Genomic DNA, 144,179 nt, shown 5'->3' on the forward strand with positions numbered 1-144,179 from the left:
GGCAGCTTCTGCCTTGCTCCATTCTTCCCACTTTTCCATTTCACCACCTTCTCTCTCTCTCTCTCTCTCTCTCTCTCTCTCTCTCTCTCTCTGTCTGTCTCTCTTTCTCCTCTTCTCTCATTCTCCCTCTTTCCTTCCATAAACCACTAAATAAATATCCAACCTTACTCTGGATGGCATGCCTATCCAAGTCTCTGTTTCTCACCCGTCACTTTGTGTCTCCCTGCCAGGAACCAGCTGCCTTTAGAGACCTGCAGCTTGGTCTCATGGCATGCCCATCTGTCTGTCTCTCCTTGTAACCTGCTGTAGCCACTCGAGGAAGTGCGCCATCCCTGCCTGGGACTGGCTGCTTTGGGGACCCGCTGCCCACTGCCTGCCACCACATGGCCTGCTGCCACCATTTGGGGTCCTGTAGCATTTCTGCCACTGCAGCTGCCAGGCATCCTGCAGCATTTTTTTTTATTTACTCCATTACAATCAGGCTTTAGGCAAGTCTGTGGGGCATTTTCTTAACTAATGGTTCTAAACCTGGGCTGGTGGTCCTGAGTTCTGTCAGAGAGTGAGCTCCAATGATATTGTGACATACTCATCTGTAAGACCCAGCCATGACAAGTTCAATAGAGGCCCGAGTCTCAGTAGTTTACCCTAAGGCAATATCTGGTTCTAAGAAAGACCACAGACTGAGACTACCCAGACACCACCCATAAGAAAATTCCTAACACTCCAATTGTTGTAGAAAGAATCACCTGCCAGCACACACCCATCACTTTTCACCAGAACACCCCTAGACAAATGTCAGCCAATCAGGTGTTCTGAACCTTAGAAATCCCTCACCCTGACCTTTGTTACTATAAAAAACCGAACCCTCACTGAGCTCAGGGCTCTCCCATCATTCCAAGTTTGCAAACTTATGTAAGAATAAAGTCTCTTTGCTTTTACATACGAACTCAGACTCATTGTTGGTTTCTGAGGGACTTTGTGGATCTGGGCATAGCATTATCCAGACATCATCAGAGAGGCTTTCTCTGGCAGATGATGGGAACAGATGGTGATACCCACAGTCAGACATTATGCAGAGAGAGTTTGTGGGAAGTGTCCATTAAATCCCTCTCCTCAGAGCTCAGGGAATCCTGTAAAGATTGAAAGAACCAGAGGGGATGGGGACACCAGGAGAACAAGGACCTCTGAGTCAGCTTAGCAAGGCTCATAGAGACATAAATAGCAAGCACAGGGTCTACATGGGTCTGCACCAGGTCCTCTGTGTATATATTACAGCTATTAGCTTAGAATTTTGTTGTTGTTTTTGTTGTTGTTAAACATGATGTTTCTCTTATTTATTTTTTTTGTTTTACATACCAACCTCAGTTCCCCCTCCCTCCCCTTTTCCCATCCCAACCTCCCCTCTTTCCATCTCCTATCCACTCCTCAGAAGGGTTAAGGCCTCCCTCAAGGAGTCAAAAAAGTCTGGCAAACCATGTTGAGGCAGGGCCAAGCCTCTTTCCCCCATCAAGGCTCATCAAGGTACCCCACTGTTAACTTGGAATTTTTATGGGACTCCTGACTGTAGGAACAAGTCAATCTCTCACTCCTGTGCCTGATCTTGGAACTCTTTTCCTCCTGTTGGGTTGCTGTATCCAACTCCAATATGATAGTTTTTGCTTCATCTTATTATATTTTCTCTTGTCATATTTGGTTATTTCTTAGAAGCCTATTCTTTTCTAGTGAGAGTCAGGGAAGGATTTGGCCCAGAGGGAAGAAGAGATGGGGAGAAACTGGGAAGAGTAGAGGGAGAAGAAGCTAGCAAGCAGGCTGAGCAAACTTTGTGGAGCAAGCCACTAAGTAGCACCCCTAAATGCCCTCCACATCAGTTCCTGCCTCCAACTTCTGGCCCTGTTTGAGTTCCTGTTCTGGCTTCCTACATTGATGGACTACAGTGTGGAAGTGTAAGCCAAATAAACCCTTTCCTCCACAACTTGCCTTTTAATCATGATGTTTTGCCACAGCAATAGAAATTCTAACTAAGATGTTCAGATTAATGATGAAGGAATGTTTAGGCTCAAGAAAATTGCAATGGTAGAGTGGATGCATTGTGTAAAACATAATCCTTCACAATAGGAAGGCCCAGAAGACATGTCTTTCACTAATCCTATAAGACAGAAAATGGTGAGGGGGCACTAGCACATTTGAAGAATTTTTTGTTACCCTTTCCTTATGCCAGACCTTAGGACTAGAGATGTTACTACTCAGTTGGATGAATTCAGTGCTATAGGTTTTATTGGGTATTGAGGTAGCAGGGGCCAGGTGACAGCACTCAATCACCAAAGGCAAAGGGATTGAAGGTATCATGATGGACAAGCATAGACAAAGCAATGCTCATAATGGCCCAAGCCACAATGATCAACAAAGTGAATTTTATGGTGGCGTGACTTGTATGGCCCTTTGGTACCAGATAATCAATCATGGTGTTTCCAGGCATGGGATAGATAAGAAGCCTATTTCATTTTTGTTGGCTCTGTATATGTGGAAACATTCTCAGACAAATAAAAGAAAAGCTACATTGGCTCATGGCAGAAAGGAATCTTGGCTAGAGACTCAGTTTCCAGACTTGAGCCAGTTTGTAGACCCTTTGAATGATAAAAATATCTAAAAGTTTTACTATAAGCTTTTCTCCAGTCCTTTTCCTGAAGGACCTACAGTCTTTTTTACAAGGGTAACTGTAAACTGGGGGAAAGGTAACAATCAGACTTTCTGAGGTTTATTAGATACTGGCTCTGAACTGACTTATTCCAGGAAACCCCAGAAAACATTCTATCACTCCAGTTAAAGTAGGGGCTTTTGGAGGTCAAGTAATCAATGGAGTTGGTTGAAATCCAACTCGTAGTAGGTCCAGTCTGTCCCTGAACTCATCCTGTGGTTATTTCCCCAGTCCCATAATGTATAATTGAGATAGCTATAGTTAGAAGTTGGCAGAATTCTCATACTGTTTTCCTTGACCTTTGGAGGAAGAGTTATTATGGTTGGAAAGACTAAACAGAAGCCGTAAGAGTTGCCTCTGCCAAGGAAAATAGTGAATCAAAACCAGTATTGCGTCCCTAGAGGAGTTGCAGGAATGAGTCACCATCAAGGACTTGAAAGATACAGGGGTGGTGGCTCCCAACACATCTCACTTTAACTCTCCCTTCTGGCCAGTGCAGCAGGTGGATCGTGGAGAATGAGAGTTGACTATCAAAAATTCAATCAAGTAGTGACTCACATTGCAGCTGTTGTACCAGATGTGGTATCCTTACATGAGAAAATTAACACATCTTCAGGTACATGATACACACCTATTAATCTAGCAAATGTCTTTTTCTCAGTACTTGCCTTAAGAATCACCAGTAGCAATTTGCTTTCAGTTGGCAAGGCCAGCAGTAGACTTTTACAGTTCTACGTCAAGGATATATTCCTTCTCTTGCCCTGTGTCATAACTCAGTTAGAAGGGATCTGGAGCATCCATTCCTTCTACAAGATATCACATTGATGCCCCGTTTTAAAGTCATTGTGCTAATTGGACCAAGTGCAAAAGATAGCTACCATTTTGGGCTTGTTGGTAACACATAAGCATATCAAAGCGTGGGAAATAAATCCAAATAAAATTCAAGGGTCTTCTACCTCAGTGAAATTCTCATGAGTCCAGTGGGGTGGAACACGTGGAGGCATTCCTTCTAAGGTGAACAATAAGTTATTGCACCTGGCCACTCTCACCGCCAAGAAAGAAGAGTGATGTGGGAGAGTCTTCTGTTTTGTGTTGATTTCATTGGTTAATAAAAAGACTGCCTTGGCCCTTTGATAGGACAGAAAATTAGGTAGGCGGAGTAAACAGAACAGAGTCCTGGGAAGAAGGGAAGTGATGTCAGATGCCAGATGCCATGGAGCCGGCCACCAGGTCAGACATGCTGAATCTTTCCCAGTAAGCCACCACCTCGTGGTGCTACACAGATTATTAGAAATGGGTTAATCAAGATGTGAGAATTAGCCAGTAAGAGGCTAGAGGTAGTGGGCCAAGAAGTGTTAAATGAATACAGTTTGTGTGTTGTTATTTCAGGTGTAAAGCTAGCCGTGTGGGGCAAGCCTGCAGCTCCTTCTAGAGAAGAGCGACATTTAGTCATCCTATTTGAATTCTGGAGACAGAACATTTCTCACCTGAGTTTGTTATTCTGTCCCAATACTACAAGACTCCTAAAGTTGCTAGCTTTGAGTGAAGCCTGGAACAGAGTGAAGAAGGCTCTTCAACAAGTCCAGCCTGCTATACAGGCTACTCTACTACTTGAACAATGTGGTACTTGAGGTGTCAGTAGCAGATAAGGATGCCTTCTGGAGCCTTTGGTAGGCCCCTCTAGATGAATTACATAAGAGACCTTTCAGATTTGGGAACAAGGCTCTACCATCATCTGCAGACCACTATTCTCCCTTTATGAGTCATCTCTTGCCCTGCTATGGGGCCTTCATGGAAACTGTATATTTGATGGTGGGCTACCAAGTTACCATGCAACCTGGGCTGCCTATCATGATCTGTGTGTTATCTGACCTGCTAAGTCACGGCACAGCAGCAATCCAGCATCAAATGGAAGAGATGTTTACATGATTGGGCCTGAGCGGGTCCGGAAAGTACAAACAAAGTACATGAAGAAGTTTCTCAAATGCCTGTTGTTTCAACTCCCATTACAACACCATCTGCCACCAAGAATGCACCTCTAGTGTCATGGATGTGCCCTATGATCTGTTGACTGAGAAAGAGAGAATTTGGACCTGGTTTACTGATAGCTCTGCATGTGTAGGCACCACCTAGAAGTGGACAGCTGCAGCTTTACAGCCCCTTCCTGGGACAACCCTGAAAGACACTGGTGAAGGGAAACTTTGGGCAGTACAGTTTTTGGAAAAAAAAGAAGGCCAGATGTGTGTTGTTTCTAAGTGGATAAAAGATGTGAAGATATGTATGTCCCATGTAAATGCTCATCAAAAGGTGACCTAAGTTGAGGAGGAGTTCAGAAATCAAGTAGGTAGGATGACCCATTCTCCCAACTTCTTTCTCCAGATATTCTTGTCATTCCCCAGTGGGACCATGATCAAAATGGGCATGGTGACAGAGATGGAGGATTATGCATGAGCTTGACAACATGACTACCATTCACCAAGGCTGACCTGGCTATAACCACTGCTGCCAACAGTAAAGACCAGCAATGAGCCCTAGATATAGCACCATTCCCTGGGGTTACCAGCCAGTGTGCCAGTGGCAGTCCGATTACATTGGACCACTTTCTCTGTGGAAAGGGCTTTGTCCTTATTGAGTATACTTATTCATGGTATAGATTTGTCTTACCTGTACATAATGTTTTGACTAAAACCACCATCCGTGGATTTAAAGAATGTCTTATTCAACATGACAGTACTCTGCACAGTATTGTTTCTGACGAAGGAACTCACTTCACAGCCATAGAAGTGCAGCAGTGGGACCAAGATCATGGAATCCATGGTCTTACCATGTCCGCACCATCCAGAAGCAGTAGGCTTAACAGAATGAAAAAATAGCCTTTTGCAGACACACCTGCCATGTCAATTAGGGGACAGCAGTTTGGGTGGCTGGGGCAGTGTTCTCCAGAAGGTGGCATATGCTTTGAATCAGTGTCTAATACTTGGTATGATATATTCCATACTGTAGCCTGTAAGTCATTCTAATAAATTCTGTCTATAAAGAGAGAGATTTAGTCTATAAGCTTGGTCACTCTAGAGAACCCTAACTAATATAGAAGGGGATTAGTGAGAGGGGAAAGGAGAAATAGGAGAAGGTAATAGGGAAGTGGATTGGAAAAAGTATCACTAAGTTGCACTTGGCTATGGTGTGTTCACAAAGGTATGACTGCAGACACATGCCATATGAGAAGGAAAATGTTAGTCTAAAACACTTTATTTTGTAGACTCAACGGAAACTAGTAAAGTTTTTAAACACCAGAACACAGAGACTGGCACTCAGGGGGAAGTTTGCCCCTGTCCTTCCCTGAGGCCTGTCAGAGCTACTCAGGAACTTCCTCCTCATGAAGCTCTGGTAGCCGCAGACACAACCACATATAGCAGTTGTCTGAAACACAGATGCTTCCTCTCTTGTGGTTCAAAAGGTTGGAAATCTAAAGTCAGGTTCCTTGGATGCAAAGCAACATGTTACATGGGTGACTGTCCCTTGCTGTAGTGAATTGAATTGATATGGATCTTGGTTTATTGATAAAAATATAAGGTCAAATTTGTTATTTGTATATTTCTGTTCTTGATTAAGGTACTGTGTTTGTGCAACTCATATTAAAAGGCATAATTAAGAAATACAACCTAATAGAGAGTCATTTATAATAGTCAAGTTTGTAGTCAATGTTAATTAGATTTTCTAGATGTACAGAGATATATTTCAGATAGATAGGCATTCTTCAAATCTTTCAAAGACTACAGAATGTTGCATTTAAAATGTTTTAAGAACTTAGACTTTTCATGACGATGAGACACATCTGTTCCTGGCAGTACCAATCTAGCTTCAAGAGGAAGATGGGCACCGAAGAGGCTCCTTATGGAGTTTGCTAGCCATTTGGACAAGAAACTGCTCTTGCCTAGACTGCTCGATGTTATGTTGCATGAACTCAAGATGCAGGATCCACAGAGAAATGGCAGCTGAACTTGCCTAAAGGTGACATGATCCTTCAGAGTTCCTGCTTCATGGAAGACTCTTCTAGACATTCTATAAGACACAGAAGAAAGTGACTGATAAACTGCCAATATAGGTGGAACTGTCTTTGAAATTTCCTGCTTCATGGAAAAGTCTACCAGATACTATGGGCTGTAGGCTGAAGATGGATGCCCCAACAGTACAGAACAACTTTGGGTGACTGTCCAGGTAGTGAGATATCTTTGTCAATTCTAGAGTTTTGGAAGTTACTTACAATGTACTTCCTGTTTACTTAGATAATATTATATTTTATGGGGTCTTTGATGGAGTTGAAGAATAGATAGTTATAATTATGGTTTTCCTTAGTTATGATAAAAGATAAAGTAGATATAAATATTGTAACTGTAATTCTGTTTTGTTATATGTGATTTTATTATGTTAAAGTTAAAACCTTTCTTTTAAACAGCAAAGGGGAAGTGATGTGGGATTTCCCTCTGTATGCTGTGAATACCATGGATTAATAAAGAAACTGTCTTATACCTACACAGGGCAAATATAGATAGGTGGGGAACTAAATTGAATGCTGGGAGAAAGAAGGCGGAGGCAACAGAAGCCATGTAGCCCTGCTGGAGTCAGACGCCAGAACTTTACCCAGTAAGCCACAGCCTTATGACAATACACAGATTAATTTAAAATGTAAGAGTTAGCCAGAAATATGCTTAAGCTCTTGATGAAACAGTATTGCAAAAAATATGGTTTCTGTGTAATTATTTTGGGTCTGAACAGCTGGGAACAAATGAGTGACCTCTTAAAACTGTCCCTGAAGAGGTCAGAAGAACTGTCCATCCTTGTTTTCCCACTCTGTGGAGGTCATTGTCATCCTTGTCCCCTCTCCATCAATACCATCTCTGCCTCTGGAGTCACATGGCCTCGACCCTGAATCAGCTTTTACTTTAGAGAAACACTTGTGATTGGATCTGAAAACCATAGACAATGCAGGATGGTCCCTAGAGGGCAAAGTCCTTCACTTAGTCACATCTACCAAGACCATTCACAGGATAAAGGAAACTTTTATAGGTCCCAGGCAAAGGGGCCTTGAGTTTCTTTGGGCTGACCTGGCCTGTGGCCATCTCTCCAGGATGGATGCCTGTCTGAACCAGCCTCCTTAATAATCTTTGTTTTCTTCCTCCTGGACATATCATGGGTCTCCTTGTACACACCAAGAAGGTTTAGGTACCAGTAACTTCTCTTACTGTCCTGAAAAGAGCTGTACAAATGGTGAAATATTACATGCCATGAGACAACATCTAAAGCAGGTATTCACCGCATACTAAGGACTCTTAATTAAACAATTTACAAACAAATAGAAACAATTCCAAATTTAGAATATAAGATCCTACTCAACAACAAACAGAAAACTGCATATAAAAATTGCAGCATGCTTAACTCTATATAGGCCATTTACACCACTCTCCACTCCTTAGGCTCAGGAATCATTGCAGAAGGAAGAGTGGAAAGAATGTAAGAGCCAGAGGCAGTTGGATGACTACAAGCAAGCAGCATCCTTGGCTCCCACCAGAGCTATTGCACACATGAACTCATAGTAGCTGTGACAGCATGCATAAGACTTGTGCAAACTCAAGCCAGACCAGTTCCCAGCATGGAGAGGAGAGGTGAGCATGAAACCTGGCCCCCTAGTTGAAGAGCTATTGGCAACTGACAGCTGCTGGGATAGGGAGAGTCAGATTTTAAGGGTGTGGCTCCTGGTAGGTTGACCACACCCCAGTAGGAGGTCGCAAGAGTATAGGTGTCACATAACCTGGAATCAATGGGTTTTATTTAAAATGAAAGCACAATGGTGGGTAGATAGGGAAGTAGGGGTATATATAATCAAAATACACTGTATGAAATCCTCAAAGAATTAATAAAAATATTTTTGAGACAGTGTCTTGCTGTTTAGTCCTGGCTGGCCTGGAACTCACTATGTAGACCAGGCTCATCAACTCAGAGACCTGCCTGCTTCTGCCTCCAAGGGCTGGCATTCAAAGTACACACCATCACACCCAGCAAATAAATTTAAATATATATAGTGTACTCTCACTTTTCCAGGAAGCACACAGTGAGCTGTGGGCATTGCAGAGCTGGACACAGAGAACCTGGTCCCCTCCTGTGCTGCCTGCCATGCACAGGAGGGGGAAAAAGAGAATATATACAGTAGGATTGCCAAAAAGAACTATTTCTCAAAAACTTTTATTACCTTTTTAAAAATGTGGTTTGTTTGCTTGTTTGTTTGTTTTGTTGAGACAATGCCTTGCTGAGTAGTTCAAATATATATATATATATATATATGTAACATATATGTATATATATATATGTGTGTGTGTGTGTGTGTGTGTGTAACATCAAATTCTGTGACATGGATAATCATAGGAGTTGAACCAAAAATTGAATCTTTTCTGACAGTCCACTCTCTGCCTGGGAGACAGAGATCCAAGATGGGAAGGAAGTGCTGGTCTGCATGGTGAGGACGCCAACGTCGCTGTTGTCCACAGCACACCATGGGGAGCGGTTTATCCTGTACTGTTGATAATTCGTGTTCTCCTTTTGTGTCACCTTGACAGTGCTACTGACATTGATACCCTGGGAATTAATCCATTAGACCTGAGGGAAATAGTTTCCAGCTCGTGCTTTACAAATATATCCCATATGCCTCTGCTGCAGGTGGAGAAGTCCCCAGTGCCAGCAGTCCTGAAGACAGTGCATCAGTGTGTAGAGAGTCTGAGGCTTCTGCATGGCAGGCAGCACAGGAGGGGACCAGGTTCCCTTGTGTCCAGCTCTGCAATGCCCACAGCTCACTGTGTGCTTCCTGGAAAAGTGAGAGTACGAACACAAGAGATGACTCCTTTTCATCAGAGATCTTCTTCCTCAGAGGAGACCTTAGACTGACACCCCTGTACCAGATCCACCTCAGTGTTGAAGGAAGTCCCTCAGAACTTGCTCATTAACATCCTCTATTCCTCCCTCCCTTCCTTTATTCTATCCTCCCTTCCTTGTTCTCTCCACCCACTCATCATTCTCCCCTTTCTTTTTGTGTATATGAATGTGCATATGTCTGTGTCTTATGCACGCTGTGTTCATGCACAAGTGTGGGTGTGAGGGCCAAGGTTGATGTCTTCCTCGACTACTCTGCCTCATTAAAATATTTTTAAGATTTATTATTTTATCTATGCGTATGAGTGTTTTGCCTGGGTGTAAATGTGTACAGGCCAGAAAAGGGTATCAAATCCCTTGGAACTGGAGTTATGCATGACTGTGAGACACCACATGGGTGCTGGGAATTAATTCTGGGTCCTCTGCAAGAGTAGTAAGTGCTTTTAACCGCTGAGCCACCTCTCCAGTTCCTCCACTCAGTTTTTGAGACAGGGTGTCTCACCGAATCTGGAGATGACCAATTCAGGTAGAATGAGTGGCAGGCGTGTGCTAGGGATCCTCCTGGCTCTGCCTCCCCAACCCTGGGATTATGGGCACACAATGTCATGCTCAGATTTTTATGTATGTGTTGAGAATCTAAACTTAGGTCCTCATGCTTTTGTGACGAAACCTCTTGCAGAGCTACCTCAATGGCTCTCTCTCATCCTTTGTTCGTCCCTACCCGGGTCTCTTGGGCCCCTTGGCTGTCTGACTGCTGGGTTTTCGTGTGTTCTCTGCAGACAGGAAGACTCAGGCCACCTGCAATCTTTGGTTCCTCTTCTGTGAGCCACAGTCTGTTGATTTTCTGCAGCTTTCTCAGTTTCTAGAAAGTTGTGCCTGCGTCTCCCTCCCTTTGCTCACTAGCAGCCATCCATCGGGATGCCGCTGCTCCAACTGCTGTTTCTGCTCTGGGTCTGCGAGTGGGCACCTGGAAACCACTTTCTTCTCCCTATGGTGTCCATGGTTACCTGCAAGACACACAAGCTGGAACTGAAGTCCAGCCTAGTGAAAGTGCAGGAGGGTCTGTGTGTCCTCGTGCCCTGCACATTCTTTGAACAGTCTGGGAACCGAAGCTCAGACATTGTCTTTGGCTACTGGTTCAGAGCAGGGGCAAATACAGACTATGATTCGCTCGTGGCTACAAACAACCCAAATCAACCTGTGAAGAATCAGGGCCAGTTCCATCTCTCCGGGGACCCAAGGAACAATGATTGCTCGCTGGACATCAGAGATGTGCAGAGGACCGACAGCGGTTCTTACTTCTTCAGGACGGAAAAAGACTCCTTTACGTGGAATTACGATATGAATCAGCTCTCTGTGCAGGTGACAGGTAAAGTACCGCTCCACGCTGGCCAGAGAGGAAGCTCATGGGTGTCACAGAGCAGGGCTAGGGTCCCGACCGAAGAGTCACTGGGGATGGAGGAGAGTAACAGAGGAGTTGGGTGAGAACCTGTGTCTCTCAATGGCTGTACTCCCTCATCCTGATCCTGCATGTCTTTCTCGCCTCACCAGCCCTCACTCACATCCCCAACATCGACATTCCACAAACGCTGGAGCTTGGCCTGCCTAACAATGTGACGTGTTCTGTGCCCTGGGCCTGTGAGCGGGGGACGCCCCCCATCTTCTCCTGGATGACAACTGCCCTAGCATCCCTGGGCCCCAGGACCACCCTCTCCTCAGTGCTGACCCTCACACCCAGGTTCCAGGACCATGGCACTAACCTCATCTGCCAAGTGGCCTTCCCTGGAGTCGGTGTGACTGTTCAAAAGACTGTCCAGATCAATGTCTCCTGTGAGTTCAACCCAGGGCTGGGATTCATGGTGACTGTGTCATAGTTAGGCTGGGAACTGAGACAGACACGGGTCCTATACCACTCAGATTCTGTTCTTTCTGGACAGTTGTGGGGAAAAGGGCTGAAACCTGAGACATTGTTTTGTTTTTGTTTTGCCAAGATACTATACAGAACGCCACAACCCATGGCCCTGGAAGAGCTGGTCCAGGTAGGGGGAGTCATCTTGGGATGGAGGAAGAGAGTTTCTTTAGCTCAGAGCAGGGTCCATCCTTCCTTATCCTGGCTGCTCTTGTAGACCACCAAGGTTCAGTTCTCAGCACCCACATGGCAGCCTGTAGCTATCTATAAGTCCAGTTCCAGAGGAGCTGACAGCCTCTTTTGGCCCAGGAGGGCACCAGGCACTCATGTGTGCACATACATACATAAGGCAAATAAAAATATAAAAACTTTGAAAAGTTTTTTTGTGTGCCCATTACTACCATATGCAAATGTGCTCTTCAGTTCTGTCAGTCCTTGATATTTTCAACTGCAATTGTTGGTTTTGACTTTTGATGCAGAATCTTGCTATGTAACCCAAGCTGGCTTTGAACCTATGGTCTTATTGCTTCATCCTTCTGAGTAGTGAGATTATAGATAGCCACCAAGCCTCTGTGATGGAAGCTTTAATTATGAAAGAAGAGAGTGATTTTTTTCTGATGTATTGTTGACAACGGGGTGCAGGGAGATTTGGAGGATCAGATCTAAGTTCTGTGGAGAGAGGGTATCTGGGATTAGCAGGTAAATTCAGGTCCATCTACATTGCTTCAGGGATATCAGGGCCCCTGACAGAGGTGGTTCTCGTGGCCATCGGAGAGGCGACTATCAAATTCCTGCTTCTTGGGATCTGCTTCTTCTTCCTAAGGTGAGTGCTGCTCCTGGGGCAAAGGGAGGTGTGATGAGGGCAGAGACACAGGACCGAATCCTAGATTACTAAGGGAGACAAGATGCAGGTCTTAAGGGTTGGAATCCAGACAGGGAGCTCTTGGGTACTGACCTCACCAAGCTGGAGCTGTCAAATGTGGCAGATGAGGGAGTGTATTAGTCAGAGTTCTCAAGAGAAACAGAACTGATGGAATGTAAGTACACTTACACACACACACACACACACACACACACACACACAGAGAGAGAGAGAGAGAGAGAGAGAGAGAGAGAGAGAGAGAGAGAGAGAGAAAGAAAGAAAGAAAGAAAGAAAGAGACTGGATTTATTAGAGTGGATTACAGGTTATGGTCTCTGGTCTGACTATTTCAACAATGCTTGTCTTCTGACAGAAAGTCCAAGAGTCCAACATTTGTTCAGTCCATGAGGTTGGATATCTCAGCTGGTCTTTAGTATACACTGGCATCCCAAAGAAGTAGGCTCTGATACCCGTGAAGGAGAGGACTTGCCAAGCAGAGTGAGAGCAAGCAGGCAAAGGGCAAGAGCTTTCTTCTTCCACGTCTTTTTTAGAGAGTGCCACCAGAAGGTGTGGCCCAGATTGGAGGTAGATCTCCCCATCTCAAAAAGATCTGGATTTAGAGTGGGTCTTTCCACCTTAAATGTGTCAATCAAGAAAAATCCCCAATAGTAGTGCCCAGCCGCTTGGCTTAATTCCAACAGCCTTCACAAGAAGAAGACTGTCTCCCACAGCTGGGTCCTGCCATCTGGGTGTCTAGCTTCCTCTCAGCCACCCTTACAGCCCATGACTGGGGCTCAGGGGAGGTGACTGCTGTACCTGGTCCCTTTCATGCCCACATTGAAGGCTCTGGTCTCTTCACTCAGCATAAAAGCCCAGAGGAAGAAAGTAGAGAGGCCAGCAACACAGGTGGACTACGCGGAAACTGCCATGGATTAGTCTCTCAGGAGAGTGATGTGGAAGCCGCCCAGCATTGGCGTCCCTTGGGACTCTTTCCTGTGATGGACCCAATATGGCCTGGCTTCGCATGGCCACTGGTGACCCGCTACCCTCCCCCATGGTGCTCCTGGATTATCAGCTCCATCTCTTTCCAGAACTAGCTGGGAATCTGGGAGTCTCTGCTGTCGCCTCTCTATACCCCTCACTCCATGTCCCATACTGACCCCATTATCCACCCAATCTTGATCATCCTTGAACTTTATCTTCCCCTGGCCGCCGACTCTTTCTCACCTCCTGCCTCTGTAGCAGGGCCCCAGAACTTAGTATACCTGACTCCATAATGGGACTACCATTCAGGCCATAAAACTCAGCACATGGTCAGCACCACCCACCAAAATTAAAACAAAAATCTAATCCATCAAAGTCCATAGTTCTGCTAATGTTGTCTTTTGGCCTCTGTAATTCTGCTTCTGGTTAACTGTTCTTGTTAACAAAGTATGTCAACCAAGAACAGTGTTTGGGGGCTTAAAAGCTCACACTGAGAATGTCTTCGTGCTGCACTGGGATCCTGAACACCCAGTGTAGTCTCTGGTCAACTAATATAGATTTTTCTCTTAGTTTAAACCAAGTAGTCTGCTCTGGAAGGTACCCCCACAACATTTCTGGAAGTTCTACCAAGATCCCCAGAGATACTGGGGGTCTCAGAGCCCCCTCGAAATGCGAAAGAGTGTGGTGGCCAAAGAGCTCCTAGAAGGTACATAACCTGAGTTCCAGGTCCGCAAGACTCTCTTGGATCAGTTACTGCCTAACACTTCAGAGAAGCCAGACACCTCCTCTCCAAAATGAAACCAATGAGAAAGTCACCAGCAGAGTTAAGTCTGCCTAAGGGGTCTTCTGTTTGGACACAGGAGAGATCAGACATGGCTGCTGATCCAGTGTCCGGGAACCATGTGAGATGTCAGTGGATTCCTACCATCTGTTTGGGTGTATGAATGTGTGGGGGTCACACCTGGTTGTCCTCTCTCTCTCTCTCTCTCTCTCTCTCTCTCTCTCTCCCCTCTCTCTCTCTCCCTCTCTCGGATGGGGAGGGTCTATGTGTTTCTGTCAGTTGTTTCCCTGTATTGATCAGTGGCTTTCTTTGGTGTGAGAATCCCCTGGCTTGAGACCTGTGACCCTCTTGTTGGAGACCCAAATCCTTTTGTCTCTGTCAGGTTGCCCAGAGAAATACCCCATCCCACTCCTGAAAGAACAACCTTCACCTGTCTGCCCCACTCCAGGACTGAGAGTACTTGCTTGTTTTGTTGCTTGACTCCTGCTCAGTGTTGGTCCCTGTGGAGAGATGGAAGGGGCTGGGCCTCTCATCCAAAACACCTGCTATTTAATATACAAGGAAGGAGGAAATACTTCCCCAGTGAGCATTCCCTCTGCTCTGTGCCTGCTCTAAGCAGCCCTAAAGAAGGGGGAAGTTCCCCTGGGTGAGCCCCAAGGAAAAGAGAAAGCTCTGTTCCTTTCTCTTTCATGATTTATGTCTTCTTTTCAATTTAGTGATCTGTATAGTTGGAAAACACCATTCTCTGAAAAAAAGTAAAGAACCCAACCCTGGGCCAGGCTGGGGGATCAATGTCAGACAGTGCAGCTGGACAAAACAGATTTTTCCCTTATGACCAACACTGACCAAGGAATCTTTAAACAATTTCCACTAGGTTCTTTTTAGAAGAATTAAAGACAGGAGCTAAAAAGATTTCTCTCATCACCTAGTTGGCTCCAGATATTAGAAAAAAATTATAAAAGTTTTAAAATGTTAGCCGGGCTGTGGTGGCGCACGCCTGTAATCCCAGCACTTGGGAGGCAGAGACAGGCGGATCTCTGTGAGTTCGAGGCCAGCCTGGTCTACCAAGGGAGTTCCAGGACAGGCTCCAAAGCTACAGAGAAACCCTGTCTCGAAAAACCAAAAAAAAAAAAAAAAAAAAAAGTTTTAAAATGTTAAAAATATAAATAGGTCCCCATTGCAGGAGGTAGCTCAAAAGGTGTTTGACAACAGGCAACTGATTGAAATGAGACCTTTAGTGCAAACCAAAAGCCACTGTCACCTTCTCTGTAATGAGACTCAGTTAGACTGACAGACACCCAGCAAAATTGTGGTTTCTTCCCCTCCTAGCTGCAAGTTCTGCCTACAGTCAAAGGATACAGTGGGTTATTTCTCAGATTGAAGACAAAGATTCCTGAGGTTATAGGTGGAAATCAACTTCCGGGATCGACCCAACACCAAGTTCCTAAGCTTGTTCAGCTAACCAGTTCAGCTACTCCTTATTAGAAACAATACCCAATGACCCTGGGAACAAAAGGGAAATTGCAGTCCATGTTGCCTGGCTTCGAGAGACGGGCACCCTGGTATCCTTCTAGTTACCCTGGAATACACCTCTCCTACCTGTGATGAAACCTGGGACCTCTGGTTCTCACGAGTCTGATTCTTCTAGAAAATTAAGTGTACGCTGTCTTAGACCTTAGCCTCCCACTGGCAGAGGTGAGTCACCATGTTTGCTTTTACATAGACAGACCTAGAGGGTGTTACAGCAGGCAGTATACTTGAGCCAGGTTGTCCCAAGGATTTAAAGACACTAAATGTATTCCTCCTTCCCTTCTGTCAGGGATTTCTTAGGAAAATAGATCGTAAAAGGGCCACTGAGGGGCTGCCGCAAGAGTTACAGACATTGGGCTAGAGAATACCAACTAAGAAGAAAGCCCAGCTCCACACATAAGAGGCTGCCGATCTTGAGTTCCAGTTGAGGGCAGGCAAAGGGAGCCTGTCTCAGAGTAAGATGCTGCCATCCTTCAGATCCCAGCTCCAAAGACTGAGACAGGCTTGAGAGTTCCTAACGCAGCTAGGTATTTCTGCTTCTGTACACCAGAGTCTGTGGAAATATCAAGGGCTCTCTTTACACACTAGCACAAAGAGGGGCACTCATTGAGCCCCAAACCTAAACTGAGACCTAACAAAAAGCAGTTGAGACTTATGAAACATTCCTGATGTCTGCTACAGCCCTAGCCCTTCCAGATGTCTCAAAAGATTTTCCATCTGTTTGCCCACAAACAAAAGACTGTAATGTCTTTTGTAATAAAGAGGTCTTTTTAAAAATTTATTTATTTATTTATTTTTACTTAAAAATTTCCACCTCTTCCCCTCCTCTTATTTCCCTCCCCCTCCCCCCATCCTCCTCTCCTTCTCTCTCCAGTCCAAAGAGCAGTCAGGGTTCCCTGCCCTATGGGAAGTCCAAGGTCTTAATCCACACTCTGGGGCCACGAAAACCTTGCTGTACAATGAATGGCACGAAGAGCAGAGGGGCCTTCTTGATACTCTGATGACATACCCCAACCCAGCACTGCTTGAGACTCCTTGGTAAAGAAGAAACGGACGGTTCAAACCCAAAGTTTGATGGAGGACAACAGAGGAGATAGCATTCTCCCAGAAACAACTGGCAGGACTCTGGGACTGGCCTTTATCAGGCTGCTTGCCTGAGATTCATAGAGCAGAGCTGCTCAGACCAGCTAGGTTGTATAGCTAGCTCAGGATGCCTCAGCCAGATTCCATTCTTGTGTCTAAGTAGATCCAAGCCAGAAAACCCTTATCCAGGAAGGGTTCTGAATGAGAGATCAACACTCTGGTATGCTCTGAGAATACCGACTTCACAGTGATCTGGCATGCCAGGGGCAGATAAAAATACTTGAGGGTTTTTATAGAAACCAGCCATCTTTTCTGGATGGGTAGATGCATTCCCCACCTGGGCTGAAACTGCTCAGATTGTAAGTAGAAGCTTAAAAGTCCCTCCAAGACTGGTTTCCTGATTTGGCCTACTCCTGACAGTGGCCTGGCTTTCAAAGTCAAAACCTCTCTGTTAATAGCTAAAGCTTTAGAAATACACTGAAAACTTCATTGTGCCTATAGAACTCAGTGTCCTGGGAAGGTGGAAAAAAAATAGGATGTTATAAAAAAATAAAACTATAACAAAACTCTCTCTAGAGTCCAGAGAAGGGTGGATAGACCTCTTTCCTTGGCTTCAGGCCTGCTATACCCCATTAGGAAGGGATTTACCCCATGAGACTATATTTGGAAGACCTCCTCCACTGCATCCCAGGCCCAGAGACCAGCAGTTGGCAGAACCCTTTAACCATTTTTTTTTTCTTATGTCACAACAGAACCTCCAGTCCTCCAAAAAGTGCATTTGCTGGGCTATCCAAGAGACCCATCTGACCTCCAAGTACAAGTTTCTCCTTGCTGGAGTCTGCTGATACTCTCTGGTTCTAGCAGGTAGCCAAAGGGGCACTGGAACCACTTAGAAATGACCTTACCAGGATATTCTCTCCATTCCTGTGGCTGTGAAGGTAGCTGGCATGGCACGATGGATCCACCACACCCAGGTCAAGCAAATAGAAGCCATGGACGATGATGCCAGCTGGACTGTGTCTGGACTATGGACACATTAAAACTAAGGTTTCACTGGGCCCCAGGCCTTTTCACTTCCTGTCCCTCTACCTCCTCCTGAGTCTTATGCTTTGTTCTGTGGGTATGAAGGTATAGAGTTATGGTCTGACCCCTACAGGCCTCAGGCCTGGACCTACGACTCAGAAAGACAGATACAGGATATGTATTGGCTAGTTGACTATAGGCCAGCAACCCACATTCATCTTGAACTTTGCTCGCTGATCCCCACTTTAACTGTTTGGTTGCATTGAAACAAAGCAAAGATAGGGGGGATTATCTTTTGAGATAAAAATACCAGAGTTTACAATTCTATGCATGCCCTAAGGCTGGGCCCCTTAGGTGTCAGGAACAAAGGTGTTTCCAATTCAAAAACTGTAGTTAGAAAAACCTGAAAAATACTTTTAAAAGATTCCAGTCTTTGGAAAACTTGGAGGATCACTCTATACCATAGGAAGGGACCCTGGGAATAGAGTTATTAATTCCCAGCCAGAAATCAGCCAGGATTGCTGGTTATGCTTAGACACCCAGCTCCCATACTAGATAGGATAGGAACTAACCAGCCTGTCAGCCCATTGAGTGACAACTCACTGTGACTGGGGACCACCCAAATTATGGGGACTTAGAAGAGACTAAAACTTGTCTACTATTACTGAATCTTTAACCTAGGCACTTCCCTTTATTCTGACACCTGCTATTCAGCCTTGTGGGTTAACACATCTGGACACCAGCAATATTACCAAGCCCCTGAGACTAACTGGTAGGCACATACCAATGGTTTGACTAAATGTGCCCCTTCTAATGCTTTCCAAATTAAGGGACAGGTTGATCAGGACCTAGATGTTTTAAACACTGGAAAGGCTTCGGCTTACTGTTCCTGAGATAAAGGCAACAAGAAAAAGCTTTGGAAGAAACCTGTTGTTTCTATGCTAATTAATCAGGAGTAATTAGAAAAAAAATCACGCTGTGGCTGGGCGGGGGGGGGGTACTCAAAAAGAGAAGAGACACAGACTAAAACCAAATAATTGACACCAGTCTGTTCTCTTGGTTTGCCCCCGGCCCCCACAGCTAGCTACTGTGCTGTCAGCACTGGCTGGGTCTCTACTTCTGATTGGATTAACTCAGGGGTTCTGCATCTTAAACTAAAATAGTATGAGTTCACACTTTGACTGATTCACTAAGACCACTGAAGAATGTGACAGGGCCCTAGACCTTGGGAGGCCCTCAGACCTTACCACAGCTGACTCCTTGAGGAGTACCACTCAGGCCGTAAAATTCAGCATCGTCAATACCACAGACAAAATAAAGACCCAGTCTATCCAAGTCCATGCCTTTTGGCTTCTGTAATTCTGCTTCTGGCTAACTGTTCTTGTTAACCGAGTGCGCCAACCCAGACCAGTATGTCTGTGCTTCAAAGCTCACACTGGGGAAAGTTCAGTGTTACATTGGGATCGCACATACCCAGGGTAGCTGCTGGCCAGTTAATAAAGATTTTCTATTGGCTTAAACCCATGCCCAAGCAGTCTTCTCTAGTGGATACCCCACAATACCTTCGTGTCTTCCTAGCACCGGCTCCAGGATATACTTGTAGATGCAGGCGTCACCCTCTCCCTCCATAGTCTGAGCACTTTGTGTTCGTGCTATGGACAGAGACTGAAAACCATGACAGCTTGCTCTGGGGGCCTCATGGTGTCTTCACTCTGAGCTCCCCCATCCTGCATGATGATCCTGTCACCCTTCCTACCCCACCTTCCTGTGCCTGTGCTGGGCCCACTCCTCAACAGCCTTCCACCTTCCTCAGGCTTGGTCTGTGTGGTGTGGGAGGTCCTTCTGCCATGTGTTGCTTTTATTGGTTAATGAATAAAGAAACTGCTTTGACTCTATAGCAGGGCAGAACAGAACTAGGCAGTGAAAACTAAACTGAATGCTGGGAGAAAAAAGGCGGAGTTGTGAGATGCCATAGCTACCAGAGGGGAAAGACACGAGCTGCCAGCTGGAACCTTGCCAGTAGGCCATGAGCCTCGTGGTAAAATATGAAATAATAGAAATGGGTTAATTCTAGATGGAACAGCTAGCTAGTAGTGCACTCAAGCTATTGGCCAAACAGTATTGCAAATAATATAGTTTCTGAGTGATTGTTTCAGGCATAAGCGGCCATGAACAAATGAGAAGCCTATGTCTGTGTGTCACGTTGGGTGATGAGGGCTTGTGATGCACACAGGGCTCTGTGTAGGAGTGACGCCAGCCACTAAGTGTGCACAATCTTGGTGAATAATACTGAGCTCCTTCCAGGGACTAGCATTTTTGTAAGGGCTAGAGTGCACCCCCATTTCTGTCAGGAAGAAATTGTCAAACTCATAACTGGAACGAAAAAATAAACACAACTAATTAGGACAAATCAGAGAAATCATGCAGGAGAGGGCCTGGTGACTGGGGAGTCTTCTAATATGAAGGCATCAGGGGTGATGGCAGGAGTAAAGATGTGCATTTCCTGGAGGGAAGTGTCCCAGGGGAAAGACAGTGCAATGACTCAGAGGCAGAAGCAGCTTGCTTAGCTCAGCAGATAGTGTGGGGACTTGTGTTTGGTACATCATGTCACCCACAGAAAAAGATGGTTGTTCAGAGCAGAGAATGGCAGGATGCCGAACAAGAGGCAAGAATGCAAAGCCCTCGAGGAGAACAAAGCTATATGAATTTTCACTTTAACAGGCTTCTATGGCTGCACACAAGGCAGATTGTCTTAGGGTTCCTATTGTTGTGAAGAGACATCATGACCTAGGCAATTCTTATAAAGAAAACAATGAATTGGGGTGGCTTGCTTACTGTTCAGAGGTTTCATGATAGGGCTCGAAGGGGCGTGATAGCAAACATGGTCCTGGCTACATCTTGACCAGAAGGCAGCAAGAAGTTGACGGACATCGAGTGGTATCCTGTGTAGATGAAGCCAAAGTCCACCCCCACAATGACACACTTCCTCCCACAAGGCCACACCCACTCCAACAAAGCCACACCTCCTAATATGAGATTGTGGGATTATGGGGGCCACACAAACTACCACACAGATCCTAGGGCTGCAAAGAGAAAGATATGTCCATAGGCTTTTCACCACTGTGAAAAAAACACCTGAAGGCTGAACGGGTTAGTCTGAATCAGGGTTTGAGTCTGCACTACTGTTTGGCTCTATTGCTATTGGCCGACAGTAACAGAGGACAGTAGGGGGGCAAATGCATGCTGAAGGAGGTCTGCTCTCCTCATGGTTGCTGGGAGGCCAGGGAGAACAAGGTCTGCGGAGGGACCATTCCATACTCAGACTTTACTTAAAGAGAAGGAGCTGCTGCATCCTAGAGGAGGTGATGGTGGCCTGAACCAGACAGGTCCTATGAGGAGGTGTGTTTAATCCATGTGGAAGGTCAGGCGAAGGGATTTTAGGTGCCCTGTGTGTCTGATGGGGCATTCACTTGCTTAACTGAGCAGTCCTGCATTTTGAACCAATTCCATTTATGTATTTTAGCTTATCCTATTCTTGGGGTAGGGGTAGGTCATATTCAAGTACATTTAGTTTTACTAATCTGTGGTCCAAACCTGCCATTTGTTCTCTAGTGGTATTTGTAGGAGTTTTTTTTTTTTTTTTTTTTTTTTTTTTAAAGTGATGGGTTCATTTTCAAAATGAAAATGCCTTGAGCCAGTTTAAGTCTAGCTACAGGTGAACAAAAAGATTTGTCCCCTGCTATAGTATGGTAGTCTACCCACCCCAACCCAAACTAAAAGAGTAGAGTAGAGAGTTACTAACAGCCAAACTTCCCTGTCACCTGAAGATGTGACAAGGTCATGTACCCAATAAGCTTTCAATTAAACAGGATGTCATGAACGGCCTGGCTTCCCCATGCTGTGTTTTACCTACAGGCACAGGGGCTGCACCTTAATCTATTGCTATTTCAGCCAGCAATTGTGACTCAATAGTCAAGCCCCTGCTGCTTGGACTGCAGCCTAGCCGGATTCTGTTCCCACAGGAGCTGGCCCTGCTGCTGCCACTAAAGGTAGCTTTAACTAAATCTCTACCATTCTCTTTATAAATAAAACTCGAGGTAATACTGTTAGCTCAAAGAGGTTGAGTGGCATCTAGTTAACCTTCTGTCATTGCTGGTATCTTCCAAAGGGCCTGTTTTTATGCTCAGAAAAGCAAAAACAAAGATAAACCTGCACCACTCAAAGCCCCTTGGTACCGCTTCTGGTGAGTCAGTCTCTCTCTCTCTCCCTCTCTCTCTGTCTGTCTGTCTCTACCACATGCCATCTGATGTTCTGTGACTACGATCTGTCAGCTAGTTACTAATTCAGCCTTCTGACCCAAGGTTAATTTTATTTAATTAATACAAAAGCAAACTCAGGGTTAATAGTGATCGAATGAATATCCCCCAAAAATGTTGCTTCTCCCGTGCTTGTTATTATGAAGTGAGAGCCCAGGTTTCTCACAGCATTGATTAAACCAAGTCCCACATTTTATGTTTTTATCTATCCTGGGCTGTTCCTGTATAGGGCCCAAGACCACTCACAGAGCGTGTTCTGATGGGGCCATGGGAACTGGGGTGAGACTTAGTTGGAGAGAGGTCAGCCAGGTTGGAAGAAGGGATGTGGGTTGGGAGAGTACGGGCACCCCTGTGATAAGTGTAGTCAGATAAACAACTAAATGATGTAATTTTGGGGAAAACGGGTGGAACTGGGGATTGGTATGCTAAGCAGAGTAAGCTGGACCAGAAAGGCACAAATGCTATGCTTCTCTCATACATGGAATGTAGGTTTCTTTATGTGCACAGACACACACGACATGAAAGCTGATCAGAGACAGAAAAAAAAAAAGTGACAGGGAAGATGGGAGAAGATAATGGGAATGTGTATGAGCAAAAATGTGTAGTGTACGACACTGGAAGATTAGTAAACCTTCCCTTTGCAGACTGAGCACACATTGATAAATACAATTAAAAATGAAAAGGCTACTGCAACAGTGCAGATCCTCTGTCTTCCTTCTGGGCCGGCCAGGGATGTTTAGTGGATGCGGCCCCATGAGCCTCTGATGGCCTCTGACACAGTCACACACAGCAGGTGTCTAAAACACAGATGGTTCTCTCTTTCAGTGCAGCAGACCAGGAACTGAGATTGGAGTGCCTGTGGTAAAGTCAGTGTCACATGGGTAACTGTCCCTGTAGAGAGAGCTAGGAACTGGTATTTACCCCTTATCTCTCCAGGAGGTGGAGGCCATTGACTCCTGTCCCTGCCTTTGTAGTCACATGAACCCCCTTGCACCTGCAACCCAAGGGACACTAGTGATTGGATGTGAGGAACAACTGTGTGATGCAGGATGGCCCCCACTGTGCAAGATCCTTCATGGAAACACAGAACCCCGGGTTTCACCTTGAGTACTGCAGAAATTGGGTGCTGTGTCTCACGTCTGTCATTTTAGCATTTGAGAGTTGGAAATAGAATGATCAGGAGTTCAAGCTCATCCTCACCTACAAAACTGTTCAAGGTCAGCCTGCATTGCCTGCAACCCTACCCTAAAGAAGACTGTAAACAAGTAGAAAGAGACTTCCTTGTTTCCTTTTTAAAGAAGTGGCTTCACAATAAAGGAATAATAATTGCATTTGAAAATAGTTCAGGGAGCTGGGCTGCAGTGGCACACACCTTTAATCCCAACACTTGGGAGACAAAGACTGGCAAATCTCTGAGTTCAAAGCCAACCTGATCTACAGAGTGAGTTCCAGGACAGCCAGGGCTACACAAAGAAACCCTGTCTTGAAAAACCAAAATTAGTAGTAGTAGTAGTAGTAGTAGTAATTGCTATTATTCAGGGAAATGGACAGACAGCTCTCCAAATCCAAACACACAGTTAATACCCACATGACAAAATGCTCAAACATAACTGGGCATTCTAAATATAAGTCAGAGGAGGCTAGGAATGCAGCACAGGTGGAAGAGAACTGGTCTGGGATGCACGGAACCTCGGGTTTGGTCCTGGTAACATAGAAAACCTGCATGGTGGTTGTGATGCTTTGAATGAGAATTGCCCCCATGGGCTTATGTATTTGGATGATTGGTTACCAGGAAGTGACATTATTTGAAAGGATAGGAGGTAAGCTCTTGTTGGAAGAAGTGTGTCACTGGGGGTGGGCTTTGAGGTTTTCTGAAGCCCAAGCCAGGCCCAGTGACTCTCTCTCCCTGCTGCCTATGGATCCAGATGTAGAACTCTAAGCTCCTTCTCCAGCAGCATGACTGCCTGGATGCCACCATGCTTCCTGACATAATGGCAATGGACTAAAACATTGATACTGTAAGCAAGCCTAAATAAACTAAGTGCTTTCCTTTGTAAGAGTTGCTGTGGTCATGGTGTCTCTTCACAGCAATAGAACACTGGCTAAGAGAGTGGCCCATGCTTGTAATCCCAGTATGTGGAAGATGGCTGCAGGAGGATCAGAAGCTCAAAGTCATCCATGACTACATAGTGAGTTCAAGGGCAGACTGAGGACCATAATTACATGCATAAATATGTAAATAAAATCATGACCTTTACGTTGTTCCCAGGAAAGCATATGGAATGGAAAACATCATGTTAGGTGATGTAAGCCAGTATGAAATGTTTTCTGCAGTATGCAAAGTAAAAAAGTTACTGCTAAGGAGTTTGTAATCCCTGAGAAAAGACCATATACTCAATCCAATTATAATTTTAAAATGTATTTGTTACTGCCAGCATGATGACAGGACCACAATCTCTGAGCCAAATTTGAGATGGGCATGAGAAGAGGGGTGAGGGGAGGATTTTTTTTATAGTAAGCTATGTATTTTTATTTATTTTACATACCAATCACAGTTTCCCTCTCTCCCCTTCTCCTGCCCCCCCCAGCTTCCTTCCATCCCCTCTGCACTCCTCAGAAAGGGTAAGGTCTCCCATGGGGGCTCTACAAAGCCTAGCATATCCAGGTAAGGCAGGAACAAGCCCCTCTGCCCTGTCTCAGCAAGGTATCCCACCATAGGGAATGAGCTCCAAAAAGCCACCAGGAATAAATCCTGGTCCCACTACCAGTGGTCCCACAAACAAACCCAGCCATATAACTGTTGTCTGCATTCAGAGGACCTAGTTCGGTACCATGTAGGCTCCCCAGCTGTCAATCCAGAGTCCATGAGCTCCCACTATCTCAGGTCAGCTGTCTCTGTGTGTTACCCCTCATATCCTTGACCCCACCTTGCTCATATGACCCCTCCTCCCTTTCTCCTGCTAGATTCCAGGAGCTTGGCCCAGTGTTTGGCTGTAGATCTCTGCATCTACTTCCATCAGTTACCGGATGAAGGTTCAATGATGACAATTAGGGTAGCCATCAATCTTATTACAGAAGTCTGGTTCAGGAACCCTCTCCACTATTGACAGGAGTTTTATCTGGGGTCATTCTTGTGGATTACTGTGAATTTCTCTAGCACCAAGTTTCTCCCTGACCTCATAATGGTTCCTATCCAATGATATCTACAAGATATCTCTTTCATTGTTCTCCCTCTCCATCCTTCTCCCAACTTGACCATCCCACATTCCCTCCCTTTTTTCCCCTGCTCCAGTTTACCCAGGAGCTCTCATCCATTTCCCCTTCCCGGAGGGATCCATGCATATCCCTTAGTGTCTTCCTTGCTACCTAGATTCTCAGGAGTTGTGGATTGTAGCCTGGCTATCCTTTGCTTTACATCTAATATCCACTTATGAGTGAGTACATACCATGTTTGTCTTTCTGGGTCTGTGTTACATCACTCAGGATGATTTTTTTCTAGTTCTATCCATTTGCCTGCAGATTTCATGAGTCATTTTTTTTTTAACACAGAGTAATACTCCATTGTGTAAATGTACCACATTTTCTTTATCTATTCTTCAGTTGAGGGGCATCTAGGTTGTTTCCAGGTTCTGGCTATTACAAATAATGCTGCTATGAACGAACATAGTTGAGCAAGTGTCCTTGCGGTATGATTGAGCATCCTTTGGGTATATGTCTAAGAGTGGTATTGCTGGGTCTTAAAGTACATTAACTCCCAGTTTTCTGAGAAACTACCATACTTATTTCCAAGGGGGCTGTACAAGTTTGTACTCCCACCAGCAATGAAGGAGTGTTTTCCTTACTCTACATCCTCTCCAGGATAAGCTGTCATCAGTGGTTTTGATCTTAGACATTCTGAGAGTTGTAAGATGGTATCTCAGAGTCATTTTGAGTTGCATTTGAGGCGAGGATTTCTAAAGGTGAAAACCACAAGAAGACCATCGATACCTATGCAAACAATCAAAGATTAATCTGTTCTGCCAAGTTAAGTGGTGAAGGCAACTCAGAACAATCTTTGGGAACCTTCCTAAGCAGGTCACAGAAGCCAAAAAAAAAGTAGTTAGTCATATCATAACAAATAGATGGCCATGGCTGTAGACTTTTGGATGAGGGTCACCGGGTCAAGGTTTCTCAGAACTTATCTTTCAGGGACAGGAATCAGGAACAAAGGCTAGTGGGTACCAAGATCAATGCTTGGCATAAAATGGGGTTCCTTTAGCCCTACTAAAGGAACTTTTATCACTACTTCAGCACAAGAACTGAAGTAGGAGAGCAACAGCTGGGGATAGTGGGGGAAGGAGTTGGTGGAGTGGGACTGAGATGTAAGAGAGAGCAGAGGAGGGGTAAATATCAAGTCACACACTAGGCATGCATGGAAATGTCAACATGACTCTCCAAATGAACACAAGCCAACAGTAACTTAAAACCACAATCAAATACCACTCTACGCCCATTTCAAGAATAACTTTTAAAAATGGGAAGTGGCTCATGGGGACAGAGGAACTGGGACTCAGGAGCACTGCTGCTGAGAATGTGAGGCAGCTGCCGCAGAAAGCTCCATGGTGGAACCCCAAACAGCCACAGACACATGAGCATCTGATCCAGTGGCTGCACCTGACTGTGTGTCCTCACGGGTGAAACTGGGTTCTTCATGGTGCTTCCAAGATCCGTCACCACATCAGTGTTGATCATCGCAGCTCATAGCAGGGAGCGGCTGGGTACCAGTACAGAGCGATGTATGTCCAACGTACACACAAGGGAACGTTACTCATCTTCTGCCACAAGACGTGACTATATTGTTAAAAGAAGCCAGCGGTCAAATGGGAGAGGAATGGTGTGTGTTCACTCATAGGAGGTAATTGGCAGAATCATGGATAAGGAAGTTAGCAAGTCACTTTGCTATATATTTTCTTTATAACACACTTTTAAATTTAAAAAGTATGCAAAGGTCTAAGCCAGATGGAGCACCAGCACCAAAAGGGAAAAGTGGACACAAGCCCCATCTCTAACCCTGAAGTTATCTCCAATTGATAACCGCTCACAAAGGAAAAACATCAGTTTTCCCCAACTGAGACTCACTGTGCATACAAATACACTGGAAGTCTAGTCCTGCGCTCTGCAATAAATGACCACCCAACAGTAACTTGATAATATTTTTGGAGGGTTTTGTTTTGTTTCACTTTTTACCTTACTGGTCTTTTGGTTTTTATTTTGTTTTTATGATTTTCTGAGTGTGCCACTGTTGTGTCTCTGCATCTCTATGTGTTTCCTGTGCTTTTTCTTCTGCTAGTTTCATTTCTTAAAATCTTTTTCTTTAGCTCTTTTTGTTTCCTTGTTTTGTTTGTTTAGTCCTATTCTGCTTTGGTTTTATTTTATCTTATTCTATTTTTTTAGATGCCTATGAGCTTTCTAATGAGAAGGAAAAAGAAATAGTGTGGATTTGGACTAGGGCAGTAGGGAGGATCTGGGTGGAGTTGGAGGAGGAAAGAGCTGTAACGAGAATACACTAGATGAGCCAGGCAGTGGTGGCGCACACTTTTAATCCCAGCATTTAGGAGGCAGAAGCAGGCAGATCTCTGTGAGTTCGAGGCCAGCCTCGTTTACAAGAGCTAGTTTCAGGACAGGCTCCAAAGCTACAGAGAAACCCTGTCTCGAAAAAACAAAAACAAACAAACAAAAAAGAATACACTCTATGAAAGAAATCTATTTTCAATTAAAAAAAGAAAAAATTGTGTATGAATGTTTTGTCTGTATATACGAATGTGTGCCACATGAGCACAGTGCCTTCAGGAGCTCCTGGAAGAGGGAGCTGAATCCCTGGAGCTGACAATATAGATGTGTGTGAGCTACCACATGGGTTCTGAACCAAAGCTCAAATTCTCTGTAAGAGCAATAAGTAAGAGTTCTTAAGTGCTGAGCCATCTCTCAAGACCTCCAGATATTTTTAAGAGATTTATTTTATTTTAAATTTTGTGTGTGTGTGTGTGAGTGCATGCATGCGTGTTTGGGAATGCGTACATGTGAGCAGAGTGCCTATGTGTTTACTATTCTAGAGGTGCTGGGACCTGGGAGAATGGAGCCAATAAATGAGGGATAACAAAGTCTCATGCAATCACCAATTCTATTCAGAGCACCAGACAATTTATACTATTAGGGTTAGGAAGAGTCACATGAGTAAAGCGTACAATCACAAGGACAAGCTACGTGTGGCAGACAAGCCACACTCAGCAGAAACATGTTTTTCCATAGAGGCACATAAACAAATAGCAATTGCCAGCTGTAATGAGTGATTGGCAGCAAACTCACTCCTCTCTGCTGCACCCGGGAGGGCCATGAAAGCACAATCTACAGACGATCCCATACTCTGAAGAGACTAAGTTCACAAGACTCATCTTGTTTTCTCACAAGGACTCAGATATCTTATGTGACTCCATTTTTAGACCATGTTTCAGCACCCACTGAATCCAGAAGAGTGCACTGAGTCTCCTGAAGCTGGAGATGCAGGTGGTTGTGAGACACCCTGATAGGGTGCTAGGAACCAAACTCAGGTTCTCTACAAGAGCAACAAGAGCTCTAAGTCTTCTGAGTCATCTCTCAAGCCCCAAGTCCTTGACCTTGTTATTTATTTATTTATTTATTTTACATTCTGACTGAAGCCCCCCTTCCTCCTCTCCTCCCACTCCCTCCTACATCTCCCCTTTGTCCTTCCCCTCAATCCACCCCTCCTCTGAATTTGCTCAGAAAGGGGCAGGTTCCCACGAACATCAGCAAAGCATGGCATATCAAACTGCCATAAAACCAAGAACCTTCCCCTGTATTCATGCTGGGCAAGGCAATCCAGCATGAGAAATAGGTTCCCAAGAGCTAGCCAAAAGACTGTGGACAGCCCGGATGTCATTGCCAGAAGTCCCACAAACAGATAAAACTACACAACTGTCACATCTACGCAGAGGGCCCAGGTCAATCCCATGCAGGCTCCCTGGTTGTTTATGGGGTCGGGTAGAAGCCTGATGCAAAGGAAACTTCCACAAGTCTACAAGCATGGCCCAGCCAAGACTCTTGCCAGCAGTGGATGTATAGCCTGAATTGACCATCTCGTGAGCAAAATGATGACTAACCCCAGATGTCAGCCTTCATCCAGTGACTGATGGAGGCTGGTTCAGGGACCCACTGCCAAACACTGGGCTGAGCTAGGGAGTCCTGCTGAGGAGAGGAAGAACTATAGGAGACAGGGTGTCAGGGACATCTCAGGTAAATCCACAGAAATGGCTAGCCTGGTTCATGGAAACTCAAAGAGTCTGACGTCCTTGACTTTTTGAGACAAATTCTCATATTACTTGGCTGACCTTGGACTCACAATCCTCCCACCTCAGCCTCCCAAGAGCTAGAATCTTAGGTGTGTACCATCACACTTTGGAGATACTCTCTATAAGCACAAAATTCCACCTTGGAGAAATGAAAGAAGTCATGGAGATGAGATGGCCAGTCTTAAAGGCTATTTCATGTCTACTGGCTGGTCTTCTGTGACAACTTGTTATAAACTAGAGTCATCAGAAGAAGGAGCCTCAGTTGAAGAAATGTCTCAGTGAGACCCAGCTGTGAGACTTTTTTCATTTAGTGATCAATGTGGGAGGGCCCAGCCCATGGTAGGTGATGCCATTCCTGGGCTATTGGTCCTGGGTTCTATAAGAAGGTGGGCCAAGTAAGCCATGGGAAGCAGGCCAGTAAGGAGCTCCCCTCCATAGCCTCTGCATCAGCTCCTGCCTCCAGGAGCCTGTCCTGTTTGAGTTCCTGTTCTCACCTCCTTCAATGGTGACCATCAGTGTGGAAGTGTAAGCCGAATTATCCCTTTCACCTCTACTTGCTTTATGGTCATGGTGTTCAGCGCAGTCATAGAAACCTTAACTAAGACATAGGTGAGTATGTATTTTGGGTCACCTACTGACAAGCTAAAACAGAAAAATTTGGCAACTGTGTAATGCAAATTGTTACCATGACAAGGTAAAGCCCTCAAATACATTGCTGGCAGCTTTTCAAAAAAAAAAAATGAGTAACACATTAAATTTAACATACATTTAATACAGTTTGCTGTTAAAAATTACAGATGAAAACCAGCGTGATATGTTAACAGATACCAATTAGATTGCTGAAAGTAGTGACTGAATAGATGAACAGTTAAATATCTTCATAATTCCAAATGCTGGTGTGCATGGCACTACAGAGTTCAAAAGTTCACTTAGTGGGGGTGCAAATGTGCAGTGACCTGGGGAGCTGTTTGCTAATTCACACAAACTCAGACCTGCTGGAGCATGTGCAAGCAACTTAGAATCTAAGTATTTTACTTACCCAAGTGAAACAGGCTCACTGGCCAACTGACTCCGGCTTGTTCATGTTTATAGCAATCTTAGTTCACAGATCCCTAAACCTACCTGGTGATTGGGCACAAGGGAATCACCGGAACAAGGCTCTCAGTGACACAAAGGGCCACACTAGAGACATCACAGAATCACATGGATGACCCTCCATTGCTATGCTGGAGAGAAGTCAGACCTTAAAGCCTGTGCTGAGTGACATGAGAACCCATCTGACCTTCAAGGTTATTTTCATCTTTTTATTAGTTCTTTGATAATTTTGTGAAGACTATTTTGATCAGATCTCCCCGTCCCATTTTTTCCAGATCCATCCTCTTTCCCTACCTACCCAAGTTTGTACCCTTCATATTTTTTTAAAGATTTATTTAAGTATCAGATCACACAGTAGATGACTGTGAGCCATCACGTGGTTGCTGGGAATTGAATTTGGGACCTCTGGAAGAGCAGTCAATGTTCTTATCTGTAAGCCATCTCTCCAGCCCTGATCCCTTTTATATTTTTAATCCTTCAAGACCAATTTGTGCTGCCCAAATATTCTTGAACATGTGGTTTTGTACAGCTTTGTGATCAGCTCCCCAGGGACTACGTTCTTAGAGAATGCTGACTCTTCCTCCACAGGCAGCTAACTCAAAGTTACCTGTTGTCATGTGAAGGAATCATGCAAGAATAATCTTTGATATGAACCAGGAACTACCTAGACATCCCTTGCACATGGGGGAGGGGGTCTGTTTAAGGATTTGGGCAGTATGCTGCTTATATCAAGTTTCTGGAATTGTCACTGAGCTGTTTTCTGTCTGTCACCAAACCCATTTGTTTTAAGATTATGACAGTCTAGATTTGGCTCAAGTCCTTCCTCATGTTGTTATTTAACATAGGACTCTCTATCTTTGCACTTCTGAGGAATTGCTATTTAATTATTTTGATTTTCGGAGACAGAGTCTCCCTACATAGTCCTGGTTCTCCTGGAACTCACTATGTAGACCAAGCTGGTTTTGAACTCACAGAGATCTGTTTGCCTCTGCCTCCTGAGTGCTGGGATCCAAATATCACAGGGTCAAGGCTGGAGAGATGGCTCAACAGTCAAGAGTGATTGCTAAAAGCAGAATCTGGATCCAGAGAGCCTTGCCACGGCAGGAGGAGTGTGAGGAGGCCTTGGGAGTGAGTGAGAAAGGACCTGGTGGATGGAGTGGCAGACTCGGCATAGGTGCGTGTGTTCAAGGCACAGGATTTGACATCTAAAAGCATCCTAAATGTAACTCGAAATAATATATTTCATATATGTGTGTGTGTGTGTGTGTGTGTGTGTGTGTGTGTATATATATGTAAAAGAGGATCAATTTTGTGGCTCAACAGGCCCATGCACTGGCTACATTTCTGAACATGGTGGGAGGTAGGCTGAAAACTGGATACATCTGAGTTTATCCCCTGGAGTAGATTTGAGATCCTCTCTACAGAATTAGGACAACAAAATCAAAAGATGAGAACCTGTGGATTCCTTCCAGGCGAATATGGTTTCATAGACCATGCCCCCTTGAAAGGTCACTGTGAACACCCTCAAAAAAATTACTTCATCCAACTGCTGACTGAGATGAACCTAGCACACAGGATACACCATAAAAGACCCGAATAACAGCACTCCCCCAATCAGCAGGAAGCAGTATAGACAGAACTATGCCCATATTCCCAAAGATTGTTTATAATTGTTCTTTTACATTTAAAGGGGGATCTGCTATAGAGATTTGCATTGATATGGATCTTGGTTTATTGATACAAATTTAAGATCAATTTTGTTATAGGTATATGTATTTCTGATCTTGATTAAGGTATTGTGATTGTGTAGCTCATTTGAAATGTAATCTATAATTAAGAAATACAGATTAATAATCATCTGCAATAGTCAAACTTGTAGTCATGTTAGTAAGATTTTCTAGATATGCATAGATATATTTCAGATAGATAGGCATTCTTCATATCTTTCAAAGACTACAGAATATGGCATTTAAAATGTTTTAAGAACTTAGGATTTTTCATGACAATGAGACACCAATTACTTTGAGAGGAAGATGGGCATCGAAGAGGCTCCTTAGCCATTTGGGCAAGAAACTGCTCTTGCCTGAACTGCTGAACTGGACATGCAGTACCTGCAGAAAAATGACTGCTGAACTTGCCTAAAAATGAGATGATCCTTCTGGATTCCTGCTTCATGAAAGACTGCAAGACATTCTGCAGGATACAGAAAAAAAGTGACTGAACTGTCTTTAAATTCTCCTGCTTCGTCAAAAAGTCTGCTAGATACTATGGGCCTGAAGGTCAAAGATGGATGCCCCATCGGTACAGAAGAACTTTGAGTGACTGTCCAGGCAGTGAGATGTCTCTGTCAATTCTAGAGTTTTGAAAGTTGTTCACAATGCACTTCCTGTTTACTTAGGAAATATTATATCCTTCTGGAGTCTTTGATGGAGTTGAGGAATAGATAGTTATAGTTTTCCTTAGTTATGATAAAAGATAAAGTAGTTATAAATATTGTAACTGTAATTCTTGCTTGATACATGTTATATGTAATTTTATTATGTTAAACTTAAAACCTTCCTTTTTATTTAAACAGAAAAGGGGAGGTGATGTGAGAGTCCCCTCTGTGTGTTGCTTGTAATGGTTAATGAACAAAGAAACTGCCTTGGCCTGATAGGGCAGAACTTAGGTAGGTGGAGAAGACAGAAGTGAATTCTGGGAGGAAGAAAGCAGAGTCAGAGGGACGCCATGAACCCGTGGTCGGAGACTGATGTGCTGAAACTTTTCTGGTAAGCCACAACCTCATGGTGATACAGATTGATGGAAATGGGATAAATAAAGATGAAGGAGTTAGCCAATAAGAAGCTAGAGCTAATGGGCCAAGCGGTATCTTAATTTAAAAAAAAAAAACATCCATAAATCCAGGGGAATCTGATGCCTTCTTCTGATTTCTGAGGGCACCGGGCACACATGTGATTCAAAACATACATGTAGGCAAAATGCTCGTAAACATAGAATTAAAGACAAGAAGGTGTGGTAGCACAACTCATCTAGACATGTAAAACCTGAAACTGCTCAGTAAGTTTTAGGTTTCAAAGCATTTTAGATTTTAAACTTCTGAATGAAAGATATCCAACCTGAGGAAGACAGATTAATACCTGATTAAGTAACCAGTGGGGGGGGGGGACCATATTGGTGACAAAAACTTTACTGTGGGAAAGGACTATTTCTAATTGTCAACAAATTGGAAAATACGAAATGATATTCATGTATGTATACACACACACACACACACACACACACACATATATATATACACATCAATGTACATTTGCTTTGGTCTTATATATATTCGTGTGTGATCGATGTGTGCACACTGGTGTGTGTGGGGTGCTGACCTGTGCATATGGAGGCCAGAAGTAGACTAGATATCTTTTCACTTTCTACATTCTGTTTTCAAGACAGAGTCTCTGGTTGACCTCAGAGCCCCCCATTCTGACTGCTTCCACGCCACCTCTCCCACCTCGCCCGTTTGTATATCAATGTGAAGTCTGGCGTTCTGAACCCAGCTCGTCTGCTATTGCAGCAGCCACTTCACTCCTTCATCTCCCCTGACCCCAATCGTGTATTTTTCTGACACAGATGAGAAACAGGGACTGAAATATCAAGTAAAAAATATCACTACTGCCCTTTCAGATAGTGAAGGATATTTGGGAAATTCAGACAACTTTAAGTGACTCAATCTTACTGTTAAAGTCAGGAAAATTTTATTATAAAAATTTTTTTCTTTAAAAAAATGTTCATACAATATATTTCGATCATGGTTTTCCCTCCCTCACCTCCTCCAGATGCTCTCCACCTCTCTCCCCATCTAACCCCATACCTTCTTTCTCTTTCTCTTCAGAAAACAAGCAGGCTAATAAAACAAACTATGCTGAATGTTTAAAAAGAAAAGGTATGAGAAACACACATATGAAAAAAATACATAAAAACACAAAGCTGGAAATCATCATATACGAGACAAGGACGACTAAGGTCACAAATGCTCACGCAAAGCCATATGAAGAAATCTCCAAAAATATCAGAGTTTAGTTTCAGTTGGCTGTCAGCCGGTGAGCACAACCCACGAGAAACTACTGGAGAAAATTATTCTTTCCTTTATAATTTGTTTTCGATTGGAAATAACTTCTTGACTAGGGTTGTGCCTGCTCTCCCCTCTCAAGTGTTCCAGGGTCTCAAATCAAAAAAAAAAGTTTGAAGGCAATAATAGACTTATAGCCTTGGTGGTGGCTCATGCCTTTAATCCCAGCACTCAAGAGGCAGAGGCAGGTGGATCTCTGTGAGTTTAAGGACAGTCTGATATAAAGAAAGAAACCCTCTCCTGAAAAACAAAACAAAGAAACAGAAAAACCAACAACAATGACCTTACGTACCTAAGAATTGTTGAAATGGAGGAATCCAAGGAAATCAACATGAATTCTATTTAACATTATACATGTATATGATATCATAATATACATGATATGTTACAGCATGTCAATGAGTTAAAAGACATAACATAATCAAAGCACCCATTATCCAAAAACTGGTCCATGAATTCAAGCAATTGTAGACAATATTTCAATAAAAGATTTCACACATGCAGATTCCAACAGCTATAAATTGAGAAGCTAAATCTCATGTTTATAGAGTATAAAGCAGAAGAAAAAAGTCAGGAGAATTTTGAACTGCATGACTATTAGCACTGAGGCACACCACTGGCCCTGCTCCTTGGGAACCTGCCACAGTGCATCAAGCCCTGCGCCCTGCCTCATGTCTGGCAGACAGTACTCTGTCCCTTTAAGAGACAAGCCCTGCCTACTCCCGCTGTCTTCCTGCTCTCCTTTCTTTCCTTTGTCTGAGGAGGCAGCTTTCAGTCCTTCTGTCTCTCTCTTCTTCTTTCTCTCCCCCCTCCCATTCCCTCTTTCCTCCCCATTCCCTTTGTCTCAGTAAACTCCACACTCAAGGTCTATCTGTATGCCATATTTGTCCCTCACCAGCGAAGGTCCCAACTTGCCCACTTATCATAACATGGACGATATGCAATAAATCCATGGAAACAGAGCCATTGCCTACACAGTTAGAAAATATTTCCCCCTATAGCAGCAAGAGTTAGACATTCCCAGCCTGGGAGTCTCCACTCCAGGTCCCCTGAGAACGCAACACCAGGGGTCTGTTGCTGTCCCCATATTGTCCATCATCATGTGGTCTTCCTTCAAGCACTCCGCCCCATTGTTTGTCGCCTACCCCACCCTCTCCAATATCCAGTGTCAAGGAAAACTCTTGGGTGTGGTCAAAGGGGACCCCTTTTTCACTGTGCGGAAAATGTCACCCACAGGGAAGGATGATGGGGTACGGGATGGACAGCAGCAGAGTCATTTATGGGCCATGTTGGTGTTAGGGTTCCAGAAGTAATCCAAGGAGCCTAACAGTGCCTGGGTCTGATGCTCCTCTTCCTGAGGCAGCCGCTGTGCTGGCCTCACCCCCTGCTTCAGGTAGGCCTTACATCTCTTTGTTCTTCAAAGAGACAGAGACAGACTTCTCCTGATAGCCCTGTTGCTATTGCTGCTGCCGCTCTGGGGGGTGAAGGGGTGGTGGGTGAGGCCAAGAAGAGTTATACCTTGAGGAGAAAGGGAGGTGACGGTGCAGAAAGACCTATGTGTCCTTGTACCCTGCAAGCCTGGGGCCAATCACTCTAGCTTAAAAGACAATTTCAAACCAAACCTGTACTGCTGACTGATTCCAGTCAACTACCGTAGAAAATCCAGAAGAAACTAGCTTATGATCCTTCCTAGGCAAGGATTCACCCTTTTAATACTGTATAGTTTGAAAGAAAACGGCCCCCAAAAGGGAGAGGCACTATTAGGAGTTGTGGCCTTGCTGAAGGAAGTTTGTCACTGTGGCAGCGGGTTTTGAGGTCTCATATATGCTCCAGCCACTTCCAGTGAGACAGTTCACTTCCTATAGCCTGCAAAATGTAGAACTCTCATCTCCAGCACAATAAACGCCTGCACCCTACCGTTATCCCACCATGATGATAACGGATTAGCCTCTAAACTTTAAGCAACCTCAATTAAATGTTTTTCCTTTTTATAAGAGTTGCCAGGGCCATGGTGTCCCTTCACAGCAATAGAAGACAAATGCCCCAAAGAAGTTTTGGGAACAGAGCTGGGGATGCAGATAAGACAAGAGAGAAGGTAGCATCCAAATTAACACAAGAATAAAGCCAAAGTTAGGGAGACTGGAATCTTCCCCATCTGATTCTTATAAAACAAAGACTGAGTCCTGAGTGTGTGTGCTGTGTCTTTCCACAATGTCAGAATTTGTCACTTTATGGGGGTCTTGGTAGGGAGGGATATGCTTTGCTTTTTTCCATCTAGTGTCTGACAAGACCTTGGGCTGGTTTACCTGATATGGTTGGACTAGGCCATGTGCCCTCACAGTTTCAATTCTCCCCCATTGGACTCACAGGGTGGCTCTTTCTCTATTCCCAGGGATAAGTTAACAGCCGTTGCTTGATAGGGGTGATTGTGCAATGATGATTTTTCTGGGTCTACCTAGTAGCAAAATAAAGTCAAAAGCCTCTTAGGGCAATGCACAGTGTGTGTGGAAAAACCTGTATTATACAATCGAGGTACCTTAGTCCTTCCTCTGATAGGGATCACCTATCAGATAATTACATTATGATTCCTTACAGAAGCAGGATTACAGTTATGAAATCGTAATGAAATAATTTTTTGGTTGGGCTCACCACAACATGAGGAGCTGAATTAAAGGGTCCCAGCTTTAGGAAGGGTGAGAACCCCTGTAATAAACGGATCCTATTTCTGTTTTAACCGTGTCCCTGGTCTAATCAGAACCGTATATTTTAATGGGTGGCACCGAGAACCCACTTTGGATCATCTGGCGGAGAAACCGAAGCTCGGAGCATGAGTAAGTAAATAATTTTTATTTATTTCTCTCAAAATATGATGGGAACCGTACACTGAAATAGAAACCCGGTTGCCCTCAGAATACGTCAGAACGCAAAGCATGAATCAAGGCCCTTATTAAATACAATGATCATAAGAAATAACGTTAAAAACCCTAAGAACACTAATTTCCCAACGTGCAAGCAGAAAGAGCAAACATCCTCACCGCACAGAGACGCACTGCATCTCGCAAATCCCGCAAGCCGAGACGCTGCTGCAAGTTAGTACCGCGTCACCCCGGAGCCCAGCACGGCGGCTGCAGCGACTCCCGCAGGCACACTTCCGGCGTCGTCGGGGCCGCCCGAGCCGGAAGTCTCGCGAGATCAGCCGCGAGGCCGCGGAGACTCCTGATAGGCAGGTGGCGGGCATGGCCCGGCCTTGGGCTTCCGGGAGCCGGATGGACCGACTGCTGGAGCGCGATGTGTGTGAGCTTGTCCGGCGGGTCACTGGCCTGCGGGACCAGGCGGACCCCAACTTCCGACTGGCGCTGGACTTCGTGTGGTCCAACTTCAGGTGTGGGGTCTCGGCTGCGGGCGGGCGGACGGGCGGGCGGACGGGGGTGCGGCCTCCTGGGAGCCGCCGGCTGCTGTTGTGCCTCGGTCTCCCCGAAGTGCCCTTGTGAGAAACGCTTTGAAAACGGAGTCATTCTGCTCTCACTGCACATCAAAAGTATTTTTTTAATTGCTGAGAAAATGAATGTTAAGTCTCAGCAACTCCTTTCTTCTTGCTCAGGCCGCTTGCAGATTTCCCCGATTCTGTGTCCTCCTTTCGCATAAAACAAACTCAGGTTCTACTACTGAACAACACGTAGCATGCCCATTAAAAGTCTCCTTATACACGGAACAGTTTGTCAAAGTCTGCGATCTTGATTTATAAGCCCAGACATGAGTATCTTCCTAGTTTGTGAGGATACAGACCTCTCAGGTTCATGGAAAGCATGCCAACTGTCTAAAATCACAAGTGCAATTTTTAGTTGTAACCTATAATGATTCATAAGTCATGGAACTCAAAAAGTAATTGTGTCTTTAGCAATTTTTCTCATACTTCTAGCAGCAGGAGGCGAGGTAGGTGTTCATGTTTGAGTTGGGAAACAATTAAGATGTTGCATGGTATAATAACAGTAGCAAAAGCATATCTATCACCAAGAGAAAAGGTGTCTTTCACGTTGTATTACAACTACTTAAGGTTATTCCCAAGTGTTCTTTATTATTACATTAATGACAGTCTTTGATCCCACTGCTGATGTTAGGTTCTATTGTTTATGTGTATGAGTGATTTGCCTTTATGTACATGTGTGTGTGTGCGCCATTGCCATGTGTGTACCTGGTGCCCGTGGAGACCAGAAGAAGGTAGCTGCCTTGGAACTGGAGTTATAGACAGTTGTGGGTGCTGTGAATGGAAACTGGGTCTCCCGGAAAAATGGCAAGAGCTCTTAACCTCTGAGCCATCTCTCCAGACCCTTACCAAAGCTTTTTAAATATTTGGTAATTGTACTTGAATATGCTTGCTTTTCTTTGTATTTCATTTTGTGTGTTTAAAACGCAAAATTACTCAGAGGATGGGTGTTAAGACTTCCACAGGACTTCTCTCTTATATTGAGAAGACAAAAGCCAGGCATAATGACAGGCATAATGCAGCATTTGGGTGGCTCAGGCAGGAGGATTGCTGTGAGTTGCAGGCTATCCTTAGCTTCCCAGTGAGTGCTGAGCCACCTAACAAGACCTATCAAAAATCCTAGGAAACTTTGTTATACTGAACGTGGGATCTGGAGAACAGGGTTGTGAGGAGTATCGGGCGTATGTAGGAATACAGAGAGCTATGGCTCAAGCATGCATGAGCTATATGGCAAAATTGGCATTAAAAATTGCATTTATCTTCACCAGATTTCATCGTTTCTTGGATGTCAACAGTCACAAGATACAAAAAACAATAGAAGGGTATGTTGAGTCTGTATATCTGCATATATTCATTCATTAATGTGTTTTCATCAAGATCCTTTGCTATCAGTTGATTTTTTTTAAAAAATATTTTAGGATTTATGAAAAATTCACCATTCATTCTGACCTCGGCAAAGCTGCTAGTTGGAAGAGACTAACCACAGAGTTTCTCAGTGCGCCACTCCCCGGTGTGGAGAAAACAAAGGTGAGCCTTCAGGCGTGTGCTCTCTGTGCTGTGTTTGTTCTCTGCAGTGCGGTTGTCATCAGCTCGGCATCTCTTCCAGACATCCTCTGGCTGGAACAAGTTAGCTGTTGCCTCAGATTTGCTGTGAAGTGAGCAATGTGCTCTTGTTCGCTCTTCTCACTTGGTATTTTCTGCCATTTGAAATTCGCGGTTGGCATAGCTTACAACATTGCCTGGTTGCCTTAAACTTTTCAGATAACACCTGCTACATCCCAAATGTCAGGAGCCCCAAGGTCTCCCTTAGGTGCAGTGATTTGCTACAAGAACTCTCAGAATTTCGAAGTCTGGTATTTTCATTGTTGCGGTTTATTACCATTTACAAATATAGACTGCAGTCATGAGAGACTGTGGAGGTGAATAGAGCAGAAATGAGCACGTATGTGATAGGCTGTGCCTTGAGTTTGTGTGAGTGTACTCTGTAAGGCTCACCCAAGACAAAACTACCTAATGATGTACTGTCTCAAAATGTTTAGTGAGTCTTGGTTGGTGAAATTGAGATTACATTATTTGTTTGCTAGAATGAGGATGTGTGTTCTTGCGTGCTCTCCCTTATTTTTGTTGTTGTTGGTCTTTACTATGTCTTTTGAGAATTTCCTACGATGAGTTTTGACCATGTTCACCCCACACCAAATCCTCCCAGATTCATCCCTTCTTCCCTACCCATCCAATTTTGTGTCCTATTTTATTTTAACCCATCAAAGCTAATTATTAAAAATAATTTGTTTAGTTTTATATCATATGCATTGGTGTTTTGCCTGATGTATGTCTGTGTGTGTATCAGATCTTGTTGCCATGTGGGTGCTGCAAACTGAACTCAGGTCCTCTGGAAGAGCAGTCAGTGCTCTTAACTGCTGAGCATCTGAACCCCATCAGATCTAGTTATGCTGTCGGTGTGCCCTTCCACTGGACATGGTCAGCCTGTCGGTGTGCCGTGGGGGTGTGGCCTTTCACTGGACATGGTCAGCTTTTCGGTGTGCCGTGGGGGTGTGGCCTTTCACTGGACATGGTCAGCCTGTCGGTGTGCCGTGGGGGTGTAGCCTTTCACTGGACATGGTCAGCCTGTCGGTGTGCCGTGGGGGTGTGGCCTTTCACTGGGACATGGTCAGCCTGCTGGCAGTGCCCCTAAGGCAGTGATAGTGGACAGTCCTTTAACCCAGCACCGGGAGGCAGAGGCAGGCAGATCTCTGGGTTCAAGATCCACCTGATCTACAAAGCATGTTCCAGGACAGCCAGAGCTATTACACAGAGAAACCCTGTAATGGAAAACCAAAGAGAAAAGAAAAGCAATAGAGAATCAGACTTAATGCCATTTAGATTTCACATCTGTATAAACATTGGAATGTGAAGAGCGTTTAGAGATAAGAATTGATTGGATGGTAACTCATGTTTTTTGAAACAAGGAAAGTGCGAGTGTAAATTACTCTCTCCTGCTCGGTCTACTCTGAGAAACGCTCACCAGCCATTCTCACTTTCTTTTTACAGACGGATACCCATTATTCCTTACTGTCCCTCCTCCTGTGTCTGTCTGATTCTCCTTCCAACCGCAGCTATGTGGAGACGCCAAGAGACAAAGAAGTGGGTATGTTATCAGACACAGAGTGATTTCATTTCCTAGTAATTGTTTGGATTTTTATTGAAAGTTGTAAAAAATCCTTGGCAGGGCTACATAGAGAAGCCCTATCTTGAAAACCAAAAAATTTTAAAATTGGGAAATTAAATTATTTCTGTTGCTTTGGATGGGCTTGCAAAATTTCACTTAAAATGTAAGATCTGTACACTTGGAGAGATAGCTCAGTGGTTAAGAGCACTGACTGCTCTTCCTGAGGTCCTGAGTTCGATTCCCAGCAACCACAAGGTTGTTCACAACCTTCTATAATGAGATCTGGTGCCCTTTTCTGTCATAAAGGCATACATTCAGGTAGAACTTTTTATGGTGAATTAATTGAAGTGATAAAAGATACATTAAATTTGGATTTATTGTTTCTTTCCTTTTTTTTCTTTCTTTTTTCTCTTTTTAAGACAAAGTTTCTTAAAAAGACACACCAAACTGGCTTCAAGCTCACTATGTAGGCAAGGGTGGCCTTGAATTTCCTTAAGTTCAAGGATTACAGGTGTTTGCTGCTGTGCCCAGCTAATGCAGTATTAAAGAGCCAGCCTATGGCTTCGTGCATGCGAGGCAAACATCAGACACTGCACCAGTCAGAACTATCTCAATGTTTGTTAACATGGTTTTTTGAAGGTATTTTGAGTTTCATGTGGATTTCTTTTCCTGTAGTTTTGTGGTGCTTAGGATTTTGTTGTTTTTTTTTTTTCTGCCAGATATTTATGGTAAAGCTAACGAGATTCCTTTGTTAAATTTTAGAAAAGAAAGATGATTTTGACTGGGGGAAATACTTGATGGAAGGTGAAGAGATTGGCCTTGGTCCAGATGTCGACACACCAGTAAGCGGCTGCGGTTTTGACACTGCACATTATATTATAAGTACATGCCCATTAGCCGGCAGTAGTCTTAGTGTGTCTCTCTGCCATAGAACATGCTATTTAAACAGGACTTCTCTTCACTAAGCCGGTAAGTTTGGCTTCTCAGGTAAACCTTAGTGCCAATCCTGAACACCTTAGTTAGATGGAGAAGAGCAACTTGTGCAAATTCTCCTCTTACCTGCACGTGTGAGCCATGGTGAGCAGCTCATTTGTGTGTGTGCATAATACTCAGTCTCTGAGTAAAATTTAATAAAGTCATGCTTTAAAAATTAACTGTGGAAGATTTATTAGGATTTTGGGCCAAATCAATGTATGTCAATACAGTTTACAGATTATATAATACTGTAGCTATTTGGTGTGTTTTCAAACAAGAAAAGGAGAAAACTTCTCAGGTTATAGTACCCTTTTCTAGAACAGAAATGTGTAGATAGGTCAGTGCAATAAATTTACCCAGTGACTGATCACGTCTAGTTCCTATTATACTGTAGGTCAAGGAATAGCTGTACCCAGTGACTGATCACGTTTAGTTCCTACTGTACTGTAGGTCAAGGAATAGCTGTACCCAGTGACTGATCACGTTTAGTTCCTACTGTACTGTAGGTCAAGGAATAGCTGTACCCAGTGACTCATCATGTTTAGTTCCTACTGTACTATACTATTGATCAAGAAAATTGAAAAGCAAAACTTACTCTCATAGACACTGCCTCAAAGATGCATGCTGGATTCTTTAGAATTCGAATTATTTCTTGCTATTTCTAGTCTCAGAAATTTGAGTTCACATATCCACAAAAAAATAAAACTGATGAAGTTCAAACTAGGAAAACTTGAGTTTTCTGTAGTCTTCGTGACTGACTCACAGACACTTTCATTTGCATTCTGTCCTTCCTTGTCACCTGTTAGTCTCGCTAGGTCTCTGTTCTGAGATTCGCCTTCATCTGCACTACGCACGTACATGGAGATGTCATACTTCAGTCTTGATTTTTATCACCTCAAACTATTCTATTCCCATTATGGAAACTTTGAAAAGACAAAATTTTATTTGGCTTTTGCTTCTCTATGGAACTGTTCATTGTTTTTACAACTAAGTCACTGTAATTGCCACAGTCTCGAGATCTCTTTCTCCTTCACTCAGAACTGGTCTGAAGACAGTGGTGATGAAGACGCACAGCAGCCCTTGAGCAGAGAAGACTCAGGGATACAGGTAGACAGGACCCCATTGGAGGAACAAGACCCCAGCAGAAAGGGAGGACTTCATGTCGCCTGGGAAGGTATTCTACATGGCTGAGGGCTGGTTTCATCTCACTAGAGGTCTCAAGTGACAGGTTTAAGACTGCTGGTGTTGATGAGACTGTTGATAACCCCTAACAACAGGTTTAAGATTGATGGCTTTGATGAGGCTGTTGATAAGCCCTGACGTTGTTAACGAACCCTAAACTGTCTTAAGTGCGTGCCTAAGAAGTAGCACTGTAGCTTTTATCCCTTATATCACTTCAAATAAGAAAAACAGCACTATGAAATGTAGAATGTAGGGTTTTTCTAAATTTTTATTATTATTTTATGCGGGGGTGTTCCTTGTTCCTCTGTGTACCATGTGTATGCCTGGTATCCAGAGGTCAGAGGAGGGCATCAGAGCCCCTAGAACTGGAGTTACAGATGGTTGTGATCCACCATTTGGGTGCTGGGGGTCACTCTTGGGTCCTCTGCAAGTGTAGCCAGTGCCCTTAACCACTGAGTCCTCTCTCCAGCTCTAAAAGACAGGTTTTCAGAAGTAGTTCTGACTGCCTAGTCTGAATGTTCTCTTTGTTGTTGTGAAACCTCTCTCAGCAAGAGGAGAAAGAGGAGAGTTTATGTTTTACTTGAATGCTTATCTTTTTGTCAGTGAGCAATATGAATTGGTAGAAATTCTAAGAAACTGGAAGATTATAAAGTCATCCTATTGTACATATCTTGTCAGCTTTTCTCTGATTCCCAGTTTTATTTCCTCTTTCCTGTCAGCTAGTTTTAACACTTGTTCTAATGTGTTTGCTGTCTATATGTGCCATTGTTTCTGCATTGTGAAACATGTTGGCTGGTGTGTTAAATTCCATGATTACCAGTAACTTGTCTCTGAACTTTCCTTAGGTCTCTCTCCTGAGACTCGCCCACATTGGTATGGGACTTTCCTTCCTCTGTTCCTGAAGTGTGGAAGATTCAGTTTCATCATCTCATCTCGTGTTCTGTAGAGAGCAGCATGAAGCCACATCTGATAATCAGCTCCTAATATTGGCTGGGGCCTGATCACGCAATGATTATCAGCTGCTTGCCTATGCGTGAAACTATAGGCAGTGCCCACCTGGCAATTTGGGATTGGCAGTCCATGCCTACTTAAGGGCTGGGAGAGGTTTGCCCAGAGAGAGAGGGAAAGAGAGGAGAGAGAGAAAGTGAATAAAGTCCTGGAATAAACTGCAGTGAGAAGAGCTCCGGTGGTCACGTCATCCTTGCTGGACGAGGTGGGGCGTGACAGTTGGTGGCCCTTACGGGGAGGGGACAAGTCGTACGAGGCCACCACCTGTCATGCCCCACCTTGTCCAGCAAGGAAGACGCGCGACACACTGGAGCTCTTCTCACTGCAGTTTATTCCAGGACTTTATTCACTTTCTCTCTCCTCTCTCCTGGGCAAACCTCTCCCAGCCCTTAAGTAGGCATGGGCTGCCAATCCCGGATTACCAGGTGGGCATTGCCTTTAGGTCCACGCATATGCAAGCAGCTGATAATCATTGCGTGATCATAGCATAAGTCAAGCCTTAGCCGTCTCAGGAGTTGATTATACATCTCCATCAGATGTGGCTCTATGCTGCTCGCTACAGTATTCCCTTTTGATAGGCCTCAAGTTACCTGCACAGTCTGGACTTGTGTGAGAATTTGGCTGTGATCCACGTTCCTGCCCCCTTAGTCTCCTAAGTGTTGGATTAGGTCTGCCTCTCTGACTGGTTATTTAAAGACTCATGTTCTTGGTGACTTTTCTGTGTATTTCTTGATAACTGCTATTGTGTACTTGTTCCACTGGAGTTTAGGTTGTTTCTAGATAGGGTCTCTTTGTAAGTTGAGCCCATCCTCATCCCTCTTCCACCTGAGTGCTGGGATTAGAGAAGTGTACCATCATGCCTAGCTTCATCTGGGTTTCCTATCTGTTGCCCTCTTCCCCAGAGCTCTTTGTTGTGTCTGTAAACGGAAACTGCTTGTTTGTTTCCCAGCCATCCAGACCCAAATAATCACACAAAACTTTATTAATTACAACACTGTTTGTCCTATTATCTCAAGCTTCTTAAGTAACTCTTAAATTAACCCATTTCTATTAATCTGTGTATTGCCACAAGGATGTGGCCTACCTGTAAGGTCTCAGCTTGTCCTTCCTTTGGGCAGCTACATTTGATCTTGACTCTGCCTATTCTCTATATCTCTTCCAGCCTAACTATATTCTGCCATGCCATAGGCCAAAGCAGCTGTATTTGTTAATCAATAAGAGCTGCATATATACAGAAGGACCTCCCTCATCAGGTGTCAGTTCTTAGGCCTTAGACATTTTGCAAATAGCTTTTACTCTTCTGACTTAGATAAAAAGAGAAACTGTTCTTTTAAAAAAAAAAATCAAATGTGAATTTGAGTCACTGAAGAAGTAGCTGAGCACTTAAGAGAGCTTGCTGCTTTTCCAGAGGACCTGAGTTCTAAGCATCCAGTGAACTGCTCACAACACCTCTAATCTAGCTCTTCAAGCTTCCCTGGGTACTACAGATGCATGTGTGCACACACATACTCACTCACACATGCACATACAAACATATATACACAAATATACATGCACATAAATAAAATTTAAAATCTTTTAATTTATTTATTTATTAAAGATTTCTGCCTCCTCCCCGCCACCGCCTCCCATTTCCCTCCCCCGATCAAGTCTCCCTCCCTCATCAGCTCGAAGAGCAATCAGGGTTCCCTGACCTGTGGGAAGTCCAAGGACCAACCACCTTCATCCAGGTCTAGTAAGGTGAGCATCCAAACTGCCTAGGCTCCCACAAAGCCAGTACGTGCAGTAGGATCAAAAACCCATTGCCATTGTTCTTGAGTTCTCAGTAGTTCTCATTGTCCGCTATGTTTAGCAAGTCCGGTTTTATCCCATGCTTTTTCAGACCCAGGCCAGCTGGCCTTGGTGGGTTCCCAATAGAACATCCCCATTGTCTCAGTGTGTGGGTGCACCCCTCGCAGTCCTGAGTTCCTTGCTCATGCTCTCTCTCCTTCTGCTCCTGATTTGGACCTTGAGATTTCAGTCCGGTGCTACAATGTAGGTCTCTGTCTCCTTTCATCGCCTGATGAAGGTTAATATTCAGGAGGATGCATATATGTTTGTCTTTGGATTCACCTTCTTATTTAGCTTCTCTAGGATGGCGAATTATAGGCTCAGTGTCCTTTATTTATGGCTAGAAACCAAATATGAGTGAGTACATCCCATGTTCCTCTTTTTGCGTCTGGCTTACCTCACTCAGGATAGCGTTTTTCTATTTCGATCCATTTGTATGCAAAATTCAAGAAGTCCTTGTTTTTTACTGCTGAGTAGTACTCTAATATGTATATATTCCATACAAAAAATATGGAACGCTTCACGAATTTGCATGTCATCCTTGCGCAGGGGCCATGCTAATCTTCTCTGTATCGTTCCAATTTTAGTATATGTGCTGCCGAAGCGAGCACTAAAATTTAAAATCTTAAAAAACATTTCAGATGGTCAGTGTGTGGTCTTGGGATTTTTGCTTAAAACCAACATTTCCCTCTATTTCTATGTTTGTTTTATTATTGTTTCATTTGGGTATGGTTTTTGGTTTTATTTTTTGAGACTATAATATAATCGCATCATTTTTCCCTTCCCTTTCTCTCTATAAACCTTCCCTTTGTTCTCTTCCAAATCCATAGCTTTTTTCATTGTCATTACATATATAAATACAGACTACTCTGTATGTTTCTTGTATGTGCTCTTCCCTGGAGAAGACTACCCTCTCCAGCTCTCATCTCATTCCTTAATTGCTTAGAGTTCTTTGTGTGGGATTGAGGCCTCATGAGCTCTCTTGAATCCACATTAGCATGTTTGTTGGTGTTGTCCTTGTTCAGATCATGTTTAGGCAGCCATGTTTGCGGGACTTTATGTATATATTTTCTGACATTCCTAGGAGACACAATCTCAAAGCAAACTTTCTCTTCTACAGTGATCTCTGAGCCTTAGATGCAGTAGGCTTGTAGATGCATCAGTTGGGATTGGGCTCCACCGATCTGCCTTTTGGCTGGCTGTGGTTTTCTGTAGTGGTTTTCGTCTCTGCCGAGAGGTTTCCTTGATGAGGGTGAAGGCTGCACTCACCTGGCTAGAGCCTGGAAAGGATCACATTTGGGTTATTTGGTCCGAGGTCTACGTCTTTATATGACACCAGGTTGAAGGATCTACTTACTGTCCAATGAGGCAGTTTTTCCAGCAGAATCGTTGTTTGGTGGTTTTGTCTTGATTATGTATCAAGCTTTCATTTGTACTTTTTACAGATCTTTTGTTTATTATTTTAGCGTTCGTCTACCCAGGAACAGACTTTTTTTGTGGCTTTGTTGTTCTGTCGTAATACATAGAATATGTATCCCATCCTTTGCACTTTATGAACTTAGACTCTTCCATGGACATTTAGAAGCAGTGTGTTAGACAAATCCAACACGATTTTTTGATTAGCTTAAATTGGTAGAGTTAGCTTGGGGAGGCCAACAATACCTCCATTGTTTCTAATTATATTAAACTTAGAAAAGTTAATTATTATTTGCTTGGGGGAATTAAACATAGAGCATTGTGAATGCTGAGTAAATGCTATGCCCTGAGCTATATTCCAGTCCTATGAAATTTGGGGGTTATTTTGTTTGTTTATTGGTAATATTCTTTTCTAAATTCACAAGTATTCATCTAGTAATTTTTGCGTGTGCTACAATTTTTATTGCTGAGAATCTTGAGCAGTTTGTTTTGCTTTGTTTATATAGGGATAGGAGAATACTGTTGGTTTCTGCAGTTTGTCTGTTATACATTTTTGGTAAATCTTCATCTTAACTTTGGTAGTTTTTTTTTTTTTTTTTTTTTTTTTTATGTGAGTGACTGGTATTAATCCACAGACCTCCTAGTTTTATCCCCTCCTTCTAATTCTTAGACCTTGCATCTTCTTTGTGACAGCACAGGTCAGCCCTCTCACTTACAGTCCAGGTAGGGGCCACGTGAAGTCCTCGTAGACAGGGGCTCATCCCAAGTGAGCACTTCCCATCACACTATGAAAACTGATACCTAGTCCACTTCTTCTAGCAGATGAGCCAGATAGCCGGAGCTGGCTGGAGCAGCATGTCGTCCATCAGTACTGGACAACCAGGCGTTCCTGGATCCCACACAGTCTGCATTTGCATTCCAATTTAGCTGCTGTCTGGTAAGCTAAACTTTTCGTTTAATATAATGATAAATATTTAAAGATTTGCTTTTGATTTGTGATGTTATCAAGTCCGACCTTGAATTGTAAGTCCCTTAGTTTTAAGCAGCTGTAGTGGAGCACTTATGCATACGTGTGGTGCTGGGGTGTGGTCGCTGGCCTTAGACACGAGACATGCACAGTTTCGCTGAGCTGAGTCCTGCTCCCCTGAGCAGTTTGTAATTAGTATTGAGTACGGTGAAATTCCTTGATAGTAGTATTTTTATTATCAGTGTAAGTGGACTGGTGTACGCTAATGTATATCTAGATTCCGTTTTAATGTACTTTCTATAAAAATACGCTGATTTTTTTTTAAAAAAAAAAACATTGCATAGTTTTAAGCGTTTGCTTATTGAATGATAAACAATTGTGATTGCTCTGACCATGCTTCACTACAAAGATTTCGGTGACTGTGGAGAATTAATGTGGAGTGCACTGAAGGCATTTCCTGTGTTTATTTGCTGATTGCTGAGTATAAAATTGCAGATATTCATTGAGGCAAGTAATGTTACCTAAAAACCTTTCTGTTGACCTTTTGGTGTTTGCTCTTTAATAGGGACCAACACCTGTACAGCAGTGATCCACTGTATGTTCCAGATGACAAGGTGGTGGTTACTGAGACACAGGTTATTCGGGAAACCCTATGGTAAGATTCATTTAGCCTGGGAGATTTTATTATTGAGAAGTAAAATAATATTCTTTTGCTCTTAAGGACTATAACCAAGGATTTCCACCTGCAGGCTAGAAACAGGCCTTAAAGATGAAGTTCAGACTTCAGATTTCACTGTGACAATTGTGTGATTTTGATATATTCTTTCCCATTTTAAATAATTTGGGGTTGAGTTAGACCATCATTTTTGAATATCTGAATTCAAAGCAAGATTTGCTGCTTAGTGCTTTGATCTGAAATGTGTCTGTGAGGGATGTCTGTGCTAGTTCCCCAACACTACAAGTCCAATGCAGCCTATGATAGCCCTGGGCCCAGGGGCTCCTGCCAAGAGCTGTACTGCTCACATTCTGTTAGCATTCTGACTATTGCAGACATGCAGTGGTCTCATTGTATCCTCAGGAATGTAGGAGAGGTGTGTATGTGTATGTAGGGGTGACTGTTGAAGTTTGTTTGTTTGCTTGCTTGCTTGCTTGCTTGTTGAGACAGAGATTCTCTTTATGGAGCTCGATTTGTAGACCAGGCTGCCCTCAAATTCACAGAGATCTTTCTTCCTCTGCCACCCAAGTACCGGGATTAAAGGTGTGCATCACCGCCACCCAGCTAACTGTTGAATTTGTAGAGTAGTGTTAGAATATCTTGAGTCTTAGCTTAATCCCATGAAGTTTATGATCTTGTCATCAAGCTATTTTGTTTCCCAGTTCGGGATTTCAAAATAAATTTCTCAGCCATACTTTTAGTGACGGTTTTAGTAAAATTTAGTATGTTGATCTTTTTATTTCATTTCAGGTTACTTTCAGGGGTAAAAAAGCTGTTTATATTTCAGTTGATAGATGGAAAGGTAACTGTGAGAAACAATATTATCGTAGCTCATTTGACACATGTAAGTATTTGTATTTATTGTCACTTAAAAATTATAACTAAGCAGTATTTTAAATGGTAATATAACTTTAGAACATTATACAATATCACATTGAATATAGTAAAAACTCTAAAAATCAAAATTAAGTAGTGCATCATTGCAGGGCTTAGTCAGTTCTTAAGTATTATTTGTGACATTTAAGTTTCATTTCGTTCTCTACTTTCTTTAATCTGTACTGAGAAAGCTGTATAGTGTAATGATTTTTCCTGTACTTCCTGTGTGTTTTTAAAAGGTGTAAGTCATAATTGATGTTCATTGTGTCTTTTGAATATGAGCTAAACTCACATGTTACTCTGTCCTGTACCAAAGTTTTAAACAGTTGTAGAAGCAGTCTTTTTCAGTGTAGAGAGGTTAATGTAAACGTCTGTGGAAGACGAGATACGAATGATTATGCCTGGCTTTTGTTGCAGAGCTGTTTGCGATCTGTGCTTGAGCAGATAGCAGCATATGGCCAGGTTGTGTTTCGGCTCCAGGAGTTCATTGATGAAGTCATGGGGCACAGCTCTGAGAGCCTGTCACCCGGAAATTGCTCTGGACCCAAGAAGCCTCCTGAAGCTCCATTTAGAACATACCAAGCATTCATGTGGGCCCTCTACAAGTATTTCATCAACTTCAAAGAGGAGCTTGCAGAGTTTGAGAAGTGCATCATCAGTAGCGGTAGGGAAATTTCATTTAATTCATAAGCTATCTAATTCATTTTGAATATTAATGAAGTTATTTATTTTTGATAAAAGGTTTCAAAATTATATTGCAAATCAGTAATCCTCATGAATTTTAAAATTCATTTTAAAAGTGATTTAGGGTGGGGGAGTTAGCTCGTCTGATAAAGGTATTTGCCACCAAACTTTACAACCTGAGTCCAGTCTGTAGGCCTGCGTGATGGAGAAAACCAGTTCCTGTGGTCTGTGTCCTGTCTGTAGGCCTGCGTGATAGAGAAAACCAGTGTCTGTGGTCTGTGTCCTGTCTGTAGGCCTGCGTGATAGAGAAAACCAGTTCCTGTGGTCTGTGTCCTACTTCCACATGTGCCCTGTGGCACACATATCTACCTACCTCCCCCACTACCCATGCCCACGTGTACACACACACAAATATGGAAACCATTTGTCTCTCTAAAACATACAGAACAACTTCCAACGAACAGTTTTTCTTGCTCTAGGTCCCCCTCCCAAGACAAGCAGCTTCTTGTGCATCCTTTTAGTGGCTGCTGTGTGTGCCTATAAGAGCTCCCATATTTCTTTTTACAGTAACTGTTTTGTTTCATACTATAGCCCAGTTTTCCCCTTTGCTGTTATCAGTGTAGCTGCAATGATTACCACATATACACTACAGTAATTACATATGTGTAATGGAATTAATAAGTAAGAGAATATATATAATCACATATGTGGCTTCTAGATTTTTATGTATTTCTCTACAATTAAATATAAGTACATTTGTGCTCTGTGAGCAGAATCTTGTTATATGTTACTAAACAAATTTTTTCTTCACGAATATGACAGGTATAAGTGGTCAACCAGTGTGTGGTTTTTTTTTCCATCTTTAATTTTCGATTTTATTATTAGTACTTTTTTTTTTAACTAAAGACTGAGTAGCACAAGAGCTCCTGTGTTCCCTTGTTTCTCTCAGTGATAAAATTTTCCATAATTATAGAATCAGCTAGGACACCCAAATGTTACAGCAGCACAGTAGCCAGACCGCAGGCCTAGCAGTATGGGGCAGCATAGTGTCGTTGTGACTTGCTACTCTGCCACACGGATAGACCTGAACAACTGCCCTGATGTTCAAGAACTTGACTGAGCCCCACTTTGTAGCTTCCTTACCCCTCACTGAACTAGGATGTGGTAGGGGAGTTTGTGTATAGTGTATCGTGTAGTGATGAGGAGTTTGTGTATAGTGTATCGTGTAGTGATGAGGAGTTTGTGTATAGTGTATCGTGTAGTGAGGAGGAGTTTGTGTATAGTGTATCGTGTAGTGATGAGGAGTTTGTGTATAGTGTATCGTGTAGTGATGAGGCAAGCAGGCCTGCTTTCCTGCCGCCCGGCTAGCCTATGCTCTGAAATAACAACACACAAACTGTATTCATAAAAACACTGCCTGGCCCATTATATCTAGCCTCTTCTAGGCTAATTCTCATGTATTAATTTAGCCCATTTCTAATAATCTGTGTAGCACTGCTAGGTGCACTTACTGGGAAAGATTCACCATGTCTTACCTGGCGGCTTGCTTCATCGCGTCTGCCCGGGAGAGGGGAGCATGGCGTCTGAACTCACTTCCTCTTCCTCCCAGCATTCTGTTCTGTTTACTCCACCCACCTATGTTCTAACCTTTTAGGCCAAGCAGTTTCTTTATTAATTAACCAATGACCTTCCTCCATCAAGGAGAAGCATGGTGATTGTCTCATTTCCCTCTTCCTCCCAGCATTCTGTTCTGTCTACTCCACCCACCTAAGGGCTGTCCTATCAAATGGTCCAAGGCAGTTTCTTTATTAACCAATGAAATCAACACAAAAAGAAGACCCTCCCACATCAATATAGTGTGATTTTAGTTTATGCTCTTTTAAGTGAAGTTGAGTACCTTTCCGTTACATTAAAAGTCATTGTCTTTCCTTTTCTGAGATCTGTCAGTTACCTTATACATTATTTTTGTCTGAATTATCTTTTCCTCCTTGTCTAATTGGAGTTTCTTCTTTAAGGAAAATGTAATGTTAAAGATACGGTATTATGATACGATGCCAAAACTTTCTTTCCTCCATTTGGCTATGCCTTGCCATATGTCAAAGAAATAATCTTATTAGCATTGTTATTATATGTTGGTCACAGATGTTTTTCTTTGCTGTTGTTTGATATATAACAGATACCACGGTAACACTTGCAATCGTGGTAAACAAGTTGGCCCCTCGATTGGCTGAGCTAAAAGTCCTGCACAAAGTGTTCAGTACTGGAGTAGCAGAAGTCCCTCCTGACACTCGCAATGTCGTCCGGGCATCTCACCTGCTTAACACCCTCTACAAGGCGATTCTTGAATATGACAATGTGGGAGAAGCCTCCGAACAAACGGTATATTGTATTTCTGCCTTATCTAAAGTGCACGATAATAAGGTAGTGGAGAACCTGTCCTAATTCCTTGATAAATGAGGTTTAAGTTATGGTATGCCAGACAGTTTTTCAAAGTTTTACAGTTAGCTTCCAAATTAATGTCTGACTTACTAGTTTTAATTACAAACAAAAGATAAGGAAAAAAAAAAACAGAAGGATGAAACAAGATGCAAAAAAATACCACTTTGCTTATATAGATATTTATAATAAACCCATTTTACATAAAACACACCCACAAATGGTGGTGCATACCTTTAATCCTAGCACTCAGGAGGCAAATGCAGGCAGATCTCTGAGTTGAAGACCAGCCTGGTCTACATAGCAAGTTACAAGTCATCAGGAGCTACATAGTGAGATTCTGTCTTAAAAACAAAGGAAACGAAAGAAAGAGGTCAAAAAGTGAGTTACAGGACAGCCAGGACTGTTAAACTGAGAAACGCTGTCTCAAAAATCCAAACCAAACCAAACAAAAAAGTAGTATACCATTGAAGGAACCCAGGGTAGTAACCTGACTGCAGAGACTGAAACAGAAGACATGGGGGACTGCTGCTTACTGCCCAGCCTGCTCAGTTGGTAGAGCAGGAGACTCTTAATCTCGGGGTCATGGGTTCAAGCCCCACATTGGGCACCATTTGTTGACTGAGTTTCTGACCCGCCCAGTCCCACAGCTGTTCAGTCCCAAGGAAATACACAGAAGTCTACTATATTAATTAAACACTGGTTGGCCTATTAGGTCAGGCTTCTTATTAACTAATTCTTACATCTTAAATTAGCTGATTCTTCTTGTCTATGTTAGCCACGTGACTTGGTACCTTCTTCAGCAAGGCATTCTCATCTTGCTTCATCTATGGCTGAGTCAGGACTGCAGACTGCACTTTCCGCTTCCCAGAATTCTCCTGTTCTCATTGCCCCACCTCTACTTCTTGCCTGGTCGCCCTGCTTATACTTCCTGCCTGGCCAACTGGCCAATCAGCATTTTATTAAACAAGTACAAAAAAACAATCTTTACAGGGTGAAACCATTGTCCCACAGCAACTCTGTGGGCTTTATTCAACAACCTAAGACCCCATGTCCAGAGTGAAATCACCCCCAATGTAGGCCCTCCATAGCAATCATTCATCAAGAAAATGCCCCATAAGCTTGCCTATAGGGAGTCTGATGGAGGCACCTTCCCAAAGTATGGCTTCCTCTTCCCAGTTGACCCCTTATCAGTTTGACACACAGACACATCACTACTTAACCATGACCATTTTGTTCTTGTTTATCCCTAGCATCTCATGTTATTGTCACAATATGAAACAGTATAACTTTAAAAGTTCAGTCCCTTTAAAACAAAGCATCTCTAAACATCCGAAATCTCTTAACTTTGGTCTCTTTGTGTATGATCATAAATAAGCTACTTCTTATTACAAAAGAGAAGAACAAGGGCACAGGGATAATCTGAACAATGTAAAATCCAGCTCTTAACTTTACAGTAAACCCTGTGGCTCAGTGCCCTGCATCTGGGATTCAGTTACAGTTCTCTGGGCTCCAAAGAGCCTGGGTCTCTCTAGCTCTTGGCTTGTCCATTTAAATCACACAGCTCATCTCATAGGTTCAAGTTAGCTTCACTTACAGCTGCTGCTGTGCTTGGTAGCTGTCCCTCTGTCCTGGCATCTCTGGTATGCTGGGGTTTCTACCGGCTGCACCTTTACCAATGGGCTCCTGCCATCTCTGCCTTCAGGGACTCTGACCCTACCACAAACTCTGTCCATCACTACAGCGGAGGCTATACCATCACTAATGGCCTCTCTTTGCTTCTGTGGTGCAAGTCTCAGCTACTCTCCATGTCCTCTTCATACCTTTAAAGCCAGTACATCCTTACATGGTGCCAAGTTCAGCTGCCAGCATTCAGTGTAACCCTAGCTCTCTCTGGACCACAGCTTCTGTGTTCTGACCCTGAAGATTCTTTCTCAAAGATGCTGGTCTCCTCTTAATCATAACTGATTCTTCAGCACTAGCTGACCAGACACCACACTTTTTTTTTAAATTATTTAAATCACTGCTTGGCCTATTAGCTCTAGCTTTTTATTGGCTAGCTCTTATATTTTTGCTTAACCCATTTCTATTATTTTACATTTTACCGTGAGGCTTATGGCCTACCTGCAAGGTAGCAGTTTGCATCTTTCTCCTCTGGCAGCTTCATGGCTTCTTCTGACTCCACCTTCTTTCTCCCAGCATTCAGTTTAGTTTTACCTGCCTAACTCTGTTCTGTCCTGTCATAGGCCCAAGCAGTTTCTTTATTCATTAATCAATAAGAGCAATACATAGACAGAAGGAGTTTCCAAAGCATTTCCCATTTTTTGTTTAAATAAAAAGGAAGGTTTTAACTTTAACATAGTAAAATTAAATATAACAAGACAGGTATCAAGCAAAAATTACAGTTACAGCATTTATATCTATCTTTTATCATAACTAAGGAAAACTATAATCATGGCTGTCTATTCTTCAACTCCATCAAAGACTCCAGAGGATATAATATTACCTAAGTAAATAGGAAGTGCATTGTAAGCAACTTCCAAAACTCTGGAATTGACAGAGACTTCTCGCTGCCTGGACAGTCTCCCAAAATTCTTCTGTATCTTTGGAGCAACCATCTTGAGCCTACAGACAGGCCCATAGTATCCAGCAGACTTTTCCATGAAGCAGGAAATTTCAAAGGGTGTTCTGACTAAAGGTAGTTTGTCAGTTACTTTCTTCTGTGTCCTGCTAATATCTAACAGACTCTTTCATGAAGTAGGAACTCCAAAGGATGGTCTCACCTTTAGGCAAGTTCAGCAGTCATTTTTCTGTGGGTCCTGCAAGTCCAGTCAAGAAGTTCTGGCAAGAGAAGTGTCTTGCCCAAATGGCTAACAAACTCCATAAGGAGCATCTTCAATGCCCATCATCCTCTTGGTGCTGCCAGGAACAGATGTGTCTCACTGTCATGAAAAGTCCTTAGTTCATAAAACATTTATATGCCATATTCTGTAGTCTTTGAAAGTTTTGAAGAATATCTAGCTAACTGAAATATATCTCTATATATCTAGAAAACGTAACATGACTACAAGCTTGACTATTACAGATGATTATCTATTAGCCTATATTTCTTAATTATACATTGCATTTCTAAATAAGCTGCACACACAATACCTTAATCAAGAGCAGAAATATACATATAACAAAATTGACCTTAAATTTTTATCAGTAAACCAAGATCCATACCAATGCAAAGTATCTATCTCTATAGCAATCCCCCTTTAAATGTAAACAAGCATTTATAAACGATATTTGGGAATTTGGCATAGTTCTGTCTAAACTGCTTCCTGCATTTTGTTGAGCAAAATATTTTTTTGGTGGTGTTCACAGTGACTTTTTGGGTGATCTTGGTCCATCAAACCACATCAGTCGGAAAGGATTCTAAAGGTTCTCATCCTCTGTGGAAACAAGCAGAACCTCTTTTCCAAAGCAGCAAATCCTTACACCCAAATTTTGAAGTCAAGATACCTCTAAAACATATATGTTGATTTAACTTAGCAGCCCATACAATGAAATGTCTCTCTGTACTTAGTTTATTCATAGTCAAAATATCAAAGAAAACACAATAATATAATCCAGACTCTGTATATTCCATTTTTATGCACCACACATTCTTAATTTGTTTATGTCATGTGAATATTCCCAGTGGAGTTTTAGAGGCATTTTCAGACTTGTCACTGAATCTTCCTAAGCCAGGTCATCAACTGCATTGCTCTTTCTTTGTTTTTCGAGACGGGATTTCTCTGTGTATCTGTGGACCAGGCTGACCTCACACTCACAGACCCCCCTGCCTCTGACTCTGTGGACCAGGCTGACCTCACACTCACAGACCCCCTGCCTCTGACTCTGTGGACCAGGCTGACCTCACACTCACAGACCCCTTGCTTCTGCCTCCTGAGTGCTGGGGTTAGAACTCAGTCTGTGGACCAGGCTGACCTCACACTCACAGACCCCCTGCCTCTGCCTTCTGAGTGCTGGGGTTAGAGATGCACCACCCTGCCCAGATCTTGTCTGCTGTGCAGTCTGCGCAGCTCCTGCCATAGTAAGCACCATGACCAAAGGCTGCTGGGGAGGTGAGGGTTTGTTTGGCTTACACATCCCTGTTACAATGCGTAGTCAAGGAAGCCAGGGCAGAAACTCAAGGCTCCTGGGAGCAGAGCAGAGGTAGGAGGAGGCTTGGAGGAGTCCTGCTTACTGGCTTGCTCTTCATGACTTAGCTGTTTTTTGTTTGTTTTTTGTTTTTTTTTTTTTTCTTTTGAATGCAACCCGGGTCACCTGCCTAAGAATGGTCCTACCATCAGTGGGCTGCACCAGTCCACATCTATCAAAATCAGGATTGTGCCCCACAGCTCCCTGATGGAAGAATTTCCCTCTTCTTAGATGACCCTAGCTTGTGTCAAATTGACAAAAAACAACTCAGCACAGGAAGTTTCTCCTAGGAATGATGAAGTTTACATTTATCCCATATTTAGATGGATTTTTTAATAAGAATCTTAAAGTGTATGTTTGAGAATTTCAGCTTTTTTGTTTAAAAAAAAGGTAGAAATAAAGCCACTTTTAAAGGCATTTTGAAATGTTTAAACTTAGTCTTAGCCTAGTGAGAGGAGCTGTGAAGAGTGACCAGACAAGCTCTCATCCTTAGGTCTCGCTCCTGTTCTCTCTCTGGGTGGAAACAGTGCGGCCCTACCTACAGACTGTAGATGAATGGATTGTGCATGGACACCTGTGGGATGGTGCAAGGGAGTTCATCATACAGAGGTGAGGATTGTGTTGAGTCCAGGGGATGCTAGGTGGTGACATGGGTTTGACACCACATCAAAACTGAATCTTTGGGGAATTTCCCACAGAACCGAGAGAGTGGTTGGTGATAGAGGTTTACTGGTACCATAACACAGGCTCACTCTGCAGCATCTTTAGAAAGATGCCAGGCCCCAACCAATGAGTTCTATAGCCGTTCACATCTTTTCATAGCAGTTTATACTTCTTCTATAAGATGAACAACTATTTCAACAGCAGTATAGGATTTTAAGGTATTTATTTCTTTAAATAAGCAGCATATTATCTTCTTAACACTTAATAAAACAAATAAATATCTTAATCCATTTATAACTATTTCCCTCTAGTTGACTCCTCTAAATTTATAAACTACAATGGAAAACTTTGTATTGTTTTAAAGGGAACTAAATAGTCATATTCTGTTTAATTCCAATTCAGGAAAATATTTCACTTAAATTTTATTTAACTTGAGAGTATAATTTTTGTATATCAAACAGAATGAGGTTCAATGAAAACTACTCTTATTATTCCTGAAGATCATTTTACTAACATTGATATTACTGCTAGATTTCCTAGACTAAAGCAAAGTAGACTGTTGTTTTAAAGGAACATAAATTAACACTTAAAATTCTTTTGAATCTCCATAGGAACAAAAATGTTCCGGTAAACCACAGAGACTTCTGGTACGCAACATATACATTGTACAGCGTGTCAGAAAAGACAGAAAATGAAGAGAAAATGAGTGACAATGCCAGCGCCAGTTCTGGCAGTGACCAGGGTCCCTCCAGCCGGCAGCACACCATGGTGTCCTTCCTCAAGCCTGTCCTGAAGCAGATCATAATGGCCGGCAAGTCCATGCAGCTGCTGAAGAACCTGAACTGTGCCGAGGGCTCTGCATGCCAGGCAGCAGCCAGAGGTAGCCCGTTCTTTCTGTCCATGTCCCCTTGGCTGGTCTCACTGTCTCACTCACCGTTGTTGTCCCCAGACATGGACCAATGCTGTCTGTTTATGTTAGTGGGACTTAGCACCTGCTTCTTTGTTGGTCTGGTTTGGTTTTTTGAGACAGGGTTTCTCCTCTAGCCCTAGAACTCACTCTGGCTGGTCTGGAATTCAGAGATTCTCGTGCCTCTGCTTCCCAAGTGCTAGGATTAAAGGTGTTGGCTGTCATGGTGTCTCACTCATACATCACCCTGTTTTGTTTTTTTATAATAATATTTTTCTTTTAAAATTTCATACTTCTATGCAATATATTTTACATCCATTTATCTCTGAATCTTCCCTGTTCAGCTCTTCCTTGGGTTCCCCCAGCACATCTCCTTCCCAATTTTGTGTTCTGTTAGTATTGCTTTTATAACCCACTGAGTCCGGTTAGTTCTGCTCGTAGGCGCGTGGGTATGGGCACCCTAACACTGACCACGCCCCTCAGTAACCGTTGGCCTTAGGTAGCTCATCCACTCAAGAGTGTGACCTTGGGAGCCTCTCCCTCAGTTTAGCTGGTGGGTTTCATGCAGGTAACCCCTGCATGAGTTGATAATTGCGGGGCCATGTCATGTCACGTCATTTGCATCCTTTAGCTCTTACGTTCGCTCCTCCCCTCTTTCTGGAAGCTCTCTGAGCCATGGGGCAGAGAGGTGAGATTGACACCGATGTCCCATCAGTGTCTGAGCACATGTCAGATTGGACAGTTAAGAGTCCTACCCACTGCCAGAGAACCTGGACAACGGTGAGGACCCTAAGAGAGACATACATGATCTCCTGAGTAAATTGGGAGCATGGGGACCATGGGAGAGGGTTGAAGGGGAGGGGAGCAGAGAAAAATGTGGAGCTCAATAAAAGTCAATGAATAAGATGAAATCCAAATCTAATATACTACCAAAAAGAGTTCTACCCTGAGGAAAAAGAAGCTTATTTGACCAAGGTTGAGAATAAGATAGATCTATGGTGTTGTGGTGATTTTTGTCAGCTTAACACAAGCTAGAGTCATTTGAGAAAGCTCATTCATGTGATTGTTTGTATACAAGTCTCTGGGACTCTTATTATTATCATTAATGATTGACACAGAGCACACATGGTCCTGAGTTGTGGAAGAATGCTGACTGAGGAAGCCATGGGGAACAAACCAGTGAGCAGCATTCCGCCATAGCTTCTGCTTCAGTTCCTGCCTTGAGCCCCCTTCATGATGGACTACAGCTATAACCTAAATAAACCCTTTTGTTTCCAAGTTCTGGTCATGGTATTTAACACAGCAGTAGAAACCCTAACCAAGGCATATGAGTATAAACAAAAATGTTTACAAGGCACTTTGACAGCATAGCTGTTTAGCAAAACAAATGGTAGTTCCTGATTGGGCCTGCGGGTCTCTGACCAGGTTTACAGTGCCAGCATGAATGGCTTCCTGTGGAGCAGGCCTCAGATCACCCAAAGGCAGCTGGCCACACAGACTTCATGCCACTGTTGTGCCCCTGTGCATGTTGCATAGCTTGTTTTCCCCAGCACCCTGGACGGCCCCTCCTGCTGCCATAACAGCTAGTTTGAGATTGGTTTCAATATATCCACATGCAAAGTCTGTGCTGTCTTCAGCAGTGGGGCCTTGCCATTCAGTTGAATGACCAGCAGCAATGGTAATCTGTGTCGCCATGATTGAATTCTCTGCCGTTTCTTTTTGTTCTTGCGAATATAATTTCCATTTGATTTTATTTGTTCTGTTCTTCTGTCCTATGGCTCCATGGGCTTTGAGTGGAGGTCATGGGGCAGCACCAGTAGTTTAAATCATGGAGTGTTTTCTTCTCTAGGGCTTCATGAGACAGTTTCCTGACCACCTAACTATGGGTGGCACAGGCCACACAGAAATGCAGCTTGTCCCTGGTGGTGGTGGCCTCTGCTCTTTGTTTTATGTGTATGAGTGTTTTGCTTGCTAATATGTCTGTGTACTACATGTATGCCTGGTGCCCTGAGAGGTCAGAAATGGGTCTTGGGTTCCCTGAATTTGTAAGTTGCTATGAGGGTGTTAGAAATTGAGCCTGGATCCTCTGTTAGAACAAGTACTTTAGCCAATAAGCTGTTAACTCTCCAGCGGCCCCAGTCTTCCTAATGACCTTGTCCTTGTCCTCTGGCACACACTGGCTGTGGTTCATAGTAAGTTGGCCATGGTCCCACTGTTTGTCATTTTGGCCCAAGATAGAGCCAGTATCTGATAGTGGAACCAGCGCCTCTGGCATTTTCAGTGTGGTACAATTTTGCTTTTAGATGGGCCCTGGCAAGTCTGAACTTGGTAATTCAGTTCATGCAATGCTCAGACTTCGAAGGATTTTTTTTAACTGTTGTAAAAATACAATTTAAGTAATTTAAAGCTTTAGAAGCTGGCTGAAAAATCTTGAATGGGGTCCACATTGTTTTTAATCAACGCAGTGCTCTATCTTATTTTTGCCATATCTATCTTACATATTTTTGCTTTGTGAAAGATTTCCTTTTTAACTAACTAATAAAGTATAATGAGTTTCACTGGGCCAGTGCTAGGAGTATTTTTTTTTTTCAAATTATATTCACTCCAGTAAGTCTTCCTTAAACAGTATGGTAGTAATTTAAGTTTAAGTACTTTTCTTCAAGTATTATCCTGTTCAGATTAAAATTAGCTTTTATGGCAGGATAGGTGATGAGAAATGTTTCAGTTTAACTGAGACTGAAAAGTGGTTTGGCTGTACTGTAAAGATAAAAGTGAAACAAAAACAGTGATAGACTTTCACGGATGAGGGAAAACTCTCAGGCTCTACAGATACGAAATTCCTTCTTTTTATTTTTAGTTAATGCCAGGTCTTAGCTTGACTTGTTGCCCTCCACTTTTTTTTTTTTTTTACTGAGCTCGACATTTTTTTAAGTTATAAAAAATTTTATTTTCAATAGATGCCTTTTAATCATTAAATAATTTGATCAGTATCCATACATGATTTACTGCCTTATAAACAATTATATAAAATACTTATATTCTCAGTTAGATGTGAGAAATAAAAATTATGCATAGGAAGAAATATATGCAAGAGAAAAATGCCAAAATTTTTCTTATGAGGAAACCCATGAGGCTATGAGGTGAAGATTAAATTTTTTATAGACAAAGGTATATTTATAGTTTTTTACTAAATTTATTAAGAATGTTTCTTCTTCATTTTGACAATAATTTCTAAAATATATTGAAATCTTCATGGGACAAATAAAAATACAAAATTATTCTTGTTCAAGTACTAGACTATTTATTCAAGTCTCATCTTCATGAAAGAAACATAGGTTTTTATTAAATTTTATTGGTTTTCTAAAAACTTTAATAATTGTTAAATATATTAGGAGAAGATTATAAAATTCTTCTAATCCTCTGGCTCTTATACTCTCTCAAAAAATAAAATAATTTAAAAAAATCACTTTCCTGGAAGGCAGTGAGAAACTGACATACAGAATTAAAGCGAAATATTTTCTGCATATGAGAACATCATTGTCTCATGACTATATTAAACAAAAAGCTACTTAGGGATTTTTATATATTTGTAGTAGCTTAAAACATGAAAATTTATTTAGTCTAAAAGGGGTTTTAGATTCTGAGAAATATAAATATGAACTATGTAAATACATATCTCCATTTTTTAATAGAATATATATTTTTTTATTTTTCCATTCAAAAATTTCCACTTCCTCCCCTCCTCCCATTCACTTCCCACTCCTCCTCCTCCCTCCCACTCCAGCCTTAACAGAGGGCGGGGTACCCTGCCCTTTGGGAAGTCCAAGGCCCTCCCCCCTCCATCCAGGCCTAGGAAGGTGTGCATCCAAATAGACTAGTGTCCCCAAATTCCAGTACATGCAGGAGAAACAAGTCCCAGTGCTTTTATCAATGGCTTCTCACTCAGCCCCCCTTGTCAGCCACATTCAGAGAGACTGGTTTGATCACATGCTTGTTTAGTCCCAGTCCAGCTGGATTTGGGGAGCTCCCATTAGATCAGGCACACTGTCTTAGTGGGTGGACCAGCCCCTCACGATCGGTCCTGACTTCCTTGCTCATCTTCTCCCTCCTTCTGCTCTTCAGCTGGACCTTGGGAGCTCAGTCCGTTGCTCTGATGTGGGTCTCTGTCTCTATCTCCATCCATCGCTGAATGGAGATTCTATGGTGATACTCGAGATAATCATCAGTGTGATTATGGGGCAAGGCTAGTTCAGGCTCTCTCTCTTCTGCTGCCCAAGGACCTAGCTGGGGACATCCCCGTGGACACTTGGGATCCCCTCTAGAGCCAAGTCTCTTACCAACCCTAAAATGGCTCCCTTAATGTAGATATCTTCTACCCTGCTCCTACATCTGCCCTTCCTCCATCTCAGCCCTCCCACTCCCTCAAGCTCTTCCCCAATCGTTCCCTTCTCACTTCTCTCTCCCTGCCTCTTCCCTTCCCCTAACCCCACCCCTAGCCCTACTCCCACCCTTATGCTACCAACTTTTGCCCAGCGTTCTTGTGTGCTTCCAGTTTCCAGGGGGATCTATATGTTTTTCTTTGGGCTCACCTTGGTATTTGGCTTCTCTAGGCTTGTGAACTATAGGCCAATGTCCTTTGTTTATGGCTAGAGTCCACTAATGAGTTAGTACCTACCATATTCATCTTTTTGGGTCTGGGTTATCTCACTCAGGATAGTGTTTTCTATTTCCATCCATTTGCATGCAAAATTCAAGATGTCATTGTTTTTTACCGCTGAGTAGTACTCTAATATGTATATATTCCACACTTTCTTTATCCATTCTTCCATTGAGGGGCATCTAGGTTGTTTCCAGGTTCTGGCCGTTATAAATAATGCTGCTATGAACATAGTTGAACAAATGCTTTTGTAGTATCGTTGGGCATCTCTTGGTTATATTTCCAAGCGTGGTATTACTGGATCCTGAGGTAGGTTGACTCCCAATTTCCTGAGAAACTGCCACAATGATTTCCAAAGTGGTTGCACAAGTTTACATTCCCCCTAGCAACCTCTCCAGCAAAGGCTATCATTGGTGTTTTTGATTTTAGCCATTCTGACAGGTGTAACATGGTATCTCAAAATTGTTTTGATTTGCATTTTCCTGATCACTAAGGAAGTTGAACATGACCTTAAGTATTTTTTGGCCATTTGAACTTCTTCTGTTAAGAATTCTCTGTTCAGTTCAGTACCCTATTTTTTTTAATTGGGTTATTTAAATTTTTAATGTCTAGTTTCTTGAGTTCTTTATGTATTTTGGAGATCAGACCTTTGTCCTATGTGGAGTTGGTGAAGATCTCCCATTCAACAGGATGTCTTTTTGACAAATGACAGTGTCCTTTGCTTTACAGAAGCTTCTCAGTTCCAGGAGGTCCCATTTATTCCTTGTTGTTCTTAATTGTCTGTGCTGCTGGGGTTATACATAGGAGGTTGTCTCGCTGCCCATATGTTGCAGTCTACTTCCCACGTCCTCTTCTATGAGGTTCAGTGTGGTCAGATTTATATTGAGGTCTTTAATCCATTTGGACTTGAGTTTTGTGCATGGTGATAGATAGGGATCTATTTTCATTCTTCTACAGGTTGACATCCAGTTATGCCAGCACCATTTGTTGAAGATGCTTTCACTTCCTTGGTTAGTATTACCCCAATATACTTTATATTATTTGTGGCTATCGTGAAAGGTGAAGTTTCCCTCATTTCCCTCTCTGCTTCTTTATCCTTTGTGTATAGGTGGGCTACCGATTTTTTTTTAGTTGATCTTGTATCCTGCCACATCACTGAATGTGTTTATCAGCTGTAGGAGTTCTTTGGTAGAGTTTTTGGGGTACTGATGTACAATATCATGTCATCTACAAATAACGAAAGTTTGACTTCTTCCTTTCCAATTCGAATCCCCCTTGATCTCCTTATGTTGTCTTATTGCTATTGCTAGAACTTCAAGCACTATGTTGCAGAGATATGGAGAGAGTGGACAGCCTTGTCTTGTTCCTGATTTTAGTGGAATGGCTTTGAGGTTCTCTCCATTTAATTTGATATTAGCTGCTGGTTTGCTGTATATTGCTTTTATTATATGTAGATATGATCCTTGTATCCCTAATCCCTCCAATGCCTTTATAATAAAGGGGTGTTGAATTATTTCAAGGTTTTTTTTTGGCATTTAATGAAATGATGATATGATTTTTTTCTTTCAGTTTATTTATATGATAGTTGTTCATATGTTGAAACAGCCCTGCGTCTCTGTGATGAAGCCTACTTCATCATAATGGATATTTTGTTGTTGTTGTTGTGTTCTTGGATTTGGTTTGCCAGCATTTCACTGAGAATTTTGCATCCATTTTCATAAGTGAGATTGGTCTTTAATTTTCTTTCTTGGTTGAGTCTTTGTGGTTTTGTTATCAGGGTAACTGTAGCTTCATAAAAAGAATTTGGCAATGACTCTTCTGTTTCTATTATTTGAAACACATTAAGGAGTATAGATATCAGCTCTTCTTGGAAGTTCTGGTAGAATTCTGCATTAAAACCATCAGGTCCTGGGCTTTTTGGTTGGGAAGTTTTTTGGTTTTTTTTTTGTTTGTTTGTTTGTTTATATTTATTTATTTATTTATTTATTTATTTGTGGTGTTTTTGAGACAGGGTTTCTCTGTGGTTTTGGGGCCTGTCCTGGAACTAGCTCTTGTAGACCAGGCTGGTCTTGAACTCACAGAGATCCGCCTGCCTCTGCCTCCCAAGTGCTGGGATTAAAGGCGTGCGCCACCAGCACCCGGCTATTTGGGAGTTTTTTTATGAGAGCTTCTATTTCCTCACGACCTGTAGGTCTGTTTAAATTGTTCACCTGGTCTTGATTTTGTAAGACTTTAAGACAATTCTGAAGCCATTTTTGACAATTCTGAATCCTCTCAGCCTCTGTGCCATAGTGCTTCCCCTCCTCCCCTGGGAACCAAGGACCTAACAGCTACACTCGCACGTACTCAGTTCCTGAACAATTACCCATATACATATGTTTTGGTTCGGTCCCCTGGGAAACGGGGTCAAAATGACCTTTTACCTCATCTGATCTAGCAACAGCTCTCCAGTCAATTATTGGTAATAGCCCTTTCAAATAAGCCAATCAGAATAGACAAAGAACAACCCCCCTTGCTTCTGTGGCCCCTTTAAAAGTAGACTGTACCAGCTATTCGAGGTCCCCCCGCTTCCCGAATGCTGGGGGACCCTGTCATGACAGAATTAATAAAATCCTCATGCTTTTGCATCGGCTGTGGTGTGTGGTCTCTGGGGGCAACTCCTTCTCCGTGTTTGGACGCTAGAGTCCAACAATTTAATTTTGGTATATGGTACTTATCCAAAAAAATGTCCATTTCTTTTACATTTTTCAACTTTGTGGCATACAGGCTTTTGTAGTAAGACCTAATGATTCTCTGAATTTCCTCAGTGTCTGTTGTTATGTCCCCTTTTTCATTTCTGATCTTGTTAATTTGTGTGTTCTCTCTGCCTTTTGATTAGTTTGGATAGGGGTGTGTCAATCTTGTAGATTTTCTCAAAGAACCAGGTCTTTGTTTCATTGATTCTTTGGATTGTTTTCTGTGTTTCTATTTTGTTGATTTAAGCCCTCAGTTTGAATATTTCCAGTCTTCTTCTCCTCCTGGGTAAGTCTGCTTCTTCTTTTTTTTTTTTTTTCTAGAGATTTCAGGCGTGCTGTTAAGTCTCTAATGTGTGCTTTCTCCATTTTCTTTATGTGGGCACTTAGTGATATGAACTTTCCTCTTAGCACTGCTTTCATAGTGTCCCATAGGTTTGAGTATGTTGTGTCTTTATTTTCATTGAATTCAAAGAAGACTTTAATTTCTTTATTTCTTCCTTGACCCAGGGGTGGTTCAGTAGTTGACTGTTCAGTTTCCATGAGTTTGTAGGCTTTCTGGGGGTAGAATTGTTGTTAAATTCTAACTTTATTCCATAGTGATCCGATAAGACACAGGTGGTTACTCCAATTTTTTTTGTTTTTGTATCTATGGATGTTTGCTTTGTTACCGATTATGTGATCAATTTTTGAGATGGTTCCATGAGATGCTGAGAAGAAGGTATATTCTTTCCTATTTGGGTGGAATGTTCTATAGATGTCTGTTAAGTCCATTTGTTCTCTTATTTCTCTGTTAGGTTTCTGTCTGGTTGACCTGTCCATTGGTGAGAGTGGAGTGTTGAAATCTCCTACTATTAGTGTGTGGAGTTTGATGTGTGCTTTGAGTTCTAGTAATGTTTCTTTTACATATATGGGTGCTTTTATATTAGGGGCATAGATATTCAGGATTGAGACTTCATCCTGATGAATTGTTCCTTTTATGAGTATAAAGTGTCCATCTCTTCTGATTGATTTTAGTTTGAAATCAATTTTGTTAGATATTAGGATAGCCACAACTGCTTGTTTCTTAGATCCATTTGATTGGAAATTTTTTTTTCAACCCTTTACTCTGAGATAATGTCTGTCTTTGTGGTTGAGGTGTGCTTCTTGTAAACAGCAGAATGTTGGATCCTGTTTTCATATCCATTCTCTTAACCTGTGCCTTTTTATAGGTGAATTGAGTCCATTGATAATTAAGTGATATTAATGACCAGTGGTAACTCTGGTTGTTGTTTTTTTTTTTTTTTTTGGTTGTAGAGTTTGTGTGTTTCCCTTCTTTGAGTTGTGCTGTTAGAGGGTTGTTAGATGTCTGTGTTATTATGGGTATTGTTGGCTTCCTTGGGTTGTGGTTTTCCTTCTAGTACTTTCTATAAGGCTGGGTTTGTGGCTACATATTGTTTAAATGTTTTTATCCTGGAATATCTTTTTTTTTCTCCATCGATAGTAAAAGAAAGCTTTGCTGGGTATAGCAGTCTGGGCTTGTATTCATGGTCTTTTAGAGTCTGCAGCACATTTATCCAAGACCTTCTGGCTTTCATGGTTTCCCTAGAGAAGTCAGGTGTTATTGTGATAGGTTTACCTTTATATGTTACTGACCTTTTTCTTTTGCAGCTCTTGAAAATTCTTTCTTTGTTCTGTATGTTTTGTGTTTTGATTATTATATAGTGAGGATTTTTTTTTTTGATCCAGTCTATTTGGTGTTCCATATGCTTCTTGTACCTTCATAGGAATATCCTTCTTTAGGTTGGGAAAGTTTTCTTCTATAATTTTGTTGAATATATTTTCTGGGCCTTTGAGCTGTAATTCTTCTCCTTCTTCTACCCCTATTATTCTTAGGTTTAGTCTTTTTCATGGTTTCCCAGATTTCCTGGATGTTTTGTGTTAAGAATTTGTTATATTGCTGTTTTCTTTGTTCAATGAGTTTATTTCCTCTATAGTATCTTCTGTGTCTGAGATTCTTTCTTCTATCTCTTGTATTCTGTTGTTCCTGTTCATTTACCCAGATTTTCCATATCCAGCCTTCCTTCGGTTTGTGTTTTTTTCTTTGCCTGCATTTCAGTTTTCAAGTCTTGAACTGCTTCCTTTACTTGTTTGATTGCTTTTTCTTGGTTTTCTTGGGTATCTTTGAGGGATTTATTCATTTCTTCTAACTTTTTAATTAGTCTTCTCATCCATTTCTTTAATGGAGTTTTTCGCATCCTGTTTAATGGTCCCTATCACTTTCATAATGTTACATTTAAAGCTGATTGCTTCTACTACTTCTGAATTGTGGTGTTCAAGTCTTCCTGTTATATGTTCTCTTGATTCTGGTGTTATCATGTTGCTTTTCAGGTTGTTGGAGGAATTCTTGCATTGGCACCTGCCAATCCCTTCCTTCAGCTGCGGTCAGGAGAGTCTTGGTGATTTGGTCCAATCTTTGCTGTGGCCAACTGTATACTTGGGGGTTTATCTTGTTCTGCCCTCTCTTAAGTCCCCTCAGCCCTGGAGTTGGCTCTCAGATCTACTCCTCCCTGAAGTAGGCTGTGGTGGTGTGGATCTAAGGACCCCACGGATGGAAAGGAATGTTTGGGGGGCAAGATGGATGGGATAAATAGAGAAAGCCAGAAGCCCGGGAGAAGCCCCACTGAATGGCCAGAAAGTTTAGGGGATTGAAGGGTGCCTGTACTCCGTTTCCAGGGTGATGGGCGGGCACACACTTACCTGGTACTGGATGTGAGCTCTGCATTTTTCTCGGCTCCCCTCCCTGCCTTTCCCCTTTCCCTTTCAATCCTCCCCCAAGGTCCCCATGCTCCCAATTTACTCATGATATCTTGTCTTTTTCTACTTCCCATGTAGATTAGATCTATGTAAGTCTCTCTTAGTGTCCTCATTGTTGTCTAAGTTCTCTGGGATTGTGATTTGTGGGCTGGTTTGCTTTGCTTTATCTTTTAAAACCATTTATGAGTGAATACATGTGATAATTGTCTTTCTGTGTCTGGGTTACCTCACTCAAAATAATGTTTTCTATCTCCATCCATTTTCCTGCAAAATTTAAGATTTTTTTTTTCCTGCTGTGTAGTACTCATCCATTGTGTAAATGTACCACATTTTCCTTATCCATTCTTCAGTCAAGGGGCATTTAGGTTGTTTCCAGGTTCTGGCTATGACAAACAATGCTGCTATGAACATAGTTGAGCACATGTCCTTGTGGCACGATTGAGCATCCTTTGGATATATATCCAAAAGTGGTATTACTGGGTCTTGAGGAAGGTTGTTTCCTAATTTTCTGAGAAATCGCCACACTGACGTCCAAAGGGGCTGTACCAGTTTCCACTCCCACCAGCAATGCAGAAGTGTTCTCTTTCCCCACAACCTCTCCAGCATAAGTTGTCATCAGTGTTTTGACCTTGGCCATTCTTTCAGGTGTAAGATGGAATCTCAGAGTTGTTTTGATTTGCATTTCTCTGATGACTAAGGATGTTGAAGATTTCCTTAAGTGTCTTTCATTCATTTTAGATTCCTCTGTTGAGAATTTTCTGTTTAGGTCTATACTCCATTTTTTTTATTGGATTATGTGTTCTTTTGGTGTCCAATTTCTTGAGTTCTTTGTATATTTTGGAGATCAGACCTCTGTCTGATGTGGGGTTAGTGGAGATCTTTTCCCATTCTGTTGGCTGTCGTTTTGTCTTGTTGACCATGTCCTTTGCTTTACAGAAGCTTTTCAGTTTCAGGAGGTTCCATTTATTAATTGTTTTTCTCAGTGTCTGTGCTACTGTAATTATATTTAGGAAGTGGTCTCCTGTGCCAATGTGTTCAAGTGTACTTCCCATTTTCTCTTCTTTAATGTTCAGTGTGGCTTTATGTTGAAGTCTTTGATCCATTTGGATTTGAGTTTTATGCATGGTAATAGATATGGCTCTATTTTCATTCTTCTACATGTTGATATCCAGTTATGCCAGCACCACTTGTTAAATATGCTTTGTTTTTTCCATTTGATATTTTTTTGCTTCTGGGTCAAAAATCAGGTTTTCGAAGATGTGTGGATTGATATCTGGATCTTCTATTCAGTTCCATTGTTCCTCCTGTGTGTTCTTATGCCACAAACTTCTTCTTTTAAGCTCTTTATAACATTGACTTTGTGTGTGTGTGGATTTGTATTTTGTATGACATGTATGTATGTGAAGGCCAGATTGGGCATTGGATTTCCTGAAGCTGGAGTCACAGGCAGTGTGAGCCACTTGAAGCAGGTGCTGGGAACCAGACTCCGGTCCTTTGCAGGAGCAATATACTTTCTTAGCCCCTGAGTCTCTTCTCATCTCCACCCCCAGCTTTATATGTGTGTGTGAGCGTATGTGAGTAAGGGTGGTGCGGGAGGACAGGCGAGGCTGGCAGATGCTTTTGTTGTCACCGGGAACCAAACTGACCCTCTGCAGGAGCAGTGGGAGCACTGAGCGCTCATCCCTCCAGCCTTGAGACATACCTAGACTGCTTTTGAGAACAAAATCCATCATATATGTTTGTATTTCAGATGCAGAAAGAAAAAGCTTATATACCCTCTTTCTGGAATCTATACAGTTGCGTCTTCAACATGGAGAAGATTCCACTCCACACATTCTTATGGAACAGCAGACTACCAAAGAGAACCTAATAAAGATGCAGTCCATTGCTGAAAGGCATCTGGAGCTAGACGATGCTCACGACCCACTGCTGGCCATCAACTTTGCGAGGTGATACATGCATACCGTGTTTGCAGGGACTGAGATAAGCTTTGATTAGTGCAGAGTGAGTGGTTGTCATTATTTCTGCCAGCTGGGTCTTTGTGTCTCAGAAACAAACCCTTTTCATTGCTAACAGATGGGTGCTAGACGATGTGTTCACCTGTGCCAGCTGTGTAGTCCTCGTTAATGGACGTGTACAGATGTCACCCAGCTGACATCTCTGTACCCTGCTCCTAAGAATATCGTAGCTCACCTAGAACATGCTGCCAAATGTCTGGACAGGCTCCACACTGTCTCCTGTATTACACAAAAAGGGCCTTAGAATCCTTCTAGGACTAACTCCAGTGGAATGACTTCATGTCTGATCACCATTCACGGCATAGCACTATCGGAAGGGCTAATCCAGCACTGACCCAGAAAGGATGTGCTAGGGGAAAGATTTCGTCCTGTAATAACTGATAATCTAAAGCTAAAGGCGAAAATGGGGCTCTAGGTTTGGTTTATTAGAATTCTGTCAGCAGCAGCTCACACAATCAATGCTCATTCATGTTTTAATATTGAAGGTTGTATTTGGAGCAGAGCGACTTTCATGAGAAGTTTGCTGGTGGTGACATTTGCGTGGATAGATCATCAGAGTCTGTGACGTGCCAGACTTTTGAATTAACGCTAAGGTCTTGCCTCTACCCTCACATTGAGAGACAGTATCAGCATTGCTGTGGAAACCTCATGCAAACCTTAAAAAGAGATTTCAGGTAAAAAGAAGTAATTTAGCTCTGGAAGTGATCAGTTGTTAATAACTAGTGGATGTTTTCCCTCTGCTTCCCTTATATTTCCTTTCTATCTTTCTTTTTGGTTTTGTGTCTGTTTGTTTTTGGTACTGAGAGTCAAGTATTAGATTGAGCGTTAAAGTCTATTTCAATTAGAGGATGGAGATGCAGTTAACAGTCTTCCTTTTCAAAGAACAGTTAGCCATCAAGGTTTAAATATATTGTAACTAATTCATTATGTGAGAATCTGTGTCAAGAGACACACCAGAAGAATAAAAGAAACCCTCAAAACATATGCATAAACTGTCCTCTCTGGAGAAAAACATAAACCTACTTCTAGTAGATGACTAGCTCTAACTCTGACTTACTCTTGTTCATGTGCAATCTCCATAAAGCTCATAAGATTAAGTGTCCTCATTTGCTTTCTCTTGCTGTGATAAAAACAGTGACCAGAAGCGACTAGGGAGGACAGGATTTATTTGGCTTACACTTAGAATTCATCATTGAGGGGGCTGGAGAGATGGCTCAGCGGTTAAGAGCCCTGGTTGCTTTTCCAGAGACCCTGAGTTCAGTTCCCAGCAACCACACAGTGGCTCACAACCATGTGTAATAGCATGTGATGCTGTTTTCTGTTGTTCAAGTGCACATGAAATATACATAAGATAACAACAACAGTTCATCCCTCTGGGAAGGAAGTCAAGGCAGAAACCTGGAGTCAGGAGCTTCTGAAGCAAAGACCACAGAAGAACACTTCTTATAGATTTGCTCACTTTGCTTTCTTATAACCAGCCCAGGCAGAGATATACGTGTGTGCTCTTCCGTGTCTTTCTTTTCAAGGTTGGTGGAATATTTGCAGGCCATGAGGAATTTTTTCTTGATGGAAGGTGGAGATACCATGTATGATTTCTATACTTCAATTTTCGATAAAATAAGAGAAAAGGAAACCTGGCAGAATGTGTCTCTTCTGAATGTCCAGCTCCAAGAAGCGGTAGGACAGCGCTATCCTGAAGATAGTTTACGGTAACTATGGGGACACCTCTCACTTTAAGAAGTATAAAGTGAACCATTTGCCAAGAAATCAGCTAAATTACCAGTGACTAAAATACCTTACAGAAGCAAGTCCAGGGTAGTTTATTTCAACTCACAGATTGAAGGACTTGTGTGTTTCATGGCAGGGAGGATATAGCTAAGCAGAGCGATTTTTGTCCTGGACAAAGGAAAATAATAATACCATAGTGGGGAGGATAGGAAACAGCACCAAGGATAACATACTCCTTAGGACATGTCAGTGAACTGCTTGTTCCTGCTGAGCCCACCTCCTAGCTTTCCAGACTCTCCCAAATTAGCTCTCACTTTCTAAAGATCAAGCCACACATATGGAAGACTTCACTACGTGTATTTTATCTTCACTTTAACCCTACAGATTACTTTGCAGATTAGAAACTCAAAGCTGAGCCAAGCAGAGATGACACAAGCCTTTAATTCCAGGCAAAGGCAGGCAAGGCCAGCCTGGTCTATAGAGCTAGTTCCAGGATAACCAGGGCTGCCCAGAGGAACCCTGTCTCAAAAAAAAAAAAAAAAAAAAAAAAAAAAGAAAGAAAGAAAGGAAAAACAAAAAAAAAATCAAAGCTGGGAATTCCTGTGGTACCAGGTTCTTGAGGTCTGAGACGAGATCATTTGAGCCTGGGAATCTGAGGCCAGCCTTTATCTCCAAACAAAACAGAGAAGAGGCTAAGGGGGTGGTTCAGTGGGTAAAGGACTTGCTGCAGAAGCCTGAGGAGCACCCACATGAAATAGCCATATGGGCATGATGTTCCAGCTGTAATCCCAGCGCTTGGGAGTTGTCAGGTGGTGGGGAGAGAATCTTTAAGGCTAGCTGGCTGTCAAGGTCAGGGTCAGTGAGAGCCTTGCCTCACTGGAGTAAAAAGTGATTAGCCTCTGACCTATATACATAGACACACACAAATACACAGACACATTGCACACATGGTACATATGTGCACCTCTCACTCCCCAAAAATGGAAGAAGGGGAGGGGTAAGTTAAATTGGCAGCTGAGGGAGCTGGAAAGATCGCTCAGAGGTTAAGGACACTGGCTGCACTTATAAAGGTCCTGAGTTCAATTCCCGGCAAGCACATGGTGACTCACAACCATCTCAACCATCTGTAATGAGATCTGGTGCCCTCTGCAGGGACATATGCAGGCAGAACACTGTATACTTAATAAATAAATCTTTAAAAAAAATGGCAGCTGATATGTACTGCTCAGTGAGAGGGTGAGTGGGTGGAGAGTTGCCTGCCGACTTGTTGGGGACGGTGGCCTCTACTTTCCTATTGCTAGCCTTCACCAACCCTCCTTTCTTGAAGCCATCCATAGCCTCTCTGGCAGAACTCCACCACAAGGGACTTGACCCTCAGAATGGTAGCCATTACTCACAGAGGCCTCACAGCATATGGAGAAAGCTTTGCACTGTCTGACTTCACCTTCGCAGCCTCCTGTCTTACATGCTTAAACCATGTTCAGCCTTACACTGCATCTCACACTGCAGGGGTGTGCAAATGTGTGCTGCTATTCCTCACTCCTAGGCCTTCTTCCGTCGTGTGTTCTCCCTCTCATGGCCTAGCAGTCAGTCTGTTTACTCACTAGCGAACCTTGTGTTTTCTGTGCCATGCAAGTAGCTCTGCTGACCTCAGATTCCATCATCTGCATAGTAAGCACTTAAGTGAATGTCGATGGAGCAAACCACTGAAAACTACAGTAGTTTCCTCAAGTTCCTGTGCTGTGGAATACATTGGCTATCATTCACATACTGCCTTTGCCTCTTCCCTGGCTTTCCTATTTTAAATCATCCATGACCTGCATGAGGGTTATCGTCTGCTAGTATCTCAGTAACAGTAGCGAGATTGATCGCTACAGGACCTGGAAATCACATGAGGAAAGAACACTTTCTTGACTGGCACGTGGATATTTTTGTTCTGTGTTGCTATCTCTCTTGGGAAAGCAGTATTCAAACCCATCCAGGTGCACAGGTAGAGCAGTGCACAGCAGTGTTCACACCCGTCCAGGTGCACAGGTAGAGCAGTGCACAGCAGTGTTCACACCCGTCCAGGTGCACAGGTAGAGCAGTGCACAGCAGTGTTCACACCCGTCCAGGTGCGCAGGTAGAGCAGTGCACAGCAGTGTTCACACCCGTCCAGGTGCACAGGTAGAGCAGTGCACAGCAGTGTTCACACCCGTCCAGGTGCGCAGGTAGAGCAGTGCACAGCAGTGTTCACACCCATCCAGGTGCGCAGGTAGAGCAGTGCACAGCAGTGTTCACACCCGTCCAGGTGCGCAGGTAGAGCAGTGCACAGCAGTGTTCACACCCGTCCAGGTGCACAGGTAGAGCAGTGCACAGCAGTGTTCACACCCGTCCAGGTGCGCAGGTAGAGCAGTGCACAGCAGTGTTCACACCCGTCCAGGTGCACAGGTAGAGCAGTGCACAGCAGTGTTCACACCCGTCCAGGTGCGCAGGTAGAGCAGTGCACAGCAGTGTTCACACCCGTCCAGGTGTGCAGGTAGAGCAGTGCACAGCAGTGTTCACACCCGTCCAGGTGCGCAGGTAGAGCAGTGCACAGCAGTGTTCACACCCGTCCAGGTGCACAGGTAGAGCAGTGCACAGCAGTGTTCACACCCGTCCAGGTGCGCAGGTAGAGCAGTGCACAGCAGTGTTCACACCCGTGCAGGTGCGCAGGTAGAGCAGTGCACAGCAGTGTTCACACCCGTCCAGGTGCGCAGGTAGAGCAGTGCACAGCAGTGTTCACACCCGTCCAGGTGCGCAGGTAGAGCAGTGCACAGCAGTGTTCACACCCGTCCAGGTGCACAGGTAGAGCAGTGCACAGCAGTGTTCACACCCATCCAGGTGCGCAGGTAGAGCAGTGCACAGCAGTGTTCACACCCGTCCAGGTGTGCAGGTAGAGCAGTGCTAGTACCTGAGCAAATGCAGACCCCATGGTGCATGACTCATGGAGACTTACCAAGGAGCCAGTGTTCTAGCCCTTCTGCCAGCACCTGAACTTAAGGCTCAGTCTTTTTAGCCTGACTTTGAGGAGAATTAAACTCCCAGTCTATCCCCAAGCTGTTTTTAATTCTAATTAAATGGCTAACATTGTCAAGTATCTTTTTTTATAACAAAACCCATTATTTTAAAACTAATTGGATGTTGTTGCACACATACCTATAATCTTGCAAGACACAGGTTGGGAGTCATGGGGATCTCAAGGCAGCCTACAATTCAGTCAGAGACTGTCTTGCAAACCAGACAGGGTAACACAAACATTTGGGAGGCTGAGGCAGGGAGGTCTTTGCATTCCAGGTTGGATACATACCAGGATCTTGTCTCCGAAAACAAAATTGCTGGGTGAAGCAGCTTATATTTGTAATTCTAATGTTCCGGAGGCTGAGGCAGGAGGATGGCCATACACTTGAAGTAAACTTGAGCTTTACAAGGAGACACTGTCTCAAGAAGTGGGTGCAGAGATAAGGGGAACCAAAAACAACTGCCATTCATTTCTAAAACCAAACTCTAGTTCTGAGGTGCTGGAAAATGTAAGTTTGTCTGCATATTTATATTGAATGGAAGTTCTAGGGGGATTGGTTAATTGTGTGGAACTATTATTGTCAGGACCTCAGTCACAGTACCCATGTGTTGTACCTCTGAGGGATGCTCCCTGCCCATGAATCCACAAAAAGTGTTAGAACATCTTATATGAACTTTATATGAATTTTATTATCACAAACTAAATCTGAAACTTCTTCATTTAGTTTATCTATATCGTTTGAAAATGTTGATACAGCTAAGAAGAAACTACCCGTTCATATCTTAGATGGTCTTACCCTGAGCTACAAGGTAAGCACTAATTATTTTTTATAAAAATTGGTTTTTTATTGAGACTAAGTTGTGCATGTAAAATTTTATTTTTGTTTTTGTAGGTCCCATGGCCTGTGGACATTGTTATAAGTGTGGAATGTCAAAAAATTTATAATCAGGTCTTCCTTCTCCTATTGCAAATAAAATGGGCAAAATACAGCCTGGATGTTCTACTGTTTGGTGGTAAGATTTGATTTCAATAAACTAACTAACTCTAATTTGATTTTGGTCCTGGAAAATTTTGTATAGGTTTTCATCTTTTCTATATGTGAACAAATACCAGCCTGGCACAGGAGTATGGCAGCAGGTTTACCAAGCCTACTACAGGAATGAAGTGGGATGGAGGGGAGCTCACCAGTGGAGTGCTTGCTGCTCTTCCAGAGGACCTGTCTCAAACAGCCTGCAGCTACTTCCGACACCAGTGCATACACACAAACACATAGAGCATTTATTCACTGCTCTGAAGAGTGTAGGGCCCCTTTGTTCCATCCAGCCTGGCTAACTTACACCCGAAATGATCACATAGAAATTGTATTAATTAAATTACTGCTTGGCCCATAAGCTCCAGCTTCTTATTGGCTAACTCTCACATCTTGATTCAACCCATTTCTGATAATCTGTATGTCACCACGAGGTCATGGCTTACCGGGAAAGATTCAGCATGTCTGACCTGGCAGCTTCATGGTGGCTTGGCTCAATCTGCTGCTTTCTTCCTCCCTGAATACAGTACTGTCTTCTCCGCCTATCTAAGTTCTGCCCTGTCAGGCCAAGCAGTTCTTTATTGGTTAACCAATGAAAGCAACAAATACTGAAGGACCTCCTACACCAATTCACTCATACAATATCTGCTCCTGCATACACAAAAATAATAAAGTGTCAGGAACTCATAGGATTTATCTTAAATGTAATAACTTATTAGGAATTGACATCCAAAAAGTTGTGTTAAGGGTCTGACAGGGAATTTGCATCTCAACAGTGATAGCAAGGATTTAATTATCATTTATCTGCCCTCCCTTTGTCTACTCAGTGCTTGGATTAGCGGATGTGTGCCATCATAGCTGGTTTATTCGGTGCTGGGAAGTGAACCCATAGCCTCAGCATGCTAGGCAAGCACTTGACCAACCGAGCCACAGCTACAGCATCTTGAAATTTGGTATTTTATCTTCCCAAGGCACAAATGTGCCCTTTAGGTTCCCACCCTGCTGATACTGCATTGCTCATCTCTTCATGTAAGGGTTCGTATGGCGGCTTTCCCTTAATTCTTTTTCTGCCCATTTTCTTCTTTCAACATTTTGTAGACCTGGCTAATACTGCAAAAGAAGGCTCTCCACGTGAACAAGATACACTCTCCCAGTTTGGAGCACCGAAAGAGTCACTGAGGCAGCAGATCCATCGCATGTTTCTTTTACGTGTGAAGCTCATGCACTTTGTGAATAGCCTGCACAACTACATCATGACCAGGGTTGGTGTCTGTCCGTCTCCTCGGTTCTTTTGTCCCATGTAGGCAGTAGTTCAAAGAAAACACTGATCATGTCTTTCTAACTACAGAAGAACCATTAGAACACTTAGAGATTGAAAAAAAATGAAAGCTAGATGTAATTTCATCATAAAATAGCATGGCAGTGGATGGTAATATATTTTTCAATAAATGTTTTCGTTGTTTGAGAATTTCATACAATGTATTTGGTCATATGTATCTCAGTCCCTCCCTTGAACTACTCCCAGATCTACTTCCTTACCCACAGCTTTGTGTCCTGTTTAGTTTTACTTAACACGTAAACTCCACTTGGTGCTGTCCATGCATTCCTGGTTGGCGGCACCATCCATGGACAGCATGTTTGGCCTATTACAAGCCAAACTCCTAAAAATCTTGACTCTCCCTCCCCCAAAAGCCATGAGCTGTGCACAGCTGCTCAGATATGGGAACTCATGACTCCCTTCCCACTCTGCTAGAATGCTGACGGGCTTGATTGTCTGTCAGCCCCACAGCTGCCGCAAGCTCCTACAGTCAGCAGTCCTATCCTGTCTGTCTGACTCTGTTTGCTCTGCCCTCTCATCACCTGGCTTTTAACTGTCTCCTTATTTCCTCCTGCACTGAGAGAGAAGAGGCTGACAGGAAGGGCAGGTAGCTCAGTTGGTAGAGTACTTGCTAAAAAAGCATTGATGATTGAGTTTGAACCCCCAGTACCTACATAAAAAGTGCTGTGGCTTAGCAGTGATGGCGCACACCTTTAACCCCACCACTTGGGATGCAGAGGCAAGCAGATCTCTGTGTTTCAGGCCAGCCTGGTCTACAGAGTGAATACCAGGACTATACAGAGAAACCCTGTCTCAAAAAAGCAAAAACAAAAAACTTCCAGGTGTGGTTACACACACCTAAGGAAGGAGGCAGAAACAAGAGAATCCTGGGGCTTGCTAGCCATGCAGTCAGGACACACGGACAAACGGGTAAGTGCTAACTACGCTCTTGTCTTTCTCTTTCAAGATTCTCCACAGTACAGGGCTGGAGTTTCAGCATCAAGTTGAGGAAGCCAAGGATTTAGATCAGTTGATTAAAATTCACTACAGGTATTTGTCAACCATCCATGATCGGTGTCTGCTGAGAGAAAAGGTGTGTGATGAAGGAAAGTCATTGGTAATAAACAAACTGCCTTGGCCCATTTTGATAGGCCATCCCTTAGGTGGGTGGAGTAGGCGGAACAGAATGCTGGGAGGAAGAGGAAGTGAGCTCAGACTGGATAGCTCTCTGGGGCAGATGCCTCAGAAAGAGGCCATGCTCCCCTCTCCCAGGCAGACACGATGAAGCAAGCCGCCAGGTCAGACATGCTGAATCTTTCCCAGTAAGACTGATGCTACACAGATTATTAGAGATGGGTTGATCGGGATATGAGAATTAGCCTGTAAGGGCTAGAGTTAATGGGCCAAGCAGTGTTTAAAAGAATACAGTTTGTGTGTTGTTATTTTGGTATAAGCTAGCAGGCGGCCGGGGTGCTGGAGACGCAGCCCCGCCGCTCCTATTGCAACAGGTGTGTACCAGTGGGGCGAAAGGGCTATATCTTCCTGCTGTGGGATTTTGAATTCTAAAACTGCTGTCCTGTGCAGTCATCTCATGGGAAAGGACAGGGTTACAGATGTGTGCCCAGTACCAGCAGTAACATTAAAGAAAACATAACTGTACAGAACTGAAAACTTGAGTCTGCAGTTAGGCAGTGGGTGTGCACTAATGCATTATGAATATGATAGTTTTACAACCACTGGGACTTGTGTCTTACGGCCTCTGATGAATATAAATGGCTTTCAGGAGTAAAAGCTCGCGTGCCGTCCTGGAATGCAGGTTGACATCCCATGTACCTTTCTATACATAAAAGACAGTCATTGTGATGTGCTTTTTCTGTGATGTAAGTTAGGAGAAAATATCGGTGTCATTGTCCAAACGTAGTCACCAAGCCCATATTGTGTCTCAAACATTGATCTTCAGGTCAGCTTCGTGAAAGAAGCCATCATGAAAGTGCTGAACTTGGCGCTCATGTTTGCAGAAGGCTGGCAGGCAGGCCTAGGAGCTTGGCGGTAAGTGTGTGCTATATGACGACCCATATTGTGACCATTTCAGCAGGCAGGCCTAGGAGCTTGGCAGTAAGTATGTGCTGTGTGATGACCTGTATTGTGACTGTGTCAGCACCCTACTGACAGGCTTCGTTTGAAGAGTCCACACCCAGTCCTGGTAATGAATGGTTCACATACTATTATAACTAAGAATTCAAGTTTTTAATTTGAAGAATGGAAGTATAGTTCATTGGCTTGCCTACCATGCATAAGGCCTGAAATTGAATCCTATGTGCAACCAATAATAGAATTTATTTAGTTAAACTAGATAGCATAGGTTAGTTTTCTTATAAGAAGCAAAACAGTTTTTTTTAAAAAAATGAGGTCTTTTAATTAAAATGAGGAAACAGTCTCAGAGTATAAGACTTGATTTTATTATAGATGCCTCCAAATGTATGGAGAGGTGTAAAGTCTGTGTGACTAACCACAGTAGTTTCTGAGGTGACCAACCCCTCACACTCGCTGAGACATTTTAAAGTGAGTTGTGGGTGTCGCGCCGGGTGCTGTCCAGACCTCCATGTCTGTAGGCTCTAAAAGGCAGTATGTGTTCATAGAGTGTTTTCACCTGTGTAATATAGAAAGGCAAATGGCTTAAAGTCAGTATACGGGAAGAGGCCAGGAGTCTTTCTTCCATTCTGGCAGGAATGTTGTAGGCTGAAGTGGGCTGTGTCCCACCGTCTGGCTAGGTTAGCTCCCAAAATAACCACACAGAAATTGTACTAATTAAATTACTGCTTGGCCCATAAACTCTAGCTCTTATTGGCTAACTCTCACATCTTCATTCAAGCCGTTTCTGATCATCTGTATGTCACCATGAGGTCTTTGGCTTACCGGGAAAGATTCAGCATGTCTGACCTGGCACCTGGCTGCATGGTGGCAATCTCTGACCCTGCTTTCTTCCTCTCAGAATTCAGTTCTGTCTACGATGCCTACCTATGTTCTGCCCTATCAGGCCAAACAGTTTCTTTATTAATTAACCAATGAAAGCAACACATAGATAGGAAGGACCTCCTACACCACAGGAACATCTCCAGTTTGTCCTGTTTTTATGCTAGGAGTTGAACTCGGGACCTTCGTGTGCTGTGTGAGTGGTTTACCACTGAGCTATACTACTAGCCCGGCTATCTTAATATGTTAATTTGAATATAAATTTCAGTGCTTAGCCTCTGTCTCATTTTTGGATTATATGCAATGGTATTTCATTTTGCTGAAATAAAAGTTCATGTCTGATGGACTGGAGGTTTTGTTTGTGTGCCTGGGCTTATCTGAAGTATATTTACACAAATATGTGAAGGTATCAGTCGCGAGCTGGTGAGATGACTCAATAGGTAAAGGGTTTTGCCACACAAGCCTGACAGCCTGAATCCAACCCTCAAGCCCATATAAAGGGAGAGACAAAGTTTGTTGCCTAAAGTTGTGTCCTGATATCATCATGCATGTGATGGCATACACACACATTACTCACACACATGTTCAGTAGTAGTACACCCAAGAAGAAAATCAGGGGCTGGGAATGTAGCTTGTTTGTGAGCACTTGTCCAGGGTGGCCCATGCCCTGAGTGCCATTCTTGGCAATGCAAAAGAAAACAGAAGCTTTTCTTGCTTGGTGCTGTCCTCTCAGAGTATACAAAACTCCTTTTCTCAGTAACACTGAGGCAGGTGAGAGAATGGCTACTCCATATGCTTCCTAAATTTCTGTAACAAATGACAGCCAAAAGTAGCAGTGGGGAGGACTTCAGCACCTCAGAGCCGGTGTGGGGGACATAAGTCTTAGCCTACTTGGAAAGTGGAGGCTGAAAGATCATGAGTTGTAACATGGACGGGCCTGGTCTGCTTATTGTTGGGGTTTTTGTCCCACCCGGTTCCCCACAACTGTTTAGCCCCAAAGAAAATCACATATAGGTCTCTATAAGTTTTAAAGCTGATTGGCCCTTTATCTCTAGCCTCTCACTGGCTAACTCTCATATCTTGATTAACCCATTTTTCTGATCTATGTTAGCCATGTGTCTCAGTACCTTTTTGTAGTGGGGCACTGCTGCTTCGGTGGTCTGGGCAGGAGTGGGAGGAATCAACTTCCTCCTTCCCAGAATTCTCCTGTTCTCATTACATCATTTCTACTTCCTGTCTGGTTTTTCCGCCTATATTTCCTGCTTGGCCAATCAGCATTTATTTAAAACATGATTGACAGAATACAGACAATTCTCCCCCACCAATGAGTGAAGGTTAGCTTGGGCAACAAAGAGACTCTGCACACCAGTGTTGACGGATGTTTGCATGTTTCACTGTGGGACTGCAGACATGGCTCAGTAGTTGGGGGGTCACTGACTGTTTTTCCAAAGGACCCAGGTTCAATTCCCAGTACCGGGACACCTGACACGCTCACACTGACATACACAGAGGCAAAACATCAATGCATATTGAAAAAAATTTTTTAATGTATCAAATGTGCTTCTAAGTAAATACTGTGGTAAGGCTGAGGAAAACTTGTTGGCTCTTGGTAAGTGACTGACAAAGATAGTTGATGAGTTGTTGTATGGGAGACACACAGACACACACACACACACACCTGCTCACCCCAGAAAGGGAAAGCATGACAGACCAGTAATGGATGCACCCAAATTCAACTTGGTGAACAGTGAGTACACGCTGGGGATATTAACAGGGTTAATAACGGATGAAAGTTACTTAGAAGAGCCCACCAGGACATGGGTAATGCTTCATCAGAGCTTCCCTGGAGCTCCTGCAGGGTCTGCAGGCAGCTTGACAGAACCTCTGCTCACCTCTGTACCGGCGTAAATAAATGCAAGGCTGATATTAAAGAATATATACAGCTTTAATGTTTAAATAAACTTACAGAACCGAGGTTCCCGCGCAGCCGTTTTCACAGGAGGCAGGAAAAAGGGAGGGGCCGCCTCCCGCGCGCCCGATTTATTCATACGTATTCGCCCGCGGCAAACCCGCCCCCTAAAGGGGCTGGCTTAACCCTACATCTCCCCCTTTTGTCTAAATAAGACAGAACTAAACCAAATATAACTATAAACAATAATAACAAATGATAAATATAACAAGCAATATTGAGATCAAAAGTTTTGCTTGACATTCTATCTCAAGGAGTCTGAATAATATAGAGAGGAACTACAATTAAATAATCTTCAACGCCATCAAAGATCTGAGAAGGGAATAAATATTACTTAACAAATGAGAGATATCCAAAATGTGCAACAAATGACAGAGACAACTGACTACCTGGGCAATCACCCAAGGTCTCTTTTGCAATGTTGAGTCAACCAACTTTGGCTAAGGCCTAACATAACTGACATACCATTATCAAATGTAAGGAACTTTCTTAGAATTATCCTACCCTGTCTTGGCAAGATAAGACAATCCTGTTTTATATCTTAGTCAGTAGTTGAGGTATGGGCTTTTCTTAACCCAAAGGCCAGTTCTTGCCAAGAAGACAATCTCCCAGTGGAGTGTCTTTGGTTCTCAACGATCTCTCGGGAGTAGAGTGGCGTTGCCAGGAGTAATTGTGTCTCACTGGCACAGAATTCTAGGTTAGATTAAAGGCCATTTTCTACAGCTCTTCAAAGAGGCTGAAGATTATACTATCTATACTAAAAAGAATCTCCATATATCTAAAAGACCTGATTAACCTAAAAATAAATATGACAAACATATAATTCTCAATACCTATCTAATTTGAAAACTAAGAGAAAAAACTGTGCAATATATGAAGACAATGATCTTCACCTGTAAACAATGTCATTACATATCAAATGTAAACAATGTTATTACATAAATAGTATCAGAGGTAGAAATTTACATTGTGATATGTTAGATGTATCCATACAATATAAGCATACTCTTATACAAAAATAGAGGTAGGAACACTCACATTCAATATTCAATATATCAATATACAAGAAACAGTACCAATATAATTTTCTAAAAACAGTAAGTCACAAATACCAATCATCCCATCAAACCAGTTAAACCCCCCCCCCGTTTTTTTTGAATATACCCCTAATTCCATACAATATCTCCCCATCCCCTCAATCCTAAACCAACCACTAAAAGATGTCCCTAACCCTGTGGGCAAACTGTTGGGAGAGGGGACCTCGTCCTCTTAGATTGCTTCTAGCTGACATGGGGGCGACATACTTCTTAGGGGCCCCTGAGAAATCAAATTATGGTAAAATTCCCAAATTAACCTTTGACCTAAGAAAATTATAAGTAGTCTCTGAGCGTTTTGAGAAGGTCCGGCCAGAGTGTTGTCAAAAATGTGTATCATTCGAAATTGTCTCCTGCAGTTGGTACCAAAAAGCAGGTCTAATATTCGCGCATAAAAAAAAAATTAATGACGTCATTAAAACCAGATTGAGTTGATGTTGTGGGGCCCCATCTTCATCCTGGAATCTTCAAAGATTACTGTAGGAAAATTTAAACATTAACAACAAGGACATATACTGACATATAAAGAAAGACACAGATATGAGGAAAGGCAAAGAACGTTTATCAAGTATAAAATTATTCTTATTTTGTCCCATTTCATGGCTCCTGACCTGAGACAGAAACTCTGAAATATCTCTTATCAACAGGCTTGGAATTGAAGAGGGACTGAGCCATAGTCCAACTCCAAAACCAGCTCTACCCATTTATAAAGAAGTGTTCAATAAAACATATAAATATATATATAAAATCAATACTTACAGTATGTATAGAATTTATTGTTGATACTTAGTAGGTCGTAACTATTTTCCATCCTTCAGTAATTAAATATTCAGGATCCCTTAAATTCTTTGAAGATGAGTATTTTCCTGTGGAAATAAGAAAAGAACCCTGCCCCCAACTGATCTGTAAACTTTACCCTCAGTATGCTAGCCATCCTTGTGAATGAATTGTTATTTATCCTTTCCAAGTGACTTCTCTTCTTCAAACTGAATCTTTATTAATTTTGGCGGTATCCATAATTTTTCCTCACCTGTGGAGATAAGAGCAAAACCCCTTCCCCAACGCAGCACATCTCCTGGCTTCCATTGTGAGGTCAGCACATCCTTGAAATAAACTGGTTGATTTAGTTCAGCAGACTTTTCCATTATCCAATGTCTTTCTGCAGCCATCGTTCCCTTCTCATTAGAGTTGAGAAAATTCAAGGTTAACAAAGCATTATGTAACCTATTTCTGGGGGCGTTTTCCACCCCTTTCTGTTTGCTCAACATATCCTTTATAGTTTGATTTGATCTTTCTATGACTGCTTGACCTGTAGGATTGTATGGTATACCTGTAACATGCTTGATATTGTAATAATCAAAAAACCGTTATATTTTCCTAGAGACATAAGCAGGACCATTATCCGTCTTTATTTGTGTAGGTATACCCATGATAGCCATGACTTCTAACAAATGAGTGATTACTGAATCTGAACTTAAAGCAGTTGCCCACTGAAAGTCTGAATAAGTGTCAATGGTGTGATGAACATACTTCAGTTTGCCAAATTCTGCAAAGTGGAACACATCCATCCATCTGCCAGATTTCATTCCTTTGGGTGCCCTTCAGATTAGCCCCTGCTGGCAGTGGCGTTTGGTTATAGAAAGAGCAGGTAGGGCATTTCTTTACAATCTCCTTAGCTTGTTGCCATGTAATAGAAAACTCTTCAAACCTTTGCTTTTAACATGAGTTTTTTTATGAAATTCAGAGGCTTGTAGCACACTACCAATCAATAATTGATCAATTTCTGCATTACCTTGTGCTAGAGGACCTGGCAGACCCGTATGGGATCGGATGTGTGTTATGTACATAGGGCAAAGCCTGTTCCTGATCAAATCTTGAACCTGGAGAAACAATGAGGTTAGTTCTGTATCATCAGGTATAAATTCAGCAGTTTCAATATGTAAAATAACTCTTTCTGCGTATTGTGAATCAGTAACTATATTAATAGGTTCTTTAAAATCTCTTAGTACCATAAGAATGGCATGTAATTCCGCCTTCTGGACAGAATCATAAGGACTTTGTTCCACCTTACCGAAGTCTTCTGATTTGTAACCTGTCTTCCCTGATTTATTGGCATCAGTATAGAATGTACGGGCTCCAGTTATTGGAGCATCACGGACGATTTGAGGAAGGATCCAAGAAGTTCTCTTTATGAAGTTAAGCCGCTTGCTTTTTGGATAGTTGTTATTAATGTCTCCCAGAAAATTAGCACAAGCTCTTTTGCCATGGTTCATTATCTTCCCATAATTTCTTTAGTTCATCAGCAGTGAAAGGCTCTATAAGTTCTGCTGGGTCTATGCCTGCTAGTTGACGGAAGTCTCAGCTTGCCTTTTATAATTAACTCAGAGACTTTTTCCACATAAGTTTTCAGTTTCTTACTTGGTTTATGTGGTAAAAAGATCCATTCCAAGATAATATCATCTCTCTGCATTAAAATTCCTGTAGGAGAAATTTTTGATGGTAGTATGACGAGAATACAATCAAGCTCTGGATTCACTCTGTCCACATGTGCCTGTTGTAATTTCTCCTCAATCATTGTCAGTTCCTTTTCTGCTTCAGCTGTTTATTCTATGGGACTGTTTAAATCTTTTTCACCATCCAAGGTTTTGTTCAAATGAATTATTAGATCAGGTGTTATTCCAATAGCTGGTCGTAGACTGGAAATGTCTCCTAACAGTCTTTGAAAGTCATTAAGAGTCCGTAGGCGATCTCTCCGAATTTGTGCCTTTTGTGTCTTAATTTTTTGCAAACCTATTCTATAACCCAAATAATTAACTGAATCTCCCTTCTGAATCTTTTTACGAGCAATTTGCAATCCCCATTTGGGTAAAAGTATCTGTATTTCTTCAAACAGTCTGTTCAAGGTATCTATGTTTGAATCGGATAACAAAATGTCGTCCCTGTATACTATAGATTTGGGAAATTTCTTGTGTATTATTTGTAATGGTTGGATCATAAAATATTGGCACAGGGAGGGGCTATTTAACATACCCTGGGGGAGGACGGCCCAATGGTACCTCCTCGAAGGTTGAGAATTGTTATAAGTAGGCACTGTGAAGACAAATTTTTCTCTATCTTCTTTTTGCATAGGTATAGTGAAAAAACAATCCTTTAAATCAATAACTATGAGAGGCCATCATTTTGGTAATAAAGAGGGCAAAGGAATTCCAGATTGCAGAGGGCCCATAGGTTGAATAACCTTGTTGATGGCCCTGAGATCTGTCACCATTCTCCATTTACCTGATTTTTTCTTAACCTCAAATACAGGAGAATTCCAGGGGTGGTAGATTCTTCTATATGTCCAGCATGTAGTTGTTCTTGTACCAGCTGTTCTAAAGCCTTTAACTTTTCCTCAACTAAAGGCCATTGCTTTGTCCATATTGGTTTCTCAGTCAACTATTTTAGAGGCAAGGCTGTTGGTATCTCTGAAGGGACATCAATTGCTTGTTCTTGCACAGCCCGAATGGCCAGTTATCTTCGTTTGTAATATCTTTTAATATTATTCTCAGAAATATAGGCTCTAGAAGTAGCAGGAATGTTAATTTGTGTATTCCATTGTTGTAATAGGTCAAGACCCCATAAATTCATTGCAATATTGGCTACATATGGCCTTAATTTTTCTATTTGTCCCTCTGGCCCTATACATTGAACCCATCTCGTGCTCTGCCGTACTCGAGATATGGGTCCAATTCCCAGGAGCTGAACATTTACATTCTGAAGAGGCCAATGTGGATGCCAAGATTCTGGGGTAATGATACTTACATCAGCACCTGTGTCCAACAGGCCAGTAATAAAAATGCCATTTACACACACTCTCAGCTTAGGTCTTTGATCATTTATAGAAGTTTGCCAAAACACACGTAACTCATCTTTCTGATCACTATTGCTTGTAACAGTAGGCATGTGGTTTGCTAATTGTCCTGACGAGGCACGTTCTCTCCAGAAACTGGAAATGACTGAACCATGTTTGCCATGGGGGCCTGTGAGGCCCCCCCTCTCACGTTTCCCGTCTGTATCAGGTCATCCAATGTCTGCCTTTTCCACATCTTCTGCATAAACCTGAAGGCTGAGTCCTTCTATTTCTGTTATTTTTAGAAGATGCATTATTATTATTTCTGAAAATCTGTTGTCTACAATTCCTTTTCATATGACCCATTTTGCCACAATTAAAACATTTGGTATTCTGGTGTCTCCTTTTACCATTGGAAATTGCTTCTTCTACCCATGCTTCAGTGCCATAGTCAAATGTGTCAACATTCAGTGTATGCAAGACCCATTCTTCCAAGGGCATTGATCTGAACTTTAAAGGCCCCAAGATCTTTTTGCATTCCACATTTGCATTTTCGTAAGCCAAAGAGTCAATCATTATACGTCTTGCTTCTGGGTCAGATATCCCTATTTGTACAGCCTTAGTTAGTCTTTGTAAAAAGTCACTAAAGGGTTCTCTCTGACCCTGTTTAACTCTGACAAATGACTCCATTCTCTGTCCTGGGTCTTGTACCCTGTCCCAAGCCCTTAAGGCTGCTGTAGTACACATGGATAGTGTGTTTTCATCCAAATTAGTTTGTTTCTGAGGGTCGGAAAAGCCCCCTTCACCTAGAATTTTATCTAGGGAAATGTCAATTCCCTTCGCCTTTTCCTGCTGTTCTAAAAGTCTAACCTCTTGACTGAATAAGCATTGCCATTTCAATTGCGGTCCACTCTCAAGCACCGCGGAGCTCAGCTGGAGCCAGTCTGAGGTGGTTGCTCTGCTTGTTGTGGCCCAAGATTTTAGCATCTCTTTAACAAAAGAGGCTTGCATCCCAAAAGTCATGACAGCCTATTTAATTTCTTTGAGATCATTCATACGGACAGGCTCCCATGTATCTTCCTTGATGACCCTAGGGTTTCTGGAACCAATCACCTTCTCTGTTGTTATTACTGGAAAGGCATGTAGAGCTGTAGGTAGAGCTTTGTGGAAATTATCCCGGAGGGATTTATCCACAGATGTAGTTAAAATTTGCCTTTCTACCCTTTGCTCTTCTTTATCAGAATTTAGAAATTCCTCAATCTTTTCAATTCTATTCACCATTGCTTTTTGCATTGTCTGAATCTCCTGTCCAGAATTATGTTCCAAAGCCTTTATTGAGGATTCTAAAGTATGAAATTTGTCCGTTAGAGATAACTTGTCACCTTTGGACATAATTTTTATGGCATAAACCGTGCCTTCTTGTATTGACAATCTTTCTGCCAATCTGTCATAAGCTTTAGACAAAATTTGATTGTCACATTCAGCAGTTTTGATTCTCTCAGTTAATGTTTCAGTTCCTACAGAAAGGGATTGCTGGAACTTATGATCCAAATCAGCTGTTCCTTCTTCCATAGTAATGAATTTCTCCTTAATATTATCCTGTGCCTTTTTAAATTTTGCTCAGTTAACCCGAGTCATATTAAACAAAGATCTGTTTTCTTTAAACTTTAACTTTAAACTGATTCTTGAGAAGATTGTTGTCATTCTCAATAGTTTTTAAACGTTCAACCTCTGCCTTAAGAGACTTCATCATTTTCCTATTATCAAACCACATAGTGCTAAGGAAAATTACGAATCCCAGAAATATCCATAGATGTGGGGTGATAGACACCTCTTGTAAAATCTCCCACATGGTACACTCAAAAAATCTGTGAAAATCTAAAACAGTCATGTTCTCAGACATTTTATTTGTAAAAGAAAAAATTCTTTTACCTGCAATGACTGGTTCCTGCCAGTGGTGGCGAGAGTCCACTTGAGTCCACGTGGCCTAAGTCTGAAATAAATGACTCAACAACAAAAAGTGGAGCAGACACCAGGCTGATAAATAGCCATTGGGCCAGAAAGCGAACAGAGAGAAAAGCCACCAAAATGAACAAATCAAAGGGATGCCGGCGTGTTTGAGCCGGCTCACAGGGCCACTGTCAAGTGACCTGAGCGCTGGCCGGCGGAGGTGGGAGGGGAACAGAGACTGATCACACTGTTACAGAGGCGCTTGTGCCACTGTCAGGCAGGGCGGGGCCTGGGAGTGCTAATACTCCTGTCCCGTTTGACTTTTTAGCAGGCACCAGGAAAGATCGAGTCGCTCAGAATCTCAGCTGCGTCTGCAGCCAAAGTCGGACCGGCAAGGTGCCGCGCACCCAGGGAGACCTCCGGGGGGGAGGTGCCACTGGGAGCGGTCACCCCCAGGAGCCTCCGATTTTGGGGCGGGTATCCGCAAAGCCCCACGTTGGGCGCCAAATGTACCGGCGTAAATAAATGCAAGGCTGATATTAAAGAATATATACAGCTTTAATGTTTAAATAAACTTACAGAACCGAGGTTCCCGCACAGCCGTTTTCACAGGAGGCAGGAAAAAAGGAGGAGCCACCTCCCGTGTGCCCGATTTTTTCATACGCATTCGCCCGAAGCAAACCCGCCCCCTTAAGGGGCTGGCTTAATCCTACACACCTCCTCTGGGCAGCCTCCTTCCCCAGCAGTTATTTACCTAATGTAACGTGGAAGGGGACAGCAGAAAGCTTCCTAGTTTCCACTCTGCCAGACATGTGACCTAGCATCTCCCCTCCTGCTTTGGGAGGGTACTGATTCCAGGAAATGCGTCAGTTTAGAGGAAACCCCTGTACAATATGAGCATATTATGAATGAAGTGTTTTCCTGTGTATATTGCTCATTTCCCTATTTAAAAAGACAAAGTCATATCTACTGATGACATGAAAGTAAAAGCTAAACTGTCAGGGGAACATATTTCCATGAACGTGACCTGATGTGACCCTGGGTATTGTAAACTGTTTCCTAAGAAGGGCTGCAAGCTCACTCATTGAATATATATACTGTGTGCAACTATAAGAACCTGAGTTTAGCCCCCAGAATCCCCATAAGAAGGGAGAATGTGCTTGTGTGCACTTGTAATCTTAGTGATGGAAGGGTAGAGACAGATCCCAGGGCATGCTGGCTGTCAGTTCAGGGATAGACCTAATCTCAAAAATCAAGGTGGCATGTACGTACCACTAAAGTGGTTTAAAAATGAGTACATAAAGTTAGGAAAGGAAACGGCTGGGAGAACAGGAAAGCTGGAGGTCGGAGGTGGAGGTGGCGCTAATCAAAACATATCATGTAGGAAATACTCAGACAGTTCTTTAAAAAATAAGACTGGGTGTTGGTGGCTCATTTCCTTAATCCCAGCACTCAGGAGGCAGAGACAGGCAGGCAAATCTCCGAATTCGAAGCCAGCCTGGTCTACAGAGACAGTTCCAGGATGGCCAGGGCTACACAATTGAACTCTGTCCTGGAGGCAAAAACAAAAATAACCAAACCAGACAGTGCTGAAGAATAACACCAGTGGTTAACCTTTGACTCCCACATCACATGAACACTTATCCCCATGTTCACCCACACAGGCAAATACAAGCACATAGACAAAACATTCCTAAAATATGATAGTTGCGTAACACTAAGCATAATTACTGCCTCTGAGTTTCACACTGAAAATAGTTAAAATGGAACATCTTACGTGCTACGTACTTTACCATTTTCTAAAGGTCTCTTAACTATTTCACATTTTAAGAGTTTTATATCCTAAGTGTATGCTTTACTTTATAAATAATCTTTGTTTGTAAAAATACGTGTTCAGAACTAAATAAAGGAAAAGGGAATATCTCTAGTCAAGGCTTCAGAATTAAGTGCTAACCAGAAAATGGTTGATTTTATATCTTAACTGAATCTTTCCTAGGGACTTATTTTTTGAGGCATTGTCTCATGTAGCCAAGGCTAGTTTCAGATTTGCTGTGTAACTGAGGGTGATCTTGAACTTTGGAAGGTTTATTTCTTTTACTTTATGTGTGTGGGAGTCTGGCCTATATGCACGTCTGAGCACTGTCTCCATGCTGTGCCTGTGAGGGCAAAAGAGAGTCCTGCAATTACATGTGGGTGCTGAGAAGAGCCTGGGTCCTCTGTAAGAGCAGCTACTACTGCTCTTAACTGCTGAGCCCTCTCCAGCCTGCCTCTGCCTCTCGAGAGCTTGGGACTAGAGCGTACCACACCCAGTTTCATGTGGCTCAGGAGAGCACCCAGGGCATCAGACATGAGTCAAGTGACAGCCCCTAAGGACTTTTCATATTAAAGAAAGACAGGATGGAGTTCCAGAAGCCTGGGAGCTAAGGCATTAAGATTTTAAGTTCCTGTCAGTCCTAGCCAACATAATGAGACCTTATCTGTGAAAACTGATGCAAACTAATGTAGACTATGATGTTGCATATTTCATAATCTTTAGGTTTAGGATTATAGAAATTACTTCATTGATAATATAGCCTGTCTATTACTAGTTTCACTGAACTTAATATAAATCAAAATTTCCTTTCTTCCTTAGGATGGAGTCTATAGAGAAAATGGAATCTGATTTTAAAAACTGCCATATGTTCCTCGTAACCATTTTAAATAAGGCTGTCTGTAGAGGATCCTTTCCCCATTGTGAGTACACCGTCCTATGTAGTCACCGTGTCATGACCTTAGTGTAACTAAATCTGTGTGTCAGTAGCTGTTACTAGTCCCATGGAGAGTTTGCATTTCTCCCATTTCAAAACTGGGAAGTACTAAGCCATGGTTTGAATTGGTGTTGCAGAACTGTGATGGGGTGGGTAAGTACCAGATGGCTGGCACTAACCTGAAGGTCCTGATCGTTTGTGTGCCTTTTATTCCCGTGGGTTCCTAACATGGAAATGTAGGACTTGGAGAGTCAGTTTCTCACTCCTGACTGTCGTGCAAAGTCACTGTAAGATACAGACCCTTAGCAATTTCAGAACTTAAAAGACTGTCTTCTTGCAAAGAAGTGTGGATTTTACAGTTCAGAATCTAGGGTGTGAGGGAGCTAAGCGATTTCTGAGAATGGTTGAGGAGGCTTCAGGCTGTGGAGACAGACTAAGTGGTGTCTGCATCCAAGCTCTCCCCTTTTTTTTAGTAAAGACCGTATGTACTTTGAATCTCTTCTCTATTTGTGTGTACTCTGACCGCAATACACTACTAAACACAGCCAGATGTGAGCTGCGAACTGCCTGCTTAGGCGGTAACATTTATGCATTTGTTCATGTTCGCCCATAGATTAGAATACGATACTGCATTAGGAGCTCTCCTGGGTTGTGCTGCTTCAGTGAAATGATTCAACATTTAAAACTCTGAAGTGCCATTTATAATAACAAATGATGGTTTTAATTAAAACTATAATAGATCTTTAAACACTTTAAGTTTTGAATTCACTGCCTTAACTAAACATTTAAACAAATTTAGAATTAATTTTTAACCTTTTTTCTTCTTCTTCCCACAGTGGAATCTCTAGCACTGTCCCTCATGGCCGGCATGGAGCAAAGTTAAATATCTCTAACGTAACAAGTACCTTAGACTTCATCATCGTCCATGTACATTTTCACCGTTTGCAGCTGAGAAATAAAAATATTTTTATTTTTATTTATTATCCTATCTAGACAAATGAATTATAGGGATTTTCTCTAGAGATTGTTTGCAAGTATGTAGAATTATGTATATAAGGTTTTGTATCTAATTGCACTATATATAGGTCTATATAAAAGTAGATTATTTTCTCATTTGTTTTATTTTTATTTTATATATAAAAGTATTTGCCTGCTTATACATATGTGCACCATGTGCATATGGGTGCCCAGAAGCAATGAGAGGGCAGCAGATTGCCATGCAAGCTTTAGAGTTACCCGTCCCTAAAGGTGTCCAAGATTTGACTGTCCTTGAAGTATTTAAGCTTTTATGTGCACAGAAAGGTCCCAAAGGAAAATAACAACTAATATCAGTGTACAATCCCAATTTTACTATGGCCGTCTGTCATGTACCAATGTGTATAATATCTAACCATGTATATACTATGTCAAATAAAATTATGTCTACATTTAGTTTTCCACATTTTTCTTGTGTTGCTCAGTAGACACTGTATAGGGACAGATGAATAATGTAGACAGATAAATTCAGTAAGGATATAGAACTGAACTCTAGCCAGCTAGGTCAAACTGACAGTCCTCATCCACCCATAACTGAACCTTGTAGGGTTAAGCCAGCCCCTTTAGGGGGCGGCTTTGCCTCGGGCGAATGCATATGGAAAAATCGGGCGCGCGGGAAGCAGCTCGGCCCTTTCTTTCCTACCTCCTGTGCTACGCGGGAACCTTGGTTCTGTAAGTTTATTTAATCGTTAAAGTTCTATATATTCTTTAATATCTGCCTGCATTTATTCACGCCGATACAGAACCTAAGCTTATATAGTGATGGAAGAAGGTCATTGGCTAATAAACTGCCTTGGCCCGTTTGATAGGCCAGCCTTTAGGTGGGTGGAGTAAACAGAACAGAATGCTAGGAAGAAGGGAAGTGAGCTCAGACAGCATGCCTGCTCTTCTCCAGGGCAGACGCAATGAAGCTCCGACCCAGGATGGGTGTAGGCTAGAATCTTCTGGTAAGCGCACCTCGTGGTGCTACACGCATTAATAGAAATAGGCCAAGCAGTGTTTATATGAATACAGTTTGTGTGTTGTTATTTCGGGGTATAAGCTAGCCAGGCAGCCAGGAGCTGGGTGGCAGGAACGCAGCCCGCAGCTCCTTCAACAGAATGGCGCCCAGACGTGGATGACTGAACTCCACGTAAAGCCTGAGAAAGCATGTTTTCTTGGTAACAGCAATTTCTCGGGTCTGCTCTGCCTGCTAGAGGCAAGTAAGCTCTCTCATCTAAGAGAGGCTTCCTGACTCAGCTTTGGCTGCAAAACTCTGCAGCTCAAAACACTTAAACAGTGTTGATGAAAAGCTGAACACATGCTTTTTTGTTTTCAGCTTTAGCAGGAAAAAATCTGTGCTGTTTAAAAATGCTGGCTTTCTGGACTGTCCTGCCAGGGCATACTGACTGTTTGAGGCAGGAGGGCTGACTACAGAGAGAGGACTTGAGTGTTGTCTGTGGACATAATGCTGCAGCTTGCTTGCTGGCAGGGGCCTTGAAACGCAACAGAGTTGTGGTGATAAACATGGCTGCAGCTGGTACCTTTGCCATGAGGCTGGAAAGCTAAGGAATGGGCTGGATCTAGCCACAAAGCCACGGCTTTAATCCTACCCATATTGCTCAGTAATTTAAAGGCTCATGTGTTCAGAAAAAGAGAGATACAGTAAAGAGAGATTCAAAAACAGAACAAACCTTTAAATGATTTACAGTATGTTAAAAATATATGCAGGCTAAAAGTTAAAGTTCTTAAAGTTAAAAAAAAACAAAAAACAAAAAAAAAGAAGAAGAAAGAGTAGTTGGGTGTGGTGATACACACCTTTAATCCCAACACTTGGAAGGCAGAGGTAGATTGACCTCTCTGACTTCAAGGTGTGGTAGCTGTATGACCTGAAAGCTCACCTCACCATGGGTGACCACTCCCCAAAACTGTGGCTCTGGAGCTCTCTGTATCACTAGTTTACAGGCAGCTGAGCAGCCCCATCATCCCCCATAGTCTGGCTGTCAAGACTATTTATATTTTTATTCTATGGGTAGAGGCCCTCCAGAATGCTTGGAGCATCTATTCCATTTTCCTACCTGAGGCTTATGAGATCTCCTCCTTCCCTTGGCTAATATTTCCATTTTGAGGGCATGTTGCAATTCAGAGGAACGTTCCATATGGCAGGAAGTCAGATCATGTTTATAGACTCTAGTGAGTAGGTACACTAGGTTGCCTGGTGTTCTTTCAGTCTTTCTGTTTGGGGTTGAGGGTCAAGCCTCTAGGGCTTCATGCATGCTTTGCAAACACTGTCTGTGACCAATGGCCAATAGCCCCATGTTTGGATTTTGGCAAATTAAAACAACATAATTAAATATGACATTGAAAAATTCCAGATCTGCAGGACTACTTTTAATAACATCTACATATGTGTGTGTGTGTGTGTGTGTGTGTGTGTGTGTGTGTTGCCTTTACATTGAAAACTACAAAATATCATTCTGTGTAATTGAACTAACTATATATTTTTTGGAGCTGGAGAGATGACTAAGGAGTTAAAAGCCTGACTTTTCTTCCAGAAGAACTGGATTTGATTCCCAGCACTGACGTGATGTCTCACATTCACAGCCATCTGTCCTGATGAACCCCACACCCCCATCTGGCCTCCACAGACAGAACACCCAGAACCATTAAGTAAGTTTTGTAATACCCCCTATTTCACTCAACCTACTGTCTCTGAGAAGTATAAATTATAGGATGCCAACAGTTATGCTTCCTTATATAATACTGAATTGAACAAATTGCAACCTTTTTCTATTTTTGTATATTTTCAAATAAAAACTTTTTAAGCCACACAGAAAAACACTGCATTTGTGAATTAAGATATTTACACCTAAGATGTCAGTTCCTCAACTGATGAATAAAATTGGCATACTTCACATTTATTCCAGTGGGAAGTCTGTAAAACTTTGTCAACTGAGTGAACAATGATATACCAAGACCTAGAATAACCAGAGCCATACTGCAAGGGCAGGCAGGAACAGTGTAAAGCAGTAGCTTGAACCTTTGGGGGCCATTCTCATTCAAACTGTCACATGCCTTAAACAAAAATCAATGCTGATTACAGGCAGACATCAAAGCATCTATGACAAAGGTAATGAAATCCTATCATAAAGTTAAAGCAAGAAAGGAGTTGCCATGTGAAATTATAAAAGTAAGCATTGAGACTTGGGTATGGGGCTGCACATTATAATCCCCCAAATCAGGAAATCTGAGTTAAATGATAGCCAGGAGCATATAACAGAGATATAGGTAAAGGACATGCTATTAAAGTAGCCATCTAGCCTCAGACTGGGGGAATATATTTAATATAAGACTCATATGGGATAGGTATCCAGAGTCACACAAATGTTTATAAAATCAGTAAACAAACTTTTTGTGAGCAAAATATTCAAGAGGTAAAGCAAATACAAAAGTGACCAATTAAAAAGTACAGTGAGGCCTGATAGTGGTAGTGTACACCTTAAATCCCAACACTCAGGAGGCAAAGGCTAGTGAATCTCCACGAGTTTGAGGCCAGCCTGGTCTACAAGAGCTAGTTCCAGGACAGCCAGGACTACAGAGAAACCCTGTCTCAAAAACAAATAGACAAACAAACAAACAAAAGGTAGAGACCCCTTGGTAATACATCAGTTCAACCCGATGAAAGAAATGAATCAATAGGTTCTGCTTTCTGAAAAGCAGCTGAAAACTAATTTATTTAGACAGTTGTGTTCTCCATGCCCTCCTCTCTGCACCCTCCACACTCTCTGTGCTGGCAGTCAGAAGAACAAAGAAGGACCTACCTGCCTGTGGAACCCAGGCTCTCAGTTCAGATCCCAAAGGCCTCCACTGACAAACCTTGCCCCACCACCCATTATTGCTGGCATGCCCTCTCACCTGTACAGGCAGATATCACATCGATGGGAAAAGAGACTCCATGTTGGAAAGGCTACCAGAAGTCCAGCCCCCAACTCTATCATGATAGAGACTCCCTGCTAGGCCAGAGGTCACCAGCTGCCAGAAATACTGACCACAAAGACAGAAGACCAAAGAGGAAACACAAACCAAGGAATAAAACATCCATCCAACTAAGACAAACTCAGAAATCAGCACCTAGACATTCAATCCTTCCAAACCCAGATGCCTAGACACCAGTGTAAGAACACAACAGCCAGGACAATATGTCATCACCTTAGCTCAGCTATCCTACTACAAGCCCTGAATATTTCAACACACCCCAAGCACAAGAAAATAACCTTAAACCAACTTTGTGGAGATGATAGAGGTCCTTAAAGAGAAAATGAATAAATGCCTTAAAGAAATCCAGAAAAGACACAAAGAAACAATTGTAGTAAATTAAAAAATCCCTTAAATAAATACAAGAAAAAGACAAGCAAACAGATGAAAAATGAATAAAACTAGCTGGATGGTGGTGGCTCAAATCTTTAATCCCAGCACTCGGGAGGCAGAGGCAGGAGGATCTCTGCAAGTTTGATGTCAACCTGGTGGACACAGTGAGTTCCAGAACAGCCAGAACTGTTTCACAGAGAAACCCTGTCTCCAAAAAAAAAAAAAAAAGAAGAAGAAGAAAGTAATAAATAAAACTGTTCCAAGATCTGAAAATGGAAATAGAAGCAATAAACAAAACAAAAACAGGGAATTCTGGAAATGGAAAATCTAGGTAAGCTAACAGGAACTACACCAACAAGAATCACCAACAGACAAGACATGGAATAGAGAATCTCAGGTATAGAAAATATGATAGAAGAAATTGACACACTGGTCAAAGTAAATATTAAATCTAAACATTCCTGACATAAAACATGTCCCAGGAAATCTGGGACATTAGGAAAAGACCAAACCTAAAAATAATAAGAATAGAAGAAGAAAATTCCAACTTAAAAATCCAGAAAAAAAAATTAACAAAATTACAGAAGAAAAATTTCTGACCTTAAACAGGACATGCCTAGTAAGGTACAAGATGCTTACAGAACACCAAATAGATTGGACCAGAAAAGAAAACCCATCCATCCCTGTCATCCCCACCCCCACTGCTGTTGTCATGTAATAATTAAAACACTATACATGCAGAAAAAATAGTATTAGAAGCTGCAAGGGAAAAAGTTCAAGTAATATATAAAGGCAGACCTATTAGAATTAAACCCAACTTCTCAATGGAGACTAAAAGCCAGAAGGGCTTGTATAGATGTCCTGCAGACTCTAAAAGACCACAGATGGCAGCCCAGATTACTATAAACAACAAAACTTTCAATCACCAAAGATGTAGAAAACAAAATATTCCATAACAAAGTCAAATTTAAAAAATATCTGTCCACAAATCCAGCCCCACAGAAGGTACTAGAAGGACAACTCAAACCCAAGGAGTTACACACATTAAAACACAAGAAATAATCTTACACCAGCAAAACATACACACACACACACACAAACCATCTCCACAAGTAACAACTTAATTACAGAAATTATTATTGATCATTAATATCTCTCAATATCTATGGATATTGACAACAGACACAATAGAAAACCTATAAACTATTTAATGACTATGGGTCAAAGAAGAAATACAGAAAGAAATTAAAGACTTCTTAGAAGTCAATGAAAATAAATGCATATTGTACCCAAAACTGGTGGGATACACTGAAAGCAGTGCTAAGAGGAAAGTTCATGGCACTAAGTGCCTGCATAGAGAACATGGAAAAATCTCACACTAGCAACTTAACAGCACACTAAAAGTTCTAGAAAAACAGAAGCAAACTTACAGGAATGGAATAGATGGCAGGAAATAATAAAACTGAGGATTGAAGTCAATGAAATAGAAACAAAAAGAACAATACAAAGAATCAATGAAACAAAGAATAGATTATTTGAGAAAATCAACAAGATAGACAAATCCTTAACCAGTTCAACTGAAAGATACAGAAAAAATATCCAAATTAACAAATCAAAAGAGAAACAGGTCATAACAACAGACACTAAGGAAATCCAAAGAATCATTATGTTATATTTTTAAAACCAGCACTCCACAAAATTGTAAAATCTAAAAGCAATAAACAATTGCCTTGATTTATACTACTAACCAAAGTTAAATCAAGATCAGATAAACAATTTAAACAGGCATATAAACCTTAAGGAAATAAATAAGAGTCATTAAAATTCTCCCAACCACAAAACGTCCAGGGCCAGATGGTTTTAGTACAGAATTCTATCAGACTTTCAAAGAAGAGATACTACCAATACTCCTTAAATTATTCCACAAAACAGAAACAAAAGAAACTGTCAAATTCGTTTTATGAGTCCAAAGTTACCCTGATACCCAAACTACACAAAGATTCAGCAAAGAAAGAGAATTACAGGCCAATTTCCTTCATGAACATTAATGCAAAAATACTCAATAAAATACTTGCAAACTGAATCCAAGAACACATTAAAAAGATCATCCACCATGATAAAGTTGATTTCATCCCAGAGACAACATATGAAAACCTGTCAATGTAATCAACCATATACACAAACTGAAAGAAAAAAAAAACACAACACATGATCATCTCTTTAGATACTGAAAAAGCCTTTGACAAAATACAACTCCACTTCAAGCTAGAAATCCTGGGAAGTTCAGGGCTATAAGCAACATACTTAAATGTAGATGTAAGTCACAATACAATCCTATACCAGTTTGAAATTATGATTAATAAAAGGGTTATTTATTTAAGGGGAAAACCTACAGATCACTGTCCTAGACAATTGGCTCCTCTTATTACTACAGACAATAGCCCTCTGCACGACCAGGAACAGAATTGCAGGGCCAGAAGCAGAGCTGGAAGCAAGAGAGAGAGAGAGAGAGAGAGAGAGAGAGAGAGAGAGAGAGAGAGAGAGAGAGAGAGCAGGGCTACATCTGCTTTTTAAAGCAAAAGAGACAACCCAAGTTGGCTGGTATCTTAGAGGCTATTGACAGAAGGAGTGGAAGGAGCTCCAGCAGCACCTCCCCCTTTTGTTTATGTAAGAGAGTTCCAAACAGGATACAAAACAATATATACAATATTATATACTGATTGGGCTACCAGGCATCCCCGTTTAGGTGCTGAGGAGTTCCATCTGGACGGGTGAGTGTGTGCTATCCAGGGGCGGATTGTCCCGGAAGAGAGCACAACCCCCCTTCCCCAGCTCCTGCTGCAGAGCTGTCTTTCTTACACACGAACCAGCCCCCCCCCAGCCCTCCCCCAAGCCTTCCCTACTCTCTGCTATGACCTTTGCTCAAGAACAGTTTTCCGCTCCTACACTAAGGCTACCCACCGAGAGCAGTGAGTGCCTGCAAACCTGGCAGGCCTCAAGGTCCCCTGCAAGGGAGCCCAGCACCTTCAGCTTGTGCTGCAGGGTCTCCTGTGCTCTGCTGGACCCCACCCTGCCTGCCACGTTCTTCCTTTTGTCCCCAACCCATTGGGATACCAGGCGTCACTGTGTAGGTTCTGAGGAGTTCCATCTGGATGGGAACCAGCCCCCCACCTCCCCCCAAGCCTGTCCTGCTGTCTTCTAGGGCCTTTGCTCAAGAACAGTTTTCTGCTCCTACACTAAAGCTACCCACCCAGAGCAGTGAGTGCCTGCCTACCGGGCAGGCCTCAAGGTCCCCCAGAAGGGAGCCCGGGCACCTTCAGCTTGTGCTGAAGGGACTCCTGTGCTCTACTGGACCCCGCCCTGCCTGCCACATTCTTCCTTTTATCCCTGGCTCATTGGGCTACCAGCCGTCCCTGTTTAGGTGCTGAGGAGTTCCATCTGGATGGGTGAGTGTGTGCTATCCAGGGGCGTATTGTCCCAGAAGAGAGCACAACCCCCCCCTCCTCTAGCTCCTGCTGCAGGGCTGTCTTTCTTACACATGACACCCCCACCCAAGCCTGCGTTGACTGCAAGGTCCTTTGCTCAGGAACAGTTTCCTGCTCCTACACTAAGGCTACCCACCCAGAGCGGTGAGTGCCTGCCTATCGGGCAGGCCTCAAGAACCCCTGATAGGGAGCGCGGGCACCTTAAGCTTGCGCAGCAGGGTCTCCTGTGTTCTACTCGACCCCGCCCTGCCCCCAAGTTCTCCCTTTTGTCCAGAGGTCATTGGACTATCAGGCGTCCATCTTTCGGTGCTGAGGAGTTCCATCTGGACAGGAACGGTTCCTGCTTCTACACTGAGGAGATACACCCAGAGAGTCAGTCACAGCAAAGACTGGACCAAGACACCAGGCCTCTCCTAGCTCCATTTGAAGGAAGAGATGGGAAGGCACCAATGCAAGAATTCCTCCAATAACCTGAAAGGCAACATGACACCACCAGAATCCAGGGATCCTGAAATAAGAAGAATTGTACACCCTACTCCAGAAGAATTAGAAGAAATTGACTCAAAAGTGAATTATTTGAAAATAATAGAGGACCTTAAACAGAAGGTGAAGAACTGCCATAAACAATTAGAGATTACAAAAAAAGGTAGAGGAAATGAATAAATCTCTCAAAGATATCCAAGAAAACCAAGAGAAACAAAAAAAAAGTGATCAAACAGATAAGGGAAGCAGTTCAAGACTTGAAGAATGAAATGGAAGTAATGAAAAAAACACAAACCAAGGGAAGGATAGAGATGGAAAATCTGGGTAAGTTAACAAGAACTACAGAGACAAGAACTACCAACAGATTACCAGAGATAGAAGAAAGAATGTCAGACACTGAAGATACCATAGAGAAAATAAACACACTGATCAAAGAAAACAGCAAAACCAACAAATTCTCATCACAAAACATTCAGGAAATCTGGGACACAATAAAAAGACCAAACCTAAGAATAATAAGGGTAGAAGAAGGAGAAGTACAGCTCAATGGTCCAGAAAATATATTTAATAAAATTATAGAAGAAAACTTTCCCAACCAAAAGAACGATATTCCTTTGAAGGTTCAAGAAGCATACAGAATACCGAATAGACTGGACCAAAAAAAAAAAAAAAAAACCATCTCCTCACCCTATAATAATCAAAACACAAAACATACAGAATAAAGAAAGAATATTAATAGCTGCAAAAGAAAAAGGTCAAGTAACTTATAAAGGTAAAAATATCAGACTTACACCTGACTTCTCTATGGAAACCATGAAAGCCAGAAGGTCCTGGATAGATGTACTGCAGAAACTAAGAGACCATGGATGCAAACCCAGACTACTATACCCAACCAAGCTTTCGTTCACTATAAATGGAGAAAACAAAATTTTCCAGGATAAAAACAAATTTAAACAATACATAGCCACAAATCCAGCCTTACAGAAAGTAATAGAAAGAAAAACACAACCCAAGGAGTCCAACAATGCCCACAATAACTCAGACATCTAATGACCCTTCACCAGCACAACTCAAAGAAGGGAAACACACAAACTCTACTACCAAAAAAAAAAAAGAAAGAAAGAAAGAAAAAATGACCGGAGTTAACAACCACTGGTCATTAGTATCAATTAATATCAATGGACTCAATTCACCTATAAAAAGGCACAGGCTAAGAGATTGGATACAAAAACAGGATCCAACATTCTGCTGTTTACAAGAAACACACCTCAACCACAAAGACAGACATCTATTCAGAGTAAAGGGTTGGGAAAATGTTTATCAAGCAAATGGACCTCAGAAACAAGCAGGTGTGGCCATACTAATTTCTAACAAAGTTGACTTCAAACTAAAATCAATCAGAAGAGATGGAGAGGGACATTTTTTACTCATAACAGGAACAATTCATCAGGACAGAGTCCCAATCCTGAATATCTATGCCCCTAATATAAAAGCACACACTTACGTAAAAGAAACATTACTAAAACTCAAGGCAGTCAAAAAACCATACACACTAATAGTAGGAGATTTCAACACACTTCTCTCACCAATGGAGAGGTCAATCAAATAGAAACCTAACAGAGAAATAAGAGGATTAAGGGAGGTAATGAATCAAATGGACTTAACAGACATCTATAGATCACTCCACCCAAATAGGAAAGAATATACCTTCTTCTCTGCAGCTCATGGAACCTTCACGAAAATTGACCACATACTTGGAAACAAAGCAAACTTCCACATTTACAAAAATTATTAGTAACCACCTGTGTCTTATTGGATCATCATGGCTTAAAGTTAGAATTCAACAACAATGCTACCCTCCGAAAGCCTACAAACTCTTGGAAACTGGACAGTTCACTACTGAACCACACCTGGATCAAGGAAGAAATAAAGAAAGAAATTAAAGTCTTTCTTGAATTCAATGAAAATAAAGACTCAACGTACCCAAACCTATGGGACACTATGAAAGCAGTGCTAAGAGGAAAGTTCATAGCACTAAGTGCCCACTTAAAGAAAATGGAGAAAGCACAAATTGGAGACTTAACAGCCCACCTGAAAGCTATAGAAAAAAAAGAAGCAGACACACCTAGGAGGAGTAGAAGACTGGAAATAATCAAACTAAGGGCTGAAATCAACAAAATAGAAACACAGAAAACAATCCAAAGAATCAATGAAACAAAAAGCTGGTTCTTGGAGAAAATCAACAAGATTGATAAACCCCTATCCAAACTAATCAAACAGTGGAAAGAGAATACGCAAATTAACAAGATCAGAAATGAAAAGGGAGACATAACCACAGACACAGAGGAAATTCAGAAAATCATTAGATCTTACTACAAAAGCCTGTAAGCCACAAAATTGGAGAATGTTAAAGAAATGGACACTTTTTTAGATAAGTACCATATACCAAAGTTAGACCAGGACCAGGTGAACAATCTAAATAGACCTGTTAGTCGCGAAGAATTAGAAGTTGTTATAAAAAACCTCCTTACCAAAAAAAGCCCAGGTCCAGATGGTTTCAATGCGGAATTCTACCAGAACTTCCAAGAAGACCTAATACCTATACTCCTAAATGTATTTCACAATATAGAAACAAAAAAGTCATTGCCAAGTTCATTTTATGAAGCTACAGTTATCCTTATACCAAAAAGACACAAAGACTCAACCAAGAAAGAGAATTAAAGGCCAATCTTGCTCATGAACATTGACGCAAAAATCCTCAACAAAATACTGGCAAACTGAATCCAATAACACATCAGAAAAATTACCCATTATGATCAAGTAGGCTTAATCCCAGGGATGCAGGGTTGGTTCAACATACAAAAATTTATCAATGTAATCTATCATATAAATAAACTGAAAGAAAAACCCATATGGTTAGATGCTGAAAAAACATTTGACAAAATCCAACATCCCTTTATGATAAAGGTCTTAGAGAGATTAAGGATACAAGGGTCATACCTAACTATAATAAAAGCTATTTAAAGCAAGCCGACAGCTAACACCAAATTAAATGGAGAGAAACTCAAAGCCATCCCACTGAAATCAGGAACACGACAAGGCTGTCTACTCTCTCCATACATCTTCAATATAGTGCTTGAAGTTCTAGCAATAGCAATAAGACAACAAAAGGGGACCAAAGGGATTCGAATTGGAAAGGAAGAAGTTAAACTCTCATTATTTGCAGATGATATGATAGTGTACATAAGCGACCCCAAAAACTCCAGCAAAGAACTCCTACAGCTGATAAACACCTTTAGTAGCATAGCAGGATACAAGATCAATTCCAAAATATCAGTTGCCCTCATATACACAAAGGATAAGGAAGCAGAGAGAGAAATCAGAGAAGCATCACCTTTACGATAGCCACAATAGGATAAAATATCTTGGGGTAACTCTAACCAAGGAAGTGAAAGATCTATTTGACCAGAACTTTAAGTCTTTGAAGAAAGAAATTGAGGAGGATACCAGAAAATGGAAGGATCTCCCTTGATCTTGAATTGGGAGGATCAATATAGTAAAAATGGCAATTCTACCAAGGGCAATTCAATGCAATCCCCATTAAAATCCCATCAAAATTCTTCACAGATCTTGAGAGGACATTATTCAACTTTATATGGAAAACCAAAAACCCCAGGATAGCCAAAACAATCTTATACAATAAAGGAACTTCTGGAGGCATTACCATCCCTGTCTTCAAACACTATTACAGAACTTCAGTATTGAAAACAGGTTGGTATTGGCATAAAAACAGAGAAGTCGATCAATGGAATAGAGTAGAAGACCCAGATTTTATCCCACAAACCTATGAACACCTGATTTTTGATAAAGGAGCTAAAAGTATTCAATGGGAGAAAGAGAGCATCTTCAACAAATGGTGCTGGTAGAACTCGTTGTCAACCTGTAGAAAAATGAAAATAGACCCATATCTATCACCATGCACAAAACTCAAGTCCATTTGGATTAAAGACCTCAATATCAGTCCGAACACACTGAACCTGATAGAAGAGAAAGTGGGAAGTACTCTACAACATATGGGCACAGGAGACCTGAAATGACCCTATCCTATAGCCATATTGATGAATATCTTGCATATCACCTTAGAACCTTCATCTGGCGATGGATAGAGATAGAAACAGAGACCCACAATGGAGCACCGGACTGAGCTCTTAAGATCCAAATGAGGAGCAGAAGGAGGGAGAACATGAGCAAGGAAGTCAGGACCACGAGGGGTGCACCCACCCACTGTGACAGTGGTACTGATCTATGGGAGCTCACCATGGCCAGTGGGACTGGGACTGAATAAGCATGGGTTGAAACCGGACTTTCTTAACATGTTGGACAATGAAGGCTGATGGAAGCCAAGGACAATGGCACTAGATTTTGATCCTAATACATGAACTGGCTTTGTGGGAGCCTAGCCTGTTTGGATGCTCACCTTCCTGGTCCTGGATAGAAGTGGGAGGACCTTGGACTTCCCGCAGGGCAGGGAATCTGGACTGCTCTTCATTCTTGAAAGGGAGGGGGAATGGGGTGGGGGGGAGGGTAGTGAGGGAAGGTGTGATGTGTAGGAGGAGGGGGAGGGAAATGGGAAATGGGGAGGAGGCGGAAATTTTTTTCAACAACTTAAAAAAAATAAACAAAAAATAATCAAAAAGATAAAAAATAAAATATTATATACTTATACTTGAACAGATATCAAGTATATGATTAGAATTATAATCAGCATAAACAATATCAAGCAAGAAACATGTGCTAAATGTTTTAATAAACATTCTATCCTAAGGAGTCTAAGTCTTGCTATGTAAATGGCTTGGCAAGATTATTAGAGGACAGTAACTATGAATATCTAATCTTCAACGTCCATCAAAGGCCTGAGAAGGGAGATAATATTATTTGAGCAGGCAGGAAGTACAATCAAGTATCTTCCGAAGTGAGCAATACATGACAGAGATAATTAGCTACCTGAGCAATCACCCAAAGTCTCATTTTGCAACGTTGAAGCAACCAACTTTGGCTATGGCCTAGCATATTTGACAGACTATTTTCAGAGGCAGGAAAAATTTCAAACCATCTTATCCTGTCTTGGCAAGATTTGACAGTCCTGCTTATCCATTTCCAGATATCATGTATCTTGTCAGTGGTTGAGGCATTGTCATTTCCTTGCTGAAGGCCATTTTGCCAAGAAGAAAACAAGCTCCAAGTGGAGTGTGTTTGGTGCTCAACATTCTCTCAGGAATAGATTGGTGCTGTCAGAAGCAATCATGTCTTATGTCAACAGAACCCTAAGTTATTTAAATAGCATGTTCCACAGATCCTTGAATTGGTTGAAGATTATTTATCTAGACAGAATACAATGTCGATGTATCTAAAGAACTTAAATTGATCTGACTGTATGTACAGCAAGCGTGAGCAACTATTGACCTATAATAATTAATACCTGTATAAATTAAAGACTAAAACTTCATTTCAGAATATTAAATAACCTGTAAACAAATGTGCAATAAATGAGGACAATAACATCAAAATGTAAACAATATATAAGTATCTTGATCAGAGGTAGGAGTAATATATAATGCAATATGAAAATATATCCCAAAAGTTGTATCAATATACAAAATGTACTAAACATACATATATACAATATGACAAAATAACTTTGTATAGGTGTACAAATAATGTAAATAAAAGTAACAAATACAATTTGAACTTGTATCAATATACAAAACCTATAAGAATGTAAATTATCCATGAATAATAACTCATAAGTATTCACTCATATAGTATTACCTACTATAACTATCCCCCTGTTTTTAACAAATATAGTTTTCACCTCAACCCTCTATCTAATACAAGTAACAATTAAAAACCCCTAACAGTGTTCCCAACAATATGAACAAACTTTTTTGGGATGGGGGCATCATCTTCTAGAATTGCTTCCCACTGTCACGGGGGTGATGTTCTCTTAATGGGATCCTGCAAAATTAAAGTGATGGTTAAGTTTCAAACTTACTGTCCAGTATAGCTGCAAACAATTTCTGAGCAGTCAATAGATAGGGTTTTTTTTCCCCCCAAAGTTCTTATATGGAGTTCTGGTCAGAACGTCATGAGAAGGTGTATCATTTAAGCAGCTAGAACCCCCCCCCCAAAGAAGCAGTCTTATAGTAGTGCTGTCTGAATCATGATGTCATCTCAACTAGGTAGAGTTGTTGCTGTGGGGCCCCATCTTCTTCCTGGAAACTTCAAAGATTATTTCAGGTAAAGGATCTGTAGAAAAATCTACTGCTCATCATGAAAAACTTAAACGTCATTCATATATACATAATTCAATGAAGAATATGATATAGACAAAGAAGGCATGCAGAAGTAAAGAATTTTCCTAAAATCTTTCTTTTGTCCCATACCAGACGGCTCCAATATGAGACAGAAACTCTGAATGTTCCTTTTAACAACACACTTGGATTTAGAGAAGTACAAAGCCATTGTCCAACTTCAAAACCAGCTGAATATATATATATATATATATATATATATATATATATATATATATATATATTGTGTGTGTGTGTGTGTGTGTAAATGTAAGTGTAACCCATACCTGGATTTATAAACCATATTCTGTTTTCTAGATGCTCCTTAGTGGACAGTTATTTTTTTCTTCTATCAGCATTCAATCATCCAGGGTCTCTTGAATTTTTGATGATCTTTATTTTCCTGCAAAGATAAGAGCAGAACCATGCCCCATCCCTATATGGCTTTACTTACCACCTGTATGGTTGTCACCATGTGGATGAGCTCTCATTTCTCTGTTTCTTTTAGAAGCAAATCTTTATTAATTTTGATAGTACCCATAATTTTTCTTCTCCTGTGGAAACAAAAGCAAAATCCTTTCACCAATGTAGTACATCTCCTGGTTTCCATTGTGAAGTCAACACATCCTTAAAATATACTGGTTAATTCAATTCAGAAGATTTTTTCCCATTATCCAATGCCTCTCTGCTGCTGTTATTCCTTTCTCATTAACATTAAGAAAATTTAAGGTTAATAAATCATTATACAATCTATTTCTGGGAGTATTTTCCATCCCTTTATGTTTGTTCAGCATATCCTTTATAGTACGATTTGAATTTTCTATAACTGCCTGACCTGTAAGATTATTTGGTATACCAGTAATGTGCTTTATATTATAATAAGCAAAAAACCATTTTATTTTTTAGATACATATGCTGGACCATTGTCTGCCTTTATTTGTGTAGGTATACTCATGATGGCCATAACTTCCAATAAATGTGTGATTGCCAAATCAGCCTTTTCTGAGCTCAAGGCAGTTGCCTATTGAAAACTTGCATACATGTCTATGGTGTGGTGTACATATTTTAATTTACCAAATTTTGTAAAGTGGAACACATCCATCCACCAGATTTTATTCCTTTGAGTTCCCTTTGGGGTACTTCTTGCAAGCAATGGTGCTTGATTATATAATCTCTTTAGCTTGTTGTCGTGTAATAAAAATCTTTCTTTAAACCTTTGCTATTGACATGAAGTTTTTTTTATGAAATTCTGAGGCTGCAACATGCTTCCAATTGATAATTGATCAATTTATGCATTACCTTGTGCTAGAAGACCTGACAGATCCATATGGGATTGTTGAAGGAGTGGCAGGCTGCATTCCTGCCCAGCTCCTGCATGGCTAGCTTTATACCTGAAATAACAACACACAAATTCTATTCATTTAAACACTGTTTGCCCCATTAGTTTCAGCCCCTTATTGGCTAATTCTCACATCTTGCTTTAACCCATATTTAGTAATCTGTGTAGCACCACGAGGTGGTGGCTTACCTGGAAAGATCTTAATCTGCATCCATCTCGGAGAGGAGAGCTCTGGTGTCTGACTCAGTTCCCTTCTTTCCAGCATTCTGTTCTGTCATCTCTGCCCACCTAATTTTCTGTCCTATCAAAGGGCCAAGGCAGTTTCTTTATTAACCAGTGAAAGTAACACATAGACAGAAGAACCTCCCACATCATTTCCCCTTTTTCTGTTTAAACAAAAAAGAAAGGCTTTCATTTTAACATAGTAAAATTACATATAACAAAACAGTTATCAAGTAAGAATTACAGTTACAATATTTATATCTACTTTATCTTTTATTATAACTAGGAAAAACAATAACTATTTATCTATTCTTCAATTCCATCAAGGACTCCAGAAGGATATCATATTATCTAAGCAAACAAGAAGTCAAAAACTCTAGAAATGACAAAGACATCTCGCTGTCTGGACAGTCACCCAAAGTTCTTTTGTACTGTTGGGGCATCCATCTTCAGCCTGCGGGCCTATAGTTTCCAGCAGACATTTCCTTGAAGCAGGAGATTTCAAAGACTGTTCAGTCACTTTCTTTTGTGTCCTGCAGAATGTCTCACAGACTTGTTCATGAAGCAGGAAGCCCGAAAGGCCATCTCACCTTTAGGCAAGTTCAGCAGCCCTCTCTCTGTTGGTTCTCTGTGTCCAGTCTATGCAACAGTCCAGGCAAGAACAGTTTCTTGCCCAAATGGCTATCAAATTCCAAAAGGAGCCTCTTTGATGCCCATCTTCCTCTTGAAGTAGACTTTGGTGCTGCCAGGAGCAGACTTGTCTCATTGTCATGAAAAGCCCTAAGTTATTAAAACATTAAATGCCATATTCTGTAGTCTTTGAAAAATATGAAGAATGCCTATCTAGCTGAAATATATCTCTATATATCTAGAAAATCTAACATGACTACACAATCACAATACCTTAATCAAGAGCAGAAATACATATACATAAAACAAAATTGACCTTAAAATCCATACCAATGCAAATTATTCATATCTATATGATACCTTGTTTATTAGATTATTATAGTCTCTACAGTCTATTTTATTTGAGAACAGTAAATGTTATTAAAATGTGGTGCACTGTTCATTTTTGTTTCTTTGGCTTTTATTTGTCCCAGGGACATGAAGTGTCATCTTTAGTAACACAGTCAACTGTAGTTTCCTTTCAGAAGCAGCTTGGTTTATGACAAAGCTTTTAATTAAAATTTTTTTGGACTATCCCTACTTCCCAATCTGTCCATGTAGCTTTTTTTCTTCTTCCTTCCTTTCCTTCTTTTTTTCTTCTTTCTTTCTTTCTTTCTTTCTTTCTTTCTTCTTTCTTTCTTTCTTTCTCTTTTCTTTCTTTTCCTCCTCTTTTCCTTCCTTCCTTGTATTCTTGAGAAGAGATTCTGTGACCCAGATTGGCCTTGAACTTACTGTGTAGCTGAGACTGGCCTTGAACTCCTGATTCTCATTCATCTGCTTCCATGTAAAATTAATTAAAGTAAAAGTAAACCCCTGATATTGTTACATTAACAAAAATATCATAACAACACATTAACAGTGTAATTACATCAATGCTGATTACATCATCTTAGTTAGGGTTTCTATTGCTGCAATGAATCATGACCAAAGAGCAAGTTGTGGGGGAAAGGGTTTATTAGGCTCATACTTCAGAATTGCTGTTCATTACTGACGGAAGTCAGGACAGGAACTCAAAACAGGGCAGGACCTTGGAGGCAGGAGCTGAAGCCGAGGCCGTGGAGCATGCTGATTACTGATTTTGCTCCTCCTGGCCTGCTCAGCCCACATTCTTATAGGACCTTGGGACCAGCAGCCCAGGGATGGCATCACCCACCATGAGCTGGGCCCTCCCCCATTGATCACTAAAAGAGAAAATGCCTTACAGCTGGATGTCAAGAAGGCATTTCCTCAGCTGAGGTTCTTTCCTCTGGTGACTCTAGCTTGTGTCAAGGTGACACAAAACCACCCAGCACAATGCTAAGTATTTTCAGATCACATGATAACTCTCTATTCATATTTTGTTTTATATTAAAAGTGACAAGATAATTCAACATTGGAACATCTGATACTTTTCTAGCCATCTTTTATACCAAAAACTATGAGATAATTTCATGATAGGATGTCTACTATTGATATAGTAATAGCCAACAAGTTTATTTATTTTTTTAAGATAAGCATTCTAAGGTAGCATTCAATACATCTTAGATCTTAACTATTAGGAAATCAATAAAAGAAAGTACTTTTAACCTTTTTTGTTACTTAATTCTAATGATGTCCCTACAGGAGCCTTATCTTTGAATTGGGAGTTTAAAGTCTAGACTTATATTGAATAGAGTAAGCCTCTCTATTATTTTATTTTAATATGCACACATCCCTCAGAATCAAGGCCTGTTTATCCCAAGACCTTGGATACCACAAGCACAGATGCTCAAGTCTTCTGTGAAATGATGATATTGAAAATTGGCAATTAACTTCCTGGGACTAAAAGCGCCTGGTGGTTCAGCAACACATCTCTCTGGGTGTGTCTGTGAGGTATTTCAAAGAGGGCTAACCAAACAGGGGCCTGCCCTGAACATGGGCAGCACTATCCTGCAGCTGCAGGCCTGGATGAAATAGATGGGGAAAAGAAAAACTAAAAATCGAAATCCCTGCTAGCGGAGATCCCGACCACCATGGTGTGCACAGTGCTGCCCCCCTTCCCCCACCCCATTCTCTTAGCCATGATCAGATGAAACCTTTGGGAACTCTAGAGCCATGAGGAAAAATCTTCCCTCATAAGTTGCTTTGCTTAGATATTTTATCACACAGATGAAATCCTGACTAACATACATCCTTCAGAATTTTATAATACTTTAATTTTTTGAAGACAAGAGTCTTAACTATGTAGCCCAGGCTGCCCGCAAACTCCCAGTGTTCTGCCTTTCTCTGCCTCCCAAATTTTGGGATCAAAAGCTTGTGCCACCATGTCTGGCCACTATCCTCAATTTTATTGTTTGGTACATGCTCAAATTATTCTAAATTTGTTCAATCAAAGACTATTCTTGTTAATCCCTGCTTATTACTTGCCCAGTGTGTTTTCTTTTGCTATTTTTAAAGAATCAGGCATTTTCTTAAAAAATAAATTTATTTTGTGTGTGGAGGGGAGATGGTGAGTGTTTATGTCACAGAATATATGTGTGAGGGGATATGGGGATGTTCATGACACAGAAAGCATGTGTGTGGGGGAGGTGGGTGTGTTCATGCCACAGAATGCATGTGTGTGGGGAAGGTGGGTGTGTTCATGCCACAGAATTCATGTGGAGGAGGGAGATATGGAAAGTCCATGCCACAAAACACATGTGTGCAGAGAGATAGGGAACGTTCATGCCACAGAATGCATGTGTGGTGTGGGAGGTGGAGTGTGTTTATACCACAGAATGCATGTGTGTGTGTGTGTGAGATAGGGGGTGTTCATGCCATAGAACACATTTGTACGTAAAAGGGATCAGTTTTCTCTTTCTACCACATGGATTCCTGGGGTTGAACTCAGGCCAGCAGGCTTAGCAGTGTGAGGACCTGACTTTGCAAACTCCATTTTAAAGAAGGGGCTTCATCCTGAGCCATATAATGGGCTGGGTAGGGAATATTCATATCTCAGCTCCAGAAGTGTGCTGACATAGCAGAATTTGAACAGATACCCTAAAAATAGTCAATTAAGGAGCTCAGAGGAGGGCCATAAACTTTAATGAGGTCCAGATGTTCCTGGGAGGCATCCTGTCCTTGAAGATACCTTGTCAGTCATTTATGGCTCTTTGTTAGGTTTTCGAGCCCAAAAACTGACCAATCGTTTCAGAAACTACCTTACCCTATGGCCTCCTCACCAATCCCAAGATGACAGGACAGGACCTCCCCTGATTATGGCGGTTGTTTCCCCCTTTAAATGTTCTGCCCTCCCATGACTCCCTGCCACACCTTCTGCACCCACCGTGCTGGGGTGCTGGAAAGGTGTTGGCCCAAACTTGAGTTTGAATTTTTAACAAACCCTCATGTAATTTTCATTGGAAATCCAGCTCCCTGAATTCATCTGGGGGCCAGAAACTCATTCATAACAGCAGCAGGTGCCTCCACCCATTGAGCATCTCGCCACTCCCTCGTGTGTGTTTGAGCACTTTCTTACATCCTGGAATAGGAATGATGCAGGTCCACTTCTAACCTAAAACTAGTCATCTCTTCAGGATCCCTAATTATTTTTTGGCAGAGATGGCACTTAAATTAATGTGCTTTAGTATAGAGTGTTTTGTGTTCATAAACTAGTACTTTTATGATACATGCCTTTAATCTCTGCTCTTCAAAGGCAGAGGCAGGTGGATCTCTGTGAGTTCAAGGAGGCTGGTCTACATAGTGAGTCACAGGACAGCCAGAGTTATTCACACACACGCACACACTCACACACACATTCTCTCACATACACACACATACACACTCTCACACACACATACATACACACACACTCACACACACATGCACAACACACTCTCACACATATACACACACACTCTCACACACAAATACACACACAATCTCACACACACACGCACACACACACACACACACACACTTACAGCAAAAAGGCCACATTTGTTAACGTAGGGAACTGTGATAATTTATCCCATCTACCCCACTATCTACCATTTCAATGATGATATTGTTAATTATAGGAATAATTTCACTACATTTAAAAAATTATCATCAGTCATTATGTTACCCTTAAAACAATCTCTGTACTTTTTATAAAGCATTGGTTCACAGGACTTAAAATTGACTCAGAGTAAAGAGATACAGTAGATGTGTTAAAAGAAAGACTTGGTTTTCAAGACAATCTTAGTACAGGCCATTAACATTTTCTTCTTAGCCAAGTCATGATTTTAAAGCCAGACATGGTGGTGAATGCCAGTAATCACAGCATTTGGGAGAGCAAGGAAGGTCAGAAACTGAAGGCCGGCTTGGCTACAAGTTTACATCTGGCCTGGGTACATGAGACCTTGTTTCAAAACAAAATCAAGGCTGGAGAGATGGCTCAGTGGTCAAGAGCACTGACTTGTCTTCCACAGGACCTGAGTTCAGTCCTCAGCACCCACAGCAGGTGACTCACAACTGCCTGTGATTCTAGGTCCAGGAGACCTAAGCTCTCTACACACAGAGATGGGGTAGCACACTTAATAAAAACAAAACACAGTAGCTAAAGGGGAAGAACACTTGCCATTTATTCTGAGAGCCTACAGAAGCTGTGCTCCCAACACCCATATTAGGTGTTTCACAACCATCTCTGACATAGGCATTCTCTGACACAGGCATGCATGCATGCATGCCCACACACGCTCGCGCTCACACACGTACACACACGTACACACACACACACACACACACACACACACACACAATTAAAACCCTGCCACCTCCTTCCTCTGGTGTTGAAGTAGGTGGCAGTGACCTCTACTGGAATCATGTTGTTTCTCTAACCGACTGACTCACTGAATGTGACACATGAGATAATTATTTCTGTTGCACTGTGGTTTTCTGTCTCATGTAGTGGCAGCGGTATGTAACTCATGGGAAATGCTTCCTAACTTCTGAGTCACAGAGCAGTTGCGTAAACTCTTTTTTTTTTAATTTTCATGATCTATTTAGATATTTAACAATAATAGTTCAGAAATTTGGTCATTTACTTACTCTAGTCGTGAGAAGAGGGATTGGGAAGACTTTTATTTCTAATTTTCTGTTTTCTGAATGTAGCCACAGCTGGTCCTGAGCTCCAGAGTACTTGGATTTCAGGTGTGTACTGCCAAACTATTGTTTTGATTCCTTAATGCATAGAAATATTAGAAGAATATAGAAAACTGTCATCAAAATTAATAACACTTGTTGGAGACATGATATATTGGTCATCTTTTCATGTTAAGCTCTGAAGCATTCATCTTGGTCAGAGATGTCGGTGAATCTAGAACCCTTGTCCACTTAAATTTTAAATATTTGTTTGCAGTTTGGTGTAGAGAGAAGAGGGGATATTTGAAGCTGGGGGCTCATCATGCATGTGAGTGTGTGCTCTACCACTGGGATACACCTGTGTGTGTTCATGTGTGTGATTGTGCATGTGTGTTAAATATACTTACAAGAATTTCCATTTTCACCACTCATGTCTAGGTTCTTTTTGTTTATTTTTTTTTGAGACAGAGTTTTTCTGTAGCTTTGGAGGCTGTCCCGGAACTTACTCTGTAGACCAGACTGGCCTTGAATTCACTGAGATCCACCTGTCTCTGTCTCCTGAGTGCTGGGATTAAAGGCCTATGCCATCATGGCCCAGCTCTTGTCCAGGTTTAAAGGGTTCATTGCCTTAAACACTTGCTGGCTGTTGTGCAGTAGAGAGGGTGGCTGCAGGTGGGAATTTCCTTGTTGAGGTTTGTTTGCAGTTGAGCTATCACAGAGGAAGACAATTTCAATATGGAACAGAAATGTCTAACAAGAGAGAAAGCGTTCCCTCTCGCCAGCTGTGGTGGCACATGTGTGTAATGTTAGAACTTAGGAAGCAGAGGCAGGAGGAAAGTCTGAAGCTAGGTTGGTTCACAGAGTGAGTTCAAGGTCACCCAGCAAGCAAACTAAACCTGCACTGTGTCTTCTTGTACAGTAGGCACTGTTCTCGTGAGAACAGATGATGTCGGAAACTTGATAGAGAAGCTGTTTTATCATAAACTCACATAAAAATAGATATCTAAAGTTATTGTTTTTTTTCTTTTTGGTTTTTAGAGACAGGGTTTCTCTGTAACTTTGTAGCCTGTCCTAAAACTCATTCTGTAGATGAGGCTGGCCTTAAACTCATGGAGATCTGCCTGTCTCTGCCTCCCGGGTGTTGGGATTAAAGGCGTGTGCCACCACCGCCCAGCAATGCCTAAAGCTTTTTCAAGTTGAAGCCAACAGAAACAACTCAGAAGTTAAGTGTACTTGCTTCTATTCTTGAGGACTCCAAGACTTGTAGCCCCAGTTCCATAGGATTCGACATGTGCTTTCAACCTCCACAGGAGCCTTTATACACATTACAAAAAAATAAATAAAAATGTTTACATTTTTTAAATTAAAATTTTAAATTTTATGTGTGTAAGTGTTTTGTCTCCATGTGTATTGTGTGTATGTACATCACATGTATGCCTGGTGCCTGCAGAGATGGGTGAATCTCTGTGATATTTTTAGGCCATCTTGCTCTACATACTAAGGTCTAGACTAGCTAAGATACTTAGGGAGACCCCATCTATCTCAACCATAGCAAAACAAACAAACAAGGTCCTGCTTGGGCTCTCTGCAGGGCCTCTACTCGCCGGGTGCTGCCTCTTTCTTCCTGGCCCACCCAGCTTCCGTCCAGAGCCCTCCCCACTTCACCCCCACTACCCTCTTTTGGCGCGTGGCATCGCCCAGCGCAGCCTATCTGGGCGCTGGGTCCGAGTACCCGGGGCTCCCGGGCGGACAGCAGTTCCTTTGTTTCTGTGGCCTGCCTGCACCAAGCGGGGTAGGCGCTTTGTCTGCGAGCTGCCCAACCAGCACGGAGGCCTGATCTTTCGGCGCCAGGAGACCCAGCATTGGGGTGAGTTTCTGGCCCACGGCGCCAGCCTGGGACGGGGAGCTCGGGGGTTTCTTGGCCCCCTGTCCTGCTTGGGCTCTCTGCAGGGCCTCTACTCCCCGGGTGCTGCCTCTTTATTCCTGGCCCACCCAGCTTCCGTCCAGAGCCCTCCCCACTTCGCCCCCACTACCCTCTTTTGGCGCGTGGCATCGCCCAGCGCAGCCTATCTGGGCGCTGGGTCCGAGTACCTGGGGCTCCCGGGCGGGCAGCAGTTCCTTTGTTTCTGTGGCCTGCCTGCACCAAGCGGGGTAGGCGCTTTGTCTGCGAGCTGCCCAACCAGCACGGAGGCCTGATCTTTCGGCGCCAGGAGACCCAGCATTGGGGTGAGTTTCTGGCCCACGGCGCCAGCCTGGGACGGGGAGCTCGGGGGTTTCTTGGCCCCCTGTCCTGCTTGGGCTCTCTGCAGGGCCTCTACTCCCCGGGTGCTGCCTCTTTCTTCCTGGCCCACCCAGCTTCCGTCCAGAGCCCTCCCCACTTCGCCCCCACTACCCTCTTTTGGCGCGTGGCATCGCCCAGCGCAGCCTATCTGGGCGCTAGGTCCGAGTACCCGGGGCTCCCGGGCGGGCAGCAGTTCCTTTGTTTCTGTGGCCTGCCTGCACCAAGCGGGGTAGGCGCTTTGTCTGCAAGCTGCCCAACCAGCACGGAGGCCTGATCTTTCGGCGCCAGGAGACCCAGCATTGGGAGAGCCAACATTGGGGAGAGACAGCGTTTGGTAGGCAAGGAGACCTAATCCGGTAAAAGAAGATCCATAGGGAGCATTTGGAAGAAGAGATGGGCCGACGTCAAGGCAAGAATTCGCCCAACAAGCTGAAAAGCAACATGAAGCTACCAGAAACAAGCGACCCCACAACGGGAGGACAAGAACCCCTTAATCAAGAGGAAGGAGAAAAGATTGACTTCATGAAAGTGATTGACACCCTTAAACAGCATGTAAAAAACGCCCTTATAGAAATGGATGAGAAATATAACAGAAAGTTTGAAGAATTGAATAAATCAGTGAATGATACCCTAGAAAACCAAGGAAAAACAATCAAACAGATAATGGAAACAGTTCAAGACCTGAAAACTGAAATGGAGGCAAAGAAGAAAACACAAACAGAGGGCCGTCTGGACATGGAAAATCTAGGTAAACGAATAGAGACTACAGAAACAAGCATAACCAGCAGAATACAAGAGATAGAAGAAAGACTCTCGGATTCTGAAGATACCATAGAGAAAATAAACACACTGATCAAAGAAAACAGCAAGTCCAACAAACTCTCATCACAAAACATTCAGGAAATATGGGACACAATAAAGAGACCAAACCTAAGAATAATAGGAGTAGAAGAAGGAGAAGAAGGGCAGCTCAATGGTCCAGAAAATCTATTTAATAAAATTATAGAAGAAAACTTTCCCAACCTAAGGAAAGATTTTCCTATGAAGGTGCAAGAAGCATACAGAACACCGAATAGGCTGGATCAAAAAAAAACATCCCCTCGCCATATAATTATCAAAACACAAAGCATACAGAATAAGGAAAGAATATTAAGAGCTGCAAAGGAAAAAGGCCAAATTACTTATAAAGGTAAACCTATCAGACTTACACCTGACTTCTCCATGGAAACCATGAAAGCCAGAAGGTCCTGGATAGATGTACTGCAGAAACTGAGAGACCATGGGTGCAAGCCCAGATTACTATACCCAGCCAAGCTTTCATTCACTATAAATGGAGAAAATAAAATTTTCCAGGATAAAAACAAATTTAAACAATACGCAGCCACAAATCCAGCCTTACAGAAAGTAATTGAAGGAAAATCACTAACCAAGGAGTCCAACAATGACCACAATAACTCAGACATCTAGAGACCCTTCACCAACACAAAACAAAGAAGGGAAACACACAAACTCTACGACTAAAAAAAAATGACCGGAGTTAACAACCACTGGTCATTAATATCACTTAATGTCAATGGACTCAACTCACCTATAAAAAGGCACAGGCTAAGAGATTGGATAAGAAAACAGGATCCAACATTCTGCTGTTTACAAGAAACACACCTCAACCACAAAGACAGGCACCTACTCAGAGTAAAGGGCTGGGAAAAGGCCTATCAAGCAAATGGACCTAAGAAACAGGCAGGTGTGGCCATACTAATCTCTAACAAAGTTGACTTTAAACTTAAATCAATCAGAAGAGATGGAGAGGGGCATTTTATACTCATAACAGGAACAGTTCATCAGGATGAAGTCTCAATCCTGAACATCTATGCCCCTAATATAAAAGCACCCACGTACATAAAAGAAACATTGCTAAAATTCAAGGCAGCCATCAAACCGCACACACTAATAGTAGGAGACTTCAACACTCCTCTCTCACCAATGGACAGGTCAATCAGACAGGAACCTAACAGAGAAATAAGAGAATTAGTGGAGGTAATGAATCAAATGGACTTAACAGACATCTATAGAACATTCCATCCAAATAGGAAAGAATATACCTTCTTCTCTGCAGCTCATGGAACCTTCTCGAAAATCGACCACATAGTCGGTAACAAAGCAAACATCCACAGTTACAAAAAAATATTAGTAACCACCTGTGTCTTATCAGATCACCATGGATTAAAGTTAGAATTCAACAATAATGCTACCCCCAGAAAGCATACAAAGTCATGGAAACTGAACAGTCAACTATTGAACCATAGCTGGATTAAGGAAGAAATAAAGAAAGAAATTAAAGTCTTCCTGGAATTCAATGAAAATAAAGAAACAACATACTCAAACTTATGGGACACTATGAAAGCAGTCCTAAGAGGAAAGTTCATAGCACTAAGTGCCCACTTAAAGAAAACAGAGAAAGCTCACATCGGAGACTTAACAGCCCACCTGAAAGCTCTAGAAAAAAAAGAAGCAGACTCACCTAGGAGGAGTAGAAGACTGGAAATAATCAAAATGAGGGCTGAAATCAACAAAATAGAAACACAGAAAACAATACAAAAAATCAATGAAACAAAAAGCTGGTTCCTGGAGAAAATCAACAAGATTGACAAACCACTATCCAAGCTAATCAAACGGCAGAGAGAGAATTTGCAAATTAATAAGATCAGAAATGAAAAGGGGGACATAACCACAGACACAGAGGAAATTCAGAGAATCATTAGATCTTACTACAAAAGCCTATATGCCACAAAATTGGAAAATGTAAAGGAAATGGATACTTTTTTAGATAAATACCATATACCAAAGTTAAATCAGGACCTGGTGAACAATCTAAATAGACCTGTTAGTGGCGAAGAATTAGAAGAGGTTATCAAAAACCTCCCTACCAAAAAAAGCCCAGGACCAGATGGTTTCAATGCGGAATTCTACCAGATCTTCCAAGAAGATCTAATACCTATACTCCTTAATGTATTCCACAAGATAGAAACAGAAGGGTCATTACCAAACTCCTTTTATGAAGCCACAATTACTCTGATACCAAAACCACTCAAAGACTCAACCAGGAAAGAGAACTACAGGCCAATCTCACTCATGAATATCGACGCAAAAATCCTCAACAAAATACTGGCAAATCGAATCCAAGAACACATCCGAAAAATTATCCATTATGATCAAGTAGGCTTCATTCCTCAGATGCAGGGCTGGTTCAACATACGAAAATCTATCAATGTAATCCAGCATATAAATAAACTGAAAGAAAAAAACCATATGATCATTTCATTAGATGCTGAAAAAGCATTTGACAAAATTCAACATCCATTTATGTTAAAAGTCTTGGAGAGATTAGGGATACAAGGGTCATACCTAAATATAATAAAAGCTATATACAGCAAGCCGACAGCTAACATCAAATTAAACGGAGAGAAACTCAAAGCCATCCCACTTAACTCAGGAACACGACAAGGCTGTCCACTCTCCCCATACCTCTTCAATATAGTGCTTGAAGTTCTAGCAATAGCAATAAGACAACATAATGGAATCAAGGGGATTCGAATTGGAAAGGAAGAAGTTAAACTTTCGTTATTTGCAGATGATATGATAGTGTACATAAGCGACCCCAAAAACTCCACCAAAGAACTCCTACAGCTGATAAACAGCTTTAGTAATGTGGCAGGATACAAGATCAACTCCAAAAAATCAGTTGCCCTCTTATACACAAAGGATATGGAAGCAGAGAGGGAAATCAGAGAAGCTTCACCATTCACAATAGCCAAAAACAGCATAAAATATCTTGGGGTACATCTAACCAAGGAAGTGAAAGATCTATTTGACAAGAACTTTAAGGCATTGAAGAAAGAAATTGAAGAGGATACCAAAAAATGGATGGACCTCCCTTGCTCTTGGATTGGGAGGATCAACATAGTAAAAATGGCAATTCTACCAAAGGCTATTTATAGATTCAATGCAATCCCCATCAAGATCCCATCAAAATTCTTCACAGATCTGGAGAGGACAATAATCAACTTTATATGGAAAAACAAAAAACCCAGGATAGCCAAAACAATCCTATACAATAAAGGATTGTCTGGAGGCATTACCATCCCTGACTTCAAACTCTATTACAGAGCTACAGTAATGAAAACAGTGTGGTACTGGCATAAAAACAGAGATGTTGACCAATGGAATCGTATAGAAGACCCGGATTTTATCCCACAAACCTATGAACACCTGATTTTCGATAAAGGAGCTAAAAGTATAAAATGGAAGAAAGAAAGCATCTTCAACAAATGGTGCTGGCACAACTGGATGTCATCTTGTAGAAGAATGAAAATAGACCCTTATCTATCACCGTGCACAAAACTCAAGTCCAAATGGATTAAAGACCTCAATATCAGCCCGAACACACTGAACCTGATAGAAGAGAAAGTGGGAAGTACCCTACAGGAGCTGGGCACAGGAGATCGCTTCCTATGTATAACCCCAGAAGCACAGACATTAAGGGCAACATTGAATAAATGGGACCTACTTAAACTGAGAAGCTTCTGTAAAGCAAAGGACATAGTCAATAAGACACAAAGGCAACCTACTGATTGGGAGAAGATCTTCACCAACAACACAACAGACAAAGGTCTGATCTCCAAAATATATAAGGAACTCAAGAAACTAGACTTTAAAATGCTAATTAACCCAATTAAAAAATGGGGCACTGAACTGAACAGAGAATTCTCAGCAGAGGAAGTTCAAATGGCCAAAAGACACTTAAAGTCGTGCTCAACTTCCTTAGCAATCAGGGAAATGCAAATCAAAACAACTTTGAGATATCATCTTACACCTGTCAGAATGGCTAAAGTCAAAAACACCAAGGATAACCTTTGCTGGAGAGGCTGTGGAGGAACGGGTACCCTCATCCATTGCTGGTGGGAATGCCATCTTGTGCAACCACTGTGGAAGTCAGTGTTTCGGTTTCTCAGGAAATTCGGGATCAACTTACCCCTGGACCCAGCAATACCACTCCTGGGAATATACCCAAGAGATGCTCTATCATATGACAAAAGCATTTGTTCAACTATGTTCATAGCTGTATTATTTGTAATAGCCAGAACCTGGAAACAACCTAGATGCCCTTCAATGGAAGAATGGATGAAGAAAGTATGGAATATATACACGCTAGAGTACTACGCTGCGGTAAAAAACAATGACTTCTCGAATTTTGCAGGCAAATGGATGGAAATAGAAAACACTATCCTGAGTGAGGTGTCCCAGACCCAAAAAGATGAACATGGGATGTACTCGCTCATAATTGGTTTCTAGCCATAAATTAGCGCCACGGAGTCTACAATAGGTGAACCTAAAGAAGCTAAGTAAGAAGGCGAACCCAAGGAAAAACATATAGTTATCCTCTTGGCTAAGGGAAGTAGACCCAATTGCCGGGGAGAAAATTAGGATCTTGGGGGTGGGGTGGGATGGGGATAAGGGGAGATGGGGAGAGAAAAGGTAGAAGGGAAGGAGGGGGGATTTGGGGAATCAGGAGAATTGGGATAAAGGAAAGGTGGATAGGGGAGCACGGAACCACAATTCTTAGTTAAGGGAACCACTTTAGGGTGAGCAAGAGATTTGACCCTAGAGGGGCTCCCAAGTGCCCAACATGAGGTTCCCAGTTAGTTCCTTGGGTAGCTGAGGATTGGGAACCTGAAATGACCCTATCCGAGAGCAATACTGACGAATATCTTGCATATCATCATAGAACCTTCATCTGGTGATGGATGGAGACAGAGACAGACCCACACTGGAGCACTGGACTGAGCTCCCAAGGTCCCAATGAGGAGCAGAAGGAGGGAGAACATGAGCAAAGAAGTCGGGACCACGAGGCGTGCACCCACCCACTGAGACAGTGGAGCTGATCTACTGGGAGCTCACCAAGGCCAGCTGGACTGTGACCGAAAAAGCATGGGATAAAACCGGACTCTCTGAACATGGCGAACAATGAGGGCTGATGAGACGCCAAGGACAATGGCACGGGGTTTTGATCCTACTTAATGTGCTGGCTTTGTGGAAGCCTAGCCAGTTTGGATGTTCACCTTCCTAGATATGGACGGAGGGGGGAGGACCTAGGACTTACCACAGGGCAGGGAACCTGGACTGCTCTGTGGACTGGAGAGGGAGGGGGAGAGGAGTGGGGGGAGGGGTAGAAGGGTGGGAGGAGGGGGAGAAGGGTGGGAGGAGGGGGAGGGAAATGGGAGGCTGGGAGGAGGTGGAAACTTGTTTTTTGTTTATGTTTTTTTTTCTTCTTTTCTTAATAAAAAAAATTATTTAAAAAAAAAAAAAAACAAACAAACAAAACCATAACAACTGCAGCCAGAGTTCCCAGCCCAGGCCTTCTTCCTCACCTATCATTTTCTGCTGTTTGGCTCTGGATGAGTTAAGCTTGTGCTTGGTTTCCTTATGAAAAACAGTGGTCCAGGCTGGCCTCGAACTCGTGATCCTCCTGCCTCTGCCTCCTTCAGCAAATCCTACCGGCCTGCACCACCACAACCGGAATATACCCAAGAGAGGCCTTATCATACAACAAAAGTATATGCTCTACTATGTTCATGGCAGCATTGTTTGTAATAGCCAGAACCTGGAAACAACCTAGATGCCCTTCAACGGAAGAATGGATGAAGAAAGTATGGAATATATACATATTAGAGTACTACTCAGCAGTAAGAAACAAGGACTTCTTGAATTTTGCATACAAATGGATGGAAATAGAAAACACTATCCTGAGTGAGGTAAGCCAGACCCAAAAAGAGGAACATGGGATGTACTCACTCATATTTGGTTTCTAGCCATAAACCAAGGACATTGAGCCTATAACTCATGTTCCTAGACCAGTGCAAAATAGGATGAAATTGATTCAATCCAGATCAAACCAGTTTGGACCGGTTCAAACCGTATCAAGGAGTTCATACTGGACCAATCTGATTCATACCGGATCAAACCAGGTAAGACCAGTCCAAAACCGGATCAAACTGGTTCAATCTAGCCAATACTTGTTTAGACCGTCTCAAACCAGATCAAACCTGGTTCAAAGCGGTTTACGATTCCAAGCAAGATCAACCTGGTTTGAACCAATTCAAACCAATTTAGGCCTGCTCAAACTGGATCAAACCAGCTTAATTTAGTTAAAATAGAACCAAACTGGATCAGACCGGATCAAACTGGATCACACCAGTGTCGACTGGTTCAAAACTGTATCAATTTGGATCACACCAGATCAAACTGGATCAAACCAGTGTAGACTGGTTCAGAACTGGATCAAATGGGTTCAAAGCGGATTGAACCTGCATAATCTGGTTTAGATTTTTGCAGGTCTGCAAAACCGAATTAAGCCAGTTTAAATGGTTTTAACCGGTTTTGGACAGCGCAAAACACATCAAACCCGCTTAGCCAGGATCAAACCGCATCAAACTGGATAAAACCAGATCAAACTGGTTCAAACTTGATCATACCAGTGTAGACTGGTTCTAACTGGATCCAACTGGATCAGACCGGATCAAACGGGTTCATACCGGATTAAACCGGTTTAGACCAGTCCAAAATAGGATGAGACTGGTTCAATCCAGATAAAACCTTTTTAGACCGGTTTTGGCCAGCTCAAAACGCATCAAATCAGCTTAGCCAGGATCAAACCGCATGAAATTCGATAAGACCAGATCAAATTGGATCAAACTGGATCGGACCGGATCAAACAGGTTCATACCTAATTAAACCGGTTTAGACCAGTGTAAAATAGGATGAAACTGGTTCAATCCAGATAAAGCATTTTTAGTCCGTTTCAAACCCGTTTAGACCATCCCAAACAAAATTAAACCCGTTTAGACCGTCTCAAACCAGATTAAACCAGTTTAGACCGGTTCAAACCAGATCAAGTTGATCATACTGGACCAAACTGATTCATACCGGATCAAACCGGTTTAGACCAGTCCAAAACCGGATCAAACTGGTTCAATCTAGACAATACTGGTTTAGACCATCTCAAACCAGATCAAACCTGGTTCAAACTGGATCAAACCAGTTCAGTTTAGTTAAAACAGGATCAAACTGGATCAGAGCGGATCAAATTGGATCACACCAGTGTCAACTGGTTCAAAACTGTATCAATTTGGACCACACCAGATCAAACTGGATCAAACCGGTGTAGACTGGTTCAGAACTGGATCAAATTGGTTCAGATCAGATTGAACCTGCATAATCTGGTTTAGATATTTGCAGGTCTGCCAAACCGAATCAAGCCAGTTTAAATGGGTTTTAACTGGTTTTGGACAGCGCAAAACGCATCAAACCCGCTTAGCCAGGATCAAACCCCATCAAACTGGATAAAACCAGATCAAACTGGTTCAAACTTGATCATAAAAGTGTAAACTGGTTCTAACTGGATCCAACTGGATCAGACCGGATCAAACGGTTCATACCGGATTAAACCTGTTTAGACCACTCCAAAATAGGATGAAACTGGTTCAATCCGCATTAAACCAGTTTAGACTGGTTCCAACCGGATCAAGGAGATCATACCGGATCAAACTGATTCATACGGCATCAAACCAGGTAAGACCAGTCCAAACCCAGATCAAACTGGTTTAATCTAGACAATAATGGTTTAGACCGTCTCAAACCAGATCAAACCTGGTTCAAAGCGGTTTACAACGGTTCCAAGCAAGATCAACCTGGTTTGAACCAAATCAAACTGATTTAGGCTGTCTCAAACTGGATCATCCAGTTTAGTTCAGTTAAAACAGGATCAAACTGGATCAGACCGGATCAAACTGGATCACACCAGACCAAACTGGATCAAACCAGTGAGACTGGTTCAGAAGTGGATCAAACTTGTTCATAGCGGATTGAACCTGTATAATCTGGATTAGATTGTTACAGGTCCGCCATACCGAATCAAACCAGTTTAGACTGGTTTAATCCGGTTTTGGCCAGCTCAAAACGCATCAAACCAGCTTAGCCAGGATCAAACCGGATCAAACTGGATAACACCAGATCAAACTGGTTCAAACTGGATTATATCAGTGTAGACTGGTTCAAAACTGGATCCAACTGGATCAGACCGGATCAAACAGGTTCATACCGTATTAAACTGTTTTAGACCAGTGTAAACTAGGATGAAACTGGTTCAATCCAGATAAAACTGGCTTAGACCAGAACAAACCGGATCAAGTAGATCATACCGGATAAAACTGATTCATACCGGATTATACTGGTTTATACCAGTCCAAAATAGGAGGAACCTGGTACAATCCAGATAAAACCGTTTTAGACCTGTTCAAACCAGTTTAGACTATCTCAAACCAAATCAAACCTGTTTTGATCGGTTCAAACAGGAGCAAAGAGGATCACACCAGATCAAAATAATTCATTCTGGATCACACCGGTTTTGACCAGTCCCAAATCAGATCAAACCGGTTCAATCCAGATAAAATCGGTTTAGATCGGCTCAAACTGGTTGAAAATGATTCAGACTGGGTCAAACGCGGTTTAAACCCGTTTAGACTGGTTCCAACCCGATCAACTGGTTGGAACCGAATTAAACTGGGTTAGACCAGTTCAAACGGGATCAAAGTGGATAAAACCTTATCAAAATCGTTCATTCCGATCAAACTGGTTTAGACCACTCCAAAAACGTACCAAACTGGAACAGACCAGATCAAACTGGTTCAAAACTGGATCAAACTGGTTCAAACTAGATCAAACCAGTTTAGACTGGTTCAAAACGGATCAAACTGGATCAGACCGTATCAAACTCGTTCAAATTGGCTTATACCAGTGTTGATTGCTTCAAAACTAGATCAAATTGTATCAGACCGGATCAACCTGGTTCAAACTGGATCAAACCAGTGTAGACTGGATCAAACTTGATCAAATTAATTCAAAGCAGATTTAAACCGACTCAATCCAGATTAGTTTGCTATAATATGGCCAAACTACATTTTACAGGTTTAGACTGGTTCAAACCATTTTAGACCGGTACAAACAGGATCTAACCAGTTTAGACCATTCAAACCGGATCAAATCAGTTTAGACTGGTTCAAACCAAATCAAAGTTGATCAAACTGGAACAAACTGGGTTAGACCAGTACAAAAATGATCAAACTGATTCAATCCAGATAAAACCGGTTTAGACTGGCTCAAACTGGCTCATACTGGTTCAAACTGGTTCAGACCAAATCAAACCCGGATCAAACCAGTTTAGAATGGTTCCAAAACAGATCAAACTGGTTCGAACCATATCAAAACGGTTTAGACCGGTTCAAACTGGTTTTGCTTGGCTCAAAACGGATCAAATCAGCTTAGCCAGGATCAAACAGGATCAAACTGGATCAGTGCAGATCAAACTCGTTCAAACTAGATCATACCAGTGTAGACTGGTTCAAAACTGGATCAAACTGGAAAAGACCATATCAAACTGGTTCATACAGGATTAAACTGGTTTAGACAAGCACAAAATAGGACAAAACTGGTTCAATCCAGATTAAACCGGTTTAGACTGGTTCAAACTGGTTTAGACTGTCTCAAACCATATCAAACCAGTTTAGACTGGTTCAATCCGGAACATGTATATCATACCGGCACAAACTGATTCATTCTAGATCAAACCGGTTTAGACCAGTCCATAATCGGATCAAACTGGTTCAATCCAGACAATACTGGTTTAGACCGTCTCAAACCGGATCAAACCTGGTTCAAAGCGGTTTACAACGTTTCCAAACGAGATCAACCTGGTTCAAACCGAATCAAAACGGTTTAGGCCGGCTCAAACTGGATCAAACCAGATCAGTTCAATTAAAACAGGATCAAACTGGATCAGCCCGTTACAAACTGGTTCTAACTGTATCATACCATTGTAGACTGGTTCAAAACTGGATCAAACTGGTTCAAACTGAATCAAACCAGTGTATAATGTTTCAAAACTGGATCAAACTGGTTCAAAGCGGACTGAACCTGCATAATTTGGATTAGATTGCTACAGGTCGGCCAAACCGAGTCAAACCAGTTTAGACCGGCTTCTACTGGATTTTCCTGGTTCAAAACCGATCAAACCAGCTTAGCCAGGATCAAACCGGATCAAACTGGATAAGACCAGATCAAAATGGGTCATACCAGTGTAGACTGGTTCAAAACTCGATCAAACTGGATTAGACAGAATCAAACTGGTTCATACCAGATTAAACCGGTTTAGACCAGTACAAAATAGGAGGAAACTGGTTCAATCCAGATAAAACTGGTTTAGACTGGTTCAAACCGATTTAGACTATCTCACACCAGATCAAACCTGTTTTGATCGGTTCAAACAGGATCAAAGAGGATCACATCATAATAAAACTAATTCATGCTGGATCAAACTGGTTCAGACCAGTCCAAAATGGGATCAAACCGGTTTAATCTAGATGAAACTGGTTTAGATTGGCTCAAACCGGCACAAACTGGTTTAAAGTGGTTCAGACCAGATCTAACACGGTTTAAACAGGTTTATACTGGTTCCAAACCAGATCAAACTGGTTCGAACCAAATTAAACTGGGTTAGACCGGTTCAAACCTGATCAAAGTAGATCAAACCGTATCAAAATGGTTCATACTGATCAAAACGGTTTAGACCAGACCAAAATTATATCAAACTAGATCAATTCAGATAAAACCGGCTTAGACTGGCTCATACCGGATCAAATGAGTTTAAACTGGTTCCAAACCAGATCAAACTGGTTCAAACTGAATCAAACCGCTCTAGACTGGCTCAAACCGGTTTAGGCCAGCTCAAACTGTATCAATCCATTTTAGTATGGTACAAACAGGATCAAAATGGACAAGACCAGATCAAACTGGAACAAACTGGATCATAGCAGTGTAGACTGGTTCAAAACTGGTTCAAACTAAATCATACTGGATCAAACTGGTTCAAACTGCATCAAACCACTTTAGACCGGTTCAAACCAGATCAAAGTTGATCAAACCGGATCAAACTGGATCACACCAGTGTCGACTGGGTCAAAACTGTATCAATTTGAATCACACCAGATCAAACTGGATCAAACCAGTGTAGATTGGATCAAATTGGTACAAAGCAGATTTAACCTGCATCATCTGGATTAGATTGTTACAGGCCAGCCAAAATGAATCAAACTGGTTTAGATTGGTTTATACCGTTTTTTTTGCTGGCTCAAAACGGATCAGAACAGCTTAGCCAGGATTAATCTGGGTCAAAATGGATCAGACCAGATCAAACTGGTTCAAAGTGGTTCATACCAGACTGGACTGGTTCAAAACTGAATCAAACTGGATCAGACCGAATCAAACTGGTTAATACCGATCAAACAATTTTAGACCAGTCCAAAATTATAACAAACTGGATGAATTCAGATAAAACCGGCTTAGACTGGCTCACAACATTTCAAACCGGTTTAAACTGTTTCAGACTGGATCAAATGCAGTTTAAATCGGTTTAGAATGGTTCAAAACAAGATCAAACTGTTGGAACCGAATTAAACTGTTTTAGACCGGTTCAAATTGGATCAAAGTGGATTAAACCGTATCAAAATGGTTCATACCAATCAAACCAGTATAGACCAGTTCAAAATCATATCAAACTGGATCAATTCAGATAAAACCAGCTTAGACTGGCTCACACCGGATCAAACTGGTTTAAAATGGTTCCAAACCAGATTAAAATGGTTCCAACTGATTGAAACTGCGCTACACCGGCTAAAACTGGTTTAGGCCAGCTCAAACTGGATCAAATCAGTTTAGTTTGGTTCCAAAAGGATCAAACTGTATCAGACCATATCAAGCTGGTTCCAACTGGCTCATACCAGTGTTGACTGGCTCAAAACTAGATCAAATTGTATCGACTGGATCAAACAGGTTCAAATAGGATCAAACCAGTGTAGACTGGATGAAACTTGATCAAATTGATTCAAAGCAGGTTAAACCGATCAATCCGGATTAGTTTGCCATAGGACAGCCAAACCAAATTGTACAGGTTTAGACCGGCTCAAACCGATCTAAGCAGTTAAGACTGGTTCAAAATGGATCAAACCAGATTAAACTGGTTCAAACAGGATCAAAGTTGATCAAACCGGATCAAATGTTTAGACAATTACAAAAAGGATCAAACTGGTTCAATCCAGATAAAACCGGATTAGACTGGCTCAAACCAGCTCAAAATGGTTTAAACTTGTTAAGACCAAACCAAACCCAGTTCAAACTGGTTTAGAATGGTTCCAGAAAAGATCAAACTGTTTCAAAACATAACAAAACGGTTTAGACCGGTTCAAACCGGTTTAGGCCAGCTCAAACTGGATCAAGCATATTTAGACCAGATCAAACTGGGTTTGCTCCTCTCAAAACAGATCAAACCAGCTTAGCCAGGATCAAACCGGATCAAACTGTATAAGTCCAGATCAATCTGGTTCTAACTTGATCATACCAGTGTAGACTGGTTCTAAACTGGATCAAACTGGATAAGACCAGATGAAACTGGTTCAAACAAGATAAAACTGTTTTAGACCAGTCCAAAATAGGATGAAAATTGTTCAATCCAGATAAAACCGGTTTAGACCGGTTCAAACCAGTTTAGACCGTCTCAAACCAGATCAAACCAGTTTATATCGGTTCAAACCATATCAAGTAGATCATACCGGATCAAACTGATTCCTACGAGATCAAACCGGTATAGACCAGTTCAAAATCGAATCAAACTGGTTCAATCCAGACAATACTGATTTAGACCGGCTCAAACCAGATCAAACCTGGTTCAGGAGGTTTACAGCAGTTCCAAACGAGATCAACCTGGTTTGAACTGAAACAAACCGGTTTAGGCCCGCTCAAACTGGATTAAACCAGCTTAGTTCAGTTAAAACAAAACCAAACTGGATCAGACCGGATCAAACTGGATCACACCCGTGTCAACTGGTTCAAAACTGTATGAAATTGGATCACACCAGATCAAACTGGATCAAAACAGTGTAGACTGGTTCAGAACTGGATCAAACTGGTTCAATGTGGATTGAACCTGCATAATCTGGATTAGATTGTTACAGGTCCGCCAATCCTAATCAAACCAGTTCAGACCGGTTTAAACCGGTTTTGGCCATCTCAAAACACATCAAACCAGCTTAGCCAGGATCAAACCGGATCAAATTCGATAAGACCAGATCAAACTGGTTCAAACTGGATCATTCCAGTGTAGCAGTGGATTTGCTCCCCACACCCTGCCTCACCCCTAGCCACGCCCTAACTCCAGGCCTAACCCAAACCCTAGCCACGCCCCAATCATTGCTCCATCCACCCCATAGCAATGCAGCAACCCCTAGCCCCGCCCCAAACTCCAGGCATGCCCACTCCTAAGCACCGCCCACCCCTGGCCCGCTCCTAACCCTTGCCATGCCCACTCCTATCACCGCCCACCCCTTGCTTGCTCCAAACCCTTGCCACGCCCACTCCTAACCCCACCCACCCCTGGCCCCGCCCACAAACTCTAGCCAAGCACACTCCTGTCACCGCCAACCCCTGGTCCTGCCCCCAACCCTAGCGCCGCCTACTCATAGCAGTCTTTTATTTCATCAACATTGAAATAAAAATATAATAATCCCTGCTGGGTCTCTACCTGCTCGTTGACGAAGTCTCCGTTTACCTTTCATAATTAATCCAGAGATCTTTTCTACATGAGTTTTCATTTCTTTGATCCAGTTTGAACCTGTTTGATCCGGTCTGATTAGGTTTGATCCGGTTGTGAACCTGTCTACACTTGTTTGATCAGTTTGATCCGGTCTGATGCCTTTTGAATCCAGTTTTGAACCTGTCTACACTGGTTTGATCCAGTTTGATCCAGTTGGATCCTGTCTGATCCAGTTTTTTTTACTTGCTTTGTGTGTTAAGAAGATTCTTTCTAAAATAGCATCTTCCGTCTGGATTAAATTAAATTTAAATTTAAATTTAAAAGAATTGAAATTAAAATCTCCCTCTGTATTAAATTAAAATAAATTTAAATTTAAAAATTAAAATTATTAAAATTAAAATTCCTGTAGGAGAAATTCAGGAAAGCAATATGAATAGAAGACCATAAAGATTTGGATCCACCCTATTTACATGTTTTTCCTGTAATTTTTTCCTGAGCCATCGTCATTTCCTTTTCCGCTTCCGCCCTTAATTCTCTGGGACTCTGCAAATCTTTGTTGCTATTTAAATTTTTGTTTAAATGAATTTTTTTGGAAATTGTTAAGCGTCCTTACCCTGTCTCTCCTAATTTTTTCCCTTCTGTGTCCCTAATTTTCTTTAAACCCATTCTGTCACCCTGGTAATGAATAGATTAATTAATTTAATTAATTAATTTCAGGAGCCATTTGGGATCCCCATCTAGGCAAAAAATATCTTTGCTGACTCAAACAATCTTTCTCAGGTAAAATCTACAATCTCTAGCACTCGGTTTCAGGCATCTATAAAGTTTCGTGAGAAATAAAGAAAACTTGTTTGGCGTATTTTTTTTCCGTCATCATTATTATTATTTTCATTATGAAATAAATATTGAAACGGGTTTTTTTGAGTCAGATAGCAAAATGGCATCCGTGGAATGGTATTTTATAGATTTATGGAATCGCTTGCATGTGATTTCCAAGGGTTCATTTACAACGTATCGACCCGTGCTAGTGCGGCTGAGCGTTCCCTGTGGGAGTGCAGTCGACTTTTATTTCCCAGTTTGCTGAGCGTTAATATGTGTAGGCACTGGGAAGGAAAATTTTTCTCCATCCTTTTCTTTTTTTAAATATTTAGTTATTTATTTATTATGGACACAATATTCTAAACTTTATTTATTATGCACCCAATATTCTAATTATATATTGATTAATTATGCATACAATATTCTAAATTTATATTTATTTATTATCTATTCAATATTCTAATATTTACATGTATTTATTATGTATGCAATATTCTAATTTTTACATTCATTTATTATGTATATAATATTCTAATTTTTATATTTATTTATTATGCAAACAATATTCTACTTCTTATATTTATCTATTATGTATACAATATTCTAATTTTTATATTTATTCAGAATGTACACAATATTCTAATTTTCATATTTATTTAGTATGTATACAATATTCTAATATTTATATTTATTTATTAAGTATACAATATTCTAATTTTTATATTTATTATGGACACAATATTCTAATTTTTATACTTATTAATTATGTATTTAATATTCTAATTTTACATTTATTTAATATGTATACACTATTCTAATTTTTATGTGTATTTATTATGTATGCAATATTCTAATTTTTACATTGATTCATTATATATACAATATATCTCCCAGGTTGCTGAGAAGGGTACAGAGTGTACATAGTGTGCACAGTTTACAGTGTACATAGATTACAGACTGTAAAGACTGTACAGAGTGTGCATCGAATACATAATGTACAGAGTGGACAGAGTATACATAGTGTGTAAAGTGTACATAGTGTACAAAGTATAAAAAGTGTGTACAGTGTAAATAGTGTTCATAGTGTACAAAGTGTGCACAGGGTACATAGTGTACAGAGAGTGCACAGTGTATATAGTGTACAGAGTGTACATACAGAGTATACATACAGTGCACACTGTACATAGTGTACAGAGTGTACATTGTGTGCACAGGGTAAATAGTGTACATAGTGTACAGAGTGTGTACAGTGTACATAGTGTACATAGTGTACAGAGTTTGCATAGTGTTCAGAGTGTGCATAGTGTACATAATGTACAGAGTGTACAGAGTGTACATAGTGTTTAAAGTGTACATAGCAAACAGAGTGTACGTAGTGTTCACAATGTACATAGGGTACAAAGTGTACACAGTGTGCACAGTGTAAATAGTGTTCACAGTGTACATAGTGTGCACAGTATACATAGTGTGCATAGTCTCCAGAGTATACATAGTGTACAGAGTGTGCACAGTATACATAGTGTTAAGAGGGTACATAGTGTACATAGTGTGCACAGTGTACAGTGTACATAGTTTACAGAGTGTAAAGACTGTACAGAGTGTGCATAGACTACATAATGTACAGAGTGGAGAGAGTGTACATGGTGTGTAAAGTGTACATAGTGTACAGAGTGTAAAAAGTGTGTACAGTGTAAATAGTGTTCATAGTGTACATAGTGTGCACAGGGTACATATTTAACAGAGTGTGCACAGTGTATATAGTGTACAGAGTGTACAAAGTGTGCACAGGGTAAATAGTGAACACAGAGTAAATAGTGTGGACAATGTACATAGTGTACAGAGTGTGCACAATGTACATAATGTATAGAGTGTGCAAAGTGTGCACAGTGTAAATAGTGTACAGAGTGTACAGAGTGTGTACAGTGTACATAGTGTACAGAGTTTGCATAGTGTGCAGAGTGTGCATAGTGCACATAATGTACAGAGTGTACAGAGTGTACATAGTGTGTAAAGTGTACATAGCAAACAGAAGTACATAGTGTTCACAATGTACATAGGGTACAGAGTGTACACAGTGTGCACAGTGTAAATAGTGTTCACAGTGTACATAGTGTGCACAGTATACATAGTGAACATAGTCTACAGAGAATACATATTGTATAGAGTGTGCACAGTATACATAGTGTAAAGAGGGTACAGAGTGTACATAGTGTGCACAGTGTAAAGTGTACATAGTTTCCAGAGTGTAAAGACTGTACAGAGTGTGCATAGGATACATAATGTACAGAGTGGACAGAGTGTACATAGTGTGTAAAGTGTACATAGTGTACAGAGTGTATAAAGTGTGTACAGTGTAAATAGTGTTCATAGTGTACATAGTGTGCACAGGGTACATAGTGTACAGAGTGTGCACAGTGTATATAGTGTACAGAGTGTACATACAGAGTGTACATACTGTGCACACTGTACGTAGTGTACAGAGTGTACATTGTGTGCAAAGGGTAAATAGTGTACACATTGTACATAGTGTGCATAGTGTACAAATTTTGCACTGTTTACATATTGTACGGAGTGTGCATAGTGTACAGAGTGTACGGAGTGTGCATAGTGTACATAATGTACAGAGTGTACAGACTGTACATAATGTGTAAAGTGTACATAGTGTACAGAGTGTACTTAGTGTGCACAGTGTAAATAGCGTACACAGTGTAAATAGTGTGGCAATGTACATAGTGTACAGAGTGTGCACAATGTACAAAGTGTACAGTGTACACAGTACACAGAGTGTATATAGTGTGAAGAGTGTACATATTATATAGAGTGTACATAGTGTGCACAATATACATATTGTATAGAGTTGCAAAGTGTGCACAGTGTAAATAGTTTTCATAGTGTGCACAGTGTACATAGTGTAGAGAGTGTACAGAGTAAACATAATATGCATAGTGTGCACAGTGTACATATTGTACAGATTGTGCATAGTGTACAGAGTGTACAAAGTGTGCATAGTGTACAGAGTGTGTATAGTGTATATAATATACAGAGTGTACAGTGTATACATTGTGTGTAAAGCGCACATCATCTACAGAGTGTACATAGTGTGCAGAGTGTACATAGTGTACATAGTGTACATAGTGTGCACAGTGTAAATACTGTATACAGTGTACATAGTGTGCACAGTGTACATAGTGTAATGAGTGTGCACAGTGTACACAATGTACATAGTGCGCACAGTGTGCATAGTGTCAAGAGTGTACATAGTGTGCACAGTGTACATAGAGTACAGAGTGTGCACAGTGTACATAGAGTACAGAGTGTGCACAGTGTACATAGTGTACAGAGTATGCACAGAGTACAGAGTGTACAGTGTACAAAATGTACAAAATGTATATAGTGTGCATAACATACATAGTGTGCAGTGTACAGTGTACATAGTGTACAGAGTTTACATAGTGTGCACAGTGGACATAGTGTACAGAGTGTGCATAGTGTACAGAGTGTCCAAAGTGTACAGAGTGTACAAAGTGTGCATAGTGTACAGAGTGTGTACAGTGTACATAATATACAGAGTGTACAGAGTATATGTTGTTTGTAATGCACACATCGTGTACATAGTGTAATGAGTATGCACAGTGTACATAGTGTACATAGTGTGCAGAGTGTAAATATTTTATACAGTGTACATAGGGTGCACAGTGTACATAGTGTAATGAGTGTGCATAGTGTACATAGTGTGCACAGTGTAAATAGTGTACATAGTGTCAAGACTGTACACAGTGTACACAGTATACATAGAGTACAGAGTGTGCACATTGAACATAGTGTACAGAGTATGCACAGAGTGCAGAATGTACAGTGTACAAAATGTACAAAGTGTATATAGTGTGCATAATATACATAGTGTGCAGTGTACAGTGTACATAGTGTACAGAGTTTACATAGTATGCACAGTGTACATAGTGTACAGAGTGTACATATTGTGCACAGGGTAAATAGTGCAAACAGTGTAAATAGTGTGGACCATGTACATAGTGGACAGAGTGTGCACAATGTACAGAGTGTACTAGGTACACAGTGTACAGAGTGTATATAGTGTGCACAGTGTACATAGTATACAGAGTGAACATAGTGTGCATAGTGTACATAGTGTGCACAATGTACATAATGTATAGAGTGTGCAAAGTGTGCACAGTGTAAATAGTGTACATAGTGTACAGAGTGTGTACAGTGTACATAGTGTACAGAGTTTGCATAGTGTGCAGAGTGTGCATAGTGCACATAATGTATAAAGTGTACAGAGTGTACATAGTGTGTAAAGTGTACATAGCGAACAGAGTGTACATAGTGTTTACAATATACATAGGGTACAGAGTGTACACAGTGTGCACAGTGTAAATAGTGTTCACAGTGTACATAGTGTGCACAGTATACATAGTGTACATAGTCTACAGAGAATACATAGTGTACAGAGTGTGCACAGTGTACATAGTGTAAAGAGGGTACAGAGTGTACATAGTGTGCACAGTGTGCAGTGTACATAGTTTACAGAGTGTAAAGACTGTACAGAGTGTGCATAGGATACATAATGTACAGAGTGGACAGAGTGTACATAGTGTGTAAAGTGTACATAGTGTACAGAGTGTAAAAAGTGTGTACAGTGTAAATAGTGTTCATAATGTACATAGTGTGCACAGCGTACATAGTGTACAGAGTGTGCACAGTGTATATAGTGTACAGAGTGTACATACAGAGTGTGCATACTGTGCACACTGTACATAGTGTACAGAGTGTACATTGTGTGCACAGGGTAAATAGTGTTCACATTGTACATAGTGTGCAAGGTGTACATAGTAGGCAGAGTGTACATAGTGTGCATAGTGTACATAGAGTGCACAGTTTCCATGTTGTACGGAGTGTGCATATTGTACATAATGTACAGAGTGTACATAATGTGTAAAGTGTACATAGTGTACAGAGTATACATAGTGTGCATAGTGTAAATAGGGTACACAGTGTAAATAGTGTGCCAATGTACATAGTGTACAGAGTGTGCACAATGTACAAAGTGTACAGTGTACACAGTACACAGAGTGTATATAGTGTGAAGAGTGTACATATTATATAGCGTGTACATAGTGTGCACAATGTACATATTGTATAGAGTGTGCACAGTGTAAATAGTTTTCATAGTGTGCACAGTGAATGAGTTGCCAAAAAATTAAGTAGTGGAAGACCTGGAGGAGGCTGAACCACCATAGTAGAGTGGATACAGAGTACAGATGATGTCAACTTACTTAAGTGCACCTTACTTAAGTTGGCATCTGATCCTTGGGCTTTTGCAAAGCTCCATCCCTACCAATTCTTTCAACCACAGCTCCATGTAAGTATCTGATTAAGTCAGCCTTACAGTGAATTTAGTTCAAGTCTCAGGATCTCCCCACAACCTGGATGTCATCTGGTCACCAACATTCAAAACTCCTAACTAGATATTTTGTAGGCATCAGGGAAGCACAATTTGATTCGATTCAGATAAGTCAGACTTCATGCCTGTAAGTTACTTTTCTCTCCTTCACAGGAAGTTAAACCTCAACCTGGGAGCTTATGGGTTCCAATAGATGCCTATTTACCACATTGGAGGCAAACTCATTATTTTGACTTTGATTAAATGGTCAACCATTTTTTAAAGTCTTCAGGGAAAGTTGAATACTTAGAGAATAATGAGACTAGGAAAAAAGTGTTTATGAGCACTATTGTTAGCCATCATATCTTCCTCAATGGGAAGGTGATAGAAAAACACAACAGCATTATTCAAGGTTGCCTACATGAATAGGACTAGTAGAATGAATCTCTCCATGTATGTAGAAAGTAGATTTATTAGAATATCTTACAAGCTGTGGTCCATGTAGTCCAGCAAGGACTGCCTAACAATAGAAGTTTGAAAAGTCTAAGAGTTGTTAAGTTCATGTGGCTGGATATCTCAGCTGGTCTTCACTATATACCAAAATTTGAAGGAAATAGTCTAATGCTGGTAAATAAATAAACTTGGTAGCTAGAGATAGGGAAAGCAGGCAAAGAGCTTCCTTCTTAAATACTGAAGAGTCAAGGAATAAAATATAGAAATTAAGGGTCCAGTCCAGAAATACAGAAATACAGAAATATAAAGTTGTAAGCCCAAACATATTTTGGAAAGAGAAAGAGAGAGAGAGAGAGAGAGAGAGAGAGAGAGAGAGAGAGAGAGCTGGCAGCCACTGTTAACCTTTAACAAACACTTTCTGCCTTAAGAGCAGACATCCTGGCAGCCACTGTGTATAGAGGTAAACTTTTAACAATTATCTCCTGCCTCCCAGCTTCCTAGCTAAGCAGGTACTGGGGACAAAGGTTAGCTTCTAGCTATTGCCTCTAGGGGACCCTCAGCTTGTATTCTTCTAATTTTTAACTATTCCCTTATGTGATTCTACAATCTGCCTTACATTCTTTTGGGCACAATGAAAAGTGGCTGTGTCAGCTGCAGGCTTTCACAAACACTCTAAGTTAACATTCTAATGTCCTATAAATAAAAGCTATAAAACTTAAAATGTCATGTGACTTCTGATTGGCTGCAAATATACTATTTACATTGTTCAACAACAGGTTTACAGTTGGCATGGCTGATGGAGGAAGGTCATTGGCTAATAAAGGAACTGCCTTGGCCCATTTTATTGGTTAGAGGATAGGTGGGAGGAGTAAACAGAACAGAACGCTGGGAGGAAGAGGAAGTGAGCTCAGTCTCGACAGCTCTCCTCTTGGGAGCAGATGCCTGAGAGAGACGCCATGCCCCGCTCCCGGGATGAAGCTCCGACCCAGGATGGACATAGGCTAGAATCTTCCCGGTAAGCGCACCTTGGGGTGCTACACACAGATGATTAGAAATGGGCTAAATTAATATGTGAGAATTAGCCTAGAAGAGAATGGGCCAAGCAGTGATTAAAATAATACAGTGTCCGTGTAATTATTTTGGGTAAAGCTAGCTGTAGGGGCGGCCGGGGTGCTGGGAACGCAGCCCCGCCGCCCCTTAGTACTACACATGGCAAAAAAAAAAACCTTTTCACACAACCGTTACTACTATTACATTGGTTTCTTATTTACTACCATATCAATGTGCTCATAATTGTATGATGTTTACTGAAATTTCCCAAGTACTTATAGAAACACTTGACCAATAAAAATGTTCAAAATGTGTGTAATCAATTATTGATCTTAAGCCTATATTCTTAAGAATTTATTTTACCACAATTGTAAGATGTACAAAAATGATCCATAATCAAGAATATTAATTTCAACACTCATTCTAATAGTCAAACTGCAAATCATTTAAGTTTTCAAGCATAGAATATTAGAAATAAGCTACATTACAAAGTCATTAAAACATGTTATAAAATTTTACAACATGGACAGATCTAGAATTGACAAACTATAAAAAGAGAAAGAAACAATAATCTAGAAGTATGTATACTGGGTGTAGTGGCAATTCTTTTGTATTTTAATAAATAAAACTTGCCTGAGAATCATAAAAGTAAAACAGCCACACTGGCCAGCCTTATAGACCAGGCAGCAATAACACAAACCTTTAATCCCAGTGGTATATGCCTTTAATCCCAGCTCTAGAGAGGTCTATAAAATGGGAGGAAACAACTTTCAGACAGTCTTATTCTGAGATTACTACAGGCAGGATCACCATTTTGGACTGAAGTTGAGGTAAGAGCCAGTGGTTGGTTACTCTGCTTTTTTGGATCTTCAGGTTGAACCACAGTTTCTCTCTTTGAGTTATTATTAATCATGCTTCAACTGGGAATGCATATATGCAGGGAATGACTTGCATAATGCCTGCATATAGTTTTAAATTATAATACTACTTATCCCTATGTGGTATGTTTATGAGAAGTTTATAATTCTTTTCCTTTAGTGCATTTTTGCAAATGTTTTACAATTAACAGGTTTTTTTCCCCCTGATGTTCTTGAAAATGGATCAAAGCATATAGCTGAGGTCACCAGTTCCCTCTCAATATTCTTAGAGCTAGCCATCATTCGAAACAACTAAAAGTTTATGACCCAATCAGAGGGTGGGTGGTAACTTCTCCTAATCTCTTCTGCAAAAGGGTTCCATGCTGCAGTGGTTTCTGAGCTCCTCAGAGGTTCCACCAAAAGCATTCTTCACTTTTACCTCTTCTCCACCTCTACTCTTCATTTTCTGTTTCCTGTATCACCTTCCAAACTTCCTAAAATGCACCCAAATCTCTGCCTCGGATCTGCTTTTAGGAATAACCTAAAACCCAGCTCAGAGACAGCCTCCTAATTTAAATCTTCGGCTTGCAAATAATGTATGTAAAGGAAGTTCTCCATGTAGAGTTTACTATACCTTGTATTGTCAGAGTAACATCTTTATGTGCACAGATAGATCTTGGTCACATTGTAGGCACCTTTTGCCTCTCAGCATTCCTAAAAACAGTACTGTTTTGCTGGGTTATCCTCAACTTCATTCACCATGATGGAAAGAATATTCAGGACATATCTTGCTTAAAAAAGAAAACAATAAAAACCACCTGTAAAGGTCACAGCAGAAGCCACAGGATCAGTAAGTACTATCTGTGAGGCTGTTGCCATTCCCAGATTCAATGAAATGCAGGTCACTGGCCTGAAATGAGTACCTTGGTCCATAGAAAATCTAGATCATGACATCATTGGCGTGGCCTTCTGTTTGACTCTTCAAATCAGAACAATCATCTAGTTTATGTTGAGCTGCAAAGGACAACTTTTGAGGGCCCAGAGCCCAGACCAGAACTCTAAAGAGTAGAAATTGCAGGAGTGACTAATTTTTCCTGATTCAAAAGGTAGCTGTCATTCACTTTTTTAGCCAGCAGAGGAAGACACTTGCTTTGTCTATGGAAGTGAAGAAAATCCTGGCAGTTCCCAATGCTGGAGTAGTTCTCAGATTAATGCCATTTGTGCTGCAAGTCAAAATGATTTTTTCAGTTCTTTCTACTGACAGTAGATTTCAAATGCTGACATAATCCTTGCACTTCCACCTGTCTCTTCAATAGACATGATATTGGACACCTCATTTTACCACTCTTAACATTATAGCCTATGAAATATGAACACTAGCTATAAACAGGTAACATCAGAGGAACATTCAATACTAATAAAGTAAGTATTCCCACACATCCAACTGTGGTGACATCCTTTTAAAAATTTTATTTTTAAATTTTAATGTTGTGTATGGGGAGTGGCGCGTGTACATGTGAATGCAGGTGCTGGTGGAAGGCATTGGATCTCCTAGGGCTGGAATTACGTGCAGTTGTGAGATATCAAATATGGGAGCTAAGAACTGATCTTGGATTCTCTGAAAAAACAGTAAGTAGACACAACCACAGAACCATCTGTCTAACACATTACACTCTTTTCTCTATGTGTTATGCATATTTTTACAGGACAGAGATAGATATAGCAAAGGATAGGGAAAACTAGGGCTTTCTGGTCCTAAGTATGTATATATGTATGTATATATATGATGCATATGTATATATCACAACAATTGAAAGCATGTTGTATTTGGAAAGAAATTAAACAATTTTTTTCTGGTTTTTTGAGACAGAATTTCTCTGAAGCTTTAGAACCTGTCCTGGAACTAGCTAGTTCTTGTAGGCCAGGCTGACCTCCAACTCAGAGATCTGCCTGCCTCGGCCTCCCAACTGCTGGTATTAAATGCATGCACCACCACTGCCCGGAAGAAATTAAACAAATTATAAACAAAAACTTATTTAAAGACACATTCCATTCCCTGAATTTGTATGGGAGAAAAGTAAAGGGACAGATGTAAATTCCTAAACTTGAAAAAATATGATCCAGGTATGGTAGTTCTTATGTAACACTTATTTAAGAGGATAAACAGTAGAATTAATGTAATGGGTTGCAGTATGAGATCATGTCTTATAGAAGTGAAAGAAAGGATTAAAAATATTGTTGAGTACATAGTATTGTAATAGGTGACTGCTTGTTTGTTCTGGCCGCTCAGCCCTGAAATAACCACACAGGAACTGTATTAATTAAATCACTGCTTGCCCTATTAGCTCTAGTTTCTTATTGGCTAGCTCTTCCTTTATTGATATTTATTCTACATCTTTCTCTGCTCCCCTCCCTGCCTCTCCTCTCCCCCATTCAATCTTCCCCCAAGGTCCCCATGCTCCCAATTTACTCAGGAGATCTTGTCTTTTTCTACTTTCTACTTCCCATGTAGGTTAGATCTATGTAAGTCTCTCTTAGTGTCCTCATTTTTGTCGAAGTTTTCTGGGATTGTGGTTTGTAGGCTGTTT

General features: G+C 41.8%; 2 protein-coding genes and 1 non-coding gene across 5 annotated transcripts; 2 read left to right on the forward strand and 1 right to left on the reverse strand.

Annotated features, from left to right (window-relative positions):
- Window positions 1-10,534: 10,534 nt before the first annotated feature.
- On the forward strand, window positions 10,535-13,321 carry LOC121464969 (myeloid cell surface antigen CD33-like). The gene is made up of 4 exons (XM_041678145.1): window positions 10,535-10,985; window positions 11,168-11,446; window positions 12,255-12,348; window positions 13,249-13,321. Exons 1-4 carry the CDS (start codon window positions 10,535-10,537, stop codon window positions 13,319-13,321), a joined length of 897 nt encoding a protein of 298 aa, XP_041534079.1.
- Window positions 13,322-37,899: 24,578 nt separating this feature from the next.
- On the forward strand, window positions 37,900-94,472 carry LOC121450714 (gamma-tubulin complex component 5-like). Of its 3 annotated transcripts, none has more exons than XM_041655957.1 (23): window positions 37,900-38,045; window positions 39,416-39,469; window positions 39,566-39,674; window positions 41,196-41,292; window positions 42,076-42,155; window positions 43,327-43,462; window positions 48,547-48,661; window positions 49,257-49,346; window positions 50,157-50,250; window positions 50,700-50,946; window positions 53,143-53,345; window positions 58,084-58,199; window positions 58,865-59,133; window positions 71,096-71,294; window positions 71,849-72,037; window positions 72,890-73,072; window positions 76,856-76,940; window positions 77,024-77,144; window positions 78,260-78,423; window positions 79,447-79,572; window positions 80,440-80,528; window positions 92,927-93,027; window positions 93,878-94,472. In XM_041655957.1, the coding sequence occupies exons 1-23, from the start codon at window positions 37,900-37,902 to the stop codon at window positions 93,922-93,924; spliced, it is 3,060 nt and encodes a 1,019-aa protein (XP_041511891.1). In that variant the 3' UTR covers window positions 93,925-94,472. The 3 variants fall into 3 exon arrangements, 2 of the variants coding, with proteins under 2 accessions (XP_041511891.1, XP_041511898.1); XM_041655964.1 differs by having other exon boundaries at window positions 37,924-38,045; window positions 48,544-48,661; window positions 58,865-59,136; XR_005974636.1 differs by lacking the exon at window positions 93,878-94,472 and having other exon boundaries at window positions 79,447-79,529.
- LOC121454445 lies at window positions 46,813-46,919 on the reverse strand. The gene has a single exon (XR_005975240.1). It is a non-coding gene; the product is annotated as a U6 spliceosomal RNA (small nuclear RNA).
- Window positions 94,473-144,179: the final 49,707 nt, after the last annotated feature.

Source organism: Microtus oregoni, unplaced genomic scaffold (assembly GCF_018167655.1).
Source record: "Microtus oregoni isolate MIOR12 unplaced genomic scaffold, Mior012 000000F_ref0000247, whole genome shotgun sequence".
Lineage (NCBI taxonomy): Eukaryota > Metazoa > Chordata > Mammalia > Rodentia > Cricetidae > Microtus > Microtus oregoni.

Bases quoted from the DNA above. Each gene is read 5' to 3' on its own strand.
- LOC121464969 (XM_041678145.1), top strand. From the start codon at position 10,535: ATGCCGCTGCTCCAACTGCTGTTTCTGCTCTGGGTCTGCGAGTGGGCA. The intron at 10,986-11,167 runs GTAAAGTACCGC...TCGCCTCACCAG, and splicing joins GCTCTCTGTGCAGGTGACAG to CCCTCACTCACATCCCCAAC. The intron at 12,349-13,248 runs GTGAGTGCTGCT...CTCTTCACTCAG, and splicing joins ATCTGCTTCTTCTTCCTAAG to CATAAAAGCCCAGAGGAAGA.
- LOC121450714 (XM_041655957.1), top strand. From the start codon at position 37,900: ATGGCCCGGCCTTGGGCTTCCGGGAGCCGGATGGACCGACTGCTGGAG. The intron at 39,470-39,565 runs GTATGTTGAGTC...AAAATATTTTAG, and splicing joins ATACAAAAAACAATAGAAGG to GATTTATGAAAAATTCACCA. The intron at 50,947-53,142 runs GTAGGGAAATTT...GATATATAACAG, and splicing joins GAAGTGCATCATCAGTAGCG to ATACCACGGTAACACTTGCA.